General features: G+C 39.9%; 4 protein-coding genes across 4 annotated transcripts; all 4 read left to right on the top strand.

Annotated features, from left to right (window-relative positions):
- Nucleotides 1-8,379: 8,379 nt before the first annotated feature.
- Nucleotides 8,380-51,485, top strand: LOC108897994 (apoptosis-stimulating of p53 protein 1-like). The gene is given in 24 exon segments (XM_018697827.2): nt 8,380-8,646; nt 12,995-13,142; nt 15,337-15,444; nt 17,809-17,870; nt 33,976-34,071; nt 36,353-36,409; nt 36,626-36,746; nt 37,145-37,224; nt 37,362-37,475; nt 37,477-37,530; nt 37,630-37,770; nt 37,904-38,105; nt 42,649-42,716; nt 43,070-43,277; nt 43,465-43,692; nt 43,831-44,046; nt 44,361-44,511; nt 44,619-44,656; nt 44,758-45,116; nt 45,399-45,536; nt 46,970-47,103; nt 47,547-47,713; nt 47,949-48,148; nt 49,302-51,485. Coding segments are annotated over 24 exon segments (3,249 nt in total). The 5' UTR covers nt 8,380-8,529; the 3' UTR covers nt 49,344-51,485.
- A 1,080-nt stretch (nt 51,486-52,565) lies between these two features.
- Nucleotides 52,566-57,071, top strand: sdsl (serine dehydratase-like). The gene is made up of 9 exons (XM_018697871.2): nt 52,566-52,707; nt 53,605-53,767; nt 53,968-54,004; nt 54,113-54,252; nt 54,349-54,437; nt 54,548-54,781; nt 54,885-55,015; nt 55,198-55,284; nt 55,977-57,071. Exons 2-9 carry the CDS (start codon nt 53,621-53,623, stop codon nt 56,078-56,080), a joined length of 969 nt encoding a protein of 322 aa, XP_018553387.1. The 5' UTR covers nt 52,566-52,707; nt 53,605-53,620; the 3' UTR covers nt 56,081-57,071.
- Nucleotides 57,072-63,242: 6,171 nt separating this feature from the next.
- syt14a (synaptotagmin XIVa) lies at nt 63,243-103,801 on the top strand. Its single transcript, XM_018697851.2, is given in 10 exon segments — nt 63,243-63,500; nt 76,470-76,517; nt 83,453-83,605; nt 86,379-86,606; nt 93,441-93,633; nt 93,635-93,710; nt 93,793-94,242; nt 95,722-95,911; nt 96,481-96,537; nt 99,629-103,801. Coding segments are annotated over 10 exon segments (1,722 nt in total). The 5' UTR covers nt 63,243-63,487; the 3' UTR covers nt 99,943-103,801.
- A 1,766-nt stretch (nt 103,802-105,567) lies between these two features.
- sertad4 (SERTA domain containing 4) lies at nt 105,568-123,837 on the top strand. The gene is made up of 4 exons (XM_018697869.2): nt 105,568-106,208; nt 118,993-119,165; nt 119,452-119,570; nt 120,226-123,837. Exons 2-4 carry the CDS (start codon nt 119,012-119,014, stop codon nt 121,120-121,122), a joined length of 1,170 nt encoding a protein of 389 aa, XP_018553385.1. The 5' UTR covers nt 105,568-106,208; nt 118,993-119,011; the 3' UTR covers nt 121,123-123,837.
- Nucleotides 123,838-124,062: the final 225 nt, after the last annotated feature.

Here is a 124,062-nt window from a genome sequence, read left to right as displayed (position 1 = left end):
GTACAGTATGAATATTCAAAAGAAATAGTGGGTATGATATATCTCCATGGGGCTGTATTAAGAAAATACCATGTTATATAATAAACATTACACTAAAATCACTATTTTGAACAACTGAGAACAGTGAAACAAAAATGATCAAAAAATACCACACGTCTGGTGGAGTCACACACTTCAGTAGTAAAACTTTGTTGCTGTTCGTACAACCGACAGAGGGCGCTCTTACCCAGATTAGAGTTAGTATGCAGGGGGAAATAACATTGATTTTTGTATTAGTGAGTGTTCCACCACCTATTTTTTCTACAGAATTATATACAGTATTAAAGTGAACCTGTAGGCCATTTATTCTGAGGAGGAGGAGGAAAAGGAGGAGGAGACCGGAGGAGGGGGGCAGATGGGAGGGATGATCCGGACCGTGACCCAGTTCACCCTGCAGACCAAACCGCTGCTGATCAAAGGATGAAAATCACAGAGATTTTGATGATGAAACTATAACGGGTGTTTCCAGGGTCCTCACATCCAGTTGCATTTCCTCTCTGAGCTTCAAACAGAAGAGAGAGAGAGAGAGAGAGAGAGACGGAGTGTGTGTGTGTGTGTGTGTGTGTGTGTGTGTGAGAGAGAGAGAGAGAGAGAGAGAGAGAGAGAGAGAGGAAGGAAGAGGGAGGGATTGAGAAGAGGAAAGTGGAGAAGAAGCTGGAGTTTTTAGGTTTTCCTGAGCATCTGGATATGTGGCCGGGACCGCACACACAGAGGGAGAGTTTGGTTTTATGGAAAATAAACTAAAACCAGCGGGTAAAGACGGGAAAAAAAAGACATTAAAAGAGGAGCAGAGGAGAAAGAAGAGGACAGAGGGAGGAGAAGTTCTTTTTCTAACGGGACAGGAGGATAGTATCCACAGCAGCAGGCATGTTGCCGGTGAGTTTTTCATTGATGAAATCTGTCAAACAACGTCAATATGTCTCCTCTCTGCTGGAGTCTGTACCGTAAACCGCGGCCGCTGGATAAAACTTCCAAGATAGCTACAGCTGTGAGGGGTTTCCTCTGAGTCTAGACTGAGCATGTGAGTGTAATAAGCACAAACTAGAGCTGCTGTCGTCCATTAAGGAGACTCGGTTACCTGCTCTTATTTTTGAGGTTTTTAACACAGTTATTAGCAGCAACGAAAATCAACTTTTGATAGCTTGTCACAATCTGCGTGTTCACCATGAACACAGTGATGAACAGAGCAGCAGAGAGCGGGAAAAAAGAATGATGTATGTCGAAAGGCAGACGGGCTGGGCAGATTTTAACTACCAGTACATATATTTAAAGAAACAAACATTTAAAGACTATAAAACCCTGTGCTTTCAGTTGCGTTAAGTTGCCAAAAATAAGAGGAACTAAGCCGGAAAATGGTAGCTCAGCATTTCAAAATAGAACTTACGAATTGGAGTTTGGGACTGTTACCCACCTCAGCAACACTTTAATTTCTCCGTTTACCCTTTAAAGCAGTATACAAACGTGTAGTAAAGTGTTTATCATTGTATGTTATACTTTCATTCCTCCTGTGGACACCCATAGTGCTGCTGTATAAGCTGATAATGATTGACATTAATAAACACTTCAAATTTTATCTACTTACAAATACATAGTAGTCTGTTATAATTCAGTTCCTACATGAGGGGGATTTAGATGAAAGTGTTACTATACCATTACCAGTCTATAAACTAAGGCCTGGCTGTAACACAAATATAAAAAATCTATGTTTTTAAGTATTAGTATTAGTATTAGTGTTTAGTAGTTTAAGATATTATGGTGGCTACAGGAGATTCTGTTCCACAGTTTCAAATTACATGTTCTAAATTTTTAGATCCACATCATTTTGAGTTATTATACATACTTTTATACACACATATTTGTTTATACTTGTGCACTCTTGATTAATGTATTTCCGTCTGTGTTGCAAAACATTACTCAATTAGGCTTTTATTTTGAAGGCTGTAATCCGAAGTCCGGTTTTTCTTCCGTCTGTCTTTACACTAATTTCAAAGTGTGTGTGTGTGTGTGTGAGCTGAGAGACCCACAGGCACACCCTAACACACTCGTTGGGCATCTGCTCGTCATCCATGACCAGTTCAAACGTTTTCATATTTCATCCTGAACATTTGCATTACAGCCATGCATTACTATTCAGCTTGAATACTGGATCTTATGAACAAAGTTTAATTTGCCCGCATTTTATTTCTGATAAGGAGGAAGTGGTCAGTGTTTTTCAGGCTCATAGACACAGTCTAAAGTTTGCAGATCTAAGAGAAAAAAAGTGAAAATAATGTTTACTTTAGTGTAGGAATCTGTTAGTGTACCTCACAACCAGGATGAAGATCTTAACCTGCCAACACTGAAATGAGTAAACCATTAGTATTCCTGTTTCCATCCTGTCCTTCCTCTCTGAATCTCTCTCTCTTTTTCTCTCAATCTCTCGCTCACACACACACACACACACACACACACACACACACACACACACATACACACATAGAAAACACTACACCTCTTTGTGGCTGAGCTGGGCTGCTGTCAGCTCCAGACAATACACAGAAGATATAGAGATGTGTTTACTGCTGGGCGAGAGAGAGAGAGAGAGAGAGAGAGAGAGAGAGGCAGAGACAGAGAACACTTCTACCTTGACCTTTCACCCCACCCTGAATGTCCTTCCTGGTTTAGGCTTTTTCTACACTCTTTCAACCAAAGTACAGAGAGTTTTAGCTCGTGCCATTGTCCACTCAGTATTCACAGTTTTGTGACAGTAAGTCCTGACTTCCACCTGTGAAAGTGTTTGCCATCAACACAGCTGTTTTACTCAGACTGCTGGGGAAGCATATGGACTCCTGAAGTACTTTCTGTTCTGGGCTTTGTGCTAACTTCTGATACAACAAATGCAAAACAGAGTATGATATCATCTGACAATTTCTTCTGAAATGTTGAGCTACCAACACATATTTTCCCGGGTAGAGATCTGGCAACACTGCTGCCACCTTCATTTCTCATGGACACAGAAATTAGTCCATGCTAAATCAAGGTATGCTAGTTTTTAGCCTATGCTACTGCAAGTGCTGTGTTTCCCTCGTGATGGACTGTAATCACCTTGGTGACTTCTCATGTTTTGGCACTATCAAGTCAAAAGTCTCTACAAGGCTGGGTAAATTGGTATCATTTGTTGCTGACTGAAATTGCTGCAGCAGTTTCTGGGAGGTTGTTGTGAACAGATATTTGTAGAGAACGTTTGAGAAAGTCCATGAACACCACCATAAGACACACAGGAGTGCACAGAGTGTTTCTTTTTCAGTGAGCTGAAGCTCATGTTTCAGTGGTCACATGTAGTTCCTATAGAGACGGTACAGCCTGATTTGTGTGTGTGTGTGTGTGTGTGTGTGTGTGAGTGTGTGTTTGGGTTTGGGCAGTGGTAGATGGGGTGTCTGGAACGCAAATCACCTTCAGCTGTCACTGTGGTCCACCGTGCTCAGACACACACATAAACACACACAGAGAGCTCAAGCTCAGCAGCCAGCAGGGGAGTTGCTGAGACCTTTGTATTAGTTTCTTTTCACTTTCCCCTCTTTTCATTCATAAGCTTTAGTCATGTGCTTCGAGTTAAATGAAAACTTGTGTGTGCTTTGTCAGAACTTAACTTCTAGTGTTCTGTTATCAGCGATACACACACAGTATAAGACTGGATTACCATATTGTTTGTTATCATGGTCATTTAAGAAGCTCATCTTGAGAATGTGATTAAATTTCATCCCATAGTTCATTCATTCAACAACAAAAGCATCAGCCCCGTTCCTAAAGTGTAAATGTAATGTAATATAGACTCAGGCTTATCATAAGTCTGTCTTCAATGAGTGCTACTACATATCTGACTCCATATTTAAGCTTGTAAATCCGTCCAGTTTATTAGCAGGTGTTACTTGAGCTGCTTCACTGGAAGGACTGAATGGCAGAGCTATTTTCTCTCCAGTGTGTAATACTTTCCAAATTTTGGTGGATGTACTAACTAAAAAAGGATGTCTTCATGTGTGGTGTTTAAATGGTAGCGGTTTCCTCTACACCCACACTAGCTGCTCTACCCTCCTGTGATTCATCGTTAACTAGCAAACCGTTGTTTGAAATGTCACAGAAATTAAATTTATATTACGTGGGCTTCCACCAGCTGCTCAAAAATCATATTCCAGCTTTATTTAAGAGTTAAGGCCGTGTACAATGGGCTGGATTCAGAAATAAAAACACACTGGCCAGACATAATGCCAGTTTGACAGATGGCACAGGGTGAAAACTGCTCAGCTCCCAGGAGGACCCCTCTCCTTGAACACTTGGCAGAGCAGGTATAAGCTCACTACACCCCCCAGATCCCAACACAGTCCATCATCATTCAAAATGACAAACACAACAAAGCTAAAGCAGCCGAAACAGCACTCAATCATCTTTGTTACATGATTCACAAAAATTACAGTCACACCATCCCAGCCTCTAATATTAAATTTGGTTATACAACACACACACACACACCCCTGCAGTGACTGCCACTGACTGTAACTGTCACAGTAAAGTCACATACTGTAAATGTGACATTTAACATTTTGGGAAATGTGCTTATTCACTTTGATGTGGAGAAAATGCTTTTTCATTTCCATTTTCATTTCTGGACGTTAAGTATATGCCTCTTAGCCTAGCTTAGCACCGAGACTGGAAACAGGAGGAAACAGCTAGCCTCTGTCCAACGGTAAAAGATCCAACACCAGCATCTCTAAAGCTCACTAATAATATATCTTGTTTGTTTAATCTGTACAAAAACATTTAGATTTAGTAAAGGAATACAGCTTGATGCTGAACTTGCAACGTTTCGTCTAGACTGGTAAGTAATGCTAATATTGGCTATGTAGCAATGGCAAAACAAATCGCTCCTTTATCATCAATCAGGCTAGCTGTTTCCCTTTGTTTCCAGTCTTTGTGCTAAGCTAAGCTAACCAGCTGGCGGTGGCAGCAACATACTGAGTGTAAAGACATGAGTGGTATTGATCTTCTCGTCTAACTCAGTCAGAGAGTGAATAAACTCATACAAAAGTGTCAAACTACTAGATCCTATCATTATTAAGGTTTGTAAAGGACTGCCCTAAGTGACATTAATCTCAACTCTGCAACCCTCTGGACCTTTTCATCATAATTATTTGCAGAGTTCTGCTCAGTTAGCGCTGATATATAAACATATCTGTTCTACAAATTCAAAGACTAAATGATTAGTGTTGCTTTGGAGCATGTTGTACACAGTTGTCCTTTCAGTGGGCAGCTGGTGACAGCTGATGAGAAGGATGTCATGCTCATGTGACTTTGCCTTAGTGACACACACTCACACACACTCACACGCATACATACTGTGGTTAGCTTTTTGTAGAGAGGAGGAAAATGCTCAAAGTTATAGACAGTCACTTAGAAAGCAGGATTTTCTTTTTTCTTTAAAAATTTGCCCACTGTTTTCAGTCCGTGTGCAGGAGTGTTTGTGAGTATGTGTGTGTGTGTGTGTCTAAGTCTCTCTTATGTGGTTGCATTGTCTCTGGTGGGTGGAAGTACAGTACTGTCCATTTGAAGAACTTGGAAGAACATTTTGTTTATAAGGATTCCAGGTCCAGAGACATACACCACAGACTCTCTCTCTCTCTCTCTCTCTCTCTCTCTCTCTCACACACACACACACACACCACAAACAAAAACACACCACACACAAAGACTCTTACAAGGCAGTGCATTTTAATTCCCTCTGACTGCTTTGATAATAAATGTGGTAGCAACCGAGAAAGCTTCTGTTATATATAACATACATAATACTGCTTCATTTCTAATAAACTTAAATTACTGTTTATTATACGCCCTGAAATGTCTGAAGATGTGCAAAATTCCTAATGATGACTGATAGTGTTTTTTCACTTCATTAATTCATTATTATTGTATTCATTTATTTCTTTTTTGCCTAGAATTCACCATCTGAATTGAATTGAATAAAGTATGGCTGCGACATAATTCTGGTTAATGATGTGCTTCAAGTAAAGAGTTATGATAGTTTAGTATAGCTTCTCCAGGCAATGGCTGCAAAGAATTGTGGGACATAAATATCAGTCAGGTCCACAGGACAACTAATCTGTGACTGCAGATTTATTGTCGTGTGTGTGAGAGAGAGCTGGATTGATAAAGAGGTCAAGAAGAAGAGTACAGGGGTAAAACAGAAGTAAAAGATAGACAGGGCATAGTCTCTTATTAGTTGCTGTGTTAATGAATGCAGTCATTAAGAGCACAGTGCATATTGATGCAATGACAATAGATTTATAGCAATGATACAACGTAACATGACTCTCTTCTCTGTACTCTGTACTGTCTGCTGATCTTCTGTCAATTCCAATAGATGTGTGTGTCTGTGTGTGTGTTTTGAGCACATGCGCCCGACATGTGACCCTCTGTGTGTGAGAGAGAGTGAGACAGCTCCTCTGCCAATGTACCTTCTGTGTCCTTTCTGTGTGTGTGTGTGTGTGTGTGTGTGTGTGTGTGTGTGTGTGGTGCATAACAGTGCAGTCATGCTGCGGTATATCAGTGTGGCCTCTCCAATCTCTGCCCTCCAGCGCTACCACTGCTGCTTCTGGATAGATTCACTCCACACCACTATTCAAACTGCACAGATATATTTAAATTTAGCTGATAATAATGCTGATACATGCGCCGATGCTTTGTATATAAAGAGGTAATTCATGTTTTCAGGGATTATTTTTAAGTACATTCCTCAAGTCTAGACTCTGTCTTTGCTGGTGGCCTGTCATATGTTTGTCATTCAGAAAAGTATAAAGGCCTTTTCCATCTTCCTGTAATTGTCTGAATGAATCTTTTTACCATTAAGACTAATAAAGCATTAATTTGTGAGCAGCACCAAAATTATAGTTAAACAAAGTACATTAATGTGTTTCAGTATTGAGGCACTGATGATTTTGTATGTGAAGGTGTCACTTGTGACCCTAAGTGACCTGGCCGGCTCCAGCTCCACTGGACTCGAGGCTAAAAAAAAAAGTGTTGGCATCGGGACGTCTGGGACTTTTTTAAAAGACTTGATCAGTTGTCACATGCCTGAACTAATCAAGCCACTGATGAAGTGAAGACTTTAACATCAATTGGTGTCCAATGTTCAGATTTGGAGGAAAGTTAGCGTATGAATTAAGATATGATAGTGAAGTGTGATTAGATCAACAGTTAGTGTTGAATACATCCAAATATATACCAGGGATGAACATGGAAAGTAAGTATTGGCATAGGAATACCTGGAACTTTCAATTATCACATTAGCTGAAAATAGTTCAGTAACTGATGACGTGTAGACTATCGATTATTCAGGGAAGGTTCAAATCTTGACATTAGGTGTCAGGAAGAAAAAGGATGCTTTGAAATTTTTTGAATTTTTGAGAAAACATTTTTCCATATGATTTCATGATTCACACTAGATCAGACTTTACTAACAGCTGTCTTTGCAGCAGTAAGTATATACAGTAGAATATAAATTAGTAAAGGATATGTGTAAGTGTAATTTTACCAGTGATTAGATTTAGATTAGGTATCAATATATGTACAGCAGTTTATACATTTGAGCATAAACACGATCATTACTTAAACTATAAAGAAAAAAAATCTCAAAGCAGCATATACTCAATATTCAGTGTTCAGTGTTATCGTATAAAACTACCTGAATAAACCTCACTACAAGTTACATTAATGTACCTCTACGACTATTCTAAGTACTTCTGAAGGTGCTCCTACTGAAAATGAATCTCAGTTAAAGTGAACTGAAGTGCCACTTTGAAAAACACCATCAGGAGAAACTTAAGAGTTCCACTAGACAGCCTAAAACAGAGTTACTCCTTATAACCTGTGTAGTAGAGAGGAAGCTGTCAGGGATAGATGAAGCCTCTTAATAAGGATTTACATTCTCACTCCTGAAGCTGACGAGTAAATTCCTTCCATCAGATTCAGATTGTTTTTATGGTCACACCTTTGAGTTTATCACTATAACAATAAAAACAGAAGCAGCTCCGTAATATCAGAGGTGGGTGGTGTTGACCCGACCATATCAGATTTATAATAAAAACCAATATCAGCTCAATCTCACGGTCTGCTCCCGCTAACAGGCATGAAAAATGTCCAGATTCTCTGTTTTATCTCCCATCAGCCTCTCCTCCTCACCCTCTCCCTCCCTTCATATTTACTGAAAGCCGACTCCCTCCCTCTCTCCCCTCCTCCCTCACTGACACACACTCTTATATTTGTGTTTCCTGCCCTGGCACACACACCCACACACACCCTGACATTCACACATTTCAAACAAACTCCCACCTGCAAAGACACCACTCTCTAATTATCTAGCTATATCTCTTTTTGTCAAACACACATACACACACATGCAACACACAGGCACATCCACACACTGTGGATGTGCTGTGTGTGTTTTTGCCTGATGGTTTTCCAATGAGGCGTTTCTTTGGGCGGGCGTTGGAGCGACTGGTGTTTCTGTCTAAAAACCTCAAACTGAGTAAATGCAGGAAACCGAAGAAGAAGCTCAGAAGTGGGAAAACCAAACCATCGGTGAGTGAGAGACAGAACAGCTTGACTTTCTTTTAGAGATATTTGTACATATTCTTCACAGTCAGTGTTGTGCAGCTGAGTAAGGCAAAGGAGAAGAAGTCGTAGCTTGAGATGTGTGTTTGCATTTGTGTTCATGGGAGTGACAGGCGCTGTATGTCAGCAGAGCCCACATTTTGGGGCAGTTTACTGAATGTTAGGATCAAACAGGGGCAGATGGAAGCAGGTTGGGGGCTTCAGTTCAGAGGATGTTCACCGACCACTGTGCCACTCTGCTTTAAATGAACACACTGTGTGGAAATGCTCTGCAGTAACTAATAAAATGAGCATTGATGTGTTTTCTGCAGCAGTCAGACTAACAGAGGAGACAGTGCTGTTTGTCACTCCGGCCTGCTCACAGGCTCGCTCTCCTCTCTGACTATCTGACTATCTGCTCCTCTCTCTCTAATGCCTAAAATAGCCAGAGTCACTCCATTCAGGACCAGAGGCATTTTAGGAACCACAACTCAATCTGCCACTCTGTGTGTGTGTGTGTGTGTGTGATATTTTGTGTGTGTGTGTGTGATATTTTGTGAGTCCTATTTACTGATAGACAGATTTAAGTTTGAATATGAGCTCATAAAGTTTGAAAAAACCATGATCAGACTTGCATGCTCTGTCTATGACAGACTATATATTTAAGTTGCTTACTTTAAATCCATCTATTTTAATGTATTCCTCAGCTTATAATTCACATTCAAACCAACATTACTTTCATACTACATATTTCATGATATTTTCCTCAGATTCATTATGAATATATTGATGTGGACAAGTTTAATCTCATCAGTTAGTTCTACAGACACAATAGAGAACCTGTTTGCTGGTAACAGTAGAATATACAGCAGCCTTCTGACTATATCATAATGATTTTGCAGCAGTATTACGTTTGGTGACCTACCTCTGACCTATATAGTCAGGTCTATCTATAGAGAGATTTGAGGTAATATAATCTATCTTGTAGAGGCTGTGTTGGAGGTCCACAGTGGGTGTAAACAGCAGATTGGATTTCTAAACACATATTTTCTTCATGCCATGTAAGACAACTGACATTTCACAATATCTAAATCTTATTACTTCTGTGTCTCGATAGTGTCAGGTCTTAGCAGGGGTTACAATATAATGTAGCTGTTATCTTATTAGCATCAGGGAATAATTTAAGAATCTGTACTTAATTCCCTTTATGATCGTAGACATTTGCACCACGCGTCACAGTTGCAGTGTAAAAGGTAGGGGTGCAGGGGTGGGAACTATACATGATGGTATTGCAGAAGGTGTCCAGTTTAGTGACCTAGTGACATCATCATTAAACTGTGACCACCAGCAGCAAATATCTACTTGTTTTCTCTCAGAGTAAAATCACTAAGGGTAGAATGTCTGGATTATTATATTGGATTATTTGTCACATACACAAGCAGTATGTGCAGTGAAATCCACTGTGGCATTCTTATTAAGTCTGTACTAAAAGACTAATGTAAACAAAATGCTAATGTGTTTGCAGGCAATGTGCAGGGCAATGTAAAGGATTCTCAGAGGACAATGTGCTAGACAGAGGATAGAGTATAGATGCCTTGAGGAAAAAAAGGGTTTATGCCTCTGCACCAGTGACAGTCGTAGCGAGGATTTATGTTTTTCGGGTTGTCCATCTGTCCATCTGTCCGTCCCTGATATCTCAGGAACACCTTGAGGCACACATGTTCACTTGGGCTCAAGGATGAACTGATTAGAATTTGGTGGTCCAGAGTTCAAAGGTCAAGATCACTGTGACCTCACAAAACACGTTTTTGGCCATAAATCAACAATTCATACGCCAATTATGACAAATTTTACATAGATGTATTAGATAATAGGATAGAATGCTGACGTTTTATAAACAAAAGGTAAAAGGTCAACTTCACTGTGACATCAAATAAACTTTTCAGGCCATTATTCAACACCATAAGGACACCATAACAACACCATAGCAACAACCATATTTGAATCTTTATCTTCTGTTATGGCTACAACTTTGTGTTTTATCAGAATCAGCACTATTGGCCAAGCATGTGAACACATACAATATATTGGTTTTTGTTTTTATCAATGAACTTACATGCTATTACAACAGACCTACAGCAGAACAAGAACAGTAATTCTAGTTTTTGTATTGGACTTTGGTGTTCTAATTCTAATTCTAATGCTAATCCATTTGCATATTTAAGTCTTTTGAATTCCAGAGTTTGATGCAGTTGTACTCAGTATGTTTAACACAGCTGTTTGGTAGAAGATTAACACAGATTGCTGGTTTCTAAAATTAATGTTACTAATGTTAGAGTGAAAAATGTTACTTTTGTGCTTGTTTTACACAACAGAGGCAATAAAAAGAGTTTCTTATATCACAGTATCCTGCATTTGGAGGTGACAAATGACTTTTACTGAATAAACCTGCACATCACGCAGTTGTTACTTATTTTCTTATCGCTATTAATCATATCAACTGATGCTGCAGTGAAACTCCATGATGGTGCCAGACATTACAACAGTCGCGGCATTGCTACACAGCCGCCGCATGCTTCATCAAATTCTCAACCATGGCAGATGACAGTGTGTGTGTGTCTATGCTGCATTTATAGGGGGATATTTTGGATAGTGTTTTTAGGGAATTATGAGTATTTTGTGGATATCTGGCTCAAATGAGAAAACCACTCTGAATGATTTGATTATATAAAATGCCTTTTCATCTCTGCCAGCAGCTTCTTTAGTGTAACAAATGATGTTTTTGACCATGTCAAACAGAAACATTACAGCCCTTGTGTGGCCACGATTACCCTACTTTAAATGATTTGTGGAGCAGTAAAACCCCTACTGTGTTTGCAGTGTTTTAGGGTTTGGATGTGTGTATGTATTTTTGTATATGCGTGTTTGTGTGTGTGTCTAATCCAAGCTTTAGAGAATGTGTCCCTGCTCAGTCTGTCTGCATGCAACTAGAGATTACTTCACATGATCTGGGACAGGTGTATAGAATACTATGGATTAGTGTGCAGTATATATTTTGAGTGTGCATGTGTATGTTTATGTGTGTGTGCATCCTAGAGTATGCTGACAGTGTACAATGTAATGTGTGTGTATTTGTGTGTGTGAGAGAGAACATTGAGATTAAAAGTGTATCTGTATCTGTGTGTGTGTGTGTGCCTTGGTGTGTCTGTGTGTCCTATCCCAGATTACCCCAAATTTATCTTTCAACTGCCGACTGACTATCTAACATGACATCACCAGTGACATTGCCAATGACATCACTGGTGATAACACAGGATGTCCTCTTTTGATTGCTATTTTAATCTTTTGGCTCCAGAAATTTGGAGGATTTGATGACAAAATGATTTCATGGGGGAATTCATTTCTCTCCAGCTGATACTTTATATTCATATATTGCTTTTCCAAATATGTTAATAATGAGAAACTGATAACAGTGATCATATTCTCAATATTTTACCAAGCTTTTTTTCATTAGTCTAGACAGAACTAACTAAAGACTTGGATAAACTTTAGAGCTTTTATACAAGGACTAAATATAGTGAGAAATTTTAATTTTTTCATTTTTTATAAGGTTAAACCTTTGTCCTGAGCCTAGAAGGAATTGTATGTGTGTCTGTGTGTACACAAGCACTTATTGATAAGTAATTAAAGCTGTGATCAATGATGTCAGGTGGATCGCTGTATCTTGTTACAAGCTACTGTAACTGTAGTAGCTGTTAAGCGAAGTCTGCCACTTTCCCTCAGTTCTCAATGGCCTTCTTATCACTTTACATTAACATATGTTGTATCTTGAAGTCTTGAAAGCTTTAAGATTGAATTAGATTAAATGCCCATCTGCAGCTGAGGTCTCTATATTGTTATCCAGGTCAAGTTGCTTTCAACCTTGAGGATTTAAATGTTCTTGTGTCTGACTGGGCTTTAAGCAGTTTATCTGCATTCACACTACTTGTCAATGTATTTAGATGTATCCTCAGCTGTGTGTGGAGGAGAATTATTTGATCCAGTATTCATTGTCTGTTTTTTCACCTGAATTTTTCCACTTTAATCTTAATATGATCAGCCATGTTGCTTCTTACTGCTGAGAAATGAGCAGGACTGAGTAATCTATCAGTACTTTTCATTGATACTATGTTGACTGAGTGGCTAACCAGGGGTTAGCTAAGTTAATTAGTTAATAGTCGCATCTGATGTCAATCAGTCATCAGTGAGAAATACTACAATCCATTGTGTCCAAACATAAGGTGGAAAATAACAAGACATTTAATGACATTTAACGTTTTGGTTTCTATGGTTACAGGTGATCCTGACGGTTTACCTCAATGACACCCAACAGATGCTAACTGAGGTCCCAGTTACTCCAGCAACCAGAGTGGTCGACGTGGTTGAATACTGCAAAGAGGCTGGCGAGGGGGAGTGTCATTTAGCTGAAGTATGGAATGGACACGGTGAGTCCATCTGTTGATCCATCAATGCTGAATAAAAAATGCTGACTGATACTGCTGAACCACTTGTAAAGACAACATCTCAACTTCATAAAAGCCATAAAGTTGATTTGGTGAACATATTAGCAAGTGGTTGCTAGTTTACACTTTAATTAGACAAGTAGAAATCGTGTCTAGTAATGACTCTCCTTTTAGCACTGGTCTGGTGTCAACCAACTCCTCCAAGGCTGGCTTTTTAACTGCTAAATGCTCCACTAGGTTCACCAGCTAGTTGTCTTTTCATTTCCACTGAAAATAGTTGCCTTCTTCTTGAAGGCAGGTTGATGAGAATGTGAGACTAAACCCAAAATGTAAAGTTATGTGTTGTAAATCCAAAACAATGAGATGCTTAAACACTCCATAGATCTGAGGGAAACTGAAGGGTAATGTGATGATTCTCTGTGTGTTTGTCACTACGAGCGACCCCTTTCACATTACATATAATCATTTATATGGATATCTTAAAAAACAACCCAGGAATATGAAACAAGGTAAAGAAAAATATAATCAGCAAGAGGCCAATACAAAAGGTGTTCATTTATGCAGATGATACACTGATTAAATTAAATTAAATAAGTTAAAATTGAAGCTCAGATTCCCCTTGTTGCAGCAGTTTTCTGTGTGACTTGAGCTCATCTGAAGCTTCAACAAAGCATATCAATCTGTCTTCACAGCCAATAACCCAAAGACTAATGGGGTCATTAGAAAAATCAGACTTACTAAACACTAATGTGGTGTTTAATACAAACAGAAAGGAGGCAGAAAATTGATTTTTGTAGTCTGTTGACCATTGATGTGGAGCATAAACCCATCAAAAACTCAGCTATTTGTAGTCTTTTCATTTCTTATTTCTGTGTATCTTTATACACACATGACCACACATAATTCACAAGTGTCCAGTGCTGATATTATTACTATTGACAGACTGTCTCTTGAGTCTTTACATGATTATAATCTGGCATTATGTGACAGGATAATCACAGTGGGACTCTGGCCTAGATCGTTTGTTTTGATGCTAATTATAAACAAAGTCAGACCTATATCACTGCTACAGCCTGTGAAATCAATAGAGTGCTAAGTGCCTTCCTGTATACTGGATGCCATTGTAAAACTTGAATAGACCAGTCCATCACACACAGACACTGAGAGCTACTGTGTCCATTAAAGCATGGCCTACATTCATTCAATCATAGCTGTGATCCACATAACAACACAGTGTGTTTGTGTAGCAGTGTGGTGTGACTGAGCGGTCAGACAGGCTATAAATGGATCTAATACTATACTGTTTCTTGAAGGGTGACACTGTAAAGCAGGATATACTAAATGGTGGTATAAATTGTGTTGTGTCAATGTGTTGTGGTGTGACGAGAGGCCATGCCTCAAGGCCACAAGTAGCCTCATGGCTGGTGTGTGTGTGAGGCCGCAAAGCCACTGTCTACGTGTGTGTATTGTTAGCTTTAATGGATTGATGCATTTTGCTGTGAGAGGATTGTGGTTTAGTCCTGACAACACTTGTGCTAGTAAACACTAGCATGCTTAAAAAAAACAGTACAATACAGACGCCATTTGGACTGGTCATTGTTTAGGGATAGTTTTAGTATTAAAAGTTATTTTAGAGTTATAGCAGGTTTCTAACCTTTTTTTCATTTACATTTATTTTACATCTGGAACATGGAAAATTAGAAGAAGGTTTTAAGTTGTTAAATGTCTAACTAGCCCACTTTAACATCCCATTTTCATTATTTTCCCCTTTAGGGAGCTATAGAAGTTAACACACATCTTTGACTTTCTGATTGTATCTTATATACTACATGATGTTTACACAAAGTGAAATATACAAACTCAAGACTGCATGTTTTTTAAATTAAATGGAAATATGTTACATGTTTTGTGCAATATTTTATAATTCAGAGATCATTACATAAAAGCATACTCAGCATGATAACATCTAAGAAGTGTTTACTAGATAACAGCATTTCAGAGAAGAAACGGAAAGAATGGAAGAAAATGTGCTGTTAAATAGAACTGTAATTTTAACTGAATGTAAATAATGATCTTCTTTATGAATGATCTCCTCCTGGTTTGTCTGGATAAATAACGATAAGGCACAGTCTACAAGAGTTCAGCTAACATTTTATCACCTTCTGTCTGTCCTCAGAGCGAGTTCTCCCTCAGGAGTTGTTATTGTTGGATCTCCTTCAGCAGTGGGGGGCCAGAAGGCCTGAGGTCAGCTTCTACCTCAGACACTGCCCCTCCTGGGCACAAGGTACAGCACAACAAACACACATAAACTACATGTTGAGCACACCCAAACTTCTTACATGAGTCTAGTTGCTGACCATCAAGAACCTTCAAACAGGTTTCATTTTTTCCAGTATTGAGTAACACTCACTCATGTGTGGAAAACACACAAACATGGAGACGGTGGTGTGTGTGAGGTTTAGAGGTGAGGTCAGGGGTTCGGTCAGTAATTAGCAAGATAAGATGATTAGAGTTACGTAACATGGATGGGGAGGGGGACACAGATTAGGACAGGAAGATGTTTGAGAGATGTCAGATGATATTCTGCCAAAATAGCAGGTTGAACTGTTTGTGAAATCAGATCACAGCTGATTCAGTATTTAACACTGATGCTAAATGACTTTCTTTTCCCTGAACTTAAACTTGATCAGCAAAAAGGAAGTGAATGAATGGTTGTGTAACTGTGCGTGTTAGCAGGGCTGCTGTTGTATGGTACTGGAGCACTGGTGTGTTTTTGTCTGTGTGTCTGCCCCCCACAGGGAGAGGACAACCTCACCATCTGCTGGTGTATTCCCCTTTTACCCCTCATTCATTAAAAACATAATCATCATTCATTAGAATCTCATTATCATCATATGCTTGTGAACTGTGAAGTGTATTCTGAATAATGAATTAAATGCTTATTAGCCAGGTTTTTTTTACTTGGCTGAGTCACCCAGCCCATTAAGGTTTTCCCATGTGTGTGTTTTGTTTATTACAGTATCAGGTTATAAAAATGAATCAATACTATATTTATACTACACCTCTTCTCATTCCTCTAAAATATTCTGTCAGCCATGAACAGATTTTAGCCCAATTTTCTGTCCCCTGTCATTTCCCATCCCCTGCAGCTCTGTAATAGGTTTAGGAGCAGCAGGGTAAGATCAAGAGTAAGATAAAAAGAACAGCAGTTCATTTGGGTTCCTGCTGTGAGTAGATGAGCCCGTTTCCAGCACCAGCATGTAACCCAGATGTGATTTCGATGTGATTGATTGCCATACAGCGTCCACATGCAAATCGATGAGGGATGTGTGGCTGGTCGATGCCCCCCTCCTGCGGCAGCCAAACTGTCCCTTCAGTTTTGCTGCCAGCTCGTGTTTGGCTCTTCACCTAATATCATAAAACAGCTTCTTAAACTAGCCAAGTGCTCTGCGAGGACCGGAGCAACACATTACCCTAATGTATTACCTCCTCCCAGGATAATTTAACATCATCTGCCCTCTGTGCCTTATTTGAAGGTTGCCTGTGGTGAGTTTGCACCTCCCACACAAGGACACCACATGATCAAATAATCAGCCATGTAGTGGATGGAACAGAGATGATTAACTTGTCATAAGTGAATCTAAGCTCATCACAACTAATAATAATGTTTCCATAAATGACTCTCGATTATTAACATACTACTTTAGGTGTACCAGTCAGTTGAATGTAAGTACTGTTTTAAGTACTGTGTTGATTGTATGATACAATTTTAACTGTTCCAGTGAATGTAAAGTACATCTCTAAGTGCTCTATTGACTGGAGGTGAATAGTGGAGCTGCCTGGGATTAGCCCTGATTGAACCTGTCTGGTCTTAGTGGCATTAAAACGAATGATGCTATTTATAGATTACACATTCAAAGAGAGATAGAGCTACATATAGATTAGAGAAAAGAAGGAATTCCGCTTTATTATTTGTACTCAGTGTTTATCTTATTCAATGACATTTCTGTCTCACCCAAAAAAGCAGATAAATACATTTTCTGTTGGATGTTTTAGATTTTATAAACAAACCAGCATGCACACAGCCTGCAGAATCAATATTACTGTAATGCAACACCTTGTCCTCTGTATTTCAGTGTTGTTACACAAGGCAAGTTGCCAACAACATCCTCTATGTCCTTAGTAGTAGGAGTAAGAAAGACTGAATTTAAACAAGGACAGTGCTAACAAGGACACAAACATAATCATTTTCACTTTCAACACTAGAATACATTGCAGAGTACTGAAACTAGACTTCATGACTGACATGAAAAATATCCAAAAATATACATACATAAAAGATGAAGATGAAGACATTTGCAATACATTAGAAATTTTGATGGAATTGTGCATTTATGTGCAGTGTAATGGAAAGGAAAGGGGATTTTTACACCCTAAGGCCGATGTCGCCTGTCCATTTATCTTTGTGATAAGGCACACACATGGTTGAATGGTTAATTAAGGCCAAGGCCCTTTCTCTCTCTCTCTCTCTCTCTGTCACTCCCTCCCCCTCTGTCTGTCATACAAGACTCAGCTCACCCAGGTCCATTTTAATGTGTTATTTCAGTATCTCTGCTCAGATTTCTTTTCATTGTTCATTTATATGCAGGAAGTCAGCAGCCTTTGGAGCAGAGCTGGACCTCGGAAGCAGCAGAGAGCACTAATGACAGGGTAGGTGGACACACACACACACACACACACACACACAAAGGAGCTAGCCTGGGCTGAAGGTGCAGGACATGCAGTGTTGTGCATCTCCAATTAGCTAAACCTCAGCGCCCAGGATCTATTGTGCATTGTGCATATAAAGAGCTTCAGTTTGTCTCCAGCACAAGACAAGGCCTTTACTTGAAAAGACACTGCAGATTCCACTCAACCATAGTAAATACAGTCCTATAACAGTTACAGTATCTATTGTGTATACGCTAAAATACATATAGAAATGTGCAAAATGTGCAGTTTTGGACCAGAGAAAGGACACTCAAGCTGCTTTTGCAAATGTAATGTGATCCCGAACTTGTCTAGACATTACCCAGAGGAGCTGTATGTGAGTTAGTTAGAATTAGTTGGACCACACATTAAAAAGACGCCACCGTGCCAGCTATCTAGTACAAAGACCATCGGATTTATAATGCGCGACTGGGTGCGTTGATGATGTTTCTATCATATCTCCTGCGCACTGTATGCGGGCACCACCACTCACCTAAACCAAACAGAGTATTTTGAATAGGTGAGAATGTGTCTGACACAGATAATCTCCTGTTCCGTATTAATTCATCCCTTTGTTTAAACCTTGAGATGTGTTAACTAGCAGAACCTGATACTCTAGCTATACAAGCACACCTAAAGCTGCACATTCTTTAATATATTTGTACACTGCTGATTGTGATTGAGACTCCCAAAGTAAAAGTATTACAGGTTTAAAGACTTCTCAGCAAAGAGCCAGTAGAATTAAGTCCAAGCCAATGAACCATGTTTATTTAATTAGATTTTCTTTGTGAATACAAATTAAATATTAAAGATGTTTTAGTTTGTGTGAATTTTTGCATACATACAATGCTTGTGCACATTTGTGTGTATGTATTTGTCTGTGTGTGTGTAGCCTGGCGGATTAGCCCACGGATTAGTGACAGTGATGATTATAGTTCCCTACCAGCAAGAAACCATGTGAACACACACGCACGCACATACACATCCCTGTACAAGTATCTTGGGGTCCCATCATTTACATAATGCATTCTTTACCCCCTTACCCTAACCTTAATCAAAATGAACTGAATGCCTGACCCTAACTAAACCAAATTGTACCTGTAACCCTAAAACCAAATCTTACTTTTCATGTAAAACAAGCCCATGCTCTCTCTCTCTCTCTCCCTCTCTCACACACACACACACACACGCACACACTGCATACTCAGCTCATACAGTGTAATTATTGTATATATGTTGACAGACAGAGAGAAAAACAGAGAAAATGGGAGGCCTTTTGTCAATAACATGACTAATTACCATTAGCTTACTGTTTTGTTTTGCTAGCTTGCTTTATCCTGTTATCTTCCCCTCAAAATAACGAGTCATATAGTAAAAAAAGCAGCTGACCTCATGTTAGCAGCTTAACTAACTGCTATTTTCAACCATGTTAGCTATTGTATTAAACCCAGGCTAGACATCAGCTTTGTACATGTTGGTTAGGCCTTGGTTAGCCAGTCACTAACCCTGTTTGTATACGTGTATCTGTGTTGGTCAGTCTGCTGGTTAGTCAGCTGGTGTGTATGGTTGTGTGTGTGTGCATGTGTTGGTCAGTCAGTGAAGGTAGGATTAGCTTGGTCCCATGACATAACCGGGCTAAGAGGATTGTTCGCTAGCCAAACAGCTCCTCCTCCTCCCTCTTCTCTTCCTCTCACCTCGCTCACTCCTTCACAGTCATCTTGAAGTCTGTCTTTCTTTTGTCCACTACCTTTTACATTTGGTTTAAAGCAACAACAAAGAGTTTAAAGCAAGACAGAAGAGCGGGGGTGAGTTCTGAAAATGTGTTTCTTTTTTCCTTATGTGTGTGTGTGTGTGTGTGTGTGTGTGTGTGTGTGCATCTGTATTTGTGTGAAGTTGCCTGTGTGTGTGTGTCAAGCTCAACAAAGTATGTGTGTGTTTGCTTTACACTTTCTACCCACCTTACACTTTCTTGCCACCTTCACACATCAGCTCTTCATACATAATAGAACAATTGAAAATGTGGAAATAGGAACAAATGTAAAGGTGACTTTGAGATGTAAGTGTGTGTATTACTTTCTTTCTTTCTCCTTAAACTTCTGAAGAATATTCACACACACACACACACACACACACACACACACACACACACACACACACAGGCTGTTTGTCTATGTGTCAATGTGGGACTTTTGGCCTTGTGTTTCTGCATGTGTGTCACAAAATCAGGGCGAACTGAGTGTTTGGTCATTGTGTGGTTTACATCTTGTGAAAACTGGATGCAGGCAGGGTGTGGCTTCTTTTGGCCATGTGTGTTTGGGCTTGACATTGTTATTTTGTCCGTGTGTGTGTGTCAGCCTTACTTTGGGATGTGGATGCATGACTCTGAGGGTGTGACTCCTGGCTCTATATAATCATATCCAAAAGCTCACTCACACACAAACACACACCATGCTGTTTCTTCCCACAGATTGACGTAAAGATGATAGCGTCGACAGATGTCTCTGTGCATAAGGGAGACAGAGAAGGAGATTTATAACTTTAGTGTAGAGCAGTTTTAGATTATTAGATTATTCACCACTCATATCAATAATAATGCCATTACTCATTACAGTAAGTCTTGTCTTTCATTAATAATTGAATGAAGGACTAAAAATTAAGGAGAAGTCAGTCTTCCCTCCTGGCTTAAATGGAAAACCACACTCTGTTGATGTCATTCTTTTACTCAGAAAAGTAGCAGGGATCATTTCACTTTTTTGGCCATGCTAAAGTAATAGTATTACTGACATTTTACACAGGAATTCATAGTCCCTAGAGGAGTCATTATGGATTTGATGACAATTCATTAACACCATCTTTGGGTAAAAATAATCACTGGCAGGGCTTTCCAGATATGTCATTTGATATGTGTGTGCACATAGGGTGTAGAGAATGAAGGACAAACTTTAAATTATAAAGTAATGACCAATGTACAGTCTCCCAAGACGGAAGTATCTCTGTTTGTTCAGAGTGAACACAAAAAATGTTGCTATTTTCCATACTTTGAATATCACACGTCAAATAGTTAAATTAATTAATTAATTTATTTATTATCTATACCGCTATTCCGTAAGAGTTGCAGGGTGGCTAGAGCCAATCCAAGCTGACATTGGGCAAGAGGCGGGTTACACCCTGAACAGATTGCCAGTACATATTTTATCCCTGCTATTTGAAATAAATATATGGTATGAAAAACATGTTCATATTGTTATGGTGTATTTCTGAAATTTTATTTCTCAATGCAGAAATAAGATGTTTTTCCCCAGTTAACAAGGCTTGTTGAAAGGTTTACAGCCTTGTTGTGACTGTGTTTGCATATACATATAAAGGTGACACAAAAATGTTGCTATTTTCTACATTTTGAATAACAAATTTGTCAAATAATTCAATCCAGTTTACTTATTTATTAATTATTCTTATTTATTTTTGCTTCAACAAGATAGGCAATTTAGATCAAAAATTAACCTAACTGCATGTCTTTAGACTGTGGGAGGAAGCCAGAGAACCTGGAGGGAACCCACGCAGGCACAGGGAGAACATGCAAACTCCACACAGAGAAGTCCCTGATCGATTCCGGAACCTTCTTACTGTGAGGTGACAGTGATAACTGTGCTGCCCTACTTCAATTCAATTCATTTTTACCTTCTTTTTATGCTTGTTGGAGATAGAGTTGGGAGATTGAGAGAGAGGAACAGTTGTGTTCCCCTAACTTTGCTCTCAGTCATTCTTATAAGTCTGGGTTTGTGTTGTTCTGTCGTGTAAAGATGGAAACCACTCGCCTCCTCATTCTGCTAAAGAATTTGCGGGTCCTTCGAAATATACTCCTCCGGCGGGGTCCATCTGGGCTTGTGTTGACATCATCAGCATCGGGGAGTGTGATGGCAGCCGCAGCTCCAATGTCCGAAGAAATGGAGGCTACAGCTCCATCGGTTGGGCCAACATTAGCTGAAGTGTTACTGGCAATTGGGAAACAACCAGTGTTTGGATTGTCATCATTGGAAGCAGCATTGCCTGACTTTTCTTCGGTGGGAGTAGCAGTGTCCCTGACTCCATTATTAAAGTCAGTTGCTGCGGAACGTCCTGTTGATATCTCAGGGGTGGCGACTGCTTTATTCTCTGAGCCAGTGAGGACTGAATTTTTGACACGGACATTTGAACTGACTGCACTTTGATTGTGACAGACAGTGGATGAGTCTGCGTCAAAGTCTTCAGTCACTGGCTCTATATCATCACCACCAAAGCTTGGGAGAGAGTCTTCACTGATGGTGGTCTCTGTATTATCTCCTCCACTAAGTGTTGTAAGAGATAAGTCTGCATCATAGTCTTCAGCAGTGGGTGGCTCTTTAGCATCTTCACTACTGAGGATTGTAAGAGATGAGTCTGCATCATATTCTTGAGTTGTGGCTGGTTCTACATCATCTTCACCACCAAAGCTTGGGAGAGATGAGTTTTTAGTGGTGGCTGGTTCTATATCATCATCACTACTGAAGATTGCAAACGATGAGTCTGCGTTACTTTCTTCAGTTGTGGCTGGCTCTAAATCATCTTCACTACTGAAGCTTTGGAGAGATGAGTCTTCACCGGTTGTTGATTCTGTGTCATCTATGCCACTGAAGCTGGAGAGGGGTGAGTCTTCACTGGTAGCTGCCAAGATATCATCTTCGCCACTGATGAATGAGAGGAATGAGTCTTCATAAGAGATATATTCTTCACTGGTACTTGACTTAGTGTTATCTTTGTAATGTGGATTGAATGAATCATCAGATCCATCCAAATCTTCCAGGGGAAACAGCCATTAATATACCAGCAGTATCTACATAGGAGCTGGTTCTATTTCCCAGGTGAGCCATCGTTACATATGTATGTTTAAGGGCTTCCCGGGGACTAATCCTCTGTTCAGCATCCACTTGCAGACACTGTTTCAGGAGGCTTAAAAATGCCATCCTATCCTCATATTCAATGGGGTCCCGTTTTGATGGGCATCTCCGCACTGCATCTTCTAAATTTTGAGCCATGTCAAAAAACCTCTGAGAAACTTTTGGCCTGACTCCAGTCACTATCTCGTATTCAACTGGTGTCCTCAGTCTCCATCCAGAATTCTCCCGCTTGAAAAACTTCCATGTGTTTTGTCCTGTAATCAGCTGATAGTGCTCAGGCTGACCTAGCATGTGCAGAATGGCCTTCACCCAGTGATAGTCACAATCTGAGGGGAAGAGGTGAAGACCAAAATAGAAAAAACCCATCATGCAGCCCATTCCCCACATGTCAACAGCTTCTGTTAGGGGCAGGCCGAAGTATACCTCCGGAGACCTGTATGCGCGTGCCTGCAAAACCATGCCCACTTCTGCTTGATGGGCTGGAATGGCCAGTCCAAAATCAATAAGTTTGATTTTGAAAGGTTGGTCTTCATGATTTACAAGCATTACGTTATCCGGTTTTAGGTCGGTATACATAATGCCCATATCCTTTAGGGCACTGAAGGCGACCAGCAGCTGGTGAATAATGGGCCGAATCTGACTAAGATTCAGTGACACCATTTTTCTTTGTTTCATCAAGTCCCAAAGACTTTTGTCCAGCATTTCAAATGCTAGACAGGAAGCACCATGGAACTCGAAATTGTCAATAAATTTGACGATGTTCTTCTTGTCTGTGTCGAGAGCTCTGAGTTGTCTTAACATTTCAACTTCATTTTGAATACTCTTGTTATTATTATGTTTGTGAATTTTTATGGCCACCATTTCTTCAGTTTGTAAATTGAAGCACTTGGCCACTTGGCCAAAACATCCCTCTCCCTTAAATTCTAATAATAAATAGCGAGCTGTACCGCTACGAAGTACGTCATACTTCTGAAATTGTATCACTTCCTCCTCACTTGAAGTTGATGCAGTGGACGACATTTTTGCTGAAAAATTTTTCCAAATACTTTTGTAATGTGTCTTTCACTTCTCCTCTAACTCTCAATGTAACTGGAAAGTTTCTGAGAGTCTCTGCCCTATGCAAAGTGGGTTCTGACATCATCACTGATGATGTCATAAATTTCATGATGTCATAAGAGGATCAAAGGAGATGAAAGGCAAAACAGTTTAAGATTTTACATTTGAAAAAAAACAAAAAATAAATAAATGATGTCACATCACAGCACATGAAGGTCATCTTTTGATAGCTTACTGTGATGCCTGTCTGGCATAATACACCCTCACTACCTTTAGAGCTAACTTTGTGTAATCACATTTAGCATCATCAATGTTAAGTTTCTCACTGGAACTAGATGGTTGTGTCCAAAATCACTTATGTGTTAAAACACTTTCGGACAACTTGGGTTGTTTTCTCTGTGGCGTTAATGACATCATTGCTGTCGCACAATTATACAACAAGTAGTTCCGACCAAGCAATCTTTATGATTTACAAGCATTACGTTATCCGGTTTTAGGTCGGTATACATAATGCCCATATCCTTTAGGGCACTGAAGGCGACCAGCAGCTGGTGGATAATGGGCCAAATCTGACTAAGATTCAGTGACACCATTTTTCTTTCTTTCATCAAGTCCCAAAGACTTTTGTCCAGCATTTCAAATGCTAGACAGGAAGCACCACGGATAAACAGGGAAAAACAGCCTTTACTCTGACATGGGAATGCTTTCAGTATTCCCAGGAGGTTAGCCCTGGTGCTAACCTTGAAAATAAATAGCCTAAATAACTGCTTTTTTGAGGTACGCATTTGTAGCAGTTTGTAATCAAGTAAAACCAGATTCAAACAAATTTCGCATAATTTCTATAAAATAAGATGAATTTGTGTTAATATTGGATTATATTTTGATGCAACAGCTATTACAGGTATTCTGCCCACAGTTTGTTAATATGTCTGAAGTTCTTTTCACCAAATGGTAGATATTGTCAATGTCAGAAACTCCTAATATTTCCAACTTGAAATTATATGGAGGCTGACATGAAAGGTTTTTTAATGATATGACATGAACACCTAGCACACCCTCACAGGGGTGGTGAGCCCTTGCATTATTTTATGACTTCCCATCTAAACTAGCTTTACTTTAAACAGAAAACCTCTAATTGGAATTAGTAGTAGGTAGTGTTTGGATAAGTATCTATGTTTACTGTAATATTATGGAAGAATTTGACATAGCACTATGGTACAATATCAGCTGCTAGCAAAAGAAATATATAACTGCCAGATAAATATAACTGCTGAATGTTGGTATTTTCCAGATAGCGTCCTTCTCCCCAACACAGCCTCCTACAAACCTCGCCTCTAACCTCGGAACAACCACGGGGACTGTCATACACTTTGAGTTAACACATGCACGCACACACATGATTCACTTTGTTGATCCAACTGCACGTAATTCAATCCCATCCAGCTGTGTGAGAGCACTGCTGAGGGATATATTAAGAAGTCAGGTGTATCTGTGTGTGTTTGTGATGCTCTTGACAAAACACACATGTCAGGGGTTGTGTTGACGTAGATTAAGATGAATATTTTCATTGTATGTCATCAGTAGAAATGCCTCAGTAGGTTATACAACAGCTTGGGTTCAGGGGCGTCGGCAGACTTGAATTGTTAGATGTGACCTAGTGAGAGTTTTTTAAAGGTTTGGCTGCCATAAACAACACTTAGAGCATACTGGTATTAAATGTGCATTTAACATTTTCTCTAAAGCTTGCCACTGACATGACCACTGGGTGGTATTGTGTGGCTTCAGACCTTTGACACAAGTGAATGTTGCCTAAATCCAGCTGGCCTGTTTTTATTCCTGAATTCTGGTTTAGGTGTTCATTGTTTTGCTCAAAGACACAGTCAGGACACATGTTTGGTGATGGACAAGCTGTCTGCAGTGGGGTTCAAAGATGTGACCCCTCAGTTACAGGATGATCTCTGTAACCAGCAGGCCACCCTGCTGTTTGAATGTTAGTCACTGGAGTGGTTCTGATAACAGAGTTTTCCCCTTTGCTCCAGCTGGAGCTGCAGGAATGTCTGAGGGTTGTTATTGTAGATTAGGAGGAATATTTTTACTGGAGGCGTACAGCAGATGGGAATGGGATGGGTTTCATTGCTAGAGGGACCTATGATCAGAACAACGTGTGTGTGTGTGTGTGTGTGGTGTGTGTGTGCATGTGTTTGTGTGCCTTGTATGTGTGCATAATACACACTGAGAAGGTCAAATATTCCCATGTGCTTCAGATTATAGCTGCGATCAGAACATACGTAAAAACTGCAGCAAAGACCAGCGGAGAGAATTTATTGACACCAGTACAGTGGAATTTCGAAATCAGGCTTCACCAGAAGTACATGTCCCATTAAAAGTACTGTTCAGGGCTTCATCCTGAGTAAATTCTCACAGTGAAACATTTCCCACACTCTGAATAAATGGCATCTGTACACTGAGATACAGGAAACAATGTGAACAGAGTTTTCTGTGTAACATGGTCTGTGCATGGCAGAGTGACCGCATTGAGGATTTCCAACTGTCAAGCCCATAGGCAGCACTGCCTGGGATGCCAGATTTGATTGACACCAAATTGTCCAATCAGAGCCTTGAACCTACTGTGAAGCTGCTGCGTCTAATGCAGCATTGCCAGCAAAAATAAATAAATAAAAAAAAACAATAGTAAAGATACAAAATATATTTATTTTAATTTAAATATTTAAAATCCAGAGTTTCTTAACATATACAAATCACAGGTCTGTGCCATGGTTCACAGTAGCTACATCCATGGGTTAACAACTTAGAGATTACGACATGCACAAACAAAACTTGAGAATAACCAAACCACAAATAACTTGTGAAATACAGTAACAGATTTTCTAAGAGGTGGCAGTGACTGCTGCCTAATGAGGTGTCAGCAGAGATGTGAATGGATCATTAATGGCAGATTCAGAGTCTCTTTTACATAATACCTTATTAACATGGTTATCAGGCTGGTTCCAAAACAGCTCTATACTATATCACTCTTACAGAAAGAATTATGGAGCTATGTTGTGCCAGAATTATCACATGATCAGAATTTGAATTATTGGTCATGTGAAAGGTTTATATAATTATTGTAACACTAGTCTTCTGTGTGGGCTACATAGTTTGGAAGCTTTTATGAGGCTTTTTCACTTTGGAACATCATTTAAAAAAACTTTGAGCAGTAATGAACTGAAATGACATTTGGTTTTGGCAGTCATCAGTTCTCTATTTCATGCCTCTAGTGCTCTGTCAGTGTCTTCCTCTTCTTGCTCTTCTTCAGCTTCTTAAAGTTGTGGCAGAATGGACACAGCCAGTGTCTCTGTCAATCTCTATACTAATTGGAGGGCAGAAAGGGCTGATTCATTGGAATGTAGCCTAAAACTTTTTATAAGGGAAAACCACCCAATGGGTTCAAGAAATAGCTCCAGTGATTGCAAGCAGCCCAGAAGTGTTTTTACCCACCCAGTCAAATAAAAGCAGTTTTGGATGGGCTGAAAACCACCCAGTATGGCAACACTGAGCTCCACCAGTACCAGTGTTACACACTTTATATTCAGCTCTCCTGATCAGAGGAAAGTGAATGTTGGCCTGAAATCAGTTTAGCTAAGGAAATGTTTTTGTTTTGTTGGTTCAAATGGTTCAGGTCCAGATTGTTATCCATTTGATCAGTGATCAGAGATGTTCCATTTACATAGCTTTGAAGTGAACTTCACATGAACCTGTGAGCCAGAAAGTAACTTTGCATTAATCTGGCTGGGGTGAATGAATAGGCTTTCCAAACAGGACTGCAACACATCAAGACATTGCACAAAATCACACTTCATTGCACACATGTCACTCAGTCAACATGGAGCCAGTGATATGGAGGGAGCACAAGGATGTTAATGATTAATGATGTTAATGTGCTTTAATCATTTAGTGCAATTTCGGCCATAATTGCTACAGTTTCCCCCTAAATTTGAATCTTTTTCTCTTTGAAGCGCTGCTGACTCTCCCAAAATAATTAAAGCCTGTGAATAGTTTGAGTGAATTTTAATGTCTTTAAGTGGTTTTAAGGGCCTGAAAAGAGTCCAATTCCTGAAGGAAAGTTAAGTAGTTCAAACATATCAGTTTCAGCCTTTAACAATTGCTGAATATTAATGAAAATGTCAGCCAGTTTCAATACCATTGATAAAAATAAGTTATATTTAATTATGAAAACATAATGAATCACTGTTAAATAGTCCCACACTTAATGTTGTCAGTGTGTCAACTCACACCCACAGATGCCTGCACCCCGAAACAGCAGTACTGGCAAAAATTCCAGCCTGCTGGATGTGTGTGTGTGTGTGTGTGTGTATCTTTTCGCCAAGTGAGACAGATGTGTGTCTGTTTCACAGAGTGAAAGAGAAAATGTATGACGCAGCAGTTAAGTCACATGTCAGTGTGTGTGTGTTGCAGAGAGCGAGACAGCCGAAAGAGAGAAGGGGAGAATGTGACGCAGCAGGAGTCAGCTGTTACTCTAGTGTGTGTCTGTTTTTGCGCGCACATACGTGTGTTTGTGTGCACGCCTGTGCTGCATCTGGCGGGAATGTGTGCCACGAGATTGCTGTGCACGCTTCCACTGGCTGTTAATCTGCCAGCATCACCTTTATCATCATCATCATCATCATCTTCCTCGTAACACACATCTGGAGCTGGAGTCAGAGGTTGATTGAAAGCAGCTAGTGCCCCATCAGGCTGTGGTGCAGTGATTTCCCTTCTGAGAGAAAGTGGGAGAGAGAAAGAGGGAGGTGTGTGTGTGTGGAGGGTGGTGGTGGTGGTGGTGGGGGGAGCAGGGGATGTCGCTGCAGCAAAAAGCCAGCTGCAGAGGAATGACAAGGATTGAGAGAAAGAGAGATGAAGGAATGCAGATATGTAAAGAGAGGGGTCAAGAAAGATGCTGAAAGACAGAGAGGGAGAAGGGGTGAAGGAAGATCAAGAGATATTTAAAAGGCTGGAGGGAAATACAGAAACAGATCATTAGAGGTGTTAGAAGGGACTGGTAAAGGTGTGGAAAAGAGGATGATATAGAAAGATGGGAAGATAGAGAAAAAGAGGAAGCTACTCTATGTGAAAAGAGACAGACCTAATGACTTTCCCTCTGTCTTATTGCACCAGTTTATAGGTTCACATGTTTGTAGTAATTGAATGCAGTGTCCCATTAGTGGGCTTTCCACTCTGTTTACACGTCATATGAGAACACACCAATAACTGAGAGAGAGTCTGGATGAGAGAGAGAGAAAAAGGGGGAGGGAGGGATGGAGCGTGGGCAAGAGAGAGAAGGGAGAGCGAGGGGGAGAGAGTGTCGTAAATCACAGCACATCACCAGGCGGACGAGAGGGAAAGTTGTGATAAGGATCGCTCTCGTTTTCCTCCCCCTCCTCCATTTAAGCTTTCCTCCCTCAAGCCTCTGGCAAACATTTCTTCTATCTGAAACCATTAAGGTCCGGGTCTGTGTCTCTGTGAGCGGCTGTGCGAGGATGGAGTGGAATGAGGTGGATTTGGTGCAGGAATTTACTGTTGAAGGACAATGCAGCAAAATTAAAGTCCGCTCCTGCAGGATCACATGGGACAGCCTGCAGGTAAATACAGCACAGCAGGAGCCTGATAGAAACTGCATGTTAATGTCAGCTGGGGGGTGTGGGGGGGGTGTGACTCCGAGCAGCGCAGACTGCAGGATGTTGTGCAGCGTCTCAGCGGCGTGAGCAGCAGAATACATGACACCGCTGTTAAAGTGTCAGGTGAACTGTTAACTTTTCATTAGCTGTAGGATGCATGTCATCATTAGAAAGATGAGTGAGGTAGAAATTTCAGGATATAAACTTCACTTCCAGAAAAGCAAGGTATCACACTCTCTGTTTTAATTGACGAGCGATCCGGTGACAATCTCACAGATTAAGTCAGCAAGATATTGGACAGCGCAGATAGTGTTACCTACTGTTTGCTCAAGGAAACATAATATCTTTTAAAATGTCAGCTTTTTTGATTTTTATTGTTGGTTGATGACCAAGCCTTTCCAGCTACATGTAAAATGTAGTTCTGACAGCTCCAAGAATCAATGATTTGCTACTGATTGGAGTTAGAAGCTCAGATACAGTGATAGTTGTATAAAACTCTGCTTACTCATCTTTTAAACACTTCTTAACATGATGGACATAATGCATATTATCATGTCATTTAGTCATAGGCAGCACCAGTGTTGTTCTTGTGGGGACAGTTAGACTTAATAGAAATTAGATTTGAAAGTCAGTTTCAAGTATCATAGTATGCCTGCTAAAAACACAATAATAATATAATAATAATAATAATAATAATAATAGTTTTTTACTTTAAGGTTAAAAAAGTGTATTCAGCTCTCTGAAGTGATTGGGCGATAGGACCAATACACAGCATTCTGCTTTGGGAAAACACAGTTCACATGTCAAAAAGCAAGTAACACAGACAGGGACTGTAGGGAATTCACACATAACGTTACTGTTTTTCAGTGACACAATATTCCAACCAGCTCTGAAAAAAGCCACTCACTAGTTTGTGAGGGTTCTGTTTCAAGGCTGTGCGCCGGGCTGCTTACTTCATCTGCTGGCCATCTAACATTGCTAACAGCACTGCCAGGCGTGAGTAACACTGCACAAGCTACTATAGTCTGTGACCAGTGTGACAGCAAACTGCATAAAAGTATACTTGTAGCAGCTATAATCAGTGTTTTATAATGACAATTTTCAAATGGCAATGTGTTTGTAGTGTTTCACCTACAGTGAATTATCAGCCAAATCTGCAGCTTGCCTCAGCTTCATAAAGACTTTCAGCTTATTGTTTTGGTTTTCCGGCCGACAACTTTATTGTCCTAGTTCACTCTCACAACTGTCATAGTGTTATTGTTGGCAACAGGCAGCTGATTTCAGTTAAATGTGAGTGGCTATTGGACTTAGACTCGTCCGGTAGCCAGAAATATGACTCCAAAATCAGTGATAATGTTGCTCTATAACTACTGGATGTGTAAATTAGCAACTGTTGGCTAACAAGTCAGTGTTGTGTTCACACTGCATGTTTAAGTGTGTGACGTGAGTAAAATGAACTCACCCATGTGATTCCAGTGAACAGCAGCTTGCTCGTCTAAAATCAGACAAACATTTGTATGTCAAACATCTGGCAGACTCATGGTGGGGCTTCATGGGGCTAATCCTTGTTAGGCTGTGGCCTTATCTAACCCCACCATACTGCCACCCATGCATTTAGTACATGTACAAGTAGAAACACCTCTGAATATAACACAGTTTAGCACAGCACCACCATTAACTATGACCTCAGTGCTAAAACATATAATTGAATTAATACCTCTATGACAGTGCCAACAAAAACTGAGCATTAGAGCGGCAGACTTTGTGACAGTACAGTTGTAGTGGATTGAATTGAAGTGAAGAAAAATAGATAAAATAGATGCAGCAGATTTTAGAGAACACTGAAGATTGTCATTGCCTTATATGGTGATTGCTCCTGGAGTTTGTGTTGTTCAAATCTGTCTATTACTACTACATCTCTATTAGCAATATTTCCACATGAGAACAGTGATGTTACACTGCCTGGTCTCCTTTAAGGTGATATCACTGGACCAGAGTGCATTGGCAGGAGATCAGTTTGTATCTGCAGATTCTTCATAATGCACATCAAAGTGAGGATCTGCAGAACCCCATAGATCAGCAGTTAGCTAATGATATGTGGCACCACTGACTGGAAAACCAATGTAATGTGCATAATGTCATCGTCTGAAACATGATGTAGTCTGCATTATGCTGGAATAGTGTGCGTCTGCATAATGTCAGTGAGAATTTCTGTAGGTTAGCCTGAAGGCAGTGATGCTGTCTGCTGCACAGTGTGGCTATCAGTGTCATTAATCACTGATACTGATATTTAGCATGGTGCTAATGCTGCCAGAGTTAGAGCTTCTACTCTCTGAGCCGTTAAATGGCCGGTGGGTTTAATTTGTTTTACTGATTTCATATCTGAGAATTGCCAAGACCCCAGAGCCCTGTTCAGGGTAATGGAGTTTTTCATCAGCTCCTCCCTGAGTCATGGCACTGAAGTCTTTACTGAGATATGTGAAGATTTATTTTGAACATTTATTCAGCACAATAACATTTAACCATTTTAACCAAACAGTTTCTCTCTTACGCCTGGCTGAGATGGAGTTTTGATTGAAATCTGTTTGATATTGTTCAAGTCCTTATTCTTAAATCCTAGATCCTTTAAATCATGCTCACTACAGTCTGATATATCTCCAGCTTCCATCAACTACTATCTCAAGGCTATGCTCAGTACAGGCAGTTGAAGTAACTAATCAAGTTCAACTATATCAAGAGTTTATGTACAGGAAACAATAGTTCCCAATTAAAAGTGTTGACACTGAAGTCTGTGGATTATTTAGAGTATCTGGCACGTTAGTTGTGGATAAAGAAGTTCAGGGATTTTGTAAATATCATTTTCCAGTGCTTTGAGCATCACAGACCAAAGTCCATTTACCTCTGTCAGATTGGACATGTAGCAGAGGTCTCAAAATGTCTTTGATTGTTGTGTGTAATCCAGGTGAAATCTTATAACCTTGATTTAATTAGGTATTCTCTTTCAGATCAAGATCTGTTTTGACTGATTAACACTTATAGCTATTAGTGTATCCTTTACACCACACACCAGCCACTTTCCTTAAATTCTGAGTTTGCATAGAAGAAGCACCTCAAAATTGACCTTGACCCACTGCAATTAGAAATAACTACTTCTTCAAAGCTTATTAACTCTGGGGTTCCTCCGGGTTTCATATTAGGCTCCTTCCTGTTCATATTTTCTTACTTTGGGCCACATAATGTGTAAACGTCAAACGTACAAAAACTGCTGTTATTTGAACTACTGGTGTTATATTTCTGACTGTTTGGTTTGGCACTGTTTGACAGCTAAACACTTGTTTTGAGGCAGTGAAAGTCTTTTTTTTTTCAGTAGAAGGAATATACTATATTGCAAACTGAATACTGTAGAAAGTGATGGACATTTTTCCTCCACTACACAGAAAACTAAAAAAGTGTTATAATAACTCATATACTCACCAGGCAATTTTACTCTGGGTTATAAATCAGAGTTACCCTGGATTGAGACCCAAATGAACTGTAAGTCTGTTTGAGGTTCAGCAGTATTATAATATCTTTTAATCCCAGGTGGAAAATAAATTTTCCCAGCCTTGGTCCCAGGACTCTTTAAGTAGACCTGGTCTAAAACCTGCTGTATAAGATAATGCTAATATTGTATTGCATTGTACTCCTCAGTGGCATTATAGCTTTATTATGATGCAGTGCAGAGCTGCACGGTGTTGAAAGTAGCTTGATCATATTTCCCTCTGGACAATGTATGAAAATGTTAGCATTGTCTGGCCTCGCTGAATCCTGGAAATGAATGTAACAGACTGGGATGCTGTTTGTCTGTGTGTATCCATGAGTGAACATACACAATAGCAGGATATGGCTGGGTTGAAGCCTTCCGCTGTTGTCTGCTAAAGGCATTCCCCCCCGCAGCCCCACCCCCCCCCAAAAAAATACGCACACACGGACAAACGTTTCCTCATACAGCCCTAGAAATGTTTGTTCTGTACAACATCTACAAGCACAGCCACAAGGTGTCCTGGTTTGATAAAACACTCCTCTGACAGTAAAATACAGGACAAACGATCAGTGTGATATGATTTTTTTTTCCAGCTGATGTTGATGTCTGTGTCACAGCGCTGTAATGACCAGGGCAGATAGGATTCCGGCTATTTTCCCTGACCCAATACTATAATTCTGTCATTCCGCCAAGGCCACCAGCTGCTGGCCTAATAACATTTCTGTAGCACACTGAAGGTGCTCTATGACCTTAAGTGTGAGGTGATGTGTGTGCAGCTGTGTGTCATCTTGTCAGTAACAGTCCTATAAGTTAAGTGTAATGGAGAGACAGAAGGGGAAACATAGGCTTTTTTTTCTATGGACATGCTGTATTAATATATGCACCTTTTGTGTGTGTAGGTTCCCCGTGTGGAGCTGACCCTCTCTGAGCTCCAGGAAATGGCCACGAGACAACAGCAACAAATAGAGGCTCAGCAACAGATGCTGGTCGCCAAGGTAACTTGAATGGATTACCTGTCAGATAAGTGTAAGGTTATCTACATTAGAGTGTGCTTGGAAAGGTCAGCCAAGACAGGAGGTAAGGCCTCGGAGGAATGTGTGTGTGTCTGTGTGTGTGTGTATACGGATCATGGCTCATACATCTTCCTTGGAAACGGGACATGTGATCCAGGTCAGGGTTAGGGGCTGGATGGAAAGAACAACTCCATTCAATGCAGTAGACAACCATTCACCTCCAGGTTTTGTGTGAGAAGGAGACACAGATGATGGTCACTTGTCCCCCACTCCCACATCAGGAAGTGACCTTTGAGCTGACAGGAAGTGAGGTCATCAGGGGGAACCACAGCTGCTGGGAAGCTGAAGCAGAACTGTACTCCAGGAAAGAGTCAGAGGGGCGAGCCAAAAAAACACAACCTGATTCTTTTAATTTGTTAAAGTCCCTCTGTTCGTTTGATAAAGTGTCTACTAAGGCTAAAATATATACAAATGTTTTCAACAGGGAAACTTTGATTCGGCCAATTGTGGTTTTTCAAGGCCAACTGTGGCAACTTTATGCTGATATTCAGCATGTTTAAAAGCAGCAATTTCCTTGCTGAGATGACAGCTATTAAGTGTTTCCTTCCAGTGTGTAAGTATTGAAGTATTTCCCTCTCAGGGTGGAAAAGTCTCCCAGCCGCCATGTAAAGGAAGTTTCCATTATCTGAGCAGTAGTATGATTCTTTTCTATGAAAAAAAAATCCAAAACACAGCTACCACCACCTTCCACATGCAGGTTTACTCCTGTGCTGTCCATGTGATGAAACAAGCTACTGTTATGTAATGTGTTATTAGTGTGTGAATGTGTGTGTGGTTCCAGTGAATGATTGGAGGCTTCTTGCCAACATTCCATTTCCCTCTTCCTCTGTGTGTGTGTGTGTGTTTGAGAGAGACACACAGGTCAGCTGTACTACGTGCCAGCGTACAGGGAGAGGTGTAAACTGCTTCAGTCAGCATCACACGACAGGCCCTGCTTTACCCTCTGTCTCTCTCTTTCTATTCCTTCTCTGCAAGATATTTGTTTTATAACGTGTGTGGTGGTTGGATACATGAATACATAAACATAAAAATCAGTATTTCCAAAATTATACATGATGTGGTGAAAGAGTGGCAGAGTGAAATATTGGGGCTGAATCTGAGTCAAAGTCATAAAGCATGACTTTTTTGGTGTATTAATGAGGGCTCACTGAGCACAGTACAGTAATAAAAATGTATCATTGCATTGGTAATGGGGACCTTAAACATGGCTGCTTCAACAAGCTAAAATTTCTCCTGAGGAAATGAGTGATCGTGTGTGTCAGTTTCAATACACACTCTTCTCTCACCATTTATATTAAAGCCACTGCACATCCACATGAAAACCAATATATAGTATTTGTATGAAATATTATCACTTGATAAAAATTCCATTATCAATGCAATAACAGCATGTGCCATGTGCAGCTGTAATACTTATACTCTATTTCTCTTATGACAGCATCTTTATCAATCAGTATTAACACAATTCTAAATGACAGGTTGATGAATGTGAAACTGTTGACACATAATAAACTTAAGTGTGTGTCAGAATCAGAGGACAAACTGACAGTGCTGGGCTGACAACTCTGATTTATGACTCAAAACACTGCAAAACATTTTTCTGCTTTTTTTAACCAGATAGTGTGAGAGAGGAAACACATACAGATTGTTCTCTTCCTGACTTTTATGTTACATTTAAAGCCCCTGAAATACTTACAAACTCAGCTAATCTGCATCAGCAGGCCTGTATGTATGGGTGTGGTTTAATCAGATTTGACTGATGGCGTCTTGCCAACAAAAGCAAACAACCCCACAATTGTCATCAGATTTTGATTCAGGTCTTGCTAAAATTTGATTGGATTATGGAATATATATTATTATCGTCCTCTAGTAAGAGGAAAGAATAAAGAAAAAAAAGAAAGAAACAACAACCCACAGATACAGACAGAAATCTATCATTTGAATTATGTCATGTAGGAACCAATGACTCACACAAATAGGTTGAGAAAAGTGTTTCTCAGGACCCTCAAGTGAGAGGCACTATTTGTCATAGAGGAAGAGAGAAGAAGAAAGTGTAGAGGTGTTTGATGATGAATGTTTATAGCTGTTAGTCCAACTAACTGGCATCATAACTGTGCCATCATAGTGTCTGTGCAACTGAAATGTTGCTGGACGTGAATGAAAACCTCAAAATTCTTCATGTCCTCATCTTCTTTTCCTGTAGGAGCAGAGGCTGAGGTATCTTCAGCAGGGGGGCAGATCTAACCAGGGTCAGACACAGGTGGGATCCATATGTCTGTCTGTCTTCTATAAATATTAGAGGAGAAGTTCACATTTTATCAACTCTGTCCTAATACAACACATATTGCCCATATTTACCATCTGTACAATCCATATGTGCCATCTGCTGAGTCACTGGGTATGGCATATTAAAACATACACTGTTTATTCAGTTGATATTTAGCCTGTGTTGCTTGTCTTCTCCTCTCTTGTTTAGTCTGAAGCTGAGAAGCTGCAGCGGCTGAAGGAGCGAGTGGAGACCCAGGAGGCAAAGCTGAAGAAGATCCGAGCCATGAGAGGACAAGTCGACTACAGTAAACTGATCAACGGAAACCTCTGTAAGCCTAAACCCACTGAACACATAGTTATGATGACAATGGATTACAGGCACTACAATTTATGACTACATATTAAAAGGACTATGTACCATGAATTTAATCTGCTGAAACAGTCTTGCTGCTGCAACATGAGGGAATCCTGTGCAAAACAGTACTACAATGTGTATATATTTTAACCCCTCACCCGGTATACCTAAAAATACCCTCTGCTTAAAGTGAGGAGATAATATATTACAATGTGTATTGTAGATCAATTATCTTTTATATTGCTGTAGATGCATTCAAACTCAAAAACATAGAGACACACTCAAATGGGCTCACACAAAAAATAAAGACAATAGCGGTGATCTTATTTCACCGTGAATGTGTCTAACTTTTCTCCTGGTGTCTGTCTCCAGCTGCAGAGATCGACCATGTCAGCAGCCTGTTTCAGGAGAAGCAGGCGGAGCTGCAGTCTGCAGTGATCAGAGTCGACCAGGTAATGTCCAGGGTCGATTTAGGTTCAAAGTTTATTAAAACAGAAATTCAAAAACAAGCAAAATGTGACCAACAATGACTTGGTTTAAGTACAGTTTGAGTGATGTGAGTTCTTTTTTTTACAAACTGTGTTTTCAGTTGACTCAACAGTTGGAGGATTTGAGGAGAGGGCGCCTTCAGTTACACTCAGTTGCACCAGCTCAGGGGGCACCCACTGGGTCCCATGGTGCTACCACTGGTCAGAAAGGATCACCCCTTGTCTGGTCCAGCAGCCCTAGAGCTGAGGAAACTCTACCAGGAGCTGCAGGTAAACTATACAGTCCTCTAGACTTAAGCTCTTTTAGTTGGGAATGGTTTTCACCAAATGGAGCATGTTTAGACTATGTGACTCTGCTGTGTGTTTCAGGCCCGCAACCGTCATAATCTGGAGCAGAGCAGCAAGCTGGCCCAGAACAAAGAGCTGCTGAACAAGAGGAACGCCCAGGTGACAGTGATGGATCAACGCATCGGAGACCTGAGAGAACGACTGCATAAAAAGAGAGCAGAAGTACGACTTCACTCTAATCATGAATTTCTGTTCACATTGAACCAGCTAATAGAAATGCTTTTAACTTTTCCTGGCAGCTTAAAATTAGCTTGACAGTAACTGTAACTGTCATTCTTTGTCTCTACTCCTCTAGTTAAGTCGTATGAATGGAGGAGGAGGAGGCCTGTCTCCCCCTCAGACCTCTTCCCACCCTGGTGGTGGGGTTTTGGGTCGAGTGGCGGCTGTCTGCCCCTACATCCAGGTTCCAGCTGAGGGGAGACAGGAGGCAGGGTACCCCCTGCCAGCTGATCCACCACCCAAACCCACCCCACTCAGCCACACCCGCTCCCTCTCAGGTAGGTCCATGAGAGTTTGCAGTCTTTCACTTCACTTTTGTAGCTGCACTGTCTTATATCTCTGTCTGAGCTCTAACTTGCTGTCCTTCTATTTCTTTTTCCTGTCTGTTGGCTCCTGTTTTGTTTCCTTTCCCCTTCTCTGTTGTTGTTGTTGTTATCCTACATGTTGATGTGTTAATGTTATTGGTGAATTTTGTGATTATTGTTTTGTCATTTGTTGATGTTGTGGTGGTGGTGGTTGCTGTTACCGTTTTTTTGTGATGTCGTTATGATGTCATCATGGTGACGTTGGTGTTGTGCATGTCGATGTTGTTTTGGTGGTTGTTACTGTGATTGTGGGTGTGGCCGTGCAGAGGAAGAGAGGAGTGGCGTCAGGAACCCTCCCAGCCAATGGAAAGTGTCAGATTTAGACATCGTCCTGTCAGAGCCCACTGACACGTGGGAGGGACGTCGGTCCCCTCAGGGGGGCGACAGTAAAAACAGTGAGTCCCTGAAGGCGCTAGAACTTACTTACTAGTAGCTCCATTGATGATAGATCACCTGGTTCCTAACTCTCGTCACACTCCAAACCTGACAGACATGTTCTCAGATTGAGTCTTAGCCTAAAAAAATCGAAGACTGCATTCAAACCATACGTGAACACTGTGGAGTGTTCATGTCTGACTATACGGAACAGATGGTTAGGAGAGAGAACATAATTGAATCAGCAACAGAAAATGACCTCAGATTGTTAGGGTCATGTGTATAAGGACACAGACATGACATCTGATATCCAGCAGCTGCTCAGGGTTAGGAAGGCCAGCATAAGAAAATAAACAGAGGGCAAACCACAGTCTGGACTGAGACTCATATTCAATTATCCTCTTCCATCCTCCTGCCCTAGTTTAAAAATGAAGTACAGTAAAAAGTTCTTCAGCTGCAGTTGCAAAGTTAGAATAATATAAAAATCTGCCTTAAGGTAACAAAATCACCACAAGTCAAGGTTTTTGGGTGGTCACAGTGACTTCTTACTGTCAATAGGGTTGCTAGGCAATTAGTGAGCTTTAGAGATTTTACCTTTGGACAGACAGCTAGCAGTTAGCATAAATAGTTAGCCTGGCTCAGTCCAAAATAAAAATAAACTGCCAACCAGCATCTCTAAAGCTAAAAAGAATACTGAGCTTTAGCTTTTTTGGAGGAATTTGTTACCCTCAGACAGAGCCCTGCTACCTGTTTCCCCCAGTTTCCAGTCTTCATGCTAAGCTAAGTTAACCGCCATGTGGCTGTAGCTTCATATTTAGCGTACAGACATGACAGTGGTTTTCTCATCTATTCTTGGCAAGAAAGCAAATAAGTGTTTCTTCCTAAATTTCCCAAAATGCCAAACTATTCCTTTGACATGGTACATTATTAAGTCTACTCAGTATTCACATTCATACACACACACATTCACTCACATTGCTTATAGTAATGTATCATTACACCCAGGCTGGAATTAGCAGAATATTTTTACTCACTTACTTTAACCCGTGTCTCGAACCAGCAATGTTACAAATCCCATTGTGTTCTTGAATGCCAAAGCAAATGCCACAGCTCTATTTATTATCCGTGCTTATGTAATGTGGAAAATGCATTGTTGTAAATCATGTCAACAGTCTACTGGGCAGGCAGGCACAGCAAATGAATGAAAGGAAGTCTGAGGTACACTAACTTGTAGCTATATTCAGTATGTATAATGTTTGTGTGTGTGTGTGTGTGTGTGTGTGTGTGTGTGCGTCTGTGTGAGTCAGATAACGAGAGATTTTAGATGAGGGGGGCTATAGGGTCATGACAGCTGTTGCTGTCATCAGAGAGATTAAAGCTCTCTAACAAATGTTAGATCTGTATGAATGCTAATACATCACAAGCATAGCAGTCAACAGCATTCTTAGAGCAAATAAAAATCACAGCAAGAACTCAGTGCATTTCTATTGGCATTAAAATAGAAGAAAAGAATATAATTATTCATTGGAAGTCCTTATTATCAAGATAAATGTCTACAAGAAAGTGGTACCAGGATCTACATGCCAGATTTTCTCTGTTTTTGAATGTCTCATGAGGAGGCTTGGTTAATGATTAATAGGAAAGGCTTCAAATATCCTGATGCTACTGTCTTAGAGAAAGGTGGTCAGACAGATAAACTTGTTCTTTTATCAAAAATTAGATCTGGTCCAGTCAAAGCTCCAATATGGACTGAATATTGGCAGGAATTATCACCTATCATCATACTTCAGTTCAAGAAGACAATAACCCACATTAGATGTTACCTAGAGAAGAGGCTTGGGTGGGGTTAAGTTCTCTCTGTCTTTTGCACCAGGACGTGCTGTGATGGTGGCAGTGCTGTATACTGTACTGTCTTTCCTCTATGACACTGAGTGACTGCATCTAATCTGAGCTCTTGGGCAGATAGCCAAGTTTCCACCCCTCACGGAGCTGACTGTTTGTTTCCTGTCGTGACTGTTTTCTTCCTGAGGTCAGCAGGTTACAGCAGCAGTCAACAGGTTGCACAGCACAGCCTACTGTACTGACCGCAGGACGCCCAGGTTCAGTAGTTAATCAGTTTTAGTCTGGTATGTGCCAGAACTGTGACATGGCTGTATCACTGAGAGCTGGGCCAAACGGTTAGGTAACAGCTTAAAATGATACTTTGACAATAGATGCTGAATTTTGGCCAACTGCGACATGAAGTGAAATTTTAATGTCCCACAGCCCAGTGGAGTGGCACTATGGCAATATTGGTCTGTCTGGCAATGGATCAGCAACTTTGGAAATATCTTTTGTAATAACTATGGTCTTTACTGACTTTTCTACTGATGCCATAGAGTCAGATTTTGAATATGTCCAATTGCTTTATGACCAAATACCTGCGAAACCAATAACCTTCACGTCACCTTAAGCTATACTTTGTGTTTACTGCTAATGAATAAATATGACAATGCTAACACTTTACACTATGATGATGAGCCTGCTAAACATCATGCTAACACTGTCTTTGCAAGCATGTTAGCATGCTGATGTTAGCTTTTAGCTGAAAGCACTGCTGTGCCTCATGACATAGTTTTGTTTCCAGCGTATCAGTTCTCAGTTAGAAATAATAAAGTAGGCTGCCAAAGGCCTCAGAACAACAATAATAGTTTCAGCATCAGTCTTCAAAAGCTTACCAGCACCCAACTGCAGTATGCTAACATTAATATTGTGCTTTATTTAAACTAGCCAGCTTCATGCTGACTTTCACAAGGCTGTTTCCTTTTAACTAGTCTTTAGTTTATATGGAAGTGCAATGAGGTGAGTTTGTTAAACTGTTGTGAAACTGTAAAGCATTAAGCTAGGCCACTGACCTCCAGGACTGTCACAAGGTAATAGGCAACAGTGGATCAAGATTTAGTGACTGACCGTGATTGTGACCTCTGTGTTGCATTGAACTGTGCCATTTAGTTATGTAACACCACCTCTGTGGAGACAGAGGCTGGTTTAAACTGCTACTTTCTGTATCCAGCCAATACCTCTGTTTACAGCATTGGCTTCATTTTTTGGGAGCTTAGCATTTAAGCACAGTCAATCAAGTTGGTTTTAAACCTCGGAGGCAGCAGCTTTTTGTTGTTTAGGGTTTTGGAATGCACAGTGTTTCAGGGTTTTTCCCATGTTAACCAACCACCCAGTGTAATTCATATGGTGAAAATTGCAGAACAGCACTCAAAAGTCAATTATACAACTGCAATTGTCAGTTACTATAAATGTTTGCTTTTTTCATTATCAGAGACAAATGTTGTCATAACAACAACTACACCACTCATAAATTTTGCAACCAAGCTCACGATGAGAGAGGCTTTTGTCCTATTGCTGTACCACTTACAGGATGCTAAACACATGTTTGCTGTGGTGAATACACTATAATCACCAATCTGAACATGTAGAGTGGTTGTTAGGCAATTTAGCGCTTGTCTTGTTACATTACAATATTTGCTATGTGGAGGCCTGACAATTGAAAGCCAGACTTGTCGGGTCAAATTAAAAATAACTTGATGACTTAGAGTCTGTTCCAAATATTGCATAATTGTTAAGCTGTCTATGGATTGTGGTACTAAGTAATGGACTATTTAGTTCACTACAGAGCAAAGGCTGTTGGGTGCACAGACTGATCTCCACTCTTTTATGATACTCTTGAAGTAAACTTTTTGTATGGCTAATAATATGCTTTTATGTTAGTCTTTTTGTGTATTTTTTATTATAGTGGTGGAGTGACATACTGCTCTGTAAAGGACAGCTAATTTCAAAAATATTCTGGCAACCAGATCTTTTTCAGCTTCCTCACACCATAATATATAACATAGTTTGCTGTGTTTTCAACAAATCTCCTACACCCTAACTCCATCTTACCTTTTACCTAGTTTTAACATACTTAGGTATGTTGTGAGTTTCCTTTCTGTCTGTGTCCGTCTTTGTCTCCTCTTCTCCTTAATTGCCTTTCCTGTTGTAACCTTTGTCCCTCTTTCAACACTCCCTCTCTCACTCTCTCTCCATTTAGCTAATGAAGCATCATGGCCTAGCATCAGTAAGAGTGTGTCAGATTGGAGGACCAACAGTCCAGAACAGGTACTGTTTCTACACTAGACATTAGCAGATAATATAAAAATTATCATTACAATAGTCATTATCGCAAATTCTGTGATAAAAGGTTTCAAGTTAGTGACATTAAAATATTCCGCATTTTGATAAAGGTCCCCTTGAGGCCACTTTAAGGGCCTCGTTAGCTCCCACTTTGAAGGCCAGTGCAGTAAATGTCTTTGTGAACTTTTCAACCCAAGAAATGTCTCGGGAGAAAAATCTTCCAACACAGTCATGCAAGTTTTCACGGAAAAATATGGTTAAGCAGTCACGCTTTAAGAAACTCATTTTCAAATTCCTTCTCTCTCTCTCTTCATCTCTCCGTCTCCTTCTCCCATCAGCTTCCCTCTGGTTATGGTACCTACCCCAGTGCCACCCACCAGGCGGCAGGGCATCACTGTGTCACCAGCTCCCTGCCCCGTTCTGCCCCTGGTACACTGGGCTGGCCTCGATCTAGCGCTGCCAACGCCACGTCATCCTCCTCGTCATCATCCTCCTCCTCACAGCAAATACAACAGCGTATCTCCGTACCTCCCAACTCAAGCCAAGGTCATTTGAGGACAAGAGCTGTTCTTTAATTGATGAGTCTCATGAGTGTTTGACCTATTATAATCAGAATGATTTATTTAAGGAGCAATATCAAACAAAATATTAAAAGCCTGTTTATTTTGGAGGAAGTTTGCAAGTAATTTCTTTTTGTCATTTAGAATTGTATATTTGCTGTCTTTGTTGTTAGGCTCTGCCACCACCTCCCAGCCCGCCCCACTGTCCCCACAAACAGAGCGAACAGATCCCCCTCCAGCAGTGGCCGTACGCCCCTATGTCCCGGACCATCCCTCCAGGCCCCAGTCCCCCAGGAAGGGTCCTGCCACTATGAACAGCAGCTCCATCTACAGCATGTACCTCCAGCAGCCTCAGGCCAAAAACTATGGATCTCTTAGCAACAGAGCTACTGTCAAAGCTGGTAATTAAACAGCAGATTAAATCAGAGACTAGAGGTTGTATTGTGCATTTAGATTAAAGATACTGCACATTTATTGTTGTTATAAAGTCCTCAAGGGAAAACTAATCAATATCTGTCCTTTTCCATTTGTCTTCACAGTCTATGGTAAACCCATCCTCCCCAGCTCCTCCACCTCTCCGTCTCCTGTCCCCTTCCTCCAGGGAGGAGGAGGAGGAGTAAGAGCAGGAGGAGAAGATGTAACAGATAAAGATGGAGGAAAAGGAGGAGGAGAAAGCAGCGATGGGCAAATCATCCCCCCACCAAGTGTAGATAACATCCCTCGTCCCCTCAGTCCCACAAAGCTCACCCCAGTTGGTAGGTACCAGAAGATTAGATCAGACTCAAGAATCAAGAATTCTTTATTTGTCATTATACATTCACATAACAGAAATTTGTTAGGTAGTTTTCAGCTTAAGAAAAAGACAGACAAAAGACACAATACTTTAAAATATACAAACAGAACTATAAACACACTATAGATACGCTATACTTATGTACAATAAAAGTTTAAATAAAATAAGTTATTATTCAGTAACTAGGTATTCCCTTTACTAAATTGTAATGAATAACATGACAACAAGTCATGTTAACAGGAAACAATGACTTCTCCTGCCTGTGCACCTCCACAGCCCATTCCCAGCTCCGTTACCAGAGTGATGCTGACCTGGAAGTTCTCCGCCGACGGCTCAGCAATGCTCCACGACCCCTGAAGAAACGGAGCTCAATTACTGAACCTGAGGGTCCACAGGGGCCAAACATTCAAAAACTACTGTACCAGAGGTCAGTGCGACACCACACTCCACCATAGAGACAAACCAGTTTTTACTGAAAATGAAATTGACACTGAAACTGAAACAATACTGATTTCTTTTATTTAACCTCTGTAGGTTTAACACACTGGCAGGAGGCATGGAAGGAGGCTCAGGTAAGACACAAGGCCTCTGGTAGCATCAGTTGGTCTATATAATGTGTATTTCTAAGTTACCAAGTTAAATGATGCTTAAATCTCCTGTTTCACTCTTCCAGGTAGCACTTTCTACCAGCCCGACTGCCTTTTGGGAGACATGGACAACATCCATTCAGCCAATGGGAATGTAGAACCTGGCGACAAGCACGTCAGTATGGCAGCTGTGGAGGGTGAAGTTCAAAACCTGAACTTGGATGCCCGACGCTTGTCCCCACCTTCTGTTGCCATAGAAGCATCCAAAGAGACAGCGGCAGCAGCAGAAGCTGCCAATAATGTGTCTCTGTCAACACAACCCAGCCCTTCCCCTGCATCTGATAGGCCAGAGGACCAGAACAATAACAACCATAGAGGATCTAGTCCCGGCCATAACTCTGTAGGCCACGCTCCTCCATCACCTACACCACCTTCACCGCCCAAGGTAGACATAGATATTATTTTACCTGATATCCAATAAACACAGTAAAACTGGAGAGACATTGTACATCTTTCCCTCTATAATACTTATGCCCAGTAGATTTAATAGACACCATACCTCCCTTGTTTCTTAGCAAGTATCTCCTTATTTGTATCTTTACTTTTTTGTTGCTGTATGTATGTTAGTGAAAGCCTAAACAAAATAATTGTTCTGTGTAAAAGCAGTAAACACTTACTTTGCAGTTCCTGTTCTGCTGTATCAACACTTTCTCCCTGTGTGCTGCAGGTGAAGAGAACCAACCTGAAGAAGCCATCATCAGAGCGGACAGGCCACGGTCTCCGAGTCAAGTTTAACCCTCTAGCTCTGCTTCTGGATGCATCATTAGAGGGAGAATTTGATCTGGTGCAAAGAATTATATATGAGGTAAAACATAACATTATGTTGCAGTTAACTGTAATTTGTATCTCCAGAATCATATGGCAGGTCCAACATTAGAAAAGCTTCTAGACCTTGTATATACCTCTTATGCTGTTCAAGAAGATTAGCACCACTGCCACACTAAACATCGATACTACTCATTGGTTGTGTGACTCCAGAGTCCTGGGAGAGGAGGAGACAGGACAAACATTGAGAGGTTCGTTAGGTCTGATGTCAACATACAGCAGATCATTGTCTGCATAGAAGTGGAAATAAATGCTGAAGCTGAAAATCAGGGCACAGAGCAGTAGCAGTGCCTTGAGGAACACCATAAGTTACAGTGTGGTGAGACTAATGGTTGTCATCAAGTAAGAGAAACTCTGTCCTGTATCTTTGTATGGACCAAAACTTCAGAGTGCTATGTTCTTTACAGAGTTTAAGACAATGAAGTTAGTATTATGATTATTAATATTGAAAATTGAGGCTGCAATTGCACTCAGCTATTACCCTAATGATCACTTTGGTTGGGTCATTTTCAGTACTTTGATGTGGTCTAAACCTGACCGAATAGTCTCACTATGTGATCACAGTGATTTTCTCTGCACTGACCTGAAAACGTCAGCAGCATTTCAAACAAAATCTCACTAGAGAATCTTCTGTTTATCCCACAAATTTGGGGCCGTATGAAGTAAGCCTGAATATCAAACATTACCAATTTGCACTTTTACACAATTCTGTGCTTTTTGTTTGATTTGCTTGTTGATATTTGTGTTGAATTAAAAAAATACATTCCCTTATGCAATAGAAGAATATTTTTACATGCCAACAAATACTGTACGCCCACACGCAGATTGCCTCAACAGATTTGCCATTAACTAGAGGAGTTTGAAGCGTTCAATACCTCTAAGACTTAAGTATAATATCTTTGATCCTCAGCAAGACTGTCAGGGGAGAGGTGGTCTCAGTTGTCAGGTGTGCTGACTTAATGTTGAGGACACAATCAGCACTGTATCAGAGTGTTACAGCAGCCTGAGAACAAAGCCTTACATCTTTAAATGCAAATCCCCATCTACTCCTGACATCTTTCACTTGGAGGCTGGACCAACGTGCAAACTCTTGCTGATACTCTCCAGGAAACATTCAGATGCTTCACACCCAGAACAAGCTCAGTTTTTGAAGGTATCACACCCTGAGGCACTAAGACTCAACAACGCAACAGTTTCCAAGCTGTTCAAATGTTGCACTCTTGTGAAATTTTGAAGAGAAATCAGGCACCTAGCACTCCTCTAATGCTCTCAACAAGGGTTTCTCAATGCTGATACTGATGCTTTGGTGATTCTTCTATTTTTGTTGTAGCTAGCCAATTATTTGTACCAACATTCAGAATTCAATTGAATTCTAATATTTTTATGTATATTTCCTCATTGTGTGTCTTTAAGGTGGAAAATCCCAGTATGCCCAATGATGAAGGCATAACTCCTCTTCATAACGCTGTCTGCGCTGGACATCACCATATTGTCAAGTTTCTGCTGGACTTCGGAGTGAACGTAAATGCAGCTGACAGTGACGGATGGTCAGTGCCTTGATTCAGTTGTTCAGTCATGTAATAGCTCAGACTAATAACAGAGCAGTGGCTGCTGAAGGGCCGGAGGGAGTTTGGGTAATGAACAGACTCTGTGGCAGCGATGCTGGAGCTCAGCTCAGAGGCAACAATGACAGAGATAATTGCATTTCTAAATTCATTTTTGACTCAGCTGCCTTTGCACTATTAAAGGAAGAGATTACCAAGTCTAATGAGGCTCTGTATGCCAAAGTTGCTTGATTTAATTACTGATGCAGCTGACTGAATTTATGTTAAGTTATTGTCAGACTCTCTCTCATCAACTGTGTTTAGCCTATTAGATTTAAGACACAAGTGCATCACAGGAACATCTTTGTCCTCTCTTTATCAGAGGTGAATAATTCTTGGCAAGCAGATGAATGTTTAAAGTCATATGTTCATGTTGTCCCTCCCAGGACTCCTCTGCACTGTGCGGCTTCATGTAACAGCGTCCACCTCTGCAAGATGCTGGTGGAGTCTGGGGCGGCCATTTTCGCCACAACAATTAGTGACGTTGAAACAGCAGCAGACAAATGTGAAGAAATGGAGGAGGGCTACACACAGTGTTCTCAGTTTCTCTATGGTAGGTAAATACAGATGGCGAATCAACAAATCTTAACTAAACAGATTTACTTGAGCCCTCAGGGGGTTCTGTGGGTAAAAATGACAAAATATGTAGTTTTTCCTTCAGCAACTTGTGGAAAACATCCCTGAAACAGCATTTAAACCATCTTAGGATAATTAAACTCCACTGAAAGTGATATAACTTAAGTTGTTTTGAGCACTGAACACTATGTCTACTACTGTTTGTCTCTCAGGTGTACAGGAAAAGTTGGGTGTGATGAACAAAGGCTTGGTCTACGCTCTCTGGGACTACACGGCCCAGCAGGCTGATGAGCTGTCCTTCAGTGAGGGCGACGCCATCACTGTGCTGCGTCGACGTGACGAGACTGAGACAGACTGGTGGTGGGCACGACTCCATGACAGGGAGGGATATGTACCCAGGAACCTGCTGGGGGTGAGAGAATGAAAAATATCCCAACACACACCTCACTGTAGATGTGTGCACACAAAGGAAAACATAAAGGAGCACTTGTAACTATTTTCTACATTTAAACGAATAATAGGTAATGGGTTAAAATTAAAGTGCTCTTCACTGAAACTTGGTCCATTTCAGTGATCGCCACTACACAACAGAACTTGGACATTAGAGATTGAATACTTCATATTCTCACAGCTCTGCTAACTTCTGCTCTGTGTAGCCACTGTTACTATCAAGCTGTGAAGCTTTCTGTGGCTAACTTTTTAAAGTTTCTGTCTAAATTGTTTTAAAAGAGAATTTCGTAACTCTTAAACATGTATCTCATGGCTACATGCATGATACTGTACTAAAAGACCAAAGTTAAAACTACATGTCCCAGGTAAAAAATGACTATCCAGAAAACATAACACAACTCTATGACCAGCTTCTGAAACACTATCTGAAAAGTGTGTGCACAGATTCTCTGTGAGTTTGGTGGACAGGTCAAACTTGGACACAGGGATGAATGATTAGATTTCATAAGTGATCTTGGTTTGGGATTTCCACTTCTGGATGATTATTATTTCGAGTCATAGCTATAAAACTAGCAGCTAACAATATAGCCTTGATTCCAAACACTGAAGGAATGTTTACTGGATAAATCGATTTCAGTCTAATATTGATATGTTATTTATTATAGGCCAAGTTGTCTGCGTTTGTGCACAGTGCTATTTACACCTCAGGGAGCACAGTATGTACACACTGCTCTGGACTCAATTCTTGTACCAGTAAAACTCAGCAAAAGAGGTGTAATAAAACTGTCCATCACAGTGGCCCTTTACAGCTCCAACCCGTCCACTGCAGCCACACTGTTCACCATGATGCCTCAGTGTAAAAAACAACTGAGTGTTGGATTTGTACATTTACAGTAGGAAGTACATGTAAAGTTTCAATGTACACTTAACAGAGTATCATCAATACTCAGTCAACATCCATTCACTGAATTTGATTCACCAGAGGAAACAGCATGTTAAGTGGCAGATTTATTCTTACGGTCTGCCCCATCATGATGTTCAGGCACCTTGAGAACAATGTTAACATGATGTAGTGACCCTGCCCCCTCTCTCTCTCTCTCTCTCTCTCTCTCCAGCTGTATCCAAGGATCAAACCCAGACAACGCTCACTGGCATAAAGCCCAGATAAGGAGCCATGTGCACGCTTGCAGAGGGCGCATGCACACGGAGAGGATGAGGAGCAGAATCAGCATGAAGGCGAGTGTGTTAGTAAAGAAAGAAGGAAGAAAAGATGGAGGCTGAGAGAGGGAAGAAAGAAAGAAAAGAGACAAAGATGGAGCTCAAAGTTTTGATGAACTTTTTTTCTTGGTTTGTTTGGATGTAAGGCTGGAACCACAGAGCCATGTTATGGTAGAACCATTATATACTTTCATTGAGTTGCTGCAGAGTTATTGGAAATTGCCTGAATCTTATTTTGAGCAACAGTAGCTTGACGACGTCACTCAAGTTCAGCCGCATGACAGAAGCTGAATAGAAAAAGAAAATCACCAAAAATTCCTTATCTTTTGGATGCAGCTTCAAGACCCACTTCAGTTCACTTAGCTCAGAAGAAACATGATACCATGAGCTTGGAATTATAAGGCCTCAGCTGACATTTATCCAAATAATCTTGATCTTTGAACGTCACTTTATTTTGTATGGTAAAAAAAACACCCAGTTGGAGCTTCATAAAGCCAAGCTAGCATAGCAAAAGGATGTGTTTTTTCTCAATGGCAGTGAACATAGTATATTGTGAGAACACTTGCTCACTGAGCTGTGTGAGGATTTTAAATGCAGTGAATTTAGATCAGGTGAAAGTATGTGTGAGATCTGAAATTTGAAAGTGAGGTTGGAGAGAGGGAAGTGAGAAGAGAGAACAGAAGAATGTGTGTTAAAGCAAGTCAGGTTTTGTCTGTACTGTTGTTAGCAACGTTTGTCAGAAGAAAAAAAAAGAAGTTGGAAATGCAGCCATGAGACTAAATCCAGCGAGCATATGATGCATGGTAGCCGAGACTCGCATCAACCCACACAAGCACCAGATGTTCACAGTAGAATATTATGGCATGATTTTTGAAAAAAAGTTTTGAACTGATATCACAAGAATATTTTGGTTCTGATTTCACAAACTGATATAAAAAGCATCTGTGAACCATTACAGATGTCTCAGCCTTTTTGTATTTTGCATTTATCTTGACTCAGTGCTGGTGCATGCTGTCATATCAACATCTGTTCAACTGCAGAATGGTTGTTGCTGGTAAAACAGGACAGAGGAAGGAAAACAGAATGTATGTGGAACATGTTTGTGAAATAAAAATATAGTTGTGAAACCAAAGTATGTTAAAAAAAATGTTTAAAGGTGTGGGAGGAGGGTAAGGAATTGAACGGACAATAATTTTCATATATGTGATAAAATCTTTGCTACTCTTTACACATTTCCACACAAAATTTGGTCCAGACTAGAACCTTGTTCACACTGGTCCTAATCCTGGTGCAAAACTCGTACCAGGCTCTAAAACTAACAATTAGAGGAAGCAGTGTTTTCCATCTGCCAAAAACTCAGCATTTAAAGATTCAGTAATCATCAGTCTATTGTTAAATTACCAGATAAAAGTGTTTATATTGAACACTCTGAACAATGTCTTAAAAATAAAATCAAAAGTTGTTATTGCAAACCCAGTTTCATCCTGGCACATTTAAACAAGCCAGAGCTTAGAGGGTTGATCATTTATAATATACATACATACACTTTATCCCTGGGTTAACCGGTGTAGTATTCAAATGGGGCTAAATTAGCCCAGAGTGAATGACGTCTGAAGTGTGAACACAACTTGACTTTTTCTCAAGTGTCATCTCTCATTTTATTTTATTTTTTCATATTTACACATTTCATCAGTTGTATTCAATGTGTTGTTACCATGATTTTTTGTTTTATTTAAAACAAACCATTGCTTTTCTATTATTATTATTATTATTAATAATAATATTATTATCGTTGTTATTATTATTACTAGGACACACTGCTCTCTTTTCTTTCTGTCAGTGCTGGCACCACTCACTGCTGCCACCCAGTGTACAGGAAGGTTATGACACAAAATAAAGCGTCATTTCCTTTAACACATGCTGTGTAAAATATGAAGCAATAAATTGAGTTTGATGTTTGATGTGAGACTGGCACATTGTTCTGAGGAGTGTGTACCATTATTTTGTGTATATGCAACCTGTAACTATACAGCTAATGTACAATAATAATAAAGAAATTATAATCCCTACAGAGAATCAAAGCCACGACTGTGACTGACTTTCTCCTGGTTCATATATGTGGTGATAGGACTTAAGATTAGACAGCAAGCGCAAGAGTCACTCACTTACTCACTAACACATACACTTACCTACATGCGTGCGTGCGCGCACACACACACACACACACACACACACACACTGAAGCCTTGGTAATAAAGTGTGGACTTTGGAAGGGTCAGTTCATTTAAGTCTCAGCACTAGCAGCAGGCTCCTCACAGGTGAGTGTGTTTCCATTCAAATTCACAAACCCATTGCTCTGTACACTTTGTGTAGAGTTCAGTCTTTCTCTTTACAAGAATTAAATCATGTTGAAACAGGTACAGCTTAATTTAAAAAACAAATATCTATCACATCACCACATGTAACAAATAAGACCAGGGAAGAAAGTGTTTTCACAATGAAAGCACGGAATAGACAGCCAAGTGGGTGGAACACCAATGCACAGGTGTCAAGGTGTTTGCTCTTTTTCTCCTCTCATCTCTTTTACTTCCAAGAGACAGTCCAAAATAATACTTGTTGACATTTGATAGAATGAAAACAAAAACTTCACAATAAGGGTCAAGTATGTATTATAGGTGTGTGTAGTGGAATAGTTTATTTCAGAGTGACCAGCTGCACGTTTCTGGAAATCTAAAGTGATTTAAAATATGTCTTATTATTATTATCACTGCCATAGTAGTAGTAGTAGTAGTAGTAATAGCAGTAGTAGTAGTAGTACATTGCTTAACACTGAAAGTTTTGACAATAAACCAATGTTACACTGAAGAAATGCTTAAGTTAACGTTCAATTGACTTAAGTAAAGTGAATGTACCACGTGCAGAAAGTATAGTATATATAGATATAATATCCATGCAGTAATGTAGCTGTAAAGTGGTTCATCTTGATTACTTCATACAAGTATCTTGAATTTTGATCAATAAATTATCTGACTTTAATAATATATTATTAGTTATTATCTGAACATAATACAGTAGTGGTAAATGTACTCATCACGTTACAGTAATTTCTTCAGTCATAGGCATGTATCTGATGGTAATCCCTTATTTTGAAAGTAGAGACCGGAAGTGGTAGTGTTTTGCCTCCCTGGCTCTGCTGTCCTGCCACATGCTACATCAAGTAGCACAGTTGAGAATATATATTTTTTTAAATGGCGTTGCGTTAATGCTCCCAGTTCATCGTTCAGCAACACCTTTTATCTAAACGTAAGTATTTATCAGCCTCATGACGTACACTACGACATGATGATGTACGTCACTGCAGTCGTTTACAGTGTAATACCTCAATCACATTTACTATACGTCATCTCACGTTTTCTAATACTGAGTGTTTACTGCATCAGTTTACACCGCTTGTTGTTGTGAAACCAGCTTGTTGAACACTTTTATTCCATATCAAAAGTTGTACAAAACAGCGCACGCTAATGAAGATAGAGAAAAAAAATGAATCTCCAAATAGTATCGGAAAATATGTTACTGTTTAATACTTAAGGGTCAGTTAAAACATTATCTTACTCTTCAGTAATGTAACAGTAGCTTGTGTGGTTTTTATTCTTCCGTTAGATCTAACTTCAACTGTAATTTCATACTGAAATATTCTCAGTTAAAGCTGCAGCATGAGTATGACTTCACACTTGATTGATTTTAAAACTGAAAAATTTCAGAGAGGTTTTTGTCGTTGCATCTAATTTAGAAAACATGATTTTACTGAAAGACAGTGGATACGAATTCCCTGCTCCAGTTACTTGTCATTAAAGTTATCTACTTTAATCTGTTGTCACTGCCGCTTACATCAACATCTACAATATGTCACATGAACATGGGCTCCAAGCAATATACTAGAAATATGACTATTTTGTGTCCATGTTCATGTGTGCATCAGTCTTGTGTACTTTGTTCCCAACAGCACTTGAAAGCAGCATTTACTGTGCATCTCACACAACAGGGCAAGGGGCAACAATAAGGACTTTGATAACAATCTAAGATAAACCTTTTTGTCCTCTGAGCCACCACCAACAGCCCTGCTATGATAAAATACCCAACATCCCTTAAAATACACGTTGACAACGTTGGTAGCTGTCTAACACATTGTTTGCCATTCAGTGAAATTAGTAGCACCATGGCAGAGCATTTCCACCTGAACACACCGCTGCTGGAGAGCACCAGCATGTCCAGACGGGTGGGAACCACCGTCTATTTAAAGATGGAGAATTCGCAGCCATCTGGCTCCTTCAAGATCCGCGGCATTGGACACCTCTGCCAGCAGGTAGGAACCCTGAAGCCTCTGCTGGTGTTTGTAAAAGCCTTTTTCCTGCAGATCATATAAGACAATGACTGTTTCACATGTCCTTTTAACTAAAGGCCGATATGGTCAGACTGTGGTGTAGATTTCAGTCAATTATACAAAAGTTGTTGGGGGGGCGACGACACTAATTTGACATTTCATGTCATTGCTCTCCTCTGCAGCTCGCCCGACAGTCCAAAGGAGTTGTCTGCTCTTCAGGTGACATCCCTGCTGTTACATTGCCTGTTGATATCCACAATACAGTGTCTTATGAGTGTTATGATGGTCTGACTCTAATACAATAACACAGTATGGCTTCTTTTCTAGGTGGTAATGCAGGTATGGCTGCAGCCTATGTAGCCAGAAAAATGGGTGTACCGGCCACCATCATACTTCCCTCCTCTTCTCCTCAGATGGTCATTCAGGGTCTCCAGGACCAGGGTGCTGCAGTCAAGATTGTAGGGAAGGTAAAGTAGAATATTAAAAGTATGTAAATTATTTCTTTGTGGCACACATGCCAGTTCAGATTCTTGTTTGTCATTTTGGAAATTTTTTCTTCGTAGGTTTGGGATGATGCCAACGCAGAAGCTCTCAGACTGGCAGAAACTGAAGGACTCACCTACGTGCCTCCGTTTGATCACCCCCTGCTATGGTAGGAACATTCATCACAGCTTTAGTGGTTGGTTTCTGCAGTGCAGTGTAAAACTAATCACTAACTGACTCAGATTTCATTTGTACACCTTTGTCCACATGTACCACCAGGCAGGGTCATGCCAGTATGATATCAGAGGTTGCAGCCTCTCTGGGTCCCAGTGTTAAGCCTGGAGCTGTGGTGGTGTCTGTGGGCGGAGGAGGGCTCCTGTGTGGAGTCATTCAGGGCCTGAAGGATGTAGGCTGGGCAGATGTACCGATTGTCGCCATGGAGACAGTTGGGGCGGACTGTTTTAACGCAGCGGTTAAGGAGGGGAGGATAGTGACTTTGGACGACATCACCAGGTTGGAAGTTAAAAGAGCTTGAAATGTTTTTCTGCAGTAAAGTGATTAAACACATCCAGTCGTAACTTCATCCTCACCTCTGGCTCCATCTGTCTTCTCACAGTGAGGCTAAATGTCTTGGAGCAAAGACTGTTTGCAAGCAGGCTTTTGAATACAGTCAGTGCAGTGAGCTGACGATCATCTCTGAGCTGGTGACTGACCAGCAGGCTCTGCACGCTGTCGAAACATTCCTGGGTTAGTGTGTGTGTTTTCAAATGTCCCTAATGACTTGTTTACAGCAACAACTGACGTCTCATTCTAAAGAAAGGGAAATAAACACTCTGCTCTCTTTAACTTAATCACTACCAAAACCCTTTATAATGAAGTTGTCTTTGCCTTTGTTTTACTTAAGCTTAGTGCGTGTGTGTTGTTGATAGATGAGGAGCGTGTGTTGGTGGAGATGGCATGTGGAGCAGCACTGGCAGCTGTCTACAGTGGACTTATACGCAGATTACAGGATGAAGGTAACTACTCTGAAGTCATTGTCTTACTAAGTGAAAATGAATCTAACCGATTCTGTTGGAGGTGATACAACAAACTTCCTCTTATTCTACAAATAAGTAATTAATTTTGCTGTACACTGTGGTCGAGACAGGAATCAAGATGCGTAACACAGTTTACTTTGGCAGAAGTCTTTGCTCTCCCCTGGTTCTTATCATGATGGATGTACATATGATACGGCCTTTTCAGACTGTAGCCATGTTGGTAGAAAATGTTTCAAAGCGGTAATTAGGATGTTCTTAAAGGAGCTATGTGTAAATTTTCTCTGCCAGTGTTTTCTTGCTGGGAGTGAGTGGTGGCAAGCGTCAGCCATTGTTGTGTTTACAAGCAGTTTGAATACTCTCTGAACAGCGCTATTTCTTCAGGGCACACTGGATGATGGGCTGCTGCTAGCTGGTTAGCATGCTAATTTCAATAGAAAAAAAGTGAAATAGAAGTTTGATGCTTACCTCTCAATGTTTTTTCTAGACTAGTAAGTAAACAACTTTAATGCTAATGTTAGCTATGTAGCAATAGCAAAACTTACATATAGCTCCTTTAAAGATGTAAAACTGTGGAACTAGTTTTCAGAAACTCATCATAACTCCCATCTAATGAGGGGGAACATATGGAGATGACAGCAGGGGCTCATCTTAGCTGCAACTCTTTTTCTTAGGTCGCCTGCCGACTCTCTTGGGCCCCCTGCTGGTGATCGTGTGCGGTGGCAGCAGCGTCAACATGGAGCAGCTGATCAGCCTCAAGCACAAACTACAGACCTAAGCCACCGTGTGTGTGCGGGCAGGTGTGTGTGTATGGGTACATAGCAACAGATATGTTTTTATATGATCAGACGATGTTGGGCTGCCACAGCTGAAAAGTCATTGCATTAATTCAGAGTATAACATGTGGATGGGTGAATGAAAGAATGGATGGAGTAAAGATGGATTCCAGGGAATGAAAAAATACACAAAATGCAGGATTTTAATGATGAATGTAGAAGCAAAGGTCTTGTGTGTCTATTTTTCTGTTGTGTTCCCTTTAACACTGCAGTGTCATTTAGTCAGAGAAAACCAAGACAGTTTCTGCAGTTACAAATAATTGGATTAGATATTACATGCGCAAATGTTTTTAACACAAGCTGGCTTGATTGTCATTAACCAGTTACATGGTTTCCCCACATGGTGGTGTCATAGTTCACTGTTCAGAAATACAATGACCATCCACAGTCTGAGTCAGATTCAGAAGCTTGATATGAAGGAGAAATGCCTCATATAGAGGCATATAGAGATATTTGTTGATGTGATTTAATCATGAATTAATTCTACTTCAGTGCAGCACTGACAGTCTGAGGCATCACAAAACTGCCCTTACATTTCATATTAACTTAAAGACACTGCAAATATTTCTGTATTTGATTTTTTCCTTTTTGTGGAAACATTATTTTCTCAAGGCAATAATATATTTGAAGTAAAAAAAACAACAGACTTTTAATAGTGAATTGTTATGTTTCACTTTCACCTACACATTAAATTTAGCAGCTCAGTCAAGTTGTGGTATGTGTAGGATGGCATTACTATGGAAACAGCTCCTCGCTGTTCAGCCTGCATCAGTGGAGAGAGATGAGTTTAACAACCTGTTGATGGTCTTTGCCATTTTAAATGGATTAAATTGCCATTTTCTTTGTCATTTTTTAATGACAAAGTGAAGACATATTTTTAGAAAGTTCTACAGATTCATTAAAAATCAAATATTGAAATCTTTCACGTACAAATGTATTCAGACTCTTAATTCAGAAGCCCCTTTAGCAGCTATGAGTCTTCCTGTGTAAATCTCTACATGACAGATGTGTCTTACAGCCTCTACAGTGTTGCGTTGGCTGTATGCTTCAGGTCACTGACGTGTTGAAAGATGAATTGTCACCCCAGTCTCCAATCAAGTTCTAGACACATCTCAAGGATGACTAAAGCAAAGAGAGGTACCTGACCACAGTCTGGAGTGCCACAGCAAAGTGTCTGAAACCTTTTATACAAGAGAGATTTCGAACTGGAGTGAAACGTCTCCATATATAACTCTGTGGAGGTGAAAACTGGCTGATGTTATGGTGCAGGCAACAGGTGTTTGAGTGCTGTACACTGTCATCTGCATATCTTGTATGAGATAACTGCGTTGTCAAAATTCAGTTTTCATTATACTTACTGTAATGAAACAGCTAATATTAATAGTTTAATATTAGCAGCTTCTGTATATTGACAATGAAATAACCAGTCAGCAGGCTGAAGCTTTTCCAATGTGATGATTATCTGACACGTCATTTGGTGACTTTGCACCCTAGGAAACAGCAATGGACGTTTTCCTGACATTTCACAGACTAATTTAATTCTGTTAATCAAAAATGTAACTGACAGATCAATCGATAACGAAGGGTCCAAACTCTTAAGTTGTGCTTACTAGATTTTTCAGGAGCTGTCAGCCTCACTTTGTGGCCTTCATCAGCAGATGAAGTTTAAATAAATTCAACTTAAAATTCAATAATTTCTCAGCCTCTGCATCACTTCTACTCCATTTTGTACCATATCATCACTTGCAAGATCAAGATCCAAGGTCTAATATAATTCATCATGTGAACTGACTTTATCAAATCTACATCATCTACACTGATGCCTCGCTCATGTATGGATTCAAACTCTCAACTTTTTGACCTTGGTGGTTCTATTGGATCAGTCATTCTGCACTGAGGTGTGTTTGCCTTGATGAATAACACAGTTGGTATTCAGGAGCAGCTTTTCAGTACATACAATGACTGTAGGAAATACTAAGGAGCTTGAAATCTATCATAACATATACAATATATCCATCATGAATATTTTTTTTAACTAATTAGTAACACAGCCCTGAGTGTGTTATGATCTTCATTTGACATTTACATAAAAGCATTAACTAAATTCTGAGATGCTTGTTGCTAAGCATCCTTGCTTGCTTGGAGTGAATCAAATTAATGTAAACAAGGTGATATATAACTCAGTATATTGCAGTTATGAAACACCTCTCATTCAGTTGCAGCCTGTGGTTGAAAACACATGTACTGTATAGATTGACCTGCTCCTCTTAATAGCCAATTTTCCCAGTGGCACCATAACAGCAGTAGGCTGAACTGGATAATTCCCAGGAGCACAGGCAGTGTTCAAATCACAAGGTCATACATGGAACAGACATGATTGGATTGTAAATGCTGCTCTCTAATGTCATACTGTGACCCCTCAGTTCATTCACAAGAAGATTCTGATATGGAAATTGTAATGGATGCTCGGTCATCTGATCACCTGTATTGATAAGAGGTGTGTGTAATCATCTGCACTGTTCTTACATGATCATAGAGCAGTCTAACTCATCTACCTGTTCAGATGAATCCAGCTGACCCCACAGCTGTGCCCCCTCCTCTGGCGACTGTGATTTGGGCCGTAATGGATGTGCCAGCCCATTTCTATGACAACAGGAGGGAGCTGCTTTGATGAGCCCAGCAGAGGGCATGTGAGCAGAGCTGCAGCTAAAAATAGGACAAAGTAAACAAGAATCAATGGACAGGAGATAGAGAGGGAAGCAGTGTATGTCTGTGTTTATGTGTTTGGGGATGCATGTCTCTCTCTCTCTCTCTCTCTCTCTCTGTGTGTGTGTGTGTATATATATATATATATATATATATATATATATATATATATGCATTTGTTTACATATTTTACTATTGACAGCCAAAAAATGATTGACAGCTCTTGTCCTTATGTCATTTTTTTCACATTATGTGAAAAAAAAAGTTTTTTGTTCAATCGCCTCTAAAGCAATGACTCAAAACTACAGTCACACATCTTGAGTAAACTCTTGGAAAATATCTGATCCCTGACCAATTTGGTGTTTTCCTGTTGAGATTTGTATAACTTCAATCTATCTACAAATTCTGTGTCAATAGTGAGAGATTTGAAAAATAAAAAGTAAAAGGTCATTGTAGGAGGCTGAGCATACTGGGCCAAGCTTGTATTTGAAGCCAATAGTATTAATCTACCATGTTTTGGTGATTTGTTATTTTTTATTTGTAAATGAACTTAATATGCATGAGTGGATTCAGATGTTAGCTAACATGCTACATGGTAGTAAAGTGAGATTTAGCTATGATGTAAAAGTGTAAATACAGATGATGTAGATTTGTAACAGTCCCAGTTAATTTTAAGTCAACATTATACAATTATGAGTCAATATTAAGGCATCAGACACACTGAAAAATAGATATGAAATTACTGAATGTTACCATGTGCATTTGCTAGCAGGTATTCTGGTTTCTGTTTTAATCACTTTCACCTGTGAATTCTCAGTCTGCAACACATGATGCTTCAGAGAGCTGGTTCCCAGCCTGGGTATTTGTAAGGCAGATTTCTTCATCAAGGTTGTAGAGAAGACTTGTTGAGAAGTGCAAGCAAAATGTTTCTGGAGTGGATCAACTCTTCATGAAGGCAATTTATAATCAGTCCTGGGTCAGTCGGTACAGTCTGCTCACGCAACCAGAAAGACTTGACAAAGAAACACAGAAAATGTGGAGTATGTGAAGAAATAACCCACATAACACAACACTGTGTAAGCCACATGTTCCATATTTAAATTATAGTCAAGACATACCATGTGATAATCATCATATAGGACTGCTGAGGCCCCTAGCCATCATGTACTTTGCTTATTGAATTAACTATTGTACAGAATATAGAGACTAATAAAAAGTTCAGCTGGTGGTCAGTTATAAAATCATACTATGAACATCAGAAACCTGGGAAATTCCAGTGGGTCTGGAAATGATTTCCTGGGTAGAAAGTGAGAAAAAGCTGAACTTATCATTTACTAAATTATGTTTCTTCTTTGGACTTTTTTTCTAATCTTTCTAAACTTCCCTCTCATTAAATACCATCTGTCCCCTGCCAGGCCTCTACAAATGATTCATATGGGCTAAAGCAATCTGAAATGGAAAAATTCAGCTGAACTGCTCACAGCTTCTAGAAATGCAACCAATGACAAGAGGTCACAAGGCAGTCTTGCTTTACATTAAAGGGATGAGAGGAAAAAAACATTGAGGAAGAGGCAAAGGGTATACAGAGCTTAATATTGTCTTAATGGCTGTATTTATATTATCCATTATTAGTGAATTACCACTCTTTGTGTTGGATGATGTACCTGCTTGCAAATGAGAAAAGGCACCCTGGTTATTAGGAAAGTTAAGATGGTTGTCAATCATCATCAGAGATGTGTTTATAGTTAGCTTTAGAAATCCCTCATGTCATTAAGCTGATCAGTCTCACAGTTTGCAGCGTTAGTAAGTGCACAGAATATCAGATGTCTTTGTGTTGCACTCAGTGGAGGATCCAGCCGAAGCATAATGATTTCCTCTGCCCTCCCTGAGCATTGTGCAGCTTTGATCAGCCATCACATGGAGCGCTTTCATGTCAGCTAATAGTATTTAAACTTCATGTCAGATTATATTACAAAGTATTTTTCAGATATGTGCCTCATGTTCATATCTGCCGGTCTCTTCTTTCATATCTATCTTTCAGTGTATCACAAACTAGACGATCTCCTGTGTACATCCCACGTTAGATGCATGCCAAATGCTGCAACACACACTCACACACTGTTTGCCTGAAGATGAGGTTTCTAAAATTAGAGGGGGAACAGAATGAGGATAAAGACACAGTGTGTTACAAATGCCTCGATTGGGTAACATTTGCTCATGTTTTTGACAGGGAAACACAAGGTAGAGCACAGCAGCTGCTGTATGTATCCATGGCAACCCGATGACGGCATGGGAGTATAAACTGAATCTCAAACTTAATGGGTTTTTATAACTCTATTGCAACAACAGGTTTTTATTAGCATCCATACAATGTAACAGCTGCACGTTTTCAGTGGCTGAAAAAAAGACCCTGGGATACTTTGTACAATGGAGGTTGTGTTTAAATTTTAGGCAGTGGGTTGAGAGATGAACATCAGCAGGCAACAGTATTTTTCTGACTTACAATGACTCCAATAGCAGGATAAGCTTAATTACAATGTGATTAGATAGAAATGAATAAGGGTTTAATGAAGCATCAGGAAATGGGGTGACTGCAGCAACACAGAGAGCGATTTAGATCAGACTAGAATAAATACAGAGTACTGAGGGCAATAAAGTAATTACACAATAACACAAGCAGCTTATAAGTTGTTTCTCTGTGGTATCATTAATGTTAAAAGCAGGTTCAGGCAGGGCAAAGGTAAAAAACTACTCCAAGTAGGAAGTGGGAGTGTGCAGCCTGTAGGATTTAATGTACAATAAAAAGCATTTGAATATATTCTCTAACCTTTACTATACTAACACCTGCACTTAGAGCACAGCTGCTATGGAAAACGCCCCAGAGAGCATGGAACAGATATTCTCATTAGTGTTGATACCTGCTGCCTGCTGTATGAATATTTAATTGCAGTTCTGTATTTACCACCTGACCTTTTAAGATTCAAAATTCAGACAAACAAAATACATCAGACACTTTGACGATCTCAGATTCTGTCATTTTGTGATGATTAATGGAATTTTGAGGTTACATTGTTATGATGCTGCTCTTTGGGTTTATAAATATTGACAAGTAATTTCTGAACTTTGTGGCTGTGTTGCATTCTGCTGCATTAAGCTACCATCAGTGTTCATATCTGCCACTTCTGTGATGGATTTCTACCTGCATGACTGATAATTGCCAGTGAGGCGAGTGTAGGAAGAGACTCTTGTTCTTTGGTTCTGCGAGGCTGACACAAACACTCACAGTTGTCAGAGCGGCAGTCAGTTCCCAGGAATCAGAGCTCTCTCTTTTCCAGCCATCAGCAATCAGAGGATGATTAGCAGCAAAGGCAGTGGGTGAACCAGCACCACTGACTCATTTGAAGCAGGACTGAGAACCACTGCTAAAGAGAGCTGAACATTTGCCTCAAGTAGTCCGCATATTTAACCAGTTATTTTCAGTAATATATATATATATATATATATATATATATATATATATATATATATATATATATAAAATTACAACATAAGACAGCTTATCTCCTTTGTTTGTGTTTTGCATGAACTTTAAGTTAGATGTTTTTCTTTCACTGTACTACTCTATACAGAATAGACCAGTGAAAGATACTATATTCCATATATTTTTTTATTTGTTTACATACTACAGTATTACATTATATTGTTTTTAGCATATAGCTAATCACAAAAATATTTGATTTATAGGCCACAGTGTAAGAACTAACAGTACTTAGTAAGTATTAAACATTATAGTAAAGACTTAGCACAGAAATTAACTTCTAACTAGCATCATTATTTAGCATCAAACACATCTTAGTCTATCCAACCTAACAACCTAACCCAACAAACTAACTCAACTTTCATTATTAAGCTCATGATTAAATGATTTTGGAGTCTATTGGTGATAAGGAAGATACCTTGTAATTTAATGGGCATTAAAAGTTTATTTAAGTCACCTAAGTTACATAATTAAAATGTGATGGCATCTATTGAATATTACAATGTTATGTAATATGCTTATTAGATAACTAGTATTATATCACTATGTAAGACAGTTGAATAATTAGCTTAATCAGCTTAGCTTATTTACATTAACTTGTGGGTTAGCTAAAATACATTATTAAACTGAATTAGCATATAGCTTAATAATGTAGCCTATCTTATCTGAACTAAATTAACTTTTGGGTTAAGTGAAATACATTATTTAACTGAATTAGCACTTATACTGCCATCATTATTAAGATGTATTAGCATGTAATATATTTTAATAATGTAGCTTAGCTGAACTAAATTAACATTTGGGTTACCAAACTACATAATTAAACGGTATTAGAAGGCAATAGTGCGTTTCACATTAAATAAATATTTTGCTGCACTACAAAAATCACATGTAATCAGTGGTATGTTCAGCCGGAGTAGCATGTTTTCTCTTGGCTGTAAATTATAGATCAGATATGTGTACAGCACTTATTTCAGACAGTCAGCTTCCTCCCCGCTGTCTCATGGACTGTACCACAGCATGAGCCTCCCCCTTCCCTCACCCTTGCAGTGGGCCGCTCCCCCTTCTTCACCGCCCGCGTTGGTTGAAGCCAAAACAGAACATCATGGCGATTGATGGTAAGTAGGCCAATAACGTCTCTCCTTTCCTCGTAATTAACTTCAGCTGGAAATGATACATGTCATGGGTGAATTCTTTAAGAGAGAAAGTGAAAATGATTTCATGAGAATGGCGCTTTCTTCGCCTGGAATCAGTGAAAGTTTTTTTCATTTCTTTAGAGCGGTTATTTTCCTGTGCTGTGTGAGAGAGTAGAGGAGACAGAGGAGTCTTGAAGCGGCGTTTGCTCAGTGTGTTTCTAACGGCGGTGCTGAAAGGATAGCTCCGCTATTTAAACGGCATGACATGTATTTTAACGGAGACAGGCTGAAGCTGTGTGTTTTCTGTGCTGCTTGGTTGTCTTTTCACCGCTTATTTGGCACAACTCTGTCATTTGCTTCACGTTACAGTGGACTGGCCGTTATGTAGCTTCGCTGCATGTTGGTACTTTACAACTTGGATTAAAGAGTAAACCTCAGACAGACTGGGGTTTAAGGTGTCAGCTGGCGCAATTGTGAAGGCAGAGTGTCATATCATGCCAAGTTTTTAGACCAGTTTTTTTTTTCCGTCTTTTAATTTCTGAAATTCCCACCCTGGGCTATGTGCTTCTTTTACCACCCCGAGGGCTGCTCTGTGTACAGATGTGTGCGTTTACTCTTCACCTTTCTCTGCTTATGTAACTTTACAGGTTGTAAGCAGCTTTGGTGCTTAGTTTATCAGTTTGAATATAATAATGCTGGCAGCAGCAGGATACATTACTTTAAATGTCAGTGGAAAGGGGACATCACATGGCTTAATGACAAAATGACAAATGACCTGTTTTGTAATGAGACAGAGTGGCAGCCTTTTCCCCTTTTCATCCTGTATGAAAGACTGTGTTCTGGAAAAATATCCATTTATGGGAAATATTATGTTATTAATTTAAGAGTGAAATAACAATAACCTATGTTCAAATGTGCTCTAACACATTTGTGCCTTCAAGGAGAACTTTTCTCCCCCCAAAAGTTAATATGGTGTTTTATTATCATTATTATTGATCAACAGAGTGGTGAGAGTGAAGAGCTTGAGTGCAAGTGATGACTCCACATTAACTGAAATATAGATCACAGTAGAATACAATGTGAGTCTATGTAGATGTTATTTTTACATGTTTTGGGGCTTTTTCCAAAAATAAAAATAAAATAAAATCCCTGCCAGTGCTACACTTGGTCTGTTCCGCAGTGTGCTTGTGTCTTTATGTATTAGTGGGCAGTGGAGAGGTGACAAGAAATGAGGGGAGAGAGAGAGAGAGAGAGGGAGAGAGAGAGAGACAGACTGACTTTCCCAGCAAGGAACACTGAAATCATAGTATGTGTCTTAGGCCAGTGTAGGACGCCTGTGAAAACTGTGAAACTTTAAGGTCTTCACCAGTAGTGGGGAAAGGAGAAAAAATTGGGGCCTGAGGAATACAGGACAGCAGAGTTCACCTTTAGAAACCAGCACAGTGATGTGAACTCTCCAGGACTTTCTGTAAACTAGGCGGATAGATCATCCAACAACCCAGGGCCTCTGAGTTAATCACACTTGAATTGAGAAAAACATTGTTCAACAGAAGTATCACTATCATCAAGTGTATACAGGGGGATCTGGAAAAATATCTTGACGTGATCCTCAGTCACACGTGTAGTTTGATGTCTTTGGTATGAACCAGAGAGTGATGCATCTTTGTGATGTTTAATTTGTCACTTTTTAAAGAAGAATCAATTCACAAGTGCTGAAGTGAAAACAGTCTCAAAGGCTAATCTGGAGCTTGTTTATTGAACAGCTTTGCTTTCATTAGACATTTTACCATCAGAGGGAGTTACTTAAAACAAATATGATTCCAGTAGTTTCAACTTTATCTTAGTATAATGGACTTTTTGGCCATGCCTGAGCCTTTTTTCCACATGTTGGGAAAGAAGCACAGAGCAGAGTCTACAAATGCTGCAAGACACAGCATCAGAGGCCTCTCTTCACCCCTGAATTGCTTAATCTCACCCTCCTCCATTTTATCAGACAGCCGCACCTCGCCTGAGTTAGATGCTTTTTCTGCCCCACCCACTGACCTCGACTTCCCACTACATTAGTCAGCAAAGTGCCATTTCCTGAAAGGCCATGATTACAGCGGTCCCCCGTCAGCGATATTTCGCCGCAGCTAGTCGGCTCCTCTGAGATTTATGCAGCAGCTGTGGGGCTGACTGACACCTACAGCATCCAGAGGCCGGGCTGTCAGCACCAGTGGGAGGCTGGTGTTTCTGTCTGTACTTGTGATGTTAGGTTGGATGAGCATCAGGAGGTGTCACAAAAACACAGGAACAAGCTCTGCCTGACATTTTAGAGTTAGAGTTAATTTAGCTGTTATGATGTTTTAGTGGCTCTGCGTGAATTTAAAAGGGTGCTGTTATTTAGAGTGCACCTTGTCGGCTCATTTAAAGTTGACACACTGCTGCACCACTCCATCTGTGCTGACACTAACTAAAAAAACAAGCTAAATACTAACTACTGTACACAGTGCAGCTTCAACTAACTCTTTTTTTCATTATCAATTAATGTACCAATTATTTCTCTATTAATCGATTTATTTTCTTAAAATGTTAAGAAATAGTGACAACGTGGCTGTCCCAACTTCTTGGAGCCTGTGGTGATGTTTGTTTTGTCCAACCAAAAGTCCAGAATTAAAAGGTGTTAAAATTTAAACTGAAATATGATTTCAAAAAGCATCTTATTCTCACATTTGAAAAGCTAGAAATACTAAATTTTAGCATCTCTGCTTGAAAAATGACGAAGAATTAATCAATTATCTAAATAGTTAATTTACTAAAGGTTTCAACTCCAAAATAGAGTTTATTACTGAGAGATAAAAGTAGGAAACATGATAAAAACAACCTGTAAAAAATTGCAAATGGTAACAACCTTTGCATTAAATTGAAATAGCTTTTTAAATGACATTTCTCAACATTTTGGACAAAACAGTAACTCACATTTTTTTTTATTTTTAGCTTTCTTGATGCCTCAAAGCTCATAATCACCAACATTCAGTTGTGTGATCAGGTTTATTTTGCTAATTTAGATTGTGCTTCATCTATGACTCATCATCTTTAAACTACCATTTGCACAGTGCGCTTCTTTAAATACCAAATATATCCGAGCTCGTTAAGCTTGTTAATTGGATCTTGCCAGCAGACTCAACACAAGATCACTGAGTCACTTAACTAAGCTTATGCACACAGAAGCTTTTTTTTTTAGTTAATTAAGTAGAAATATAAACAAGGATGAATGCTTTAAAAATTAGCTGATGCACTAACAACTTTTAGAAAATCTGGAAAAGTACATCCTCATTTGTTTTTTCGCCCCAAATGTTATCACAACAGGCTCCACTCAGTCCTTGGACCGAGCTCAGTGCATCAGCTCCTGTCACGAGCTGTAGACAGATTGACTGCCGACCCAAATGGATTTCACATATCCTGGTGATGCCCGGTTTTCTGGCCAGCAGATACTGTACTGTATATGAAGCCTTCAATATAAGTCCTGAGCTGGAGCCAAGTACAGAGTAGGCAGACCTGGAGGTGTTGAGCTGTGGAAATAATATGTGTTAAAATTACAGCAACAGAGAAGCTCTTCATACTGACATTTTGACAGTGTCTTCCAAGTCTTACTGAAATCCCTGCCAGGTCATTCCTTTTCTTGTGGCTTTTTTTGCCACTATAGGTAAATCCATCAAGAAATCTTCAAGTGTCTTATGGGTAGATCACAGATGTTGTTTCGTCTAATAGAAAAACAAACATCACATGGTATCCTCGAAACATTAAGGCCGCGTTTTCCATGCACCCCGTTGCTTCCAGTCAGGACTCTTTCGTCATCTCTCCCCTCCTTTTCCCTGGCATGGCTTTGTTTGTTTTTGAGAGCGAGAAACAGGATATGAGGCGATAATAGCCAATATGTCTTCGGATCATTTGTGCTAATGTATGCTGTGAGAGAGAGTAGCTGGAATAGACCAACATATTACTTTCAAAATAAAACTGTTTCCTGTCATGTCCCTTAAATCAATAAATAAACAGGAGATTTCAGTGTCATCGGAGCTAAGAGGAAGTGAAGAGGCTGCCAGTCCTTATGGTCAAAGTCCTGATTATTTATGATGGTTATAATTAAAGCTGCTCTAATCAATATTTTTAGATATGCATGTATTTAGTAATTTTAAAGCTGCAACAATCAGTGTATTTATAAACAATGGATCAATGGCTATATGTAGTGTAAAAGGTGGTGTAGAGTGTAAATCGCTCATAGTTATGAACCCAGATATTACAACCAGCTCTGTAGTTCCCTTCAGCTCTGCAAAGTGTTTAAGCATCTTTCAGCTAATTGTTAGGTTTTAGGATTTCACTGTTTCTTTTCACCCTCACAGCTCTCATCACTGCTTCCAGCAGCAGCAGGCAGATGTTTTCATCAATAAAGCTCTGGTTTCCTGCTACATGTCCCAGCTGTTAAATTCATTAGATAACAACAGGATTCTGTGACTTGTTGAATTCAGGACACACCCGTCATTCTTTTGTGATATTTCAAACTCTTCTCTGTACAGTAGACACGGTATATCTGTTTGTTCCTCCATGGATTACTCCCAGGGACCTTTTTGCTCAGGACCTCAGAGGTTTGGTCTGAGGAGGTTTTGATGAGCATGTAGTTCTTACGGTATGTGCCTTTTATACATGTTGTGCTGGTAACACATGGACAAAGCAGACACACAAAGATGGATTGCACACCCACTGCACTGACTCATCATTGACAGTGTTTTTGCTATATATCAGGCTTTTCTGTCATCTCAGGGCTGGTTGTCTGGTTGAGACAAGGCAAGGGATTTGTCACTAGGAGGATTTTTGTGCAGTTTACTTACTGATTAGCTCTCCAGTTGATACATGGCCAGGGAGATTGGGAGCCAAACTGAAAGAGCAGAGGGACAGTCTTAACTCAGATCATTTCATCCTTCTTTGACAGGGATAGAGTGTTAATCCAACACTTACTGTGACATTGATCAAGCTGTCGCAGTGAAAAGCTACAGGCAAAGTGTGGAGATGCACATGACACTGAGGTTTGAGTTTGATTTAGGAATAACAGATTTGCTGTTAAAATCAATATTTGTAATTTCTTTTTTCTGCTATTATCATTATCTGCTACTTTTTATGGGCTCAAGGATTGCCAGTTTCACAGTGTTTGTGAAATGAATATTCTGACTCTAAATATGTGGCTTTGCAGTTCTAAAAATAAGGTATCAACTGCACTACTTTTAAAAGTGTGTTTCCATTTCCCTGGGCTATGGATAGTTCTGCTAGTATTGAGCAATGGATATCTGTGAGTTCACACAGTTCTCAGGTTCCTCTCAAGAAACTCAGTGCAACAGTGTGTTGACAGATGTAGTCTCAAGGAAAGTGTTGCTAGCTTTATGAACTTACAGCTGAACCGTCGGGTAAGCTGGCTAATCTTTGACATGCTGTATCCTCCACCAGCTAATTGGCTTAGCTGGAGCTTATTTTGAAGTCGCTCTCCTTTCATTGTGACAACACGAACATGTTTCAGGAGCAACCTGATGTAGTACGAACCATCCCTCTGCCAGTTTCAATAAAGAGACCAAGTGATTTTCATGTAAATGGCCCCTGACAAGCAATCTGCCTGAAAAATCAATTACTGCTGTTGTCGAGAGGATATGAAATAACCTAATAGAATAACACAAAGTGGTTCTCTGCCATTGTTTTACTGATGAGGATGAGGACCACTAAATGTTAAGCTGTAGCTCCCTACGTCCAGTCCAGTAAAAAATATATGTGTATACATGTATGAATTCACTTTAAAGCTGTACTCATCAATATTCTTATATTTAGAATGGATCAAATGAGTAAGTGTAATGTAAAAGGGGAATTATCACCGTAGCTTATTATCACCTTTTAGTGTCTTTCAGCTAATTGTTTTAGGTTTCCTCCCCAGAATTTTTATGTTTTGATTCATTCTTATCAGCCTAGTCTCCAGCAGCAGCAGGGTTTTGTTTCAGAGAAAAAGGTCTAATTCACCAACTATATGCTACATGCACACTGACAAAGTTAGTGACTAGCTAGTGAACATGGTAGAGCAGCTAGCATCTGAATGACCAGGTATTTTCCTGAGTTGGAGTCAGTGGAGTCCAAAACAGAGCTGAAAGCAGGATGAATATTGGATTTATAATTGTCAGATGGCCAGAGACAAGACACAAATTGAGTTGTCTTTGTCTGCTGGGTGTGTACGTAGGCAACTGTTTGCTATAACACTGAGTTAGACGACACCATTCTCATACCTGTACAGTAAAAGTGAAGCTCCTGCCAGCTTAGTTTAGCATAAAGACTGTATACAAGGGTAAGCTAACTTGACTTAATCACAATGCACATGGAATGTGTTTAATTTAATATATTCAAAAAAGTAAAAATTGTGCTTTTCCACTGGTTGCCTGGCAAGACATAGTCCGGTACACAGCCCCCATGACATAGTGTCCAGAAGTGAGTTTCCCAAAATCCCAAACTATTGCTTTAATTTTAAAATACTTGTCTATATGTAGCACAAGTTTGAAACTTAATGGGGGCATTACTGCAAGTTTGTTTCCCTGAGTTCATTTGTCTCACACAATCATCTTTACTGACCTCAAACAACCAAATATCTCTGTCAGGTCAATTTCCTCAGCCCAACTTTCTGTGTCATGGCCTCAGTCCATCCTTCTCTCCTGAACCCAGACATGTTAGCCTCAGCAACCTGATTAAAGGGGGCAGGTAGAGGAGATTCCTTATAGAAACTGGGACGAACCCTAAAAATGCTTCTAGCCTGGCCCCAGACGTCTGCATGAAAGAAGAGGGGAGACATGAAGGCTGTGAGGCCACAGACTTCACCTTGATTTAGTTTGCAGAAGTGAGGCACGCCTCTCTGTGGAGCCAAGGGTGAGAAACAAGAACTCAGGCACTGTGCATATCGATCACAACTGGTGCTTCAAATTGATTTCTGTCAGACTCAAGAGGAGATCACGTGACCCTCTCCATTTAAAGTTTTAAGAGTATAAGTGTTGGAAAAGTAGCAGAACAAACTTGTCTGGTTCTATCATCACTGTGGGTCTTGTAATTTGTGATGTTGGGCTTTAATATGAGGCTGATCATTTCTGTTAATTTTCCCTCAGTGGTTTCAAAGCAGCTCATTTGTCAGTGAGGCTGTTTGTTAATTAAGATGTTGAGGAGTTGGACTGATCAGGCCAACTTCAGAAAGTCATGGACAACACTGCATGCCAGGCATTTACCTCCCTCTATTCTATGTTTGGAGGGAGTCCATGCAGAGATCAGGTTGATTATATTTTGAAGAAACTTGCTGCCTACATTATGTATTAATGAGTATAATTTGGCAGTATGTTCACATTAGTTTTTCCCATGTGTTCTTGGTAAGCACATTAATGCACAAGGATTTTCCCATTAATGCATTAATCTGCTTATTTTACGGTCTAATTTGCATATGTTTTGATATATTTAGGTAAGTAAGACGAAGCATGAGGGAATGAAATGTTGCTATTTGAATGAAAGTTAGTAGCAGAGTCCCATGGCTATGATGAAAACACTGTTTTCAGACACCAGTAGTAGAATATACTGGCATCTTTAGTATTGAAGGCTACATAAAAAAAGAGCATTGGTTTACAGAAGGTCTATTTACAAAATATTTTAAAGATGTGAGAGAAATTTCTTGTAGTTTGATATGAGCAGCCAGCACTGTGTACCTTATTCAAGAGCACATACAGGAAAATGTTATTTTTGACAAGTGTGGTGTGTGGTGAGTGAAAGAGGAGCGAAAGAGCACGGGGAGCTTCCTCCCACACACAGCTGCTGTATCGATCTGCTGGACAACAGCAACAACTCGGGATTTGAGCTCGTAGTTTGGCAGGAAATTTTGTCAGACAGTCTTGTCATGTAGAGGCACAACTTTCCTCAGCGGCTGTGTTTACATGAGATACATACACAGACACTGGTTTAGGTGTTACTGAGGTTTAAATGAACCTTTGATGTCTTTTGACAGTTTTCCTGTGGCTGTGAATAAACCAAATGAGAATTTTTGCTGTGGCTCTTTGGGCAAATGGTGGTGATATTTAGAGCTGCAATTAACAATTATTTTCAGTATTGACTCATCTGTTCACTGTTTTCAGATGGATTTTTTAGTCTGTAATATGTCAAAAAAAAAGAAAAAAGAGAGAAAAAAAATACACCAATCACAAACCAGAAAATATTCCCTTATTTATGATATAACAAAGAGATCAGCTGTAAATCCTCACATTTGAGAGGCTGTAACTAGTTAATATTTGGCATTTTTGCTTAATATATGACTTCATTAGTCAGTTATCTTAACTTACTTGATTAAAGGAAAGAGATTTTTTACCTGCAACAAAACCTCTTTAATGAGAGTGAGAACAAAGTAGCCTATAGTCACGCTTTTCCATCCATAACATTTTGCAGTAATTGAGCTGACGCAGACATAGATATATAGATGTGACTTTTAAAAAGGATAGTCCATTAGTATGTGCTGTATGAATTTTATGAAAATTACTCACTCTCTCCCATGGCCTGAGACCGAGAGAGTGGAACTGACTTTCTGATTTCATCCAGATATAAGATACTGAGCTGCTCAATAGGAAATAAATTTGAAAGACTAAAAGTAAAAGCACACACGACAACCTTGTCAAGGTTATTCTGGGCTGGAAACACCACATTACTGTTAAATTATATGGTGATAAAAACTTGGCAAGTCCTGCAAAAGCAGTTTATCAGTCACTGTGTTTAGACTCATCCAGCAGCATCAGAAGCAGATTTTAGTTTGCAGAACAGTCTCAATTATACAGTATATTTTTGGTCCCTATATTGTCCAATCATTCTTACACCATATTACATATTAAACACTTCTTATTTTGTCCAACCAACACCAGCAGCCTAAAGATATAATATTTAATATCACAGAGGACAAAGAAAAACAACAGATACTTGCATTTGAGAAACTACAACTTGCACATTTTTTTTTGCCATTTTTGCTTGCTATATGATTTTAACAATAAAATGAGCAATTACTATTCTTTCAATCAACCTGTCAATTTTTGAACGCATTGTTTTGCCTGTAGTGAGACTGATCTAAACCAGCAGACAAAGTAAGCCCTGCTCTCATCAGAAGAAATATGAGCTGGATTTTTCTGTCAGACATGACCTTTTCAAGATTGATGACCCAGACAACACAGGATGAAACTATATCAACAAGGATAATACAGTATATTTATTCCCATCAGGGTGGGTTAGAGTTCAGTTATTTAAATACCAATAATGTTTTAGTTTTGTGGTCTCTACATTGTGTATAAAGTTTACTTTTTACAGGCAGCAAAACCTTTTTCATTTCTTTTTTTTAAAGAGACCAGTAAAAACATGCATTTCTTCAAGCTCCACATGACTTATTCCTTTGTAGAAATGTCATTATGTAGTTGAAACATTAGCTTGGTATGAAAAATGAGGCATGAGGCAAAGGTCATGTGCCAGTACAATCATGACCTTCACACTACAGTGACACCATTTGTATAGTTGCTGTCAGCCTTTTTGTAGCTTTAGCTCAGAACTGTACAAATCTTACAGGTGTCAGTGTTGAAGGCAGACAGAGCTATTTGAAGGCTCCACCTGTAGGCAGATCCCAGAGGCTGCAGCGGAGCTTAGAGACTAGGAGGCCTTCACAAGTGTGAGTAATAGTTCTGAATTACAGTCAGTCTGGAAGCCTGCCTGGTGAAGAAAGCCATGGCAAGCTCTTAGTTACGGCCCTGTGTCTGAATAACAGTGTCTAGGTATCTACCTCACACTCACACCCCTGCAGCTGCCACCCGTTGGGTCCAGCCCATTGAGCTGACACAGTGTTTGATTAAATTCAGAGTGACAGAGGACCTCAGTGTGGACACACAGGTAGAAACATGGCCTCTCCACCATACACTGTTCTTGATTCTGGGTCTGTGGCCAGACTCACTTTTAGCTGAGAAAGTAGTGCAAGGTGGTTTGCCTGTTTACTATTAATGGCAAGGTCAGTCAGTTAGTCCACTTCCCTGGTCCAGTCTCAACAACTACTGGATTGCCATGGAATTTACCACAGACAGTCGTGTTCTCCAGAGGATGAATCCCACTGACTTTGATGACAACCTGACTTGTGAAGATCACAGTCATGGTGCTGACTGCTAGTTTATTGTAAGAGCTTCACCATTGTCATGTTGATTTCAGACATAGTCAGAAGTAGAAAGGACTATAAGATATGGCCAGTAAAGGGACAGTTTATTGACAGTAACTGAATTGTTACAGTAAACACACACAGCTGAAGCCTTTTCATCCCAAATCCCCTTTAGATGAGACAGCAGTTGGACAGAGCACTTAGCTCTGCTGGCAGAGTGGCCATTTACAGAAAGCCCAATTCAGACCTTAAATGTGCCTCGTGTGGTTTGCACAAGTGTATCCCACTACATAGGCTCTACTTTGAGAACTGGGGTGAGTGCTTTCTTGCTAGAAGCACACTTAAGATTTAGAATCTGAAACCCATACCCATGACATTTTAAAATCAGCATACAAACATTAAATATTCATCAAACACAACATTTTCCTTTCAGTCAAGAGGACATGAGGTTAATTTGGTAATTAGGGTGTTCAGTTCACGAGTTAATGAGTCTATTCTCGTGTTTGTAATTTTATGTAATCATTAAATGAAAGTGATACAAGAGTGTATAGATGTTGCCAAGAATTGCACCGAGATTAGAAGACACCCTTCACATTCAGAATTTGCTAATGGACAAGGATCACTGAACTGTGCCGGCTTTAAAACAAAGCTTTCTAGAGTCAGATCACACATGAACATCTCTTTTTCCCATCTGCATTTTAGCAAGCCAGTGAGTTGAATTCAAATGGCATTTCAGGATCTTGTAAATCATCTCAAGTCTTTATCTCTGCTGCCTGGTGCAGCTCTGATATGCAAAATCAACAATTGGTAACACAAAGTTGCACAATCAAAGGCACATCAAGCTGTGGGTTTTCTAAATGTCAGATGCTGTTCACTGACTGTCACAACATAAATGTTCTGTTTGGAGGGTGACTCAGCCTGAATAAATTTTCCTAAAAGAGAATTTTTTTCAATTATTTTGTTGTAATGAATGATATGAAATAGTTACATATTTGGGATTGTGTTAATTAATTTTGCTTTTATTCAACTAATATTTCAAGGACAATTTTCTGATTCACAAAGAGGGACCACATCACTTATGAATTTGGCTTACTGGAACAAAGTTCTGTATGGAGAAATGTAGATGAGTAGAGAGTGTCAATGATGGAAAAATGAAATGAATGTTGAGGACAATTTGATGAATAGAAGGTGGTGGGTGGACAAGTGAGTAAAAGGTGGTAGGTTAAAAATTCAGGGAACCTAGTGGGTGTAACATTTTGGGGAATGTATTTGTTTGCCCTCATGCCAAGAATTAGATGACAAGGTTAGTACTACTCAAATGCAGAATCTGGCTGTTAAATAGTAGGCTACTACTGCTAAATGTTAAACAACAACTAGCAGCTGGTTAGCTTAGCTTAACACAAACACTAGAGGAAGAGGGAAACAGTGAATAGGCCCAGTCCCCGTTACTCTAATGGCTTGTCTTTCTTCACTTATGGTTGTTTTTCTGAGGGAGAGCGGGGTGTTCTTTTAAGAAATCCAGAGGGAGTTAAAAATAAGCATAAGTGATATATGAATACAAGGTGCTATCAAAAAGTTCAGAGACGACACCTAAAACAAGCAAAAACTGCACCTGATATAAATTTTGCTGCCATTGCCTTTTAAGCAATCTCCTTGTGCAGTGACATACTCTGGAAGCCCTGCTCTGGAAGCGCGTCAAGCATGAACTTCGACTTGCACTAGATCTTATCCACTGTGTCAAAACGGTGACCAGTTTCATTTGTGTTGGTGTGGGCAAAAAACGGCGCAAACGTGCAGGTCGCTTGTGCTGAATGACGTCCCTCAGACTCCTCAGAACGGTGCAGTAGAACTCAGCCTTGACAGTCTACCCTGGGGGATGAATTTTATGGTGCACATGTTGATTGCGCCATCCATGTAGTGTGAAATACTGACTGACAAAAGTTACTGCTTGCACCTGCTGCATGCGCATTACTGTGCTGCACTCTGTCGGTCTTGGAACTTTTTGATTACACCTCATTAAAATTGATTAAATTTGAGTGAGAGAGAGTTTTGAGGTGGCAAGATGTAAGACGTAGTTACCATAAATAAGACTTCCAGATAACACATTAATAAACATAAACACATGTATGCACAGTATATCCAGGTTTTTAGCACATGATACTAATTGCTTATTACAGTATTTGTGGGAAAAAACAACAACAGAACAAAAACAAACCCTGGCTTTTTGTTTCCAGCCCTCAGTCGTGCACTGCTCCTCTGCCCACAGAATGACACAAATCAAGCTGCAGGATACACACACCTGTCATCAGCTACTGTTAAAACACCTCAGAACATTCAGTGGGCAGGTAGAACAGATAATTACCCAGAGCTTTTTTACTTAATGTCCATTAGTGCTTCACAGGGGCTTAAGGGAAGAAAATATAATTAAACTCCTAGTCACTGCCTTCTAAGTCAGTCATCATGTACAAGCTGTTTGAATAAGTATTAAATGTTAAATGCACTGGAAGGAATGAGACAGTAACAGACAGTAAAACCAGCTTGTATGCTGAACACCCACATCAGACTGCCATCATCCAGTCTCTGTCAGTGTCCTCTTATCTGTGTTACTCTTGTCCTGTGTTTTTTTTTTTTTTTTTTTTAGAAATTTGTCTAAATGTGCAAACATATTTAAATGTGTTTCCAGAATGTTTGTTTTGTCTGTCGTTCCCTCCATCACAGCGTGTCTCATTGAAACTGCATTGTCTTTCCAGGTGGCGAGCGTAACTGTGGAGTACATGAGCTGATCTGCGTCAGAAAAGGTAGGGCAGATCAGAGCTCTGGGAGGTTGCCTTTGACCCAGCACTGCACCTCCCACTCCACCTTCCTCATCAGCATTTATCACTGTGAAACTGTCACCGTTAAAAACTTGTCCCTGTTCTCCTGTTCCACTGTTGTGCTGTCCTCACTATTGTTGGGCCGTGCTGTTTTTGTTTCGGTCGTCTTTTGTTCTATGAGCCCTCTGCTTCTGTTCATTGTTTTAACAGAACTATCTATAAAGTTGAAAATGTTTAAATGAACTTCAGAGGACTTGAATTTGAAACATATTCTCACAACTTAATTTCCTTGAGGGAGTCATCCCAAAGGGATCAATAAAGTCTAGTCTAAGTCAAACCAAGCATGAGAAACGTCCAGGAATGAGAACCTGTGTAAACAAAAATAATCACACATTAATTTGCATGCTGTAATCTAAAGTGTTACCAGAACATTAGAGGGAATAACAACAAAAATAGTGTAATACTGCTGTTGCATTACTGCATTATTTTATGGATTTATAGTTAAAATAACTCATGCCTAATTTACGTAAGAACAGATGAACCACACTTGACTGTATGTTTGTGTCATTTTAAAGTAATCATTTGCAACATTTACATTTTTACGTGATTTGTTTTTGATGTGACTGCACATATAGAAGGTCATGATGGCTCTGCAACTTCAAAGATTTATAAAAACAAGCTTTTAACAAATCAGGGTGGTTAGGATAATTATAATTTTGCATACTCAGTACTTAGTGCCTCTCTTTGCCATGGCATTCTGGATGGAAATCAGACTCTTAAACCAAAAAAATGCTCAAGTGGATTCAGAGGGTGCTTATCACGGTGTATGAGCCAGCTGAATGCTCTGGTTGTGTAAGTGTGTGTGTGTGTGTGTGTGTGTGTAAGAGAGAGAGCGAGAGTGTGTGCAAGTGTGTGTTTAATCATTTGGGTCATCCCATGTGCTTTTTGTGATTGTTGAAGATTGGTTCCAGAGGTGTGTGTGTGTTGTGGCTACACGTTAGGTATTGTTGTTCAGAGCACTGATCATGCGTGGGAGTGTGTATGTGAGTGCTGGTGAGAGTGCTTATGGGCTGCCTGTGGAGTGTGTGGGTGTCTTTGTGGTTTTGAGATGGTTTTGTGCTTTTTGACATTCAACATGACAACTGTTTCCATGTGGACAAAACACAACAAAGACGATGGATAAATAGCAGGGATATTTGTCAAAACTCCAAGCACCAAAGTACATGAATTTTACAGTTGCATGGTTTTCCTCTTTGTAGACAATATTCATACAAATATCCTATATCCTCCTTAACTCTAAACCTAAATAGGAATCTAGCGTTACCTCAGCATCATCCATCCATCTGTTTTTTTAGCCACTTACCTGAGTCAGGTTGCCATGGCAACAGGGTCAGCTGAGCAGCCCAGATGTCCTTTTTCCCCAGCAACGTCCTCTTGTTTCTCGGGGGGGGTCTCTAAGTGCTCCCAGGCATTCTGGGAGGTGTAGTTCTTCCAATGTGTCCTATGTCTTATCAACATCCCTGTGTTGAGAGCTGACAGCTGAGGAGGGACACCAGCTCTCACTGTCATTGTTAAGACTGTCAAACAAATCATTGTCATGTTTTTTGCTGCTCATCAGTCGGCAGCAGTCGGATGGCTTTTTTTGTTTAAATGACAGATGAAGGCATGTACTTGATTTTCTTGATCATGATGGTAAAATCATGAACATGTTCTTTATTGGTTCCTGCTACAGACACAGTTCCATAGAGACCAACATGATGGCTGTCAGATCCAGTCAAGATCACACAGGTCAAACCAGATGCTTCTACCTGTCTGCCAGCTCTGTTAGAATATATGTTCAGTGTCCTGAATCAACTGTTAAGTGACAATGAGTTAAAAAAACAAAAAACATCTTCATCCAGTTAATGTAACCTAACAGTTAATAACTCCTCTGTTTCTAAAACTGTCTCATCTAAATCAGTGGTCATGCCACTTGAATATCAAATTGAATTTCATTGCAACTTAAATATACCTTATCTTTATATAGTTAATACTGTCATGTTTTCCTCCTTATCCATATCCTCTTCCAAAATCTTTTAACAGTACCCCTCAATGAAAGATTTTTTCCATTGCACACATCATATTTATTCTTTTAAGCTTTTGGTCTGACAGACCTTTGTCATAGCATTAGTCATATGTTAACATCAGAGAAGTTTGTTGATTTAATTTACTTGCATCATAAATCATCTCAGATTATCAGCAAGCAAAACGGGCACATTGTGAGGGCTGCAAACACACATTGTCATATATGTCCTATATGTAAGAAGGAGATGAATCCCTCATTCCTTTATCCTCTATTTACTATCATAATTATCATAATCAGAAGAAGAATGTGATGCCTGTCAGTTTGTTACACTGTGGTAAATTCCTAATATTTCATATTTTTACGTGATGAACCACACATTTTCCTCAAATCCACTCCAAACACTAACCTCTTACAGAGGTGTGTGCTACAATAGAGAACCATTACAAAGTTTCTTTCCAACATTACTGTTCTCTGTGCTTCTTGTGTAACAAAGTCTTTTATTGTTTAAAATTTTCGTGTGACTCATCATTCAATCGCCCACACGTTATTCTCAGTATTTTAATGGAACACAGTTCATTTGGTGAAGTAAGCCAGACAGGAAAAATGAGAAATCATGATAGACATCCTGCACCACGCAGCACCTACACTGTATTACAGCACCAGTTTGCTGTAGCAGCAGCAATATCAGTGAGGATACATGGTGCAGTGTTTGAGTTTGGTGAAGGGAGTGAAAGAGAGGAATGATGACTGAAAACAGAGTTTGTTTAAAGAATAAGACAAAAAAAGACATTGTAGTTTTAGGTTGGGGAGTCCAAAGTAAAGAGAGAAACTGTCTGTGGGGTTCTGTGATTCAATATTCTTTTCCCTGTTCGAGCCAGTTGGGGAATTATACAGAGCAGGATCCCGCTCCATCTGTGCTGTGAATAATTCAGCCAACAGTGAGAATCTGGTACAGCGTGAGCAAGACAGGCATTCCCATGGGATAACGCCTCCTGCTCCCACCTCACCATGTGACCAAAAGGAGCTACCAAACAATCCAGGCTCATTATGGCCCAGGCATATTTAACCAAGAGAAGTTCAAACAATTACCCAACACACATCTGTGAAAGCTAAAAAGTCAAGGCAACCACCAGTCAGAAATAATAGCTCACAATAGGTTATGTAACTTTCTTTTCTTGTTCTTTAGGTGTGAAGGAGCTTGGCTGTGAATATGTAACAGGCTTATTGTTGAAGCAGACTGGACTGTTTGCTACACTTCTACTCCACTTACCAAAGTCATGGACGTTTGTTCACTGACTTCATGTACAAAACTGAACTTTTCCAGAACTAGACTGAGAGTTTATTACCTCTTTATTTCTCATGTGCACCTGACAAAAACCTAATAAACACATAGTAATGGAGTGAAACAAATGCTACAGTGAAGGCAGTAAAGTTGTTCACATTGACACTCATGGCTGAGTCCAGTTAATTGTTTCAGGCATTATAATGCCAGTATAAATAACAGAAAGCACATCATCATCATTTGATCGGAAAATAAGATGTCAGCTAAGTACACTCTCTCACCAAATGAGCTCATTATCTCCCCTCTGTACCGAGGCAGTCATTTAGTTTAACTGAACATATTGAACATATCATTATTGTTCATCATTCATCATGGCGGATGAGCTCAGCAGTAATTTGAGGAGTGAACAATGAGTTCCTTCTAATTGCACTAAAAATCAGTTGTACTTTTCCTCCATGTTTATTTTGTCTTTTCTCACTTCTGTCTCATATGACCCCTCAGTGATCTCACTGGTTTTTTGAAGTGAATGCGTCTCAAATGTTTCCACTGCTGCTAATGTAGAGTGTGTAGTACTGTTGCACTGAATGTAAATCAGTCCTTTAATTACAGAGCATAGTCAGAGTTTTAAAGGTGCTGTATGCAAGTTTTCCTCGGTATTAGGTTAACCTGCTTATCAGTCTAGAAGAAACTTTGAGAGTTTAGCATTAAACTTAATTCCTTAACTCGCCAAGTAGTGGAAAGTGACCCCAATGTAAACTCCTGTTTTGCTTCTATTTCTATCACTTATTTTCCTCTGCCAAAGTTAACATGCTAACCAGCTAGCCCCAGCCTGTTTTGTAAAACCACTGTGCAATAGTGAGTCACTCTGTCCTCAGTCCAGTGTGAGTGGATGACGAAGTAGCTCTGCCCAGAGAGTATATTCTAACTTACTGTCTTGTAAACGCAACAATGGCTGCATGATAAGTGAACAGATGTTAATGCAAACACTGGCTATGTAGCATAGCAAAAACTTACATATAGCACCTTTATTGGCTATTGGATGGGTGCATTTTCAATTTTAGTACTAGTATTTTTATTTTGAAATTATAAACAGAGAGGAAATCATACTATATTAGTCCACCCATGATGCTTTAAAGGTGCACTCCACCAGTTTTACACATAAAGGTTTGTAAGAGGCTGTGTAAACATTTGTACAAAGTCTTTAGATTGGACATGGAGTTTAAACATGTATATCAGAAACTCTGTATTTCAAACTGCAAGCATGGAGTTTGGTAGAGTTAAAAATTATCAGTAAGGGAGGTTCGGAATAAATAATGTGATCGATTGCATCATGGCAATTATGTGTTCCCCAGCCTTTATGGAGGTGCAATACTAAATTGATGGAGTTACTCTTTGAGACAGTATTTAAAATCCTAAATACTTAAAAAAACAGTTTAACTTTGATCATTTGATCATGGAGTCACCAGCAGTTAGATTTAATTATAAATCCTTGCCAGTGGTTTGCTTTTTCCTTTCCACTGCACTTCACACTCCAAATCTCTCTCACTATCATCCTGTAGAGGGTGGAGAGAATACAGAGTGGTGCTCACACACACTCAGGTTTCTGTTTCTGTTTCAGCTTTGTGTATTTATGCTGTGTAGAAACTATGTTGTCCATCCTGCATGTCCTCTGCAACACTGAGTATCAGGGAACATTATTTTTCATTTTATTATCCCATAGTACATCACACTGGATTTGCTTGGTTAATGGTCCACATTGTACTCTCTGTAGAATATAAATTAAATTGTCACAACAGTAAACAATAGCCAGCTTCTCTGCAAAGTTTCCTGAAATGATGTTGTGCAATTATTTCATGTTCTGTTCATTTGCAATAACACAGTCATCCTGCAGTCACTGTGTGTGTCACTCTCAACACAAATGGCTTTAATACAGGGGCCTTTACTGCCATTGCACACAAAGTGTTTATAACCTCATAGCCCTTAGTAGCATCTGGATAGCATGGAGGCAGTTTCCTGCTTAAATTACACAGGATTCCTGATCTATGAAGCTATAAAAATTATTTGTCAGATGTGCTCCTACTTGTTGAACAATAAATTCCACTGACAGCATAAGATGAGATGCAGTCAGTGTATATCAACTCTTACATGACAGCTGTTTGCAGTGATGCTGCGCTCCTTTCACACATATTAGTCTCATGTGTATTTACACGAAGCTAATATCATTTTGCACCCTTCTCTAACTTGTTCTCGGTGTCTCATCAGTTGTCTCAGCCAGTTCTCATTACGCTGGGAAAATAAGGCAGAAATTTCCCTCAAAGTGACATTTTAGTATGATAGAGCGTTTTCACTTATTAACATGTAACAGTTTGTGAATTATCAGTGACCCACTCATAGTCTGGAGACACGCTGTTAACACGACAGAACTGAAGTGAATTCTGTAATTTTGTGCCCCTGATTAAAACGTGTTACTTTGCCCATGTAAAATGTCAAATTAATTTCCTGAACACAGCAGGAGGTCATAGCAGATCTCTTTAACTGAAGACTGATTGCTCCTGAACTTTTGGAGAGGTCTTTAGAGTGGAAATAGTCTACTAAATGATTATATTTTTTCTCAGTTTGAGAAGGGTTACATGAAATAGTTGGCAGCTGTCGAGGACAAAGATGTTAAGCTCATTTAATCACTTTGCTGTGACAAAGATTGATCCACTATGAGCTGAAAAACATAACGTTCTGATAGCTGAGACAAGAAATCTCCTCTGTCGCCACACCTGATGACAACATAGCACCTCTTTGAGGGTGTTGGAAGGTCATATGTGAAGTGGAAGGTCATGCAGCTGGTTTTCATCTGTCGTCTTTAATACTTTCCATCAGCACGGTTCATCATTCTGGTTTAACAACTCCTGTCTGCATCTAATGATCTTTTTTTCCAAAGCAAACTGAACCTGCTGATGTGTAGCAGGCAGTGTTGCATTTAATGAGATTTGACTTGCCTGTGTGTCTGGAGTCTGGAGTGATGCTGCACCTGAACCTGTTGCTATGGCAACCAACAGGTTGTGTCCCTAGACTGATCCAACCTGTGTCTTTCTCTCCTCTCTCTCATGCACTTGTTTTCTGTCCAATCCAGGCCGATGAAAGTGGGCTTTTTTGGGTGAGGGGGGGTATTGCATTAAAAACATTTATTATACAATAAAAGTACTTCGTACTGCCCTTGAACGTGAACCAACCACATTCATTTTAATATCAATAAACATCAATTCACATAAAATAAAACACCCACTATTTTCCTTATGTAGATATTACTAAATTCTGTCAAGACAGCAAATGAATGCATTTCCCAAAATGTTTAACTATTGGTAAACTTGCCCACATAGAGAAGGAACAGGTGCAAACATTACTGTTGTGACAGAAAGTTTACTAGCAATGTGTTTTTTAAAGTTCAGTAGCAATACCATTTGCAGTAGAGTGGAGAATCACCTACTTTTTGTTTACCAAAAATGATGCCAAAAGTTGTTTTTACAATATTGTGTTGATATTTAAAATACCAAAGAACAGTCATTTTTATTTTAATTTCAGTTTCTCCAGAGGTGCTGGGGTTTCTGACAGCCATCGGACTCTTCATCATCCTCATGACCCTCCTGTTCTGGTACCTCAACAACAAGTTGGCACTAGAGAACCCAGGGAGCCTTCAGTGCCTTGATGACTTCAGGAAAAACACAGAGCTACAGGGTGAGGCTCCATTTATACACATAGGTGTGGTTTAATACACTTACCCCATGATAAAGTTTCTCGTATGAAAAATTGCCCACTGGACTGAAACCCACTGGACATTTCACCATAATTATTGTCGATATCACATGAATCTTGGGTTTTCCCCTTTTCAAATGCACCTAATACACCATGCAAATGTCATTTTTATGCTTATAGTCAAGTTTAGATTGGTCTCTGTGAGTGCCACAGTTCCCAATATTCAAGATACATCCCTGGTAGTTGCCTCTTCGGATACTTGGGCCTACATTGTTTTGGGTGATTGTAGACCATTAGCATGTTCTGTATTTTTGGACAAAATCTAATGAGGTCTGGTGGGATGTCTGGATTCGAGAAAAGAGATTTTCATTTGCAAATATGTCATGTTTCACCTGACAAGTGTGGAATTGGCAGATAGTGTATAACACAAACAGTAGATGTTTTTTATATATTTTGTTTTTTGATTGATTGAAAGAAACTGTATTTTTTGTGATACAACTAAAAATTAGAAATTAAATTAAACTACATTTACACTTGCAAACAGTCAGGATTGCATCATCACATTTTCTAAGAGCTTCTAGAGGTTTCACCCAGGCTCTAAATCAGCTAGACTCAAGTCACTTGTAAAATTTCAGTCAAATTATGGACAGGTGCCACTGACTACAGCATGAGGCCTGACCTCTGCATGGAGACATTTCACTAGCACTGGCCTTTCTCAACCCATGAGGGGATTACTGTTGCTGACAGATGTAGGGCTGTTTACTTGTCATCTGTGCACAGGGCTTCAGAAGTTTAAAAGGTTGGTGGCCCCGGGGAGCCCCCACAGGGAGTCGGCTCTACCCTGAGAAGCCACCTGGTAAACATTCACTTAAAAACAAAGGGAGGCAGTGTGAAGTGGTGAGGTGATTGTTCTTGGTGTCTAGTTATTTTCTTCTTTATCCTTTTGTAGAATCATGGTTTTAATGGCACCATGGGACAATTTAGTTTATTTTTCACAGACTGTGTTAAATTATAATGTAATATAGTGAAGTTTTATCTACTGTCCTGTCTGTGCCACAACTTGTAGTTTTTAGAATGAGACAGTTCTTTTAATAGATGATAAGTTGTTTATTCTTTTTTGCTTTATGCTCTCAAACTGAACACTTTTTACAAAAACAGTTTGGGGAGATTTTTCAGTTTGCAAGGGAGTCATTTTAACACTCTGCTTCCCCCTGCTGGATTAAACATGAAACTACAACTGGTGTTTCAGTGTTTGGTTAACATAAAAGCATCTAACAGCATAAAGTATATTGACAAACTCATCTTCAAAAATACATTTGTATGTAGGAATTAACTTCACATACTGTATATATTATAGGACATGCCAATAATATTTGTTTTCCTCAAGAATATACTGACAGATTAGAACCTTCTGTGATTGTGGCTGTTTTCCCTTTTCTGTTTTTCATTTATCCCTTGTATCAGTATATTGGGAGTGGACAAAACATTAGAAATACCACTCAGTATAATTCTGTCTCAGTTAAGACCACCTTTATATGTAACTATAGCCTCAAAATTGTCATATAGACAATGAATATTTAGGTTACAAAAAGATATACTTTATATTTTGGAAATATATAATTTATAAATTGGAATGTATATATCATATGTATATTAATCTTATATTTCTCTGCATGGAAGATATATATTCCTCATATATTTCCATAAATAACTTTCTCTTTCATAACAAGGCACTATGTTGCATAATCTGTGATTATGATTATAGACACAGCACCATGGCAACAATATTGCTGCACGAAACCTTCATTAAGCCCTCAAGAATCTGTACCATGACTATATCTGTCCACTGTTCAGATACTACTGCAAATGCTTCACCTGAACCTGAAGTCTTAAATGTAACTATAGGCAACCTGATGCATTTACATCTGATATATGATTCTGAATTATCGTGCCTTATTGTTTAGTAGGCAAGCAAGAAAGCACTGGTGATTGTTACACGTCATACAAACCAGTGTTCTCCATCTGCTGGCTTAAAAAACAGAACTCGGAAAAATATTGTTTCCTTGTTGATATCTTCTCTGTAAACAATAATATGATTTGTTACATGAAAAATATCAAAGATGATTTAGAGGAGAGTTTGACAGATTAGATGACAGAGATATTGGAGACATTCCATTACATTTCCATGAAACAGTTCAAATATCCAAACTATGAAAAGTGAAGCTACCTACCTTGTCAACAGCTTATCCATCTCCTGTTTTCATGGGAGTCCTTGATAAAGATTTAAAAACAAAACAAAACAAAAACATCAGGAAGCTCACTGTGTGACGACACCCAGGACTATTAATGGGAATTAATCAGGACTTGTCAGTGACTTCAGCACATACACAACACTGGAGGATGGTCTAGATGCAGGAGAAATTTTATGATTGTAGCATCTTTACATCTTTTTTTGTTTGTTTGTTTTTGTGTTTTGCTTTTTTTGAAATTAAATTTCTATGTTTTGTCCACCATCACCTCAGTTATTTTGTTACAACTGATGCAGATGCAATATTCTCAAAATCTTCATTTGCATTTAGAGATCTGTATAACTCTCACACCAAGTGTCATTCTGACAATGAAAAATTTGGGCCAATAGAAACTGTCAGTTGACTTGATTTCAATCAACAACCAACTCCCTTTGATTAAAAGAAATCATTTTGCATCTCAGTAACCAACCCACAGTAACCAAGCCATCATCCTGTACTCCAAACAGACAAGGCCTACTCTGACGCTGACCTGCAGGGCTCATCATCGGACAGCGAGGATGAACTGATGGGTCAGTATCAGGAAGCAGTCAGCCGCTCCCAGGGCCTCCGGGGAGGAGCCAAGGCAGCCGCTAATGTCAAACACGCAGGAGGTTTCAGTTGGGAGAGCCGGCAGAAGTACAGCCCCCTGACCGCTGATTATGACGGCTATAGCAGCGAAGCTTCGGCTGACGATGGTAGGTTCTGTATCTGTGAACCGAATTAGGAAAACTAGTATTATTAGTATTCATAGAAGTGTTTTGAGGTTATTGCTCCTTACAGTCACTTTGAATCTCTGGTTTATTTTTCCAAGAACATGCACTAAGGATTCCTCAACTGTACAATCAAAAGTTGCGGTGAGATTAGTACAGATATTTCCCTCTTATCACTGCAGTAAGCTTGAGTCAGATGCACAGACTCTCCTGCACCTCCACCATGCCAACAAACACAAGTACACCACACACAACGAACACACTGATACACACTGTCAGTTAATCCAGAGAGGTGATCAAAGCGTAGCTCCCGTTCAGCACACTCTCTGTGGGAGGGTTGTGAAACAGTCAACTGTCTGCATAATCTGCACAGCGGCAGCCTCACACTCTTCTTTTTTCTTTTCTTTTTTTCTTTTTTTATTTGATGCATATCTGTTTCCCATCTGCCAGACTCACCATCAGAAGGGGTTTACCGTGGTGGATGGAAGTCTTTTTTTTTTTTTTTTTTTTTTTCTAATTTCAACATAAACTGGGCCACAGGAGAACACTGGCACTGACCTATTTGGATAAGTCAGTTTGTTCTCTTATTCATCTGTTAGAATACTTGACTGGAAGAGTGTGCTGTTGATTTATTTGCCTTTTTTTTAAGTACCATACACACTGCAAACAAACCGTGGATGTGAATCAGTCATTTAAAGCATGTAACACATTTTATATGTAGGACCCACATATTTAGATCATATGGTTCTAAAATGAGTGACAGAATGAAAGATGAATGTATCTTTTAAGTCTTTGTGCCTTTAAGTATTTAAAGCTATAGTCTGACATTTCAAGAAATACATTAATTCAGTTTCTTGCTGAGAGTTAGACAAGAAGCTCAGTACAACTCTCATGTCTGTACACTAAGCATGAAGGTACCTCCAGCAGTTGGTTTGCTTAGTTTAGCATAAACAGCTAACCTCCCTGTCAAAAGGTACTAAAACACACTAATTAACATTTTCAATTGTATTGGTTGAATTTGTACATAAAACTGACCGAGCTGTGTGCTATGTGCTGAACTGTTTGTCAGCCAGGAACAGTAACTTCCTGAAGCCTTGTCCTCACTGCAAACTGTTATTTTCTAGTCTTTGTACAAATTAAACCAACAGTATATAATGAATTAAATAATGAGCTTTGTAGGTGCTTTGCTGTCAGAGCAAGCCAGGTTAGCAGTTTCCCCCGATTTCCAGTCATTATGCTAAGCTAAGCTAACTGGCTGCTAGCTAAGGCTAAATATTTACCAGGGAGATATGAGAGCAGTATTCAGCTTCTCATCTAATTCTGAGCAAGAATGTGAATAACATTGCGTCCCAAAGTGTTAAACTATTCTTTCAGAAGAGGGAAATAAGCAAATAAAAAATTGTAAAGATTAAGTATTAGTATTAGTATTAAAATCAGGAGCACAAAACAAAATAAATCAGGTAAGTCACTAAAAACTGTCGCAAGAAATGTAAAAGCAATTAAAAAATGGAACCAGGATGTTACAATTTCTAACAACTGCTTTCAACAGCCGATTGATGGATTATTTTGATTTATATAAGAGATACTCAATCAGTTAAAAAAGAGTTAAGATATCCTGCGGAGCTCAGATTCTAATGCTGCAGTTTTATTGGACACATACAAAGATGCAAATATGGTAAGCTGTGTTCTACATCCTCAGACAAGAATCAGTCGTGTTTGTGTCTGACAGTGTTTTTCAAAGACAAAAACAATCTAATCTTTGCCAGGGTCCTTCAACTGGTGAATCATGTCTGAACCAGCTCTGTGTTATATAAGACAGTGGGTTCCAAAGGCTGAGTGTCTGGCACCGTCTATTTAAAGCACTGTTTGAACGCGTAGCTGAGGGATAAATAGTGCATGACATGCTTCTGACTCCATTAGTAAAGAAGCAACGCACTGTACAAGGTTGTTGTTATGCAAGTGCTGCAAAAGTTGCGCGTCTCCTTATAACCACTAGATGGTCTCGCATCCTCAGTCAGAGCTCAGCTATATGGGACCAGAGAGGGAAAGTACGGCTGTTCAGTGTTATCATATTTAAAGATTTTCAGGTCGTTTTAGAAGGCACACACAGACATTTCCTGAAAATAACCTCACTCTTGTAATACTCACAGGTTTGCTCTTAAAGGATGTGAAAAAAACAAAATGCTACAGCTTCATTTAATCTCTGTCTCACAGCCGCAGTGATTCTTCATTTTGAGGCTTTAAGGATAAGAGTTAATCAATGATTCTTGGCTGACAGTCAAGTGGCTCGCTGACAGTGGTGAGAACAAGCAATCTAGATTACTGATTAGGTGCTGTCCACTAACACGGACAGGTCAGAAACTCAGATCACTGTTCATTTAGCTTTGTGCATGTTACCTGCATGTTATCCCCAGCATGTTGTTTAGTTTATTCAACTTAACAGTCAGTGATTTTGCTGATGTTTTTATGTGGATCTGTATGTTACTTTCAGAAATCATGTTTTTAAAGGTGCAGCGTGTTGCTGTTTTACAATGAATTAATTTTCAAATTAAGTTTAAACAACAGTGTATTTAAATGAGATCATTATTTATAACAGTGAGTTTCAACCTCTCTGGCTCATGACCCCTTCAAAATCATCAGGGCATCACTAAACAGTCATTTTCTGTATTGATCAATCTTCTTCTTCTCTAGATTAACAGATTAAAACTTCCTTAAATCTCCCCAGTCTAAACTTTATGGTAGCTGGTCATAATGGCTCTTTATATGAATAATGCATTTGTCAGGATCTTAGAAATAAAATAGCACCTTTAAATAATCCAAGAGTTTTTTTTTTGTTGTTGTTGTTTTTTTGTTTGTTTTTTTAAATCATGGGGACAAAAAAATTGAACACTGGCCTTTAACTAGACAGCAAAGGCTTTTTCAGTGTATGCAGTTCACACTGCATTCAAGACATTTTTGTTTTTTTGGACAAAGCCATAGCTGACTTATTTTCAGTAGCAGTAAGATTATGTAGTGTGGCTTCCTTGTAAGGGAGAGAGAGGCAGGGATTTGAGTCATTGTGCCTGGCAGCAATAATTTGAAATTTACTTGGTTTATTTATATGACAACATTTTAGCAATGAAAGGTCTTGTGTTTGTTTTTGTGTGATTCAAATACCCTTAAAGGTTTCGAAGGATTATATTGGAAATTCAAGGTTTGAAGGAGATTATTTCTCCCTGTAAAATAAGAAGGGGGCACTAAGAAAACATATCTGAAGAATTATAATCAGACTACTTGTAATCCACAACACACTAACCTAATCGTCACTGAGTGAAGTGAAAACTCTGTCCATGCATGGCTGCACTTTGGTTGAAAGTACTTTAGGTTCATTATTTTCCTCCCTGTGGTAAGGCTTTGATGGCTGTGGTTTTCTCTCCCACCAAGTCATCATGGATCCCAGCAAGCCATCATGGATCAGCAGTGATGAAGTAGCAGCCTCGTGCCAGTGCGGCATCAGGTCGCTCTTTCTCTCTAAAAGAGAAAAGTTTAAAAAATGTAGACATAGGTTGTTTCCATGATATAGTTGAAGGCCATTTTTATTTACTCTCGGGGTAAACTTCATTTCATTAATATCAAACAAGCTGTTGTAAAAGTTCTGAGGTGCCTGTAATATTTTCTCCTAACTCCCACTGCTGCTTTTGTTTGTCTGTGAGTATGAAGAGCTTCATCCTCAGGACATATGTATTATACATGAGGAGGATTGTGCAGATGCTGCAGAATCAGGGAGGGTGGGTGCCCCGGTGGCTCCGCTCCCAAAATAGGAAGCCTCCCAAAATAGGAAGTAAGAAGGCAGTAAGAAAGAAATGATCTGAGGTTTGTCTGGACCAACTCACTTTCTCTTCACTGAGCTTAGCACACTGTCGTGACCGGTTGATGAGGAGGACAGTGTTATGTAGCAACACGTCACAATGTTTTTTATGAGGACAGAGGTATCATGAACAATTTCAGTATAAACTGGATTATTATCAAACAATTTAATGAAAAGGAAATTACTTGAATTTAAACTCTGTTTTTATCATAACCACTTCTCTGCGAAGAGCAGCCAGGCACAGTAGATCTTGTCGTCATACTAGGATTGCCAAGTGTGCCATGAAGTAGCCTGTACAAAGACCTGCACTGAAATTATTTTAGTGTGGGTAAAACACGTGATCACTAACTGTATCTGGAAATGCAAGCTACAGCCTGATATGCTGTGCCGAGGTGCTGCAGCCTGTTGCTTCCCCCTACTACTAGTCTTTATGCTAAGCTAGGCTAATTACCTCCTGTCTCCATCCTCATAGTCAATGCATAGACATGAGAATGATATTAATCTTCTCATCTTAAAGCAAATGCATCTCCTAAAAAACAGTTTCTTCGAGAAGTAAGCTGATTTATAAGGAAACCACATAGCTGATCATGTTGTGCATTGGGGTTTGTAGGTGTTCAGATGCACACACAAAGAGGTCTAGAAAAACATCCTGTAAAAGCCATTCTCACAGCACATATTTACTATGTAGACATGTACAAGTCTATCAAAAAATCCACAGTAATTTGTATTATGTCTATGCTTGGTTTATATTATAATATTATAATTTAGTACTTGTTTGAATTTACCTGTCGTACATTGTTTTGGTGATGATATGTCTTTTATAAACGTTCACTAGACAGTTGCACACTACATAAACTGATGCTGGCCTTTTGCCAACAGGGGATGGAGCCTCCACTGTGTTGCATTATTGATAGCCACTGATTTACAATATTGTGGAATTGGTGTTTTGTGAAATCTTGCAGTCTACAACTACAAGTTGCCATCTGAGCAAACTGAGCAAGGGGGTCAGCTGTGTTTCCCCCTCCCTCTGCCCGTGGGTGCAACAATGAAGTGTTTGCTCCTCTCATTTGTCACCTAAGATATTTATACCTGAGTTTCACAGTCAAGACTCACAAAGTTCAAACTGTTTCCCCACTTACAGAGGTACAAGAAGGCAAAACAAGGCAACTGCCAGTATAGAGGGGATGAAACTCTGTGAAGGAAGGGTGGGTTAGACGAGAGGAGGAATGGTAACCATCCCAATTAGCGGGCTGGAGAAAAGAGTAGTGCTTTTACACAGCAGCCTCCATCAAATCAACCGCCCCCGGCTCAGCAGGAAAAAGGCTGCTCAAAATGGATTTGCTCCTTTTATCAAGCCCTCCATGACACTTAGTTAAGACTCCTTTGCCTCTATCCTGCCACTGATATGTGCCACTTTGAGGTGGTGTCTCACTGACATTATTAAGAGTGAAAGTTTCAAGAACTTGGGAGAAAGCAGGAACAATGATTCGCAGTGGATTACGTCATCATAGTGTTGGCTTTTTCCAAAAGTTAGGAGACAGCATAAGAAGAGGATTTTTTTTCCCAAGTTATTTTCTTCTTCATCTTTTGTTGTCTTTCTTTTTTATTTTTTTTGCAAGAGACCGGGTATAAAGCACTCTTCACCAGTGTCCCTATGGGAGTATTAGCATCGGCTGCTCAATTTCTGTGAATCCAAATTGGACAAGGGAGGCAGATTTGAGAATGCAGCTGGCAACACTATTCAAGGTTCTTTATAAGTGCCACAGAGACACTTAGTATAGCCTTATTCTTTGCCTTGCGGGCAACTGAATCATTTAGAAAGGTTAGAGGCATGAAATCTGTGGCAGATTAAGAAGTATTCACTTCAGTCTTTTAATGTGTATATCTGATGTTTTATGTAGGTTGTGCATTCAGATGATTCTTCTCACAGAGCACATTATGCTCATGAGAATGGGCAGAGTATGTTTCATTTGTCTGGGAAAATGAAATCTTGATGAATATAATAGTGTATGTCTCAATGCTAAAGAATTATATCACTTTTCAATTATATAATTTTACCAAAAAATAAAAACCTGTATGATTGACACAGTTACTGTGACTTATATATAATAACATTACATGAGGCTAGCCAGAAATACATATACATTAATGATTGTAAGCCCTTAGTAAAAAGTGCTTTACAAGTTCAACATTTGCATCTAATTCAAAATCTACTTTTAGCTAAAATGCTGCACAGATGATTTTGGACTTGCCTCCACACTTTAAATCAAAGCTAATTTCAAAGCAATTTTTTTTTTCTTACAATTTAAAGCATTTCTATAGTTGTGCACAATAAATTTTATCTGCAGCCACACCAGCTGCTCTGTGAGGCTAAATGTTTATGTCAGTATGACATTCCCCCAAAAACAGGAGAATGGGAAAGCTGTGCACTGTACACTTTTTAGGATAAATATGAATCCAGATCTCAAGGAAGGCAGTTTGCTGAAACATTAATCTCAACAAGCTAAAACCTAACTAGAACAGGTGTGCATTTTCCCTTTTTTCTTTTTGTATGGCAAAGCCATTCGATAATTGCTGAGATATTTCACTCTGAACCAGAAGTGTCAACCTACTGGTGGCCCCAGTCAGGCATCACCACAGTCAGTAGGATACACCATCAAGGAGCCATAAATACTGTAAATGTGAAACATTTTCCATTCCATTCAGTAGATGCTGAGATATTTCACAGAATGAGCAAATACTTTGATTTACAGTGGCTCTAGATTAAACATTAGGGTATTGGCAAAGTCAGTGGGATACATTCTCTGGGGACCTTGGCATGGGCATGCACCAAATTACAAGGTAATCTGTCCAACAGTTGTCAAGAAATTTCTCTCTGGACCAAAGTAGAAAACCTGACGGACTCTACTGCTGCATTATGATATTTATATTGTTGTGGTCCTTGAATTCTCTCCTGACTTCCTCCTAACCAGTCAACTGCATCCAGCGGATGAGACGAACGCCACCACTCGATGAGCTTCAGCCTCCGCCCTATCAGGATGAGAATGGCTCTCCACGGATGTCCTGCACACTGTCAGACCTGGGAGATGCCAAGTGTGATCTATCCCACACCAGCGGCAGTCCCCACCTGTCCTTCGGCAAATGTCCCAGTGAGGGCAGTGACCGTGAGACTGGAGAGTTACCTCAACAAGGGCTATGAAGAAGATGTACCCAGTGACAGCACCGCTGTCCTCAGCCCAGAGGTTAATCCCAGGTGATATTATGTCAATATATGACCGAAAATTGGTGAGACATGCACATTGACCATATCTCTGATTTCTTTAGGATATGTCAGCCCGAGGATCAGCGGCACAGCTCCCTAAAGGTTATGAACCAGACCCTGTTGCAAAATACGGCACCCTGGATGTGGTGTTCAACTATGACTCAGAGGAGCAGCAGTTGGCCGTGACCATCATGGCAGTAACGGACCTTCCTGCCCACAAACGCACCGGCAACGTCTCCTGGCAGGTCCACCTGGTGCTGCTGCCCACCAAGAAGCAGAGAGCAAAGACGGGAATCCAGAGAGGCCCGTGCCCCATCTTTACAGAGACCTTCCGCTTCAGCCATGTGGAGTCAGAGATGATCAGCAATTATGCCATCCGATTCCGCCTTTATAGTATGCGGCGGATGAAGAAGGAGAAGGTGCTCGGGGAAAAGGTGTTCTACCTCACCAAGCTCAACCTTCAGGGCAAAATGTCTGTGCCGGTCATATTAGACCCATGCTGTGCTCTCCCGGTAAGTAGGATCAAAGCAGGTGTTGGCTTTCAAGCACTTGCATGCACCTCACTAATTGCTCCTCTTCATTGATTGATCTTTCATATGATTGGGTAACATTTTCAGAGTGAGGCTATATTTTGCAGCTTGAGAGAATATTAAGATCTTGTTTGGTGTGCCAGTTACTTATGTTTTGCTTGTTGGTTTAATGTGTCTGAGGAATAGATAGTGGTGTGGTTGTCTCCATTTCACATCAGGGAATAAAAAAACAATCTATTTTTATTGGCGGTTTGTTTTCCTTTTGCTAGCATTTAATTGTTACAGCAATATAAATACATTTCAAAGATTACAGAGAGGAATCACAGCCTAAAGCAGCAAAAACCACAAGGGTACATTGTTCTACAAAGGATTTGTCATGTATTAGTTTATTTGCCTTTTATTGTTTCTCACAACAGCAACCTTTTAGTGTATTGGCCTTTAATCATGCAGAGATTGAGACTTCCAGTCAAACCAGCATTTTTCTTTTCTGTCTCCTTTTCTTCTGACTATTTTCTAAATCCTACCCTCGAACAATCATAGCTTAGGAACCATTACTAGGTGTGGCAGGTCTGTCAAGCTTTCGGATTTCTCCACTTTGAAGTGTTTTGCATAAGACTGTAGTAAGGGTAATGCTCTATTAGGGTGGTGTCATTTTTTCTACCCTTTCAAAAACAAAAAGCTAAAGTGTAGGAAATTGATTAAACTGTCTCAGTGTAAGCTGCATACATTAGCATGTCTAGCTAACTAGCTCACTACCTATACTAGTAACTGAGCATTGCTTCTGCAGGTTACCTAAAAAAACCCTGCTCATTGTTAGCATGTCCAATGTTGTATTTTTCTGCGTGTGGAGCCAGGTCTGTCTGTTCACAAAGTCTATTCCCCTTTGAAGACTGTATTTTCCATACCGTTCCCCACCATGGCTAGGGGTAGGGTTTACCTTAGTTTTCTGTGTTCCAGTTGGGGATAGGTGTAAGTTTACACTTAGGTTAAGGTGAAGGAAGCTGGTTTGAGTCAGCGTGTTAATCAACTCATGGCGCTAACATTAGCCTAACTAGCTATCTATTGGGCGGCTGAAATCTTTCAGATGTAAAAACCGCTGTTTTTTTTTTTTTTGTTGTTTTTTGTTTTTTTGCTAGAGATGAGAAAGCCTGCTCTTGTCTACATTAATCTGATATCGAGGACCCATTGTTTCAAAAATTACCAAAAATTTCAAGTGGTAATCTCACCATTATTGTACACTGCACGTTAGAGTGGAAAACTTGATAGCTGTAGCAACATTAACTAAGACGTTACTGAGCAGTGTCATCAGAATTATAACAAATTTGTATTTTGGGTTTTGCAAATACCTAATACACATAAAATTTTAATTTCACATGATGAATTCTTGATAACTGCAGTAGACAGTATGTCGTCTCAGATTTTTGTTGTACCAGTTTTCTGAATGTCTGTAAACATTTTCAGGGTGGTGAATCCCAGGCCAGCCTCTCAGATATGACGTGCAGTGAAAGCGCCTCATCATTCCAGTCAGTAAGTCAGACTTCCACACCAGAGATCCTTGTTGGCCTGGTTTACAACGCCACAACAGGACGTCTCTCTGTGGAGGTTATCAAAGGCATCCACTTCAAAAACCTAGCTGCCAACAAGCCACCCAGTAAGTACCCTAAAACATTTGATTTGAGCAGAGCAGTGAATAGTGAAACAATTTTCTATTTTGCTTCAGATATTAGAAGGAAAAGGACAAGTTGAGTGTGCATAGGGATTTATGTTTATGCAGCCATAATACAACTTAAATCTTGAATCATATAGTAGAAATATGTGGTCTAACTTGTTTATTAAATATACTCTTATACACTATGTTCATTCTTATGTTCAAATACAACTCAGCCAGAGAGAGACTATGCACAGCTTATAAATTCTCCAAATAGGAGATAGTCTGATCTATCTCAGCTGCACTACCTGCTTCTGTTTTCCTCTGGTTTGATCCCTGGTTTCCCTTCTTTCCTGGTCAGCCTCCTCAGTCAGTTAAATAGGGATCTGAGCAGCAAGTTCCAACAAAAAGTGCCTCTTGTTGAACTTTGTGCAATGTTGTTGGCCTTCTGACCCTGTTTCTCTTTCCTCGCATCTGCTGTTATGTCTGCACCTGAAATTCTCTTTACCCTACTACCTTTTTGACATCTTGGTCCGTTGTTTTTCTTACTGCTGTCCAACCCTTGTTGTCAGATGGGCTGTTCTGTTGTCTAAAACACTTGATAGGTGGACAGGTTTATATAATCAGAGGTGAGTCTCTGTCCCTGCCGCAAAGTGAGGTGCTATCTGTGTTGTATCCTGGATCTTTTCATACTATCTTCATGGGTGCAGATAATTCAGCACAAGGCAATTTCCTGCTGTTCAGTGTTTGTAATTTAGATTAATTGGGAAACAGTTTCATTTTTGTAACTATTAAATGTGCTTACATGGATTAAATAGTAAAAACTTTTTACTAGATATAGTTGGAAAAATGTATGATTTATGAGGAAATAGAAAATTGTCAAAACCAAGAAATTTACAAGCACAATAGGTAGATGAAAGTGTGTGACTGTACTGTGACAGACAGACACTTTCTTGTCCAACCCTAATTTGTTTATTTCACTTAAATCAATAGTTCAACATCTTGGGAAAAGCACTTATCTGTTTTTTTCACTGAGAGTTGGATGAGAAGATTGATAGCTATCTCATGTCTGTACACTAAATATGAAGCTAGAGCCATTGGCCAGCTAGCCTAGCACAAAGCCTGGCTTTGTCTGAAGGTAACAACATCCTCTGGTCATGCTGATTACAAGACAAGAGTCCGGAAAATGACTCTGGCTAAGAGATAGTATGGCACATACAGTAACTGCCATAAAACTGCAAATAGGTGATTTTACACTTAATTTTTTTCTACCGATAAAACAAACACCATAAAACATGTCAATTAGTGAGTCCTAGAGGTGCTGATAGGTAACTAGCTAGCTACTGTCTCTATGCTAAGTTAAGCTAACAGTATCCTGGATGTAGCTTTGTATTTAGTGTACAGAGCTGAAAGAGATATCAATCCTCTCATCTAACTGTCTGGAGAAAGCAAATACACTTGTTTCCCAGAAGTAAAATCTGGTGCAAAATCAAAATTACTTCTTACTAAAAGAAGTGACTGGCACTGCAGCAGTGAATACACATGTCCTTGTTCCTGACAGTTTTGAATGTGTATCTCTTGTTATGCATGTAGCCCTGTTTATACCCTCCACTGTGTGTCTCATGTCTCTCTTGTGTTCGTGCCTGTGATGTGTGGAGGTCTTTCATGTTTTCACTCAGGAATAACACTCTTCATGCTAACTCAATCCGGTTTGCTTGGTGGCTGATGGCCAGCTAGAAAGAAATGTTGTGTGTCACTGACTGCTGGCTTAATTCGAACAGCACACTTTGGCATGCCTTGGGTGTAATTTTTCATTTTTAAGCTCTGCTTGCAGCACATGAGACAGAAACAGGATTTCTGTGATAGAGTAGCATAAATGTTCATCTAAAAGCAACACTGTGCTGTCCTCCCATTAATTGCCACATTCCTTGTATTCATGAATGTCTGTAACTAATGACTAGCTGCCAGATTTTGATATTGTTTTTGCTTTCCCGAACAGCATATCCACATACTTTATAGTCTTCAAATTACATTTAGAAAATAGTCACATCTGGTAACACTGAAAAAAATCTTTGTGCAAAATCCTCGTGAAGGCCTTGATTGACTTTGTGCGCCTTACAAAGTGGAAGGAGCGCAGTGAAAGATGCGGAGCAATTTCAAAGCTCCTTTTCTATCATTTCAAAACAGTACCAAGCCGACGAGTCAAGTTAATCATCAGTCGCAGCCCCTCTCATTCAGCAACAATACCAAAGAGCCATGCATCACCGCTACTGACCACTTAAGACATCCACAGCTCTACACAGCCCATTCAGCAGCAGTCAAAAAAGAAATCAAGGCTATTTTTTTCACTGTGCTTTTATGTCAAAGAGAGCAACTGAATGTGTGATTCAAGGCGGTGAGCTAGGCGTTGGAAAGCAGCTGGCACTCGACAGCATGAAAGCCTCAGCAATTCATTCCTTATACTCCCTCTTAGACAGGAACATAATACACAGCATTATTACAGAGTATGGTTGTAGACGAGGGGCGAAACACTCTCAAAGACCTATTGTGATTGCCAGTCTTGCCTCATTTACTTTCAGCTGGATTTGTGGCTTCAGTTTATGTCATGATTTCTGCATGGAAATGAGGAGTGAATAAGGAAACTGAATGCTGAATCACTTGATAATGGGAAAGTGATAATGTTTTTCCTTTGGCTTTTTTTCCTCTCCGGGGTTAAATGAATGATATTTATTGGCAATTTTTTTTTTTTAGGAATGTGCACATTTATATAATAAAACAGAGGGGAATCAGGTGGGAAACAAAAGGTGGGAAATGTCACGCAGACCAAGATTATCAGCAACGTAACTGCTCATGCTAAATTCTTTTGAATGCTCATATTAAACATATTTAGACTATGTTTTGATTATAAGAATATTAAGCTTCATTTCTTTTTTAGAAGTGTAATGCCATTGTCACGACATATTAGAATTATGCACCAGTCACTTACTATATGTTACTGAAAATGTTAACATTTGTTTGCAGTGCGTGCTTCCCTTCAAAAATATGTGAATCACGTTTTGGACAGAGCACATTTCGGGACACTGCCGTGGGCTCTAAAAGTCTGTGCACATGTCGTGTCATGACACTGACATTATGTCAAAGTCAGAGAAAATAATAGCAGCTCCTGCAGGGCTTTCCTGATGAGGAAAATTAATTTTAGCTACATCATTTGCCCCAGAAAAGGCTCCTCATCGTCAAAGCATATGCAGACGTGTTAGTAACTTTTCCTAGTCCATTCTTGTCTTCAACATTATCCCCTGCTTCAGGTTAGACATACAGTAGTTGCATAGCAACAAGACTGAAGTAACACTCCTTGAACCCTTTGCATTCTTGCTTCCTGTTATCAGGAACACTCACAGCTGCGCTTTGTGTTTGATCCGGAGAAAGCCGCATCCTATGTGGTCAGGATCTTAAACATCAACTGCAGTGATATTAACAAGAACAAAAGCTTTATGGGGGAAATGTGTCATACTTTGCTGCAGAGGAAACAGCTGCAGCAGGTTGTGATGCTTTAATTCAAAGAGATATTGGAGAGAAATAAGGATTTTGCACAAATGATCCATTGCTCAAGTCAGGAAACACCCTAAACGTAGTAGCATTGTCAACCATACATTTAAAAATATGTTAAAAGGTTTGTATCATTTCCCCTCTAATTGTCTACACTACCTGTTTCTGGTCTAGATACATACGTTAAGCTGACCTTACTGAACTCCATGGGCCATGAGATGTCCAAGTGTAAGACATCCATCTGCCGAGGTCAGCCCAACCCGACCTACAAAGAGACGTTTGTCTTCCAGGTAGCCCTTTTCCAGCTATCGGATGTCACGCTCATCCTCTCCGTCTACAACAAGCGCAGCATGAAGCGTAAAGAGATGATTGGCTGGATTTCACTCGGCCTCAACAGCTCTGGAGAAGAGGAGCTCACCCACTGGACTCAGATGAAAGAGTCCAAAGGACAGCAGGTTTGCCGCTGGCACAGTTTGTTAGAGTCCTAACAGCAACAAAGGAGTAAGTCGAGAAAGTGCATAGGGGTGACTGCACAGAGCAGTTGTTGTCCCAGACGGGTGAGAAATGGATAAGTTGAGCTTGGATAGAGGAATGTGACAGAACCATGTGTCTGCACTCATAGTTGTTCAGCTTGACATAGCATAAGCATTTTCATGGCACTGTGTGTAAGGTCACATTGACAGCCACTGATCAGTAATATGGCTGATAATGTGATATAATTTTTCTCAAGGATTGCCTCGTAATGACCTTTAAGTCTCTGCAGATGGCACTCTTTTTTGTCTGTTGAACAGGTTAAGCTGGAGCCTGTTCAAGGAAGCAGGTTCTGGATAATGTTTAGTAAATTATTGTCTGATTATTTTGTGTAACCACATCACTAGCTCAAACAACAAATGTCTGGATTATCTGTAATCTTGTCATAAAGATTCCCGAGCAGCCCTCAAATCCACAGAGCAAACCTCTGTTTTTTTTCTGCATTTGTAGAACAAGTTTATGTCATGACCATAATGTTTGACCACAGAAATAATTCCATTAGAGAGTTAGCGAAGGGCATGCAGGCCTTTGCTCACATCGGCAAAGAGTTACTTTCTACATTGTCATGGGCCACCATTGTAAAAAAGGCTCTGAAAACTTCACAGGAGAGATTATATTGTAGTAATAGTCTTCTTTAATACTCTTGCTCCTGCTTTTCTCACTGTATACCATGTATTTCTGTGCACCAGCCAGAGTTTGCAACATTTGAATCAAAATCTGACTCCAGTTGTGGGATTGTTACTAATACCTCAAACTGACCACACAGTCCTGATGAGATCTTGTTTTCTAGATGATCTTTTTTCATACTAAATATGTATCATTTTTTTTTATAAATATCAAAATGCCATTATTTCCAACTTCCTGTAAAAAAAAAGCTAGCTAGCATAGCAGAATGATAGTATGAAGGTGGGAGGTGTGTGTTTGACTTTAAAACTGTTTTAAAGCCATGTTAACTGTCACCCTTCTCCTCCTCCTCGTCTAACAGCGCAGTTGAGGGAGGTGTGTGTGGTGACTAACAGCGAGTTCTCTGCAGCTCCTAGCTTCGTATTTCTCTTCAGCTCTGTATAGCAGCGCTGTAAGCCACTCCCACTTTTGGGAGATCCCATCTAAAGAATTTGATTTAAGTACCTCTTCAAAGTATATTTATTATATGCTCTAGCATCAATTTAAAGTAATTTTAATTTCAACTGTTGCTTAATCATTCATTACTCACGGAAGTACTTTGACACCAAGTTTTCAGGAGATTTAGGCAATTTTCATGGTATGAGAAATCGTATTTTCCCCCTTTTTTTTGCCAGCTAGCTTGCTGTATCAACTACCTTGTTATCAGGGCAGCGCCAAAGCTATGGTCTACAGGAGAGAAAACTATTACCCATGGCATCACTGTGTTTTTCTACTTAGCCCCTGATTTGAATCTCAACAGACGTCATTTGTTTAAGCCAGAGGTGTGGCTACATGAAGCTAGCATCAATGCTCATGCTAAGTGCGTCATGTATAAATCATTACTTTGGGACTAGAAACATGAAATGCACCATTTCTTCCATCCAAGGAATACATAAGTGAAGTGAAAGTTCATAAATTGAGTATTGATACTATTTAGGTGAAATCAGCATGCTGTAAATGTTGCTGATTATACTGATTATTTTGCCATAGCTTCATTTGCCATCTGTTGCATTCAGACATATGCAGGACTTTGTGGATGGGGGGAACATTCAAGGATTTTTAAGGCCTAGTTGATGATCACCTACTTACAGAGCACTTACAGAGAAATGATGTGTTGAGTTGAGTCGCAATTATTACTTTCATGAATCCCTGTCTCAGTCAACACTGCCAAGGTAAAACATGTCACCACTGTCTGAGCCTCAACTTAAGTAAACAAAACAACAACTAAATAATTTTAGACACTATTGTCAAGCAAATAACATTTATGACAAATAACCTGACATCACTGACAACAACATTGTCATGGTAGATTTTAGATGAAGTGCAGTAGTGATCCCTGAGAAAAAATAAGCATTTCACATCGACAGATATTTTTGGAAAACACCAGTTTACAAAAGAACTGACAAACTGAGATGTGTTATATATAGAAAAGTGTAGTAGTTACTGTGGTGGTTTTATGATCTTGAGTTTCCATCCACCATTCAAAAGTTATACTGAATGTCAAAGAATTTTTCAAAGAAATTTAAGACACCTTTTTTATAGATATCTCTTGAATAAAAATAACTTAACACATCACAGCAGTAAAGCTAACAAGTGAGAAGAAAATGTACCTGTTATTCTCTTTTACCTGCTCTGGTGCTATGTAAGTGCTGTGGCTGCACACACACAGAATCCCTTGCCTTATTCTTTAGTCAGTTCATAAATTTCTTTAAGTGGACCCAGTTCAAAAACAGACACAGACACACCCTCAGAGCACACAGATCTGCATCCATAATTACAGAAAGCACACACACAGTACAGCACCACTCAACCTCACAGGGGGGAATTCAGAACTGTTCATAGGAGCCTCAGTGTATCAAACAAACCTACAGAATGTCTTTGAGAATATGGGTTGTATTTTTAGCCGCGGCCACTTTCTCACTTCATTAAATTTACAGACAACAGAAAATACATATACTCTTTACTGTGCCTGTGGTTGTGGTGAAAGCTAGCTTTGTGCAGTGTTTACCAAGTGTGTGTGTGTGTGTGTGTGCGCGCGTTTTGAATGGAGAGGTACAGTAAAGGGGGCGTTGGGGGCTGTGATATAGGTAGTTATTGCATTTTCCTGTTGGGTGTTACAATTTCTTACTTTAATTACTGGTATTTAGAACAAAATAACCCACTTCTTGATTGTCTGCCATATACTTTATAAACAGTAAATGTTTTCTTATCTATTTTTGTAACAATAATGGGGAATAAATTGTGTCAAGACAGTTGTTGATAAATCAAATATTAACCCACTCTGTGAGCAATACTATTGTGGATTGTTACTCTTAATTAGTTTATGCTTTAGAGGATGAAGTAACATGATTATGTCTTATGGCTGTGGTCCTCTTTACATTCCCTTCTCTAAAACCAGAAAGGGATATGATGGAGACCAGCAGAGCTCATGTCAAACCAATCTGTCAAGACTTTCCAGCTTTGATGCTTTTCTAACAGCGTGAAACAAAAGCACAGCCTTTACAGCACAACAGTGAAACACACCATGTGAAAGACTGGCAGTCAGTCGTACACACAGATATATATTATAATTTGTATCCAGAATAACCAGCTAAGATTAGAAATCCACTGTTGCATGACCCTGTCATGTTATTTTTTCTCTCATTCATTTGACTTAGCTATTGTAAATTAAACCTACAAAAAAGGATAGTGAGCTTGTTCAATTAACAGAAGGTGTGAAGAAATATAAATAGCTTTAAAGTGTGATAGTTTATCACCGGGTGTCTCATGGTAGCCATACATCACAATGTTTCGACTAATCTTTCACAAGATGTGTTTCACTAAGAAGGTTTTTAAAACTATATATTTATGCTTTGCAGTATTGTTTCTTTGGCTTTCATTTTCTTGACACATTTTGAAGACTCTTCTGGTTTCTAATGCTGGTTTGATCGTTCTCTGTTTTAATTTGGAAACTACCTATGCCACAGACGGCATCGGTGCCTTACTGTTTTTCACTCAGCTACCTTGTGTCACAGTGTCTTAATGTATTTGTAAATGTACTCTTCTTCTGTACTTCAGGCTGAGTTGGATTTGTAAAATGTCTTATAAATTGATTTATGATAGAGACAGTTTATATGTGATGACATTATTGTTTAAAAAAGCAACAAAGAAAAAAAGTTTGTGTTGGGGCAGTTTTTTAAAACCTGTATCTCATTATTAACATACTGCTATTTGCTATTTAAATCAACCACACTAGTGCTGACATGAACAAACATTTAATCTATGTATCTGGAGGTACCGTTGGTTGCTTTTTCACATCACAAGGAGTTGAGTTGTTGTTAATTTTGGAGTTAGATATGCAGCTCAACTTTAAAGTTATGTAAGTCTTCAAAAATTGGTTTACACCGCGTGCCACAAAACAACCAACAGGTGGAGCAAGTATTGCATTTTACTGCCTATGTGGCAGTGTGGCAAATAAGCACTATGGTAAATTTGAACTTGGACTTTTCTGAGTTAAATGCCAACATGAATGTATATGGGTTCTGCAGTGATTTTCTCCAAGCTCAGATTGTCTTCAGTCCTATGTGGAGTGGCTGATTTGTAAAGCACTGGCTCATTTCAGTGAAAACAAACTGTTGATGTCCTACAAGATGAAGTAGATACTTAGCTATTGAAAGTAAAGAAGAAAGCAGGAAAATAGTGTTGTACCTGAAAGAGCCTGAGAATGGAATTGATTTGTTTTAGGTACAGAAATGGAAAAGATTATTGTCATCAGGTGCATATGTCCAGGTGTAACATCCTCTAGATGTTCCTTTGAGTCCAAATTTATCTTGTTTTTCGTTGTCTCAAGAAAAAAAAAACATTGGCACTATATAGCGCTCAAGAGCAGTGTTTCCAATTTGGTTGGCTATATTTATGTGACAGACAGATAATAACTTTCAAACCATCAGTTTTTGTTTCCACTCTGCAGGGATTTTGCCGTGATGTAGGTCTGAGTGAACTGACGCCCATGCTTTGTGTGATCTTGGCACAAACCTGAATCTTTCATTTCTAGATTTAGCTGTTGAAAAAAAAAGGTAAAGCGAGGGAAAACAAGATCAGAGATATAAGGTTTTTACAATTAACTGTGTTCTCCAGCACATTCCACAGCTGAACACAGAACAAAGCGCTCAGGGGGAGAAATGCTGGAAAATAAGATTCAGTGGCTGCTGCTGAATCAAAGGGGAAATGCATAACAGATGAGAGGGGCTTGCTCCCTCCCCTCTCTTTGTCGGTCACATCCCTGCAGAGCAGATATCCAACACACAACCCATCTAAAAAAAAGTGTTGGAATGCCTTCAACTGCTGTCGGAAATATAATGATTATGAATTCAGTGCACGGCCCAAACAAAGTGGTATTAATTCGACATGTAGGAGGCTGTTAAAGGAAAATGAACTATGTAAATGAAAACATTACTAAGTAAGTCAGTGGTAACAATGGTTATGTTAATGGGATGATGGCTTAGCAATAACGTGGACCTACGAACACACAAGAAATTGATCGATTGACATTAACTACACATAACTGGAGCCAAAACACTTAGTCCATTGACAGTCCATTGATTAATTAGTAAACAGGAAACCTGCTATTTTGAAAAATGGAGAACATTTGATAGTTCCTAAATTTAATATTTTGGGAGATTTTAGACTTGAATTTTCATCCACCGATTTATCATTTAAAACATTTATTAAGTAAAAACAACAAAAATTGCCTCTTTTTCTCCCACCTTTTACAATATTGAATTTTCAGCTTATCTTGGTCTTACCTGAGAGTAAACTGAGCATTTTTCGATTTCAGATTGTTGGTTGGATAAAGCCAATAATCCATTTTCACTCTTTTTTTTTTTTTTTTTTTTTTACTTTCCGTGGACTAAACAACTAAATCTAGATAAAAATTTACAGGTTAATCTATGAAACATGAAAAATGTTGCGGCCCTAAACACAATCAACAGTAGAATTAATTTGGTGACCAAGAGCGTTGGAAAATTCCGAGCAGCACCTGAACTCCTCAGCAGTAGTTGACTGGAGGGAATGGAGCTGCGACGGTGGTGTTGTTTTCTCCGCCACACATTCATATCAACTGTCAACCTAGCCGTGACGACGTGAGCTGCTCGGGACCTTCTGCACGAGGAACCACCGTGAATGGATTACCACACCATCCAAACATCCAAAGCTCACTTCTTTCTCTTCACTGAAGAAAGGGACAAAAGAAAAACAAAAAAAGCAGCTGTCTACCTTTGCCAGTGAGGAGAGCGCGTGGGGATGCTTCGCGTGGGTCTAGTGAGAGAAACGCGCGCGCGCTCAATGATTAGTATTTAGACAAGTAGCTAATTAACCAGTAATTACGTAAGTAGCGTTTAAACCGCCTGTGTGGTTCGCGTGTCTGCTACAGGCTATATTTAGAACAACGCGGAGCCAGCGGAGGACACGGTAGTATTTATTCAGTAGGAGTTTTTCATTTGTCATCAACGCACCTTGGATTTCAGTCGTTATCACAAAGCAAGTGTGGAGCCGAGGACGACGTCAAAACAATTCAAGACAGGTAAGCTAACATTCCTACAGCTAAATAAATCCACGATATGAGTACCCCATCTGGTTCATTGGCTTTAGTATTGAAAAGTAAAAGTATGTAATGTAATTTCTGCCAACATAAGTTATCCCTATCACATACTGTGGGTTCTTTTTATCCAGTTCCAATTCATGTGTGTCTTTGTTTCCACAATGTAATAATTGACAAAACCTTACAGCATCCCATCTGGAGTCAAACTAAATTTTGGCAAGTGCATATCCCTTGTTGCCGCCCATACTTAATATGCCAATCAGCTAGCTTACATGGAGAGGAAAACAATGACTTATTCTGGAGATTATTTTAAAAAGTAACTGGTATATGAAACTCTTTAGAGAATAGTTCTGTTTTATCAAGCCAAGTGAACAATGACAATAAAAACTTGTCAAGTATATAACATTTGGAGAACTAATTAAACCTGAATATGTTTAAGGTAATTCTGTTGGTTTAGTTAAGTAGTTTCAGTCAAGACAAGGCGGTTTGTGCACTTCATGTTTACTGAACTGAGTAAATTATTGGTTAAACCTGTATTAGATTGATTAGATCTGATGCAGTAGGATTAACGAGAATCAGGGCAGTCAATAGCTCACAAGTATGACATGACAGAGACCCTGGTCTAACACATTATGCAGGCTGACATAACCAGCAACCCTTCTGGCATCCATCCAGCCTCACTTCATTATTTTTCTGTGGACTGCGCTTGGCTGCAAATCCTGAAGTGGCGGTTGCCTGTATTACTGCTGCCTTGTGAAAGGAGGGGGGGTGTTAGGCGATTTAGCTGAATTCTGAGCTTCTGTTGTAATTCTCTCCTTGATGTCACGTCTGTGCTTTCTTAGACTTAGTGTCACAAGCTTCGACTCCACTCAGAGTGGACTATTAGTACTCTGTTAGCCCCAGTAGGGATAAAGAAAATTCCAACATATCACGTCTTATGAATAAATATTATAAATAAACACCATCTCCCCTCTGTCTCTAACCTCCTTTATCTGCCGTTTCGGTGAAAGAAAGGCTTCTAGTGCAGTGGGCTGGTAATAGGGTTGGATGCGCTTCACCTCCACTTGCTGCCAACAACATCCGGAGTCACTTGCCAGGAATTCCACCTTTGCTATTTGTTTCCCTTGGAGAGAAAAGTGTGTTCAGTGGAATATAGTGAGGCACGCAACAGGGAAGAGCATCCAGCTCAGATTAAACTCACAGACCAGAGGAGAGGGGTCGTAACAAGAGGAAGCACTCTGGCTTTGCGGCACGGTGGACGGGTTCCTGGCATCTAGCTCGGGCAAGTCCGATGCCAGATTCCTTCTCTTTGCCGCCTGCCAAAGCCCTCCGCCCCATCGTCTTTATCAAAAGCCCTCACTGCGATTCCCCTCTTCCAGTTCTGTCGCTGGTGCTATCAATCATATCTCGCTCTCAGCAGACTCTTCTGCTCATTAAGGATGTGAACCTGTAGGTAGCCTGCAGCCCCTAGACATTCATCTCTCTCAGCGGGGCGCAGAGTCTCACATCTGGAGCAGCATTTCAAAACATGGCTCTTAGCAGACATGTAAAGCACGCTGAAGGAGATTCAATACATTTTTAAAGGCAGCCTTTCAGCAGACGCCGTGCCAAGCATAAAATTAACAGCACTTGAAGTGTGTTGCTCACATGCAAACCTGTAATGGTTTGTAATTTGCCAGAAAGGCAGGAATAAAAGCAGGTGCAGGGGATAACGTATATTGCAGCACAGCCACTGGTGATGATAGTTGGCTGGCTTCACATCTCACTGCCTTTGTCCCTCTCTCTTTCTCTGCTCTGTTCTGTGTAAAAGGTTTCAGCCAAGACAAGTTGAGCTGCTTTAGTGTGTGTGTTTGTGTATTTGTGTGTGTGTGTGTGTATGTAAGAGAGGACCGCAGGGTGTAGCCCCAGACTTCTTTCTTCCCCTCAGGCACAGCTTCCCCCGTCATGAATACGCCTTTGTGCTCCAGAGAGACACACAACTAAGGTGGACAACTTGAGAGGAAAGGAGAACACACATTTGTTTCAACACAAGTGTAAAAATAGAGGAAGGTGTGACGTGACTTTTATTTATAGCAGAGACCTTATGACTTCACCCTCACTGAAAAAAAAATTCTTTTACAGTCTCAGATCCTGCACCTAAAAATCCTTTAGTTGGTCCAAAAAATATATTTTCTCAAAGATTCGTCTCAGTACTTGTCTGTACATGTCTGTAATTAATTTAGACCTGTGCAGGAACATTCATTTTTTTAGAGTAATTTAAGGCAACATGAATAGCACTGGTTCAAAATCTCTCACATTCCAGAAAGTAATTCATCACTTATCATAAGTGGTAACATATGTGTGATTATGCAGGATTTCACACCACTTTCAATAGCTTGTCCTTCAGTTTCATACTCTTACAGAGAGAGCACATAAAATCCTTTTAACATTGTTTGTTTTACTTAAGGACCCCTAACGTAAGATTTTTTAAATAAGCACATGCTGATGTCCTAGTCCATCTGAAATGTGCTGCATCCACCTCTAGGAGTGTGGCACTGATGTACCGACAGAGCCCCGGCCTGTTAACCCTCACAGCCACAACAACCCATCCCCAGATAGACCATAATGCAGCTCCCGTACAGCCGCCCCTGTCACAACACATGTGTCACCACTCAGCAAGAAGAGCGCCGGGTGAAACCCTGAGGGCCCTGAACCCAGCTTAGTCACGCCACCGCGGCCAAGACGCCCCTCCGCCATTTGCTCACTGCTCTGATGCCTCCTGACAGGCTGCAAGCTGGCACAAACACAATCTAGGATGCAACAGGAAAAAAAGAAGAAAATATTATCAATATAAAACAGCGAAAGAGTGGAATGGCAGAGGAGGCTGTTATTTTTGTACTTAAACTTATCACCAGACATGAATGTTGATATTGAATCATTTTTCAAAACTCCAAATTACAGATTATGTGACAACACATAATCACAGTTGGACGTAAATCAAATGCGTAAAATTTTAAAGCAATTCCACTAAATTGTGCTTCTTCAAAAAGTCTGGAAAAAAAACTTACTTAGATGATGAAACTGTGCCTGTTGTTCTCTTCTTCATTATAGTATTAATTAGACACAGAGATATGCACCAAGCTAAGTGCCATCTGGTTTCATTATCAATGCCTTGAATTATGGCACAGACACATTACATGCTACTGTACATCACACCCAGTATATGTACTTGGCACTTAGGTTAAAAAACATGTCAGTATTAGCAGAAATAGAACACATGAAAATAATGTGGCTAACCCTCAGCTATACTAAGGAGAAGACCATGGAGGTTTTCAGTGCACTGGTTTCTGTAAAATGCCTAAAAAGCATCAATTCAGTGTTTTGGCATTGATTTATTTCTTTGAGCATGCCTCTGCAAAGCATGTTCAACTTTTCCGTCTAATTTGCCCAGCGTGGCTATTCACAGTGTTTCTGTGCAACTGTGGTCCACTCTACTAGCGGGGGGCTAATTGCTTGCTATTTGAGTGTCTCGATTTTGATTCATTGCATACAGTGCCTGGTTGTTGCTTCTCTGAAGGAGAAGTTGATGTCATGAAACCTATTATCTATTCTCTATCTTTTCTGTCTTGCTGTGTGCTTCGCCCTCTGATGCCAGCAGCGCTCGCGCACTCTCTCCGCCCCCACGCCAACAGGCATATTGATGGAATGAAGCTTCTCCATATTGAGAAGAAGTGGGCTGTATCTTGGCTTAGAGTTCTCAGTTACAGTATGACGATCAACATCAAATGATTTTCTCTCCTACAGTTTATTAGTCATTAGTCCACCTTCTGCCTGAAATTTACCTGCAGTTTTTACCTTGTGGGTGGACAGTGTCGAGATTCAAGTATTTACATTGATATAAGCATTTTTTGCAATGTACCATTGAAGATAGCAGTGCTCCAGTGAAAAAGGACAGAAAGTAGAAGTACACTGCCCACATTTCAGAACATTTAAAATGCCATTCAGAAGGTCATAACAGGAGAAACACTGGATGTAAACTGTACATTTTCAGTGAAAACACCACATGGTAGGTAAATAGATAATAGATAAGTAAAAAACAGAATATCACAAAGAACAACAGATCAGTAGTCATAAATAACACAGAAGGAGGAGTCCAGATTTGCAGATGTCTGTATTTCTCTTGAACTTGACATTCAGTAGCCAAATTTCCATCCAAATGTGAGCCAGATTTTAACAGAATTTCCAGAAAACTGATGAAAATGCAAATAATGCCTCCATCCACTACTGTTCCGCAAACATTAAGAGTTGGGCGCATCTAATATAAACAGCTGCTGGTGCTAATTCTCCAGTTGGGTGCCAAAAGACGAGGGTGCAGCCAGATGACTAGAATTAAGAGCGCCAGTCAAACGATGGAAAACTTTGTAGAAAATGTGATGGAAAGCATTCATCTTTGTTTTATGTGAATTACATTCTCCACATTGGTTCACACATATCTGATGTTTTTGTCTCTTCACTGCAAGCCTGAGTGACATCACAGTCACATGCTTTGTCATAATTTATCCATTCAGTCTGTTTCCATTTCACTCTGTTGCATTTTGCTTTCACTGCTACAACTACTTTTCCTTCTCAGCCCAACATAAAAACTTTTTGCAGCATTACATTTTTTTTTCTGCAAGTTTTTGGGTGGGTTCACTCATGAACTGTGAAATCACTGTTGGCTAGCGGACGTCTATCGACTGTGTGTGCTTCTTAGTTATTTTGTACATGTCGGTGCATTTCTGTGTCCGTATTTACTCCACTCTGGATGAGGTTGCACTGAATTCTTCAATGCAACTTTTGCAATAGCATTTAGATTCAAGTGTGCATGTTATGCAAGAGAGAAAAGAGGATTCAAAAGGCTGAGCATCAAAGTGTTGCAGTTGACCAGGTAACACTATAAAGATACAACAGGTACTCCACATGTGACAGGTTTCAGTGGCCCCTTCCCTGTCAAAACACATCAGCTTTCAGTTTCTGTGTGTATGTGAGTAAAGGCAGCAGGCATCAAACTAAAAAGAAATGCAGGGGAGCAGGGAAGGCAGTGCCAGTGCTCAAGTTTTCCCTCTTCCTGTGAGATTCAAAGTGCCTGCCGTGAGATCACACAGCTCTGAGGAAGCTTGTTGTTGAAGCTCCTGTCAACGCAACCACAGGCAGCTCTTTCAGGGCTACGCCCACTTATCTTCTCACTGTGGAGATGTATCGTTTAGATTTGGTCCACCACACACAACTGCCACTGTACACACACACACACACACATACACACACACACACACCTGTCTGTGTCTGTACAGGGATAAGTACTGACATACACAAGAGCTGACACTGACAGGTGCTGACATTGTCAAGAGTGACTTATAAAAGGATTTTTCTCACTTTGTACATATGCACAAGGTTAATGTCAATCCAGTACTTTATACATATGGCATACATTTCAGTTGACTTTCTTGCCAGTTTGCTCCCTCAAATTGGCCACTTCATGGTAACTGTCTCACCAGTGAAATGATCTGTAAGGCATGGCACATGGTTCAACATACACTATATTAAGCATTAAAACCACTGAGGTGTCTTCACCTTGTCATCCCATCAAAGTTATATTTTCATTTTTATTTGGTATGTTAGGTAGAAAATACAGTATTTGTATTATTAGGACTTGACAGTTAATCATAGTTAATCCTAGATAATACACGTGTCTGTAGATATTAGATGTTATTTTAGTGTGTGTCTTCGATTAATCGTGAAATTTGTCTTTAACAGTTTTCAGGTGTCCAAGCACTTCCTTTACACACAATCTTAAGAAATCTTGGAATACCCAGAGTGCAACAACTAATCTAAAACAAATGTTTAAGATGGGAAATCGGGCAGCGAATTGCTACATTGTTCATCTTTGGGAAAAATAACAAAGTCCAAAACAATGAGTTGGCCCAACATCGGTTCAGAAATTGGAGTCCAGTCATTTGATAATGTTCGGGTTTAAACTTTAAACCAGATGACAAATGCATAGCAGAAGCAGCTGCTAATTTTATTGCAATAAAGAGGGAGTATTTCATAAAATAATTTTGCCCAGAAACACTTAATTGTGATTAATGATCATGATCTTAAGCCATATAAATTAGTGTAATAATAACACAGCCCTATTTTTTCATCAATTGCATTTTTTTTCTCTGAAATTCTATGACTGTAATCATAAATGCATAGTCAGCCTGCATATGCACTTCGTTAGTCTTTATTTGATTTGTCATCTTGATGCACTGGGTGTGTCCGTATGTCATTTATGGTAATGGAATATGGCAGAACAAAAACACGCTCACGCCTGCAGAATTCCCTGTCCCACAATTTATCTTCCTGATTCTGTGCAGTTGTTCAGTTGTGACACAGTGCATGCTTGTGTGTGCTGTGAAGACCCTCTCGGGCCGTCTGGGATCTATTTTGATGTGAAAACCACAGACATGAACTCTTTTCACTGCTATCTGTTCCCCTAAGGCTCGGAAACACTTAGTAAAAACCTGGCCAAAAGAACAGGGAGTAAACACTTAACACGCACACACACACACACACACACACACACACACACACACACACCGAGTGATACAGCATACACTGTCAAACACATGCTGGATCGATTAGCATTTTTGAGGCCACAGAGAAAAATACTTTGAGAAAGCACAAAGTTTATTAGAGGCATGTTTCATACTCCCCCAGAATCACTGTATAAATGAAATCTTCCCCCATGTTTGGCTTAAATATGAGTTTTTCTTCGACTGTTTCCTATTAAACACGGGTTGAGGGAACATAAGAGGAACTTCAAACACTCTTAAAAAGCCACAGCTGACAGAAAGAAGATAACAAGCAGATAAGCTAAAAGCTCTCTCATATATTGTGACACTGTTTATTGTCAGCCTGTTTATTTTTCTGTTTGCTGTTTGACAGAGGTGGTGGTTTACAGAGCGGCGGGTCATAGTTTATCCACCTTAAAAATATAAATGCCTGTGACCAGAGACAGCACCACTTACATCATAAAAACCTGCTGTGGATATTGTGCAGCAATTGTGTAAATGTGAAAATAAGAGCTGCTGGTGGTAGTGCAGTCCTCATATCTAAGGCATGCAGCAGAGAGATGTGTGTACAGAAAATAAAAATGGATTTGCTTAGTCAAACCTAGACAAACTGAAAACTGTACAAAGTTGAATGGTGAAGCACAGGAGAAAGTACACAACTGGATTTATCTGTTGTAGTCGTACTTTTTATCAGCATGAGACCAATAAATATGCTTGGCTGATATAGTGGCCGATAATAGTTTATTGCAGACACATTGGTATCAGTATATATGCTAGCTGATAAGTAACCAGAAATTGCAGTACAGAAATGCCAAAGCAGAAACTATGTCTCCATCACATAGTTTGTCCACTAGAGGGCATAGAGAAGTAAAATTTTCAGCTAATTTGTATCTTCATTGTAATTTTGAAAATGTCTAGTCTATGTTTAGAGAAATAAATAATATATAGAGGCAGGCTTCTCATTTCTAGCTAATAGCCCAGATTTTGCAGTCTGAAAGGACAACTGTTGCTAATGGATTTTATCAGCCGTAGCTAGCAAGCTTACTAACATTTTTTCCATGAGTTATTTGTCTGCTAACTCCTTTGCAGTTTGCAGTGGGCTTTTAAACCTTTTGAAATGACAATCTTGAGAAAATGAACTTCATAGCTTGATACCATGCCAAAACACTGAGGCTAAAGCTAACAGGTCCTGGGCAAAAAGTCAGCATCCTCATAGGTTGATGATCCATGTACAGGATGTGTGCTTAGTATGTTATGGGATCACAAAATGATTTCTGCTACACAGATTTTTGCTCCTTTCATTTTGAAATACTGGATAGAATTACCTCTTAAAACTAAGAACTATTCAGGTTGGAAAGGTTGGAAACACTGGAAACACATCCTGAAACGCCAGGATGTAATTTCTTTTCCACTGTCAATTTTGTAGTGGAGAACTGAGATGACGTTCCTTAAAGATCCTTTTGTTAAGCTTGCCTTATTGCTCTGAGTGTGTCCCTTTATTGCATTTTGCACCACATCTCGCAGAGATCAGTTTGCATCCAGAGAGGTCACTCCTGCACACCTATTTAGATTTTGTTTTGAAGAAAGATGCAGTTGTATGGTTGTGGGCGATACTCTTTTGGAGAATATATAGTAAAAAGGGTCTTTGTTTAAATGCAAATGCTGTTACCTAAACAATATCCAAATTTAATCCAAATCCCCAAAATCTTCAAAGCTGCCAAAGACACTGGTTATTATTAGACTGTGGATGTCAAAAATAGCTTGGTTTGAGGAAGATAAAATAACACCCATAGTATGTGTTAAAAGCCAGAATCTGACATTGGTAGTGTGGCCCAGGAGCACTCTGGTCGACTGTTATGGCCTTAGTTGACTTTCCCTCCAAAATATTTGAGGACACTACAAGCTGTGCATGTCTGAGTGTGTGTGCGCCTGTCTATCTCAGCGCTGGAGGGAGTGAGTCAATCACAGCAGGAGAAATCATCCCTGCGGGCGATCTGTCTCCACTCATGACAAGGCTCCTAAGGCACTTATCTTTCCTTCCCTGACTCATTCCATCTCTCCATCCCTCCCCAGCCCTCCCTCTATCTGCCTTCCACCCCCCACCCCTTCCTTTCTCTCCTCCTATTCTCTATCACTCTCTGTCTCCCTCCCACGGTTTGTCTCGTGCCCTGGCACCGCAATTAACTTCTCATCATCAAAGGGTGTAATGAAAAAGAAGGCGAGATAGAGAGTCAGACAGAGGTAGGAAAGCTGCGAGAGAGGGAAGATAAGGAGGGATGAAGCCAGAGGAGCTGTGACTGAACAGAGGTGAAGCAGCGCCTCACGTACACACTCACACGTACTCACATACACTTGTACACACTCACAGGTTCTTTTTTTTTTCCCTCAAAATACACACTCTGTTAAACACAATCACACGTACACAGCTCGCACTCGCTCTCAATCACTCTCGCATTCCTGCGAGCTGCAGACAGAAACAGAGAAAGAGAGGGATGATATCCCCCCAGGAGATTTTTTCTCTCCTCATTCCTTGTTTTTATTTCTCAACCCGTTTCTCCCTTCCTCTTTCACAGATGCACACACACTTGTTCACAGTCTCCCCTCCTCCTCCTTCTCCTCCTCCTTTTCTTTGAAGAACAAGAAGTATTGCTGTACATGTAGGGAAGCTGCTCTGTCGGTATTCTCATTGTTTTTTTTTTCTTCTTTTTTTTTCTTTTTGTTTTGTTTTTTTTCACCCCCCGGTTCAGAGAGCTGTCAACTGTGACCGCTGTTGAAAGGATGTCAGTGAGAGAGACGGAGGGAGAGGGAGAGAGAGGGAGAGAGAGAGACAGAGGGACTGAGACTGGGGGATGAAAGAGACGGTAAAAGAGGGAGGGGGAGATGTCGAGATGGAGGTCCCTATGGAGGGCAGAGGGAGTGATGGCATGCTTGTTTCTTTGTGCCCAAGCAAACGTAGCAACAGCAGCGAGGGGAGGTGATGGAGAGGAAAATAGCTGAGGGTAAAAAAGCAGCTCAGGGGGGAAATGAGAAGGGCCAAAGCTGCTAATTAACCATGGCACTAGTGCTCAATAACAGTGACATAATTGGCCCTAGTTGGTGGTCCTTGGTGGGGGAGCCCTGAGCAGTGGAATCCAGCTCACAGAAGTACGGTTTTACTCTGACAAGACGCTATAAGATGTGAATAATCCATAAGGTAACATGGTGGATTAGGACCAAAACTGGAATTGCTGAGTCTGCAGGCTCTAGTGTGAAGGAAACCTAACCTCTTTCAGTTGGATTCTCCCTCTAGTTCCTCCATGTACAGAATTTATTGGTGAATTTTGTATTGTGTATTCTTTTTTTCCCCAATTTTTGAATCTGCTCGTTCCTTGAGCAACAGTCCTTGTCACCGTTGACTCACTCCATTGGCCTGAAGGGTGGGCATTCAATTGTGTCTCCTCTGATACGTGTGGAGTTGCCAACTGTTACCTTTCACCTGTCATCGGTCGACACGTATCGTTAGATCTAGATCCCACTCAATTTGCAAAAGCCCCCCATCAACCAGTAGCAGAAGAACTGACTTTCCACATGCAAACTCTGTTGATTGCATGGTTTTTCTTAACAGATGACATGCATGTATCTCCATAACCTCTGCCTCTAGAATATTTCCTTTCACTAAGTTGATTTAGTCAGCTAAGAACTTGACCTGTTGCTATATATATATATATATATATATGTATATGTATGTATTTGTGTGTGTGTGCGTGTGTACATATATATATGGCCATTAATTGTCTCTGAATGTGTCAGTATGCCCCAGAAAATGTGCTAGTCACAAAGTCAAACATTGTGTGTTGTCGTTCTGAGGGCTTTCAGAACAGCTATAAACACCTTTGCCTTAACATGGTTGGGGCGACTTATTGTACAGACTTGTTTCGAACACATCTTGGCTTTTACCCTGAGCAACAGCAGGAAAAGAAAGACTTGTGCTGCAACCAGGAAGTTTCTAATTAAGATTTGTGTTTAGAGATGTCACTCCACCTCTAATTGTAACTCTTTCTTCACCAGTTTCCGTTTCACCTTCACCTGCCACTCAACTAACAATACATCTTGGGGACACTAGGCCCCAACAAGCAATGACAGTAATGGGTTATGGTAATACACACCATGTAATGATGATATAAATTATAAACTGTCAAAGACTATGACATGCTGTCTGTTTAGGCAGTAGCAGATCAATGAGTGGAGTGGCTTTATGGAACTATTGGATTTGTATATGATTTTAAATTTACTGGACCAGCCAACAAAAAGCATTCTCATCTGACTATTTTATCTGTATTCAATTCTCAATTGTACTTCCTGAAAATGTACTATATCACCACATAAATGTATATATACATATATGCTAACATATACAGATATATTGCAGTCCAGGTGTCAGTTGAACTGTTCCTACACCATGTCTACACAGAAAGTGAAGCGTTAGCAACATGTTAGCAGCAGCAGCCCCAATGCTCTGTGTATGTCTACACAGGAGGCATGTATAGCATGAGTAACCCGCAAGCCTATTAAAATAGGAACTTAACTGTTCCATTACAGGTGTATGAGACTGATGACTGAAAACGCGACTGAAAATCACGACTGAAACGCTTTCTGTGTAGACACTGTTAGTCTGTCCCCTGGGCAGTGTGTCACAGGGACATGCAATCCCTTCTCTACAATAAACTGGCAATTCGCAGGGGGGCTCATGTTCATGAGTTAGGATAAGATGGGGCGTAAAATTGACAAAATAGACAGATTGGTGCTTCAACTGCAGTGTTGCAGAAATCGTACTGGGCTGTTGTAGTTGACTGTCGATCTCAAAGCATGTCTGATAAATCCTTAGAAAATACAAAATGTAAAGCTGTTCTATGGAATCCATTACTCCCCGGGGCTGGTAGATGGGTTTGGTAAGAGCAGCACAGTCTGAGGGGACGTTTCAATGGTTTTAGGTGTGTCTGATTAGTCTGTTAAAAGCAAACACTAGAAAAGCAGCACACAGAAATAAAACTGTTCATCCAGGCAAAGCAGGGAGCTTATTGAAGCGGACATTTTAATCAGCTACCCAACAGGGGTGAGGCTGAGATGGTGTCGCCTCAGTTTGGTCTGTCAAGATGGGTTGTGGGCGATGATATCTGTTCATGCAGGGCAGGTAGAGGGAGGGGAGGAAGAAGCTTTGAGGAGGAAAGGTGGTGACAAGGAGGTCCAGCCGCTTACGCTTCAAACAGCTGGCTTTGCATTCTGCATGAAGGGGGATGAAACAACAGCAAACCAAATGACAGCCATTCACTGAGATCAAAAGGACGATACGGTTTCTCGCCGTGGATTTAGAGAATCACAGGCAGACTTTGGCTCTCAAGCCCCTCAGTGTCTACACAGTGGGGCTCTGTTTTCAGCACTGCTCGCTGCCAAGTAATGTATCTGATGTTTCTTCTTATCTGCATCACCTTCATTTAAAACATGAGGTGATATGGCTACAATATTTGTATTATTTAGAAACTTTCAAAAATGAACATGAATTCAAATCAAACTGGCGTAGTGCCTGTTGGATACCTTTTGTCAAGTTGTTTGCCTTGTGTGCTGGCACAGTGCACATCTCCTCTGCTTCCCAGATTACCATGCTGTTGACACAGCTTCCCAGTGCATTTCCATGTGTGGGATCCGTTTCACCGAACAAATTGGTGTCAAACATCTCGCTAACTCTCCTACTACCTAATCAATAGGGAATTCATGGTGTGAGTGGGTGTCATCTTTCCATCTGTGTCCCACTTGTTACATATCACAGAGTTGCCAGCCATCTGCCAATTTTTTAGTGCTCACCATTATTGTTGTTCAGATTTGTCACGCAGCTTGCACAGAAGCTGGTTACTCCTCCACACAACACCAACGTATTTGCTAGTATCATAGATAAACATCTTGTTGACATTTATCACATCATTAGGAAAGCATATGCAAAACGGTTTTGAGATTTACGGGGATAACGTGTTCACTGTTAATGTGCATAAATAGTTTACAAACCGATGTTGAATGCACTGATAAGCAGATTATTTGACAGTAACCTACTCAGGCTGTTTTCACATCTTTTGAAGTGGCCTGTTATAAAGATTAATATTTTTATGATCAGAATTACAGATCAGTTCCTTTTACCGTACTGATTTCCACTCTGTTTTTTTCAGACCGATATCAGAGAGAGAGATGACCCTTGTTTTGTCCATGAATCCTTTCCTGGACCCAGAGGGAGACCCTCCGCTCTCCGCATATCAGCCCATATGGGAATCGGAGCGCTGCACCAAGACCTGCCTGTCAAACCCTGCGCCGCCATGCAGCTCTGAAGAGCAATTTACACAAGGTACACGCACCAACACAGATGTTCATTCAGTCATTTTTTAAGCTTGATTTAATCAGATGGTGTTCCACAAAACAAGCTCAGGCTGTGGTATGGAACAGGGTCTTAAATAAGTCAGCTGTACAGGTTTGCAGTTCTTAGAGTGTCTTACTATGTGGTATGGACTCCTTTAATTTATTAGGCTATGGTCCAATTTTTGTATGTGTACATTACGAAAACATACAGTAATATTGAGATGTAGTAACATGAAACAGTGCAGTTGATTTATGGTAGTGTTCACTCTCTTCAGGACCCCCCTGTAGGCGAGTTCCTGATCATGTTTCAGTGTCGAGGATTGCTTACTTCAAGAGGAAGTTTGTTGATGATGATGATGAGCCTTCCTTCAGTTTCAGGACATACTGCCAGACTGTAAGTATTAAGACACTGATATTCCCAAAGGGGAGCACACAGCATATCCCAAATGACCTTATTAGACTGCCATGTTGTAGTAGACCGCACTACTGTAAATAAAGAAGAAAAATCACAACTGGTCAAATTGTATGTAAAAAATCTGTCTCTACATCTAACAGTCACTGTTAATGCAAATCAAGAGTGCATCCAATTAACTTACTCTTTACTAAAATTATTGTCATCAAATTTATCATTTATCATCAGAAAATCATTTGAAAGAAGGTACAAAGACTGATACTGTGTCCAAAATCACTATTCAGTCAATATTCCCTATATAATAGACTCTAATTTGAATCATCATAATTCTGCATCATCTCTGACCTATAGTTTCAAATAACTTTAATTTTGGCATATAAAAGTGCATTGTGGGATTGTTTTGCAATATGTAGTGTACATGCCAGGATGCACTACATTTTTGTTCCATTGTGGGTAAGTTATGAGGGTAATGTAGTGTATCAGCTTGGACAATCAAATGAGATTGCAGACAGTAAATATAGGATACAATACATACAATACAGTAAACAGGGATTGATGCAATGTAATACTGAATCAGCATCCCTGCCTTGAACTAACTGACCAGGCTATATAGATCTAATGGGATACTGTCCCCCAGGTTGCACCAGTTTTGGAGGAGCGTGCCCACGTGCTGCGTCTCTCCCTGGAGAAGATGAGGTTCATTGACGACCCCGAGGCCTTCCTCCGACGCTCTGTTCTTGTTAACAACCTCCTTCGGCGTCTGCGAGCTGAGATCCTGCTCCAGAGCACTGACTGGTGCTTCCCACCAAACCCAGCATTCGCCACTGGCCCGTGCGTCCTCCCACCCGGCACTAACCCCACCCACCAGGCACTCCATGGAGCTGTACCCACCCGGATCTGCTTAGCGCCCCAAGCCGGACCACCCTTCCGTAAGCGCTTCCGAATGGTCCGTGGAGGACAGGGGGATCTTCGCCCGGACTGTGCCCAGACATGCTGTTGCATCTACGCAGCGGCAGCTGCTGCAGGACACTACCTCCACCTCCCATTCTCCATGTATGATGCAGCACTGTCTACCTGCCCTTCTACACCGCACTCCTCCTCATTTTTTCAGCTAGCTAGCCATAGTAAGTTAGGGCTGGCTGTGGCCGTGGAAGAGCGTGATGATGAGGATGAAGATGTTGAAGAGGAGGAGGAAAATGAAGAAGAAGAAGAAAGGGACGAGGAGGAGGAGGAGGAGGAAGATGATGAAAGAAGACAAGCAGGGCCCTCTATTGATGTTGTTAAAGGCAAGTCAAGCCAGAAAAGTAGGACTAGGACCTTGCTGGGTCACACACACCCAAGGACAGAGGAGGACAGCTGCATGACAGATAGGGTAGAAGAGGAAGAGGAGGCAGAGCAGGAGGAGGAAGAGGAGGAAGAGGAGGAGGAGGAGGAGGAGGAAGAAGAGGAGCAGGTTGTGAGACCTTGTCAGTGGGCCTCAGAAAGAGAGCTCCACAAGGTTAGCTTCTGGCACCGCAGGGCTCATAGACAATGAGCGTGAGAAATTACTTACATTCTACATCTGTTAGAATGAAAATCTAATGATGACGACAACTGTCATCAGTTGAAGATTATTCAGATGAAGGTGAGCGCTACCTATTCTATTGTAATGCCAAGTCAACTTTATTTTAATGGTCTAATATACTCTACACACAGACAAACTCAATCCAACTCTATTGCTAGTGTTACAGTCAGATGAAAAATAGAAGATTCTTGGCCTCTCTTGGCACTGGAAACATTTTTCAAGCAATTATGAAGGCTGAGGTCACATATGGTGGGATGTGTAATCCCAAAGGTGAAGTGAAGCTTGCTATTGCACTGTCTCCAAGACCATTTTCAAGCCCCACAGCACAAAACTAAAGGTCTCAAATGGGGCTTTATATTGGTGCAACGGTCTCATTTCAGGACCCTAAACAAGCCTACGAAATGAAGGGATGTGGATATGTGAGTGTGTGCTTCTGTGTGTGTATGTATGTGCGTGAGTTTGCAAGATACAATGTAGCATTTTAAAACTTGATTTTAAGCTGTTTCTTTTTATTATTAAACATGGGTTACACATCATTATGTGTGCCTGTTGATTTTTGACGCTGTCTCAGGCAATGGCGAGCGAATGTGCTGCGGCGGTGGCACAACATGTGTTCCTCAAATTATTTTAAGAGACAACAATCATAAACATTGGAAATGTTAAATCACAATTTCAAGTGCCTTAGTGTTTTTATAGATACATGTATATTGTGTGTTCATGTAATTGTTCTTGTTACTAAGTAGCTATCTTGCATTCCAAATGACTGCGTTTGACTAAAACAGGGCATGTAGTTAAATGCAGGGTTTTGTTTTTTTTTTCAAATGTCGTTAAAAGGTTAAGGTTATAAATCAAACTACAGTTCCACACCCAAATGTGTTCTGTTTGTTTTTAGTTCAAAATGCATGCATTTCTAGCACTATCTGTCTTGGCAATGCACAAACAGAAAGCCAACCTTCAAGAACAGTTCAAAAAGCCTTGAGTCTGTTCAAAACCTCATTCACATTTGTTTGATTCAAGCAGAAAAGGCTTGTTATAGTCTGGTCGGTCTGTCCGTTGATGAGTGATTACCAAAACTTATTCGAATCTAAAAATGTCAAATGGGATCTCATACTTTGATTTAAAAGATTAAAATTTCATTAGATACTGTAAATGCATAAACACCAATGTCGGTTTTGCTGTTATCCCCACAATCAGTTGTTTTGGATATTCAAACAAACAAACGTCTCATAAACCAGCAACAAACACTGAACCAACTTTCATTCACTCATTACACGCTTAACTGAATTAGCTTCACTTTTTTATAATGATCAACAAAATGCATAAAAGAACTCATTTTGGGAAATATGCTTATTTGCTTTCTTGCCAAGAGATTGGTGAGTGGACTGATATTCCTGTCATGTCTGTGCAGTAAATATGAAGCTGGAGCCAGATGATTAGCTAGACTGGAAACAGTGAAACACCTAGCCTGGTTTTGCCCTGAGGAAACAAAATCCACCTACCAGAACCTATAAAGTTCTCTAATTAACAGGATATAGTTATATGGTTTTATATAACTTCCTTATTTTCCACTGGGCCTAGCCAAGAAATCGTCTACCACATAACCTCCCCCACATAACCAAGCATGTCATTTTTACACTTCAGGTGTTGTGCAGATTAAGCGAACAAGATATGCCATGTTAATTAGTGAGCTTAGAGGTGTTGGTAGGCGGATTTTGCCACCGTTGGATGGAGCAGGCGGGCTGTTTACCCCTGTATGCAGTTTTTAGGCAAGCTAATCTGGGCTCCAGCTTCATATTTACTGTACAGCCATGACAGATATATCAATCTTCTCATCTAACTCTTAGTTAGAGAGCACATAAGAATATTTACCAAAATGCTGAACTATTCCTTTAATTATCACAGTATGCTCTGCCTTTGTAGATTCACACCTGTGTGTTGCCTGAAGTTCCTGGCCTTTGAAGCATCTAGAATCGAGCTTGGTGGAGTGAAATCACATTGGTTGTAGAACATTGTCAGCCTGTTTGGGTATAAATTGGTGAGTGTATACTGTATGTCATTTTAATATAAAATAGACCCGAGAGGAGCTGACAGACAAACAGATATGAAGGACAGGACTGATAGAATACCAAACCAGTTCCAATATATGAAAATGAGCCTTTCTGCCATGGGATGGCATGATCAGTGGTTTCTTGTTTGTTGGTGTGTCTCTTGTGTGGCATTTCTGAAGTTTAGGGTCCTCACACTGATGACAAACCCAAACCAAAGTTGTTAAAGAAATGGAAAGCTGTATCTATCAATAGTGAATTTTTAAAAAATATTTTTTTTGTGGTCTCAGTTGGTTTGCAAGGTGGAGTTATTCCTGCCTCGTCCTATCTTTTTCCTGATGTACAAAACTGACAGTTTGCATCCTCAATGGCATCAGTGACACATCTACAACAAGACAAGTCGAGTACCAGCCTATTTAATTGTAATTCTCTAAATCCTGTTATTATTGGTGGTATTTTTAACATGAAAGAAATTTGACAAAGCAATATTTGTTTCTGAGACAAGAACATGTAAAACTGCATTGTCTGTTATTGAAAACAACAAAGGAGCAAGTCTGCTCTGATAATTTTATGTGATGTTCTGTGACAAGTGTAAAGATCAGTAAAAGAAATGTTGAAAAAATACTGCCTCCTCTTTTATTCCTTCTCGTTTCAACCGTGGTGATTCTTGCAGCCTTCAAATACAATACAATGAGATGCGCGTGTGTTAATGTTGGTGTGTGAATTCCTCTTTATTGTCTTGCCTCCCATCCTGTCTGCTGTTCAGTGGAGTGCGGCACTGCAGCTTATTGCACTCGCCAAATGTCTCTCAGGTGTCACTTTGCTGCTCGATTCTTGTTAATCTTTTTGACATTACGCTCCGAGC

This window comes from Lates calcarifer, linkage group LG19 (assembly GCF_001640805.2).
Source record: "Lates calcarifer isolate ASB-BC8 linkage group LG19, TLL_Latcal_v3, whole genome shotgun sequence".
Lineage (NCBI taxonomy): Eukaryota > Metazoa > Chordata > Actinopteri > Centropomidae > Lates > Lates calcarifer.
Note: the sequence above shows the minus strand (reverse complement) of the source record. Positions and strands in the feature narration are given on the sequence as shown.

Bases quoted from the DNA above. Each gene is read 5' to 3' on its own strand.
- sertad4 (XM_018697869.2), top strand. From the start codon at position 119,012: ATGACCCTTGTTTTGTCCATGAATCCTTTCCTGGACCCAGAGGGAGAC. The intron at 119,166-119,451 runs GTACACGCACCA...CACTCTCTTCAG, and splicing joins TGAAGAGCAATTTACACAAG to GACCCCCCTGTAGGCGAGTT. The intron at 119,571-120,225 runs GTAAGTATTAAG...ACTGTCCCCCAG, and splicing joins TCAGGACATACTGCCAGACT to GTTGCACCAGTTTTGGAGGA.
- sdsl (XM_018697871.2), top strand. From the start codon at position 53,621: ATGGCAGAGCATTTCCACCTGAACACACCGCTGCTGGAGAGCACCAGC. The intron at 54,005-54,112 runs GTGACATCCCTG...CTTCTTTTCTAG, and splicing joins AGGAGTTGTCTGCTCTTCAG to GTGGTAATGCAGGTATGGCT. The intron at 55,016-55,197 runs GTTAGTGTGTGT...TGTTGTTGATAG, and splicing joins CGCTGTCGAAACATTCCTGG to ATGAGGAGCGTGTGTTGGTG.